The sequence below is a fragment of the Falco punctatus genome (genome assembly GCF_963210335.1).
Source record: "Falco punctatus genome assembly, chromosome: Z".
Lineage (NCBI taxonomy): Eukaryota > Metazoa > Chordata > Aves > Falconiformes > Falconidae > Falco > Falco punctatus.
This window is the reverse complement of record NC_137586.1, coordinates 31887419-32031597: the sequence shown is the minus strand read 5'-3', so window position 1 is coordinate 32031597 and position 144179 is coordinate 31887419. Positions and strand designations below refer to the sequence as shown.

General features: G+C 39.3%; 1 long non-coding RNA gene across 1 annotated transcript; it reads right to left on the bottom strand.

Annotated features, from left to right (window-relative positions):
• Positions 1-32663: 32663 nt before the first annotated feature.
• LOC308056501 lies at positions 32664-139242 on the bottom strand. The gene is made up of 2 exons (XR_013924859.1): positions 120563-139242; positions 32664-46656 (listed from the first exon to the last, which is right to left on the bottom strand). It is a non-coding gene; the product is annotated as an uncharacterized lncRNA (long non-coding RNA).
• Positions 139243-144179: the final 4937 nt, after the last annotated feature.

The following is a 144179-nucleotide window of genomic DNA, read 5'->3' as shown; positions in this document are numbered from 1 at the left end:
AATAATGTGCTGAATGTTTCTCTACTGTAAAACCCTCATAGCAGATCAATACCGTTTACACTATTCACTTGCAGCAAGCAGTAAAAGTCTTTCACTTCAAGTTTCCAACCATTTAACATTGTTAAAACGACAGCTAAAACATCAGTTGGGGGTATTTTCTCCTAAACTGAAATTGATTGTTTAGTTTTCATGACATTCACCGTGGACATGCAGGATTGGGAAAAAGATAATATGAAAGGAAGAAGGGAAAAAGTCAGTGCACCTCTTTTAAGTTAATGAAATAAGTTGCATGCTTCTACTCAGGAAAAGTAAATCTTCTTGAAGGGACTAACTTTTTTTATAATACTGTATTAATAGTTAGATGTCCGCACATGTAGTATGGATTGCCTTATAAACTGATTTCACTGTACATATGCAAAAGCAATGGCTTTGAGAGTTTGTTCTGTGACGTTTGTCATGTTGAATCAGTTATGCAACAGTGTAAAACCGTGAGCAGTCTCACTTCAGCAGGAGTAGGTATTCATTAATAGTAAACTGTAGAAGAACTATGCATGGTAGTTAAACACAAATTAATTGTTCTAGCTTTTTTTTTTTTTTGAGTTAAAAAACAAATTGATTATTTAGTTTAGCTAATGAAAGCTTTCTGTGATCCCAGATCAGCAAAACATTGTTAATAGTGTACAGAGAAACAATGCGGCTGTTAGCTCTGTTTTAGCACTTGTACTGCAGAAGAAGAGAAGAAACTTCTGAGGGAATAAAAATAACCAGAGGCTTGAATTCAGCATTTTTCTTATTCAAAGACTGTTTTTTCCCCCTGTCTTTCTTGTCTTTCTTTTTTGTCGTTTTTTTAATTTTTTTCATTGTTTTCCTTAATGATAACACCATATTTTTTTTTTTTTAAAAAAAAACACCCTACACTTAAATAATTGCTTCTTGCTTTTCAACTTTATTTGTAAACTTCAGCTCTAGAAGACATGTTGTATGGCTTATGGCAACCGACTACAAATCTGAAGCCAAAAAAGAAAAGAAAACTTGAGTAAATGTTCAAAAAGGGTTGTGAGATGCATATCCTGATGCATCCCCATCAAGTATCAGAAGATGGTAAGCTAAGTGGTGAAGACAAATCGAGATTAGAGAGATTATATTACTTCTGTTTATAACATATATCCCATTTTCTCCAAGTACTAAATAACTATTAGAAACAAATAGTTAGAAATCATGAAATTTGTTTCAGGGGATAATCTGAGTTTTCATCCTGTAATATTGTGCGTTGAATCTTCTGAACTATGATTTCTGTCAAAAAAAACCTGAAAGTATCTGTAACTAGGTTCCATTAATTTTTCTGTCTTGGGTTTCTTTGGCTCATAAAAAGGCTTCACAACAACACAGGATTCTCTGCAAGTCCCAAGATCTTGCATAAATATTCAGTAAGTGTCATGAAGCATCTGTGTATAATAATAGTTAGTCATATTAAGTAGCATAAATTTGTTTAGGTAGCTTAATGAAATGGCAGTTCCCTATTCACTGATGTTCTGTTCATTGTACATTCATCCAGAAAGTCAATGAAAATGTGCCTGGCAGATAAACCAGAATTCACCATTCCTTCAATTTCCCACACAGTAAAATACCTTCTTGAAAGATTAATTCGTAGTTTCTGACTTTTTCCACATTTTCACTTAAGTACAATAAACATCACTTCATAAAGGTATAAATATTTCTTGACAGTAAGGGCTGTATCTCTTAATTTAATCATGGTCTGATTTTCTCCTCCTTCAAGCTTTTCCACAAGAATGCTCCTCCAAAGACAGGGGAAAGCTGAGCTCTGTAAGAAGTAGCATCATAAGTCTTAGCAAGGGAAATAATTTTATTCAATTAACTATCCTGAGATGCTGTGTGAAATCTAGGTACTGTGGAAATACTCTGCATTTTGGGGAGATCCAGAAAGTAAGTGATACTTTTGATACCTTATTTCCAGTAATAGGCTTCTCTACTTCTTGTAAGACTTGGGGCTAAGGCAGAGTAATATCATTTGTACTGCCATTCTAGAACCACAAGATTTATTTCACCTATATCAGCACTGGACAGCATTTAGATATCGAAGTCATTTGTTACAAACAAATGTTTCTAAATAAGTTTTCAAATCCCACTGGCTTATTTCTTGGTTGTATGAGATGAAAACAGGCATGCTATGAGGAAAACCATGCATAAATGATTTTTATCTAATTTTAGTTTAAATAAGATGGAGATTTTATGGATTTGGGTCAAGAGACATCATACTAAAAATGTTCACTGCTTCAATCTAATCAGTTTAAAGGATGGTTGCTCTATTTTTCCTTCAATCTATTTTTGTCCTGTTAGTATGTAAGTGCAATATGCTACTGTGGAATAAATGATTCTATGAATCTATGAAAAACCACACTCATACCTGAAAATACCTGAATGTAGGAGAACATCCCTGAAGTTTTGTTCTAGACTGAAGTCCTTTCCAAGGGTTAACATCCAGGTACTGAGACAAGTACTTTTCTGAATGTAGTCCTGATATTTTAGCAATTAGGTAAGATGTGGCTAACTTTTGCCAGCAGAAATGCCAGATTTGCCTGAAGATAAGCAAATCTATCCCTCCAGGGAAGTGTGAGTTTGAATCTTTTTGGACACTAGAGAGAATTTTGCCTAACCCTTCTGCATTGTGAGTTTTTACAATAAAGATTGGAAGAAAAAACATCAAGAACATCTAAAAAGATCAAGCTCTCCTCTGTGTCTGCTTATGCCCGAGAAATCAGCAAGGCAAAAATCTCTTACTGCCTGCCCTTACTATTTGTTCTCAGTCAGAGAATTATACCTGCATCCTGAATGGTGCATTTCAACTGCAGTACCTATGTGTTAGTGGGAAAGAGAGCAGAGACCTGTGGGGAACCTGAGCATTGTGACTCACCCACATGCAGTGACAGAGGCACAGTGTTTGCTTGGTCATCAAGTAATTTTCCTTCTTCAGAAGGACACAAGGATGGTCTGAAAGATGCCTCCACAGCCAGTCTGGTATAATGTGAAGAAATAATGAAAAGGGCAGGACTCTTTCTCTTCACATCACTGAAAATATGTGTTAGTAATGAATGTAAAGATTGTCCCTTCATAATAAATGTGATAGTTTGAATGTCCATTCTTTAGCCATGTTTACTGAAGAAGTAGGTTTATGTGACCACGACATGTCCTTGCACCATTCCACTACTGCATTTCTACAGTGACACTGGAGCCTTCTCACTGAGTCCTTTTTAACATTGGGCAGAAAAGAAATCTCCAAAGTCTTAAGCATTGCAAGTGTCCATGCATACACAGAAAATAAAATGAGAGTTAACCTGTCAATATGTCTGGAAAAACTGTAGCATCTATCCTAAGTTTCTCAGGCACAAGAAAGACTACATGAGAGAATTTATGAATGCTTTAGCTAAGTGAGAAGTTTCCAGACTTCTAAGCAGAAGAGAATCTCTTAATGAGAAGCTATGTGGAGTCCATAGGAAATAAGATTTCAGTAGATCTGCTTCTCAAATAAACTGCTAGGATCTCAGATGTCAGCCCTGGCTGGCTGTGGAACCAAGGTATCTTCATTTGAGTTCCCCCGTGGTAGGGACAGGTAACAAATGTGAATATACAAGTACTTTATAAGTTTCAACTCTTAACTTTCTTCTGCAGAGTTAATAGAAGTATGAATTGTATCTCAGTTTCAGTGCAAGTGTCATATTCCTTGACAGATATGGAAAGCTTGCTAACAAATATTTTCTTAGATTCAAGTATTCTCACCAAAAACTCCCTGAAAAGAAAAATGCCTAAAACTTAGACTCTAAATCTCTGCATTTGGCATCAGTACTGAGCATCTGAATGTATTTTACAGTGCACAATAATCATTAAAAAAAAAGTCCTCACTCTACAAACTTAAATTACCCCAATCAAGACACCAACATTCTAGCACTAATATTAATTTGAAAGATTTATGGTTACATGAAAAAGAAATGCCTTGATGAAAATACGTTATTTGTCAGAAGGGTATATACCGCACTTTCCACATTTTGTTTTGTGTGAAGAGCTACCTTAAGTGTCTCTACCTTTATACTTAGTATGGACAACGCACACTCTTTCAAAACATAATTTGGGCAGATGGACACTAGGTATAACAATTGTATTTCACATTTAAGTTACTGAAAATGCCAGGTTGCTGCCCCCCAAAATGCCCTTTCAAACACAGTCTATAAAATCAAAATATACCCTCTGTGTGAACTTCACCTAGCTTCCAATAGCTTTGTACTGGGTTAGTCTGTAGGCTGGCTGCCTTTCACAAAAGAAGTGACTGGAAGAGATCAAACTTGAAGCCAAAAAAGTAGTCTATTTTGTGTACAATGTAAGGCTGTTTCTGTATTCAGACCAAATTCAAACTGGACAAATTACATTCTGGCTCCTTCGTTCCTTGTTTTCTTTTTACTGTCTGACAGTTTCTTTAGTCTTTGTAGAGGATGTGTATCTGTTGGTGCAAGAAACCATTCCTGGAGAGATCATTCATTTGTGTACGCCACTGAAATATTTTAGGACTCTTCGGTGCCCTTAGCACAATATAAATAGTGTTCTTTATAAATATAAAAGTGTTCTTTAGTTTACTTTTCATAAAAAAATAACAATTATAAAATTTTAGGCTTTCAGAAGACTGATTTTGTTAAAAAGTAAGTTTTTTAAAATAGGCTAAAGCCTTCTTTGATCTAGTAAAACAAAGTTCAGGAACAGAAGTAATATATTCTGTTAGATCAGGAGATGTATTCAGAAAAAGTGGACATGAAGATCTTGACCGAAAGCTTTGGGTCTCACTGTTGATTGCTATATTCACTGTTTATATTTTCATTCCTTTTTAAGTATGAGAGGTACTATTTTTTTCTAGGCTGGAGACAGTATATTTGGGGACTTCTTCCTGCAGAGTGTGATGTTGTGAATGTTTTCTCTGTAGAGACTCTTTAAAGGGAGGGTACCAACCTGCATGTAGCTCCAGGGGTGGCTAAAACACAGATGTACAGACCCTCTCCATCAATTTACTCCAAGGCTATCTACACAGTTCTGGAAAGATATGACTAGCATAGGGAAGCATATCTGAACTAACTGTAATCTTTTAGCAGTGAAGAGTCTGTTCAAGCTGTAAAAACCTAGCAGGAGAGCTATATGCATATACAATGTGCATATTGTGTCACTCCACATGGATACCTATGTCATTATACATCAATAATTATTTTTAATCCATTATTATTTATTATTTATATTTAAGGTAATTTTTATTTAGATTTAAATTAACCTGGAGATCACTAAGTATTTACTATACAAATAAATAAGTTTCATGTTCTCTGAAGTGTGATTCTCTGGAGTTATTTAAAAGGTGTAGATGTGGCACTTAGGGACGTGATTAATGGTGGACTTGGCAGTGTTAGTTTGCAGTTGGACTCGCTGCTTTTAAAGGTCTTTTCCAACGTAAATGATTCTATGATTTTATTCTATGATTCTCACACTTCTCAGCTGGTAAAAGCTGAAGTAATCTCTGAGTTTCCTGTAAGCAGCGTAGTCAGAATTATTTCCAGTGCTGAGAACCAAAATAAATTTATTTCAAAACAGTCTTGGATCTATGGTTATTTTTGCCTCTTAGGTCTGTTGTTTGTACCAAGGAGTGAAGAAAGGAGAATAGGCTTACAGAAGTGCTGAGGGGTGGGTGGCACAGCTCCATGAGCAAACCAGGACAGTGACAGGAACTTAGAGGTTCCCATTATGACATGAAGTTAATCCCTGACATATTAAGATGTTCAAAAGAGCTTTGTTCATATTTAAGGCTCTAATAGAAACAGCCACCCATGCTGAGCAATTGAAGACACCATATTGATCTTAACAGGAGATTCAGGGTGGTAAATATTTCCTTATTAAATATAGCTATTTAATAAACACTTTGGTGCAGATCTGGTGAAGTATTAAGGGCCTTCCCAAAAGTTCAGCTGCAGATGCTCAGAACACATGCAGGATTTGCATGTCTAACTTTTCCTGGTTGTGAAACTGGAATAGTAACATGATTACCTATCTTGCAAGGGTGTTGTGTAGGTCATGTAATTAAAGTTTGTCCAACACTTAAAATGTGTAAAGTGTCATGAGATTATTATTACTATATTAACATCTTCTGTATAGGATCTTGTATCTTAAATTTCTGTAACATAGTAAGATTCTTTTCTGTGTCTGTTCACTGTATGTGCACTTTGTGAATGAAAGTTCAATACAAAAAGCAGATCAAAGTGTTTTTTTTAAATGGCCATGTCAGTCCTACCACTCAGCATACTCAGCAGGTAAGAACTAGCCAGATGATACTAAGCAGAGCTTCAAGGAATGATGGTAGCCCTGGAGATTTTGCAGCTAATCACAGATGATTAATTGGGAGTTGGGGAAGTTACTTTAAAAAAACAAATAAGTTTCTTTTTTGATTGCTAATTATTCATGAAAGACTAAGAGCAACAGTACACTGCAGCAGGACAACACATTTTTAAGCATTACAATAAAAGAAAATCAATCACCTACTTAGTATGCAAGCAGCTAAGTACAGCAGGGTCAGCTCTGCTAATTCAGGAGTTGGTTTGGGAGTTTAGCAAAGCCTCTTAGCACCAAGTGGCTTATTTCAGAGTTTCAATTAAAGATCCACTGAACAGGTTTGCACATATCAGTGCATATCTGTGGTGGGATGTTTACCCACTAACATTGTTACAAAACTGAAAACTGGACTGGCTTTTCTTCTTCATTTTTTTTTTTTTTTAGGACATGCACAGATGTTTTCCAAGCCTATGAAGAAGCTGTGTTTCCTGATTGGTTTGCAGCCTGAACCCAGAAATGTGAGGAAGACTTTTTTATAATTCATGCTTTTCTCTTTCACATTCTTTTAAGAATGCATTCTTCAATAAGACAAAAAGAACCCCATAAAGATTAGGTAAGTATTTAAGGAATGACAAAAGGACAATAAATAAAATCTTCCCCATATTTATTTCTTCAGAGTGCAATCTCTTCAGGCCTGATACTTAGGTTTTTCCACCTGATTGATATAACTGGCTTCTCACTTGCACAACTCATTGGATAAACCAAGGTACTAGCTCTAGCTCTTCTCCCCCCACCCCGTAGGAATCTTTAGACTATAAAATCCTGTGTAGACTTAACTTAGTACATGAGTAATCCCTAAGCTGCCAGGTTCCTCACAGAAGCAGAGGCGCAGTGGTTACCTCAAAGGGCTTATATCCTGTATTTACTGCAATGTAAGCAAGAGTCATGAATATAAGGAAAAAGAAAAGAAATAATAAAAGTACCAAACTACACTGTATTCCCAATTCTATTATCTGAGTGGGCAAAAAAGTTGTTTTTATTGATATATAAAATAAATACCAATTATACTTCTGTATGAAAACTGCAATTAATTCCAGCAAAATAATTTTATTCATCTGTGTGAACATCTACCTATTTTATATTCTATGAAAGCAAGAGTGTATTTACTAATAGTCCTGTCATTTTCACTGAAGAAATAAAACTTGAAGAGGAATCTGAAACAAAAGGGAGTTAGGTTCATAGGAAGGGTTTTGAGAGGTCTCTCTCTGCGTATGCTCTTCTAAAGGTAAGGAAATAGGAATGAACTAAAGGAACAATGAAGCCCTGGTGAAAACGACCTCTGCCGTTCATAGGACTCATTCAGGGAGAAGATAGCAGGGCTGAGGAGAAAGGCCTTGGAGCGATGCTGGTTGAGCCACTGCAAAGCAGAATCGGAGTGATACGCTTCTGCTCCAAACCCAAGAGCCTCCCTCAGCTCATCTGCATTGCTACAGCAGATATACAAGAGCTCACAAACAGCTTGCTTTTTCAGACCTTACAAAGGAGTGGTAGATCCCATCTACCACCATATCACAAAGCTGCAGAGCTCAGATAAGGGGTTACAGTTTGAAAACGCAGTTGAGACCATTGTCCTTTCCTTTTCACTCCCTTCACAAAGTGAGGGGAAAGCACCACCAAGGCTGTAAGCTACCACAGAAATGACAAGAGAGAAAGCATTTTCAGCAGTCCTTTGCTCCCAATCCCAGATCAATCACTCTGCCTCTTAGCTGAGCAAAAGGGCATCACAATTAGATTTGGCTGTGACGAAGATTTAGAGGGAAAGGGAAAGTTCCTTAAGCAACTGAGCCTATTAGAGGTATAACCAAAGCCAATGCACATGGGTAAATACTTCTGCCTCTTTATTTGCCAGTGTTCCTACTTCTCAGACCATAGCAAATGGGGTTGCTGTAAGGCCTTCTGGTAACTGCAAGAAGGCACCTGCAATGAAATATGCTGGTTGTGATTTAACTGTGGAATATAGCATTGCAGCTGATCTTACGTTTTAGAGGCATTAAAGCAGCTTCTGCTGTAAGAAAATAATAATAATACGGCACGTCTAATTGAGAAACACAGAAGTAATTCTGTTTTAAGTGAATCAGAAGTAATTGACATTGTACTACTGCAAAACTATCTTGGTGGTGAATGAATGGAAGTAAAACCCACATGTTACAGTTTCTCTGCTCCTGTTCTTCCTTCCTGCTGTGTAACTGATACAGTACACTGAGGAAAAAGCCCTGTCCACTCCTCTCCACTAGTCAGCTTCCCTGAATGCCTAGTTAATGCTCTTATCCACATGGTTTGCCACTGTTTATAAGGAAACATCCACAAGATTTGTGTGCACCAGAGATGTCCACTGCTACTTTGAATTTGTCACAGTTTACAATGTAGAAGGTGATTTTGACAATAATTTAAAAAAAGAAAAAAAATTCATCCAACAAAACAAACCAAAACTCATTTACTACTCTAGTTCATTATATCATTCAGAGATGAAGTCAGAATATTCTTTATCACTCTGGGTTGTTTAGCTTCTAGGGGAAAAAAAAAAAAAAAAAAAAAAAAAAAAGAACCAATCAAAGCCAACAAATCTGTAAAGTTGTTTCTTGTTCTTATAGCATAACAAACTTTGCCCTTATACCTCTCCAGTTAAAGATTCTTTCTTGAAATTTTGCAAAGCTTAAAGAAAATGTCACAGAGGGGTACCTATATGCACCTAAGATGGACAAACTTAGGAACCTGTTGGATACATTAGCAGACAGTTAACCCAGCTGTGGGAGTGGTTTTGCTCCTTATTTGGAAAATTGTACAGTTTTGCTACCTTTCTGTACATTAAATAAACTTTTAAAGACTAACCCCATCTCTAAGGTGGCAGAGGCTCAGGAAGTTGTTAAATAAGCACAGAGAGTCAAAAGATTCAGTGTCACAACAGTCATTTCCATTGCACTAACTGCTTTTCTTGTGCTTCTTGAACCTTTGCTTAAGCATTATAACTGGCATAAAGATGTCAACAACAGAAAATTAAGTTTCCCATGCAGTTTAAATAACATTTCCCACTAAAAACTTTTAAGTAGCTGCTTCTGTGAGGACTTTGCATTGCATGAAAAGGAAAGATAAAGTAGACATGTAACTGAAATTTGCCACTGGCATATGATACAGTATAGCTCAGGACTGTAGCAACTGCTGTCACTCATTCCTGTTTCTGTAATAACCCGTTTTTGACCTTCTAGGTATCTGAAAGTTTATAATTGAATTTATTATTTTCTTGCCAAGAATTCATAGAAAAAATCGCACTGCTGCTGTGCACTTCTACCTGACAGAGCTCGAGATCTGTATTTTGTGATCCTGTCATTCCTCCCCAGTAGTGTGTCTTCTCTGACTTTTCTTGAGGCAAAAGGAATAAGTGGACCCATAAGAGAAGGTACACATCTTCATCAGAAGAATATCTTCCCTCAGCAGCCTCTTTCTGTGTATGTTGGAGGTGACCTCCTCTCCCTTGAAAACAAAGGTTATAATTTCAGTAACCTCTTACATTTCTCTAATCCTGGAATTAAAAACATACCCATCACAGAACAGCTAAACCATTCCTCCTCTTTTCCCCAATAAACCAAAATATTTTCTGAGCCCTCTTTAAAGCAAACCCTTTGAAGCTTGAAATGAAATATTGGAATCATGTGGGCAGCTGCAAAGTGACTGAGTGATCTCTGCTTTTGCACTTGTTTCTGTCACACCAAGGTGCCAAAACATTAACAATTTAACTGCACTTCATTTGTAGTAATTACGGCAGTATCAGCTTAATACCATTTACTGATCATGGTCATGCTTCAGTGACTGATGTACAGAAGGTGCAGTGATAGTTGGAGTGCTTTTGAGAACATTATTTTTACCACAAGCACCATCTTTGGTCAAGGTAGATTTCCTAAATAAGCCATTCAATCCCATGTGCAGGTATGCAATTAATTGGCCCAATATTCATGAATACTGAGCAGACAAAAAAATGAAATTACAACTATTCAACAGTTCTAAAAAACACACAAATTTATTTATTTAGACACCTTATTGCAGGCGTCAAAACAGGTATTTTCCCTGACTTTGGGTCAGACTCCAGAAGCAATACTTAGATGTAAAGTTATTTGGATTAAAAAGATGATTGGGGACTTACATAGAAGCAAATAGCAGCAGGATTTGTGAGTAGTACTCCATTTCCTCCTACTTTGCCTTTGAAAATGAGGTTTACATTTTTATTTGTGATTGTAAAAATCCAATTTAATCTGGGCTAACTGGCTACATTTTCTTTTCCTGTTTCCCCGTGTCTGATTATTGGAAGGCTTTTTTTGCTGAAGAAAAACAAACCATGTGTGTTCCAGCAGCACTGAAGGATACGATTTCAAACAGAAGTTATCTGGTCACTCACATGCTATTTTCCCACAGACTAGCATTACAGTTCTTGTTGTTATTTATGTATTTATGATCAGAAATGTATGCCACTTTTGAGTCCTATTAAGAAAATGTGAAATAAGTACTCCTGGTTTCAGGACATGACTAAAAAAGGAAGAAAACAGTAGGTTGTGATGGATTGCCACCTTTTTTCCCCCAATACATTCTGTTAAACTTCCCCTTTTATTATCTTTGTTAGAGCTCTGGACTCACAATTTTGAAAAAGGTGTAAGACAGGCTACAGAAACATTGTAGCCATTTTCCTTTTATTCTGTTGTGGTTAGTACTTGAGTGCTTTCTTGCTAATGATTTTGGTGACATAGGAAGGTACTTCAATTGCAACCTCAAAAGCAAACCTGAGAGTATGAATTCCATATGGACAATCTGTATGATGGTAGAGCATGATGACTGGTTGCCATTTGAAATGTCAGTGGGATTATCTTCTTCACAAAAGCCTTCATAATTTGGCTTTTAGTGTATTTTTGACATGGATGCAGAAAATATCATCACACTTAATTTTATGTCATGCTTCAGAGTCAGTTGACCCTTAAATTTTTACACTGTTTTTCACTCAGGATCTGGGAAAATATAAGGTTAACAGGTAGTCTTTACAACTACAGAATCCAAATTAACCAGCATTATGTTAGCTAGGTTAGACAGAAGTGTAACAAATGCACAATTCATGACACAACTCTCAATGCTTGGTTAGTCCTTTGGTCTAATTTGTGCTGAACTGCTAGTAGAACGCAATATGCCTTCACATGTGTAAACAGCCATTAGAAGAAACTGATTACAGATACAACTTTGCATAAGAACTTCACAGTGAAGCTGTAGAAGTAAGATTTTCAGAGATATTTATGTCTAATGGTGCACAGAAAAGAAGCAACAGAGTAAGTTACTGGCCTGCTATTTGGTACCCCTGAGAGAAATTTCTGCTAATGGGGATGTGCTTGTCTGGTCTACTTCATCACATAAACTAGTAAAGACTAAAAAGGACCAAGCCACAAAGCAGGGCAAATATAGAGAGTTACATGCAATCTCCCCTTCACAACAGAAGCGAACAAACTCTGTAACATGGTAAGAGTCCAAGGGAAGTACATGGGAAGGAGAGTAGAGTTAAAGGGTTGCCCTTCCATGGGAAACTGCTTCCTGCTTGCAATTTCAAATTCATCTCATTTCCTCACACTCATTTATCCTCTGCCCTAAGTATACCCTCTCGTTCAATGTGGTTTTAGCTCCTACATGCATATCTAAGACAGCTTTACATCCACTCTTTGCCTTAGTTTTGCTGCTTAAAACAGCCAATCCCCTTCAGTTTCCAAACATAACAGAGAAAAGTCATTCTCTGGGTCTGCCCAATTCCTGTTGTTGGCAGCCTTTGAAGGGTAAATATGCCTTTCTTAAATAGGGTTGAGCAAAATCATATCCCATGTGAGGTTTTGGTAATGGCAAGCATGATTTCATTAATACTTTCCTATTTGTAATAGAAATATCTCAACTGCTTTATATTCACTTCATCTACATTGACAGTTCTAGGATCAGATGTTTCACCCTGATATCTTCTCTGTCCTGTGGTTCCATCTAATGAATCTATTTCTTTCCTTTAAAGCAAAAGCAAACTAAGGACTAAGTACATGGGTTTGTTCATTGCATCATTATAGTTTGTTCTGCCCATTACTTCACTTCACAGGAGCATTCGATTTTTCCATAGGATATTTTCCTTTGTATGCTCTCTTTAAATGCCTACTCAATTCATGCCACCAGCAAACTCTGTTAGTTTGCTGTTGCCCATGCCTACTCTTGGATTTATTCAACTGAAATATAAATGGCATTATTTATGAAGTGGAAGAAGAATCAAGGAATTGCAATATGCTTAGGGAGAAGTGTCTAGAAAGTGGTGAGCTTACATGGAAACCTCAATCACAGAGCCAAAACGTTGCTGTAGCTGATGGCTCTTTTCTTCACGTAATGTACATCTGCCTAGGGACTATACCCCGATAAGATAAGGGGGGGGGGGGGGGGGGTGGTGGTGGTGGGTGGTGTGCTTTTTTTTTTTTTCCTTTCTGTTTATTGATTTTTTGGACAGCAGTTACTACTAGTAGTAATAAAATTTATATCCCCAAAACTTCAGCTGTTTTACCTTATACTGCCAATGTTACACATAGAGAACAGCAAACAGATAGGAAGCGGGTAGGGGGACTGTAGGCTTATCTGTATTTTCGCTTGTTTTCAGATTTGCTGTTTGACATTTGGGATTTATTTTTTTAAATCATTTCTCCTACTAGTCTCATTGCTTATTACTCTAAAATTTATGCCTGCTGGATAGGTACTGGATAGTTTCTGCTTTTTTAGGTCTTGATTTTTAAGTTATTGACCAAGTTAACCTTTATTCGTATGGTTTGATAATGTTACAACCTTGACTCCCTCTGGTAAGTTCTTGCACACACAAGAATCTCAAGGCAAAATGACTGCACAGACAAGATAATGACATAGTAAATACAGTGTAAAAAAGAAAAAAGAAATTCCTTAATATGGGCTAGGCTGGGTGTCCTGGTTTCAGCTGGGATGGAGCTAACTTTCTTCTTAGTAGCTAGTACAGTGCTGGGGTTTGGCTCTCATGTGAGAACAATGTTGATAACACACGAATGGTTTTGGTTGTTGCTGGGTAATGTTTATGCTAAGTCAAGGACTTTCCAGTTTCTTGTGCCCTGCCAGCCAGAAGGCAGGTCCACTGGAAGCCCCATAGTGTCAGTACTGAACCTAGTGATAGGAATACTGAATGCGGTTTTCATGTCCTGGAACTGGTGGAATTCTAAGCAATAAACTGTAACTACTACTCAAGGCTCTGTGGCAGCTGATGCAGCTGCTCCAGCCACCGCTCCACCCTCTGCGACCACTCCAGCTCCTGAGGCAGGCACTCTGGCTGCTCCAACCCCTGCTCCAGCCCCTGCAGCCCCTGCAGCCCCCACTCCAGCCCCTGCAGCCAGTGCTGCAGCTACGCTAGCCCCTGTGGTGGGCATTCCAGCTACTTTGGCCCCTGAAACGAGTGATACAGAGCACCAGCTGGTGTCAGTGTTAGTGGCCACTGTAGATATGAAGACATGGGAATGGAAAGCAGCTCATTTGGTAAAGGAGGATGAAGGAGCAGGCCCATCACAGGAACAAGAAAAAAGCGAACAAGAGGTAACCTCTCGATCTTAATCTCTGAGTGAACTGTGGGATATGCAGAAAGATTATGCCCATCAACCAGGTGAACACATTATCACCTGGTTGCTTACATGCTGGGATAATGGGGCTAATAGTAGAGTTGGAAGGTAGGGAAGCCAAGCAGATGGGGTCACTTGCTAAAGATGTTGCCCAACCAAGTGGACTGCAATAGAGAAGGGTATTCAGTACTTGAGGGAATTAGCTGTGAAAAAGATGATCTATTATAACCTGAACGATCAACAGTCACGCAGAGATCCTGATGAAGTCCAATGCACATGACCAACGTGGCAGAAATTGGTACAGAGTGTGCCATCAGCCTATGCCAACTCATTGGCAGTAGTGGCTTGGTCAGACATTGCACCACCAACAGTGGATGAAGTGCTTCATCAGCTCCAAGACTATGAAGTTAGTTTGTCTACCTCCATTGTCTCAGCTGTAGAGAGACTGATCCAGCAGCTTGACAAGAATATGTGCTACTTTCCACCAATACAAACTCACATCTCAGCTATCAACTGTAGATGCCTTTCTGTTTGCAGGGGAGAATATAGAAAATAAACAGGAGAATATAGAAAATAAACACCATGGGGTACCCTGTGGTTTTATCTGCAAGACCATGGAAAGGACATGGGGAGGTGGGCTAGAAAACTTACCTCAGTTCTGGAGGCACAAGTGCATGAACTACAAGGAAAAACAATCACAAATAAGGAGTCTTCCAGGAAGGTTGTTGCTCCAGTCTGTAGAGGACAGTTTCCCAGACAGAGTGATAGGGCTGACTTTACTCTTGATCCTGTGAAAAGGAATTCTAACCCATTCTGGCAGGACATAAACGACCAGAACAACTCCACGCTACACCCATTTTGCACTGCTTGCCATCCCAGTGGGTAGTCCCTAGACCAGGACTAGAGGGACCCTGCCTCCAGTCAGGTGGAGGCCAGGGATAACTGGGTTTATTGGACTGTGTGGATCCGATGGCCTGCCACTTCGGACCCACAGGAATATAAAGCTCTAGGAGGTACAGGTGCACAGTGTTTTCAGTGCTATCAAGCTATGAAAGGGCAGAACCAGTAACTATTTCTGGAGTGACAGGGGGATCACAGCAGCTAACTGTATTGGAGGCTGAAGTAAGCTTGACTGGGAATGAGTGGCAAAAACATCCTATTATGACTGGCCTAGAAGCTCCATGTATCCTTGACATAGACTATCTTAGGAGAGGGTGTTTCAAGGATCTGGAAGAATATTGGTAGGGTTTTGGTAAAGCTGCCTTGGAAACAGAGGAAATCAAGCAGCTGTCTACTTTGCCGGGTCTTTCAGAAGAACCATCTTTGATGGGGTTAGTGAAAGTTGAGGAACAGCAGGTGCCTATTGCTACTACCACAGTGCACTGGTGGCAATACCAGCATACCAACTGAGACTCCCTGATTCCCATCTATAAACTGAAGGACTGTCATGGTTTAACCCCAGGCGGCAGCCAAGCACCACACAGCCCTGGAAGGGTGGGGAGGAGAGCCAGGAAGGAATGTAAAACTTGAGGGTTGACATAAGTACAATTTAATAATTTAAACAGAATAAAAAGATAAGAACAATAGCAATAACAATAATAATAAAGATAATAACAACAACAACAGTTATAACAATTATAACAATTATAACAATTATAAGAGAAGAGTGGGGAAAGTATAAAATCCAAAGGAAAAGGGAGAAAAGAAAACAAGTGATGCACAGTACAACAGCTCACTACCCGTTGACTGATGCCCAGCCAGTCCCCAAGCAATGATCCCCAGGCCCCAGCTAACAACCCAAGTGTATGTACTCAACATGACGTCCCATGGTATGGAATATCCCTTTGGCTGCTTCAGGTCAGCTGCCCTGATTGTGTCCCCTCCCAGTCTCTTGCCAGTCCCTCTCACTGGCAGGGCCCAAGAAACAAAAACAAATCCTTGACTTAATAAACATTACCCAGCAACAATCAAAGAACATCCGTGCGTTACCGACATTGTTCTCACATCAGAGCCAAACCCCAGCACTGTACTAGCTACTAAGAAGAAAGTTAACTCCATCCCAGCCAAAACCAGGACACTGGACATTTGATCATAATGCTATAAGTGGCTTTCTTGTGAGACAGAGCATCTTCTGCCTTGGTATTAATTTTGTTTTTTAAAGCTTGTGTTTATCCCATAATATGCTGTGAACAAGAATATTTTAACAGAGTTGATAAGGAGCTAGAATTATTATACTATGTTAGTTCACATGGTATTTAGATAATGGGTACTGTTTGGGGTTCAGACCAAAGTCTAAGCAGTCTAACTATTAGTTCTAATAGGTTTCAGATAAGATCTTAATGAATGAGTGGTCTTATTAAATTTTCAGTCACATCTACACCTTATTAAGAACCATTTATTTCATAGTATTTCAATGTGTCACCAGTGATTAAAACATAAACGTTGCACCTGACAGTCGGTTTTCTCTTCTCCCTTTGGCTTGCCCTTCAGAATTATGTAGGTTTTTATGTCATTACTGCCACTTACATTGGAAGTGGCTAAATGAGCCAAAAAGAGAGGACTATAATTTCTTCCCGTTCTTCTCTAATGCAGATGTGAGGAACAGGACCTGAGGAAGAAAGTTTTAAGTAGTGTCTCAAAACAAAAGAAAAGATAGAGTATCTATGGGGAAAAAAGCCTTTAAAAAGAAGATCCCCGTAGTCCGTTACACTCAGATGAAGTGTCTAAGTTTCTGTGCTCTGTAGAGAGAGGAGGATCTCAACGGGATTTGAAGGAAAATTCCAAAGTTAAAATTGAAGGCTGAATATGTCCATTAATCAGCCCAGTGGTGAGCTTAAGAAGGTGCTTCATGCTTCACCTTTTTTCCAAAAAATCCAGTCTGTGCTCATGAGGCAAACCTTTCACTCTGTCAACTGATTTCAGATTAAAATCACTGAACTGCACATTTCTTTGAGACATCCTCAGGAATGTCCAGTCACATCTGGTAATAAAAAGGAGCAATTAGTGGATGTTTTTCCACTGGTGAAAAATCAACTGACTATAGATTAAAAAAAACCCCAACAACTTGATTTTTTTTAATATTTTAATATTAATATTCACTTGTATTTCTGTTCCTAAAATCTGATGGATGTCTATATTTTCCTTCCCAGTCTGCATTGACTAACGAGTTCTCCTATGGGAATCAAAGCTCAAAATTACTACTTTAATGGTCTAAAATCTACCTACATATTTTTTCATATCTCCTTGATATTTCAGTGCTGAAGTTGTTACACTGATGTAAAACTGTGTACTTGTAAAAGAAGCTGCTTCAAATGGTAAGTAAGTATGTGGATTTGCCTCTGGTATCCAGGCTGCTTCTCAAGTGATCTTAGGACCAAAATCCTGGGCTAATCAGGAAATATTTATGCTATGCTCAGGTCACAGGAGTCTGACATATTAATGCCAGAAACGGTAAAGTATTTTAAAGGTAGACTACTTTTCTTCTCCCTGCAAAGGCACAGTTGTTGGCAGGAAAATGTAGTGAGACAGAAACTCCTTATCTGCTGCTTCTGCCTCAGGCTTCTTCAACAGAAAGACTTGTTTCTCCAGGCTGTAAGAGGCAGAGGAGTGTGGGGCTTTCTCACTTTGGAAGAAATGAAGATGAAAAGCTTTCTTCATACATTTAGAGAATGTAAAGGAACAGTTACAATCCTGGAAGTACCCTGTAACTCATAATGTTTGAAATCAGCAATAGTTTTGTTGTTAACCTTCACTTTATCCAAAAGATGACCTTTCTACCTTTTCTGGAGCTGTAGCATTCAAGGTTTTTGTGTGACTCTCACCAGCTTGATATTCATCTGTTTTGCCAGTATAATCTTTCTTGTCTATCAAGGAAAGTAGTGTGTTGTTTGCAGTTAAATGTTGCTTGTGCCAATCTGTTTTCCTCAGTCAGTGTAAGAGGTGCATCACAAAACTTAGTAATCTTAACAGAAGCTCGGGAAAATTCCTGAACAGAAGTTGCACATCTATCTGTTCTCTGCTAGTTTTGAGGTATGCTGAGAAAAGTTTGGGGGTTGCAGTTTGCTGGGTTTTATGCCTTTGTTGCAATGTATTTCTAATCATCCCTTAGTTAAATGTTTTCATTTTGTATATGTATATGTGAATGTATATGTGTGCATATGTATATATATATATATGTATGTGCTATCAAGTTCAATTAACACATTTTGTGTTTTCTGATCATGGCTTCTTCTCAAGTTTTTGTAGAACATATATGTAAGTTCAATAATGCACACATACATACACATTTTATGGGGGACTGGAAGGTGGTTAAATGACCTTTGAAGAGTTTCTGTGTTTTGTAAGACAATGCCATGGGTGTATAAATAGTGAGTCTGAGGACCAACAGCTTATCCTAGTGAAGAAGAAGGATTATCAGAAAGTAAAACTGAACAAGGATAATGTTCTCTTCTTCAAGCTTTAAAGTTTCAGAGAGAGCTGAGAAGCTTTTAACCTATCAAGCTGTCAGTTCAAGGACCCATTTCCTATTGCAACAATTGCTACTGATGATTGTCCATTGCAGAATTGGCACTGCTGGTTATGGAGTATTGAATTACTTTCCCTGCTTCAACCCAGGGGCTGACTTTCATGCATATTTTAAGTTTTACCATTTTTCCAGATTCAGCATTAGTATGCTAGGCAGGCAGTTAGAGATAAGCTAGAGACCATTTTTCATTTCCTCCCTTTAGGTCAAGCACACTGGAGAGAAAGCCTTTTTAGTCTCAGTGTATGGGATCATAAAATATTGATTCACTACTGGTTTAAATGCATATTTAGAAGAGTGTGAAAGGTGTTATTTTGTGTACTCTTGTGGCATGAAATATGACATGGCCATGATTTATTCTTTTGCTCAAACAGTGAAATAAGGATCTCATGAGAATCAATTCCAGCACAGGTAAAAAAATACAAGAAATTAAACAGATGGTGGTGTCCGAAGGCTTCCTATAGTTTACTTATATTACTTACTGTTAGTAAAGAACAGAAACTGTTTGCCCTCTTTGGCTCTTCTTTTGCTTTACACTTTTGGCCTGTATCAGAGCTAAATGAAACTTTACTTGCTACTTACTTGAATTCTTCCAAGAGAATGAGAAATCTTTTGTTCCCATGTAACGTCGTGTGACGACCACTTGCGCTAGTATCTGTCAGTCAATACTTTTTTGAAACTGCTAAGAAATTTTAATTTCTTTACTTAGGAAATTGTGCCATTTTGCCATTTCTTCTCAGGCAGAAAAAGTCACTGTTTTGAAATCTTTTATGGAATATTTTTAATTGCCTAGCAATTATCTTGAAATTATGGAAATATTTTGCCTTATTTTGCCTCAGCTATGTCAAAGCATTTTACTTCCATTAATCCTTTCCAGTAAGTAACATTGCCGTAAATATCGTGTATTTCCAAAGGTAACCCTAACTTTATGTGGTAGGTAAAGCAAGGCAGAACATTCATAGAAAGATGTGGCACTTCACTGAAACTAAAGAAGGCATAATGATTTCTATGACATTTTTAAATAAGTGGGACATTTTCAATTGACTTTTATCATTCATGTTGACAATAACATTGCAAAAATAAATTGAGAGACTGAGCAATACAGAGAAAGAAAGGACTTCCAGATTATAAAAAAGAATTGAAAAAAGGGGGGGCAGGGAGGAGGGAGGGAAACTTTATAAAAAGAAATTTAAATTTCTAACAACATTAACACCATTTCAAATCAATTAAATATTTTTCATTTTCTTATCCATTCCAATGTTGAATAAATATTTTGAAACTCAATGATCCTATGCTAATATAAAAATAAAAATGAGATGAGACAATAGTATTAAACCAAAATAATTTGTTTTAGTTATGTAAAAGCATTTTAACCCTAACTAGATATTTGATACTGATGAAGTAAACACAAAAGAACAAATAATATATTTAAATTTACATTTTCCTTAAAAGCTGAAATTAGCATATTCTTGGAAAATATTTTTATTTTGGATATATTTCCATTCAGCAGAAATTTATTCTTTTCAAATCAGCAAGGATGGTTGATTATACAAGGTATAGCATTTGAAACATGACAGAGATCCCCATGTACATTTAATTCTGTTATTGAAGATGGAGTACAAGCATAAATTGATAATACTTTCTGTTATATCTAATTTCTTAAGGAAATGAGAAGGTAAACATATGATATCTTTACAGTTAGCGTGGTCTTTGTGAAGTACTCCCCAAGAACTTCTGGAACTGTTGTTTGGCTTCACCTGTTCTTTGCTGTAAAGACTTCGACAGATTTTCTGGATGAAAAGAAATTCCTTAATTTTTTGAGCTGTTTTGCAGAGGATAAGGCTCACATGGGGAACTGAATGTCTCAGAGTGGTTGGTCACTGTGTAGATGGTGATTGAAGCCTCCAGTACAAGTGTCCTTACAACAATATTTCAGGAGAATCTCAGTCTGTCGTTCGGCTGGACACCTACAGTTGAAATCTTATGCAATCTTATGTGACCACTCCAGCACATATGTGATTCATTTCTTTTTTTTTTTTTTCAAATTACATAGAAAGCATATATCAACTCATGCATCTGTAAGAAAAGCTTCTACCAGTTAGTTAAAATTGCCTGTATAATTTGGTTAATTCTGCAGCAAAAGCTACTTGCTGGGATGGCAAAATTCCCTTGTGTTCTTTGTCAGCACAGTTTAATTATACAAACAGTGCTGATCAGTTGGTCTATTGGTCTATTGACAGCAAGGGCTGCTTGGAGGAATGTCCAGAACTGCCCATAATGTTATTCTTGGAGGGGTCCTGCACCAAAAATGCAAATATTTGGTTATGAAGGTGATTAGAGGTTCAGTCATTCACTGGGTCTCATGCCAGCCCATTGCCACAAATTAGTTCTTTGTTTTACTCATGCAGAAATTAGCAGGGGAGTTGATGATTAAGTGCAACAGGTATGCACTCGTCAGAGCCCTGATACCCAGCTCTTTGCATTGTGTGAAAAGAAGAGGTTGGATAGAAGTGAGAAATATTACTAGCATCTTTACTGAGGGAAAGGCTGAGTTTAGTCATTTTAGGGGAAACAGGATAATTTACTGAGGCAAGATCCACCTGTCTTTATGTTATACCTGCTTATTTTATAGTTCAGATATGATTTCTTATTGCACTAGGAAATAAGGGACAGAGTTAGTTGTTACGTGACACCTTAACTCCTTCAAATTCAAACTAGCCATTTCTCCAGAGTAACAGCTTTGGTACCTTTTATTTTCAGTATATGAAAACATGGGGGGTGGAAGGGAGGGGTAAAGGAGAAAATACATGGTGAGTATTTCTATTGAAAGGCTCTGCCTACATTGTTCAGAAGGTGTACAAAACCCTGAGGTAGAAATACAAACGTACAATTATATTCGCTCTTTGCCTGGTCCTCTGAAAGACAGAGTGACATTTTGTAGGAGGACAAATAAAGTATCACTTGGCAGTGATTAATAGTCACAAAACATAACACAGAATGTGATAGTGGTTAACTTGATTACGTATGCAAACATGCATTTAAACACTGTCATAAACTAGATTTTATCTTATATTTTTAGGAAGAAGTTTACTTTTAAACAACCAGTATTGGTTGTTCTAGCATGTATATAACCTTTTAGTATGGTTTTTTCTGGTGAAAAATGAAGTCTCTTGGTTTTCCCTGCTATTGTCTGCTATTTACGTGCTATTGACCCACCACAAATTAATATTAGTTTTTAATGGCTGCTGATAGTGGCAAGTTTGAGGCAAGTGCCAACTGACCTGTCATTCCTCTTTGAATTTACCCATGAATATAGGGACATAGTATGAAATAAGCATGTATAACATGAAGAAGTTCTTGTGGAAAGTTGGAAAATACATGGACAAACCTGCATGAAAAGCCAAGAGAAACATTTCATGCACCATGACAGGAACAGCACTGACAGCCCTAGTTTAGCAATGAAAAGTAGCTATGTATCAAAAGCTGCAGTGAAAACATCAGTGGCTGTGTCAACAAGTTTAACCTATGACAAGCTCTCTGGTGAGGGAGGGTGTGAGTTTAGCATGCATCAAAATAAGGGTCTGTGATTAAGAACTTTACAACCTCCCCGTAGCACAGCCCAAGAGATGCCTGCTCAGCACAAACATCAACTCAATGTTGCCCTTCACTGGGCTCTGCTGTCCTCCAGGAAGCACTGAAAATCATACTATGAGCAGAGCAAAATGCAGAATGCCACAACACAGAGACTGCTTTTTTGAAGTGCTCCTATTTGACACCAAATTAATAACGTACAGAGTTTTCTTTTTTTTTTTTCCTTTTTTTTTTTTTTTCTGTGACTTTAACAAAGCCTACCCACTTGTGAATACCAGAAAAATTATACAATACACTGGGAGAGCTTTACATAGCTGCTTATGAACGATGAGGAAGAGCAGGTATTCACCACCCCAAATGCCTGAGAGCAACCTGTGTAGTTGACAAAAACAATTACATCAATAGCACTCCTTGTCCCTTTTGTTCCCCAGAGAAGTGTGGAAGCTGGGGCTGGTGAAAAGCCACCTTCTGCATCTGAGAGAGAGAAGAAACTCTGCTGCCATGGTGTGAAACTGCTTTTTCACAAATGTAAGTAATTTCAGTAATTTCATTTCAGTAAGGTCATGCCCTGCTTGATTAATTCCAAGAGTTCACATTCATCTACTGCCACACAGAAAGCTTACAGCAGATGTTCATTGAAGCCATTTCATGATGACTTATAACTCTTCTCTTTTTTCAGTACCCAATATATTGGGATGGTTGTATTCTGAACACAGAAGTAACCAGTGTAACTGCTGAAAAGCAGCCTCCAGTTGTGCCCACAACTGTCTTTGCATCCCAGCTGCCACAGCCAGCAACTAAAAAGTAGCAAATTTTGTCCACCCTTCATAACCACAGACTCTCATGGTGCAAATGTAAGAGTATGTGGTCATACTACATTTTTTTCGTGTAATTTCATATGGTTGAAAGCAGCATGTCCACAAACACAGAAATGACAGACCATCTGAAGAGGTTTGTATACACAGCCCAAAGACGGGACAATGGACAACAGAAAATATTTTACATCTTATGTCCTGCTCGCCTTTCCCTCTCTCACACAAGCATCTGGTTGTCAATCATAAGGGCAAGGAAAGGACCAACAGGAGGTGGAATCGTTATATGTTTTGGTACACTGTAGCTTGTGATGTAATGAGTGAAAGGAATACTTCAGAACAAGAATTTCTGCTGCAGTACAGAGGAGAGCCGAGATGATCTTAAGTGGCAAACCAAGAAAAAAAGAGATTCTGCTTTTGGATTTCTCATAACTTCTGAAACTCTGTGTTTCTGCCTACATGATGTAGATTATTTTCATTGTGGGAAAATTTATTTGCATATTTATTATCCATATTTTTCCATGAAATTCAGGGGAAAATTCTTGGAATATGAATCTGCCCAAATTAAACTAAACCAGTGTTCACTCAGTGAGTACCGAGGTGAAGAAATAATTTAAAAGTCTGTGTCTAGTAATTTCAGCAAGTTAGTAGTGCTCTCAGGAATTCTGTCTTGAAATTGAGTATTGTGAGAAGTGATGTCAGATGGAAAAATAAAACAATCACTTCAGTTTGTGTTCATATAGATAATGTCTTCAAATTTATTTTATTATGATTTTCTATTGTAAAACTAGATTTCTGAAAATCATGCTATTATAATTACAGATCGTTTAATCCCTCACTTGAATTTTCTCTCTCTGTATTCTCCTCTCTTCCATCTCCAGCTCAAGGTTCAATTTCCATTTGCCTTTTACCAGGAGCAGAGCTCGTTTAAAGGGGCTGTCACAGACTTTTGTTGCATATTCAGGCAAATGAAACATTGCTCTACACAAGTTCTTGCAATTGATGGGAGAAATGCACCTTCAAGGGATATGTCTCATCTCAGGAGCAGCCAGCTCTTCTGTTGCCTTCTGTGTTGGTTACCAGCCAGAATGGGAAGGGAGGAAAGGAGCAGCAACATATCTCCCACTGACAGTATCCCTGACTCCCCAGAGCAGCCCACAGGACTGTGCAATGGGTGGACTCAGCCTTTCAGAGCCCTGCTGCAGTCTGACAAGGATATCAACTGCCAGCACAATCTCAAGCCATGCTGAGGTCAGGGCATACTATGTACCTGTTGCCCACTTTTCAAAAGACATCTCAGAGTCAGTCAAGTCATTGAAGCCAGTGGCATCTCCCAGCTATAGATCCTTTACGCACAGAGAAAGGTCTGCTTTGGCTGAATGGCACAGCTACATGTGTGACTCCTTGAAGTCTACCCTTGCGGGAGGAAAAGGCTGTCGCTGTGAGGCACAGCAAGGAATTAAGTTTGGGTTTTTTTTATGTTTGAACAAAAAGCTGGGGTCACAGCCCAGTTGTCTCAGTATCATGTGAGCAGCTCCAGCTGAGGAATCCAGAGTGGCTCTGATGCTGCTGTATGGTGCTGGCATTCCAGTGAGGCTGAATGTTGTGCAAAAAAGAAGCGTCAGTGACAGGGATAACTCTGAAGTGAAAGCACACCTTGACTAGACAGAACCAAGAAAAGAGGAAGCTTAAAGAATAAATTAAAATCCATTTTTTGCTGATGAACTTGCCAGGGTTGACTGAAGGTATCAGTCCCAAACCTTGTGGATTAGTATAATAATTTTGACGCAGTCCTTTCTCTTCCCTGGAGTAAATGGTAGCCTAGCATGCTTCCTTTTTCACGTTGTTTCTTCTCATCCCATCAGGTTGCTTGGTAAGAATGAATTCAGCCTTTGAACCTGTGCATTTTGTAGGGTGAACTAGAGGTCATGGTGTTCTTCTGTGGAAATAAGTCCCAAAAACTTTCCCTGACTGCAGTGAAAGCTCTGTCCCCTGCTCTGTGTTCATTGCTTGAAGTTTTATCACCCACAGGAACATAACTCTTGAGACATGTCATGGATGTCTGTTAACCTGAAGGTCATAAACTCTTTAAATAAATAATCACTCTTTCAAAATCTTTCTGAAATTCACTGTAATTTGAAGCAAGAGAATCAGCCCACTCCATCACACGCTGAGCTTGTTTTTGTCAGCTTGTGCTCCTAATCACTTACCAATTACTTATGCAAATTGGAGGAGCAGATGCTGAAGGTTGCTTTCAAGGCTGCCTCACAGGGGCCCTATGAAGCAAACAGTTGTGGATCTTCATGCATGTTGGTATCTTTTTTTTTTCTTTCTTTTTTTTTTTTTTTAATGGTCATATTAGAACTTTGCAAAAAGCTTCTTCATTTCACCTGGATTGCCAAAAAGCAATGTTTTAGTACTTCTGGCAAGGGTTTTCTTCAGCTGTCAAAAAACAGCAGTTGATGGTTTACAGTGCAGATAATCACAAAGAAAAAGTATTCTTGTTGAAAAAGAAAATCAGAGAAAAATTGGGAGATTATGGCCGCAAAAGGGTTTTTAATTTAAAACTAGGTTTTTCTTTGCTATTGCACAAAGTCTTACCTAACTGTTACTCTGTGTCTTGAATTATTTTAAGGGCTCAGAGTATATCTGCTTCCCTGTGCTTCCATTTTGTGCATGTCTTTTCTGTGTGCAGTTGCATTGTATCTGCTATTTACCATATAAACATAGTGTGAAGTGATGTGGATAACTGTTAAAAGGTAGAGCAAAGGGTTGATTGAAGTACAATCCTTTAAGTGTGTTTCTGAACTTGCATAATTATGTTTAATCAAATCACACAGAATGTACGCACCATTTTGATGTGCTGTGGTGACCAATGACAAGTGAAAATCCCTGCAGGAAAGGGCCTTTGCAGATTCTCTGAGATCCTACAGGGAAATCAATGACATTTTAATCTGAATTAGACATAGTTCCTGTAGAGAGAAATCTAAGCAAACCTGCAGAAAACTGCTGATTCTTTTAGTAAGACATTTTCCCTGCTTTGCTATCTTAGTACTGTGAAGATTTTCTGGTGGAAATTTGCAAACTAGTTGTTTGATATATAAGGTATTTGTATATTTTTAGATGAAAACATGTCAGTTATATCAGGTTAAATACAAGCAATAGAGAGATTAATTTTTTTTATATCTGATCTTTTGAAGATTAAAACCAATCCATGCATAATCCCTCCCTGCTAGCCAGAATGCATTTCTAAAATGTTCCTTTAATTATCTAAACACTAGGACTTGCACATTGTATAGCATCATATGATCGTATCTAAAGTATTATTAATAGATTGTTAGGAAATGCAGAAAAATCCCTCTTTGTAATTTTCTTGTGTGCTTAGTTCTCTCTCTCCTATAGAGATTTGAAATTTTACCTTGCTTGCTCATACAAATAGTAACAGAATGTTTTGCATGTTCAGTTAGAGGATCTCAATGACCCTTCTAACTAAATTCTCACAACTGCAGCTTGTTGGGACTTTCCTGATTTTAAAACACTTTCTTAGCAGTGAGGAACACTATCTTGTGGGAACTGAAGGGCTTTTAGAACAATACAACTAATTCGGACAGACTCTCACGTTTTCCTTTCATTTGCCCAGCTCCTTAGGCGATCTTCTAGGACTTAAGCTTTCAGGTGTCTTTCCTTAGGATTGTCAATAAACCAGGAATCTCAGATGCCCATGAGGCCAAGCTCTGGGCAGCTCTACCATGTGTGTGCAACATATTTTGTATGCTTAGTTCCTGTGGCTGTGGGGCAGTCCTGCCTTGCATTTCTGCAAGTCAGGTATTTCTGACACTCCCTCCTGGAATCTGTGAGAATCTGGGTCTGTTTGTTTGTTTGTTTGTTTTTGTTGAGTTCCTTTTCCATGAATAATCCCTTCTTGTAAGTCAAAAATCCTGAGATGTTTTATGAGGCAGAAATCCTAATTTTCTATCAGATCATCCATGAATTGGGGGCTATAGTTTAGTTATTCCTCATCTCTGGGAGGTACATTTTAAAACGACTTCCAAAAAACTAATAGTTGCTAGTTACCCCTTATCAACTTGTTATTTTGGAGTTCGTGTTGGCTTTAAGATTTTTTCACTGCAGTTCATTGCACGAGGCAGATGTTCTTGATGATTCATACATGCTCTCTGAGTGCAATATAAAGATCTGGGGAGATAATGCAGCCTTGAAAAGAGCATGTTTCAATACACTTGTTTTTTTCTTGCATGGCTGTGAAAGAAAGGCACACTGGAAGAGATATATTATAAAACAGAAGTAGTGGAGAGTCTGCTGCAAGTCACTGTCCAGAATGGTCAACAACATGTGGTAGAAATCATTATTGTCTTTTGTATTGGTGCAGTTCAAGCTGACCTTTGGCATTAAGCCAACACACTAGTTTGTTTTTTCTAGAAGATAATCAACTTCTAGTTTAAGGACACTTCAGCGTGAGTAAAGGCATGTCAATGCAGTTATCTTCCTACTTCCAAAAGACAGAACTGTTCCTGACTATTTATATTTTTTTCAGTTTTCACAATTACGCTGGTTATAACACAAAACAGATGATCTCAGAAATTAAACAGGTTGGTGTTTTGAGATTGCTACATTGGGAGATCAAAAAGAATTGATGACCAAGATCAGTTCTTCAGATCATAACACTGGAGTCATTGGAAGTCTTTCTTTCTTTCTACCAATGACATGCTACCCATCCTTGACTTTATTTACCACACACATCATGAGCCACATATTCAAAACTGCAAAACCAAGCTACTTATAAATATATATGCACATAAAGTCACTTTGTTATAAATCTAATTCTTGCTCAATTAGATGGAATTTGAAAGGTTAATTAATACTTTGTATACACAAATAGTTTGCACATGCAGTAATTGATATATAGTGATCTGTATGCACAGTCTTTTTTTTTAAAAAAAAAAAAACTGACCTTGCATAGGTGACTGTAAAAGTGCACACTTTTGTTTATAATACTATTTATTAGCTTATTTAAAAGTTGGGGAATAAGCTTCCTCAAAAGGAACTAATAAAGGGATAGTATTATTTAAAAAAGACATAGAAAGTGCTGTTCTCTCAGCCGTAACAATCTGTTATGGAAACTGGCTCTTAATATATTATGTTATTGCAATTGGGAGTCGTTCTTTATTGTCCATGATGCTCAAGAGCAGCTTGCATATGTTTTGGAGATGCTTTAGCTATGGAACTGAAAAAGTCAGGAAATCTCAGTGCCAGTTGATCCTAACTCCTTTTGGAAAGCTTGTGCAAAACAGTCTGTGTCTGCACCGAACCATGTTCTCTAGACTGTGGCTGGAAGGTTGGTGTAGGTCAGTGATTGAGCCTCCAGCCTTCAACAGGAAAAGTATCTCTAATGCCAGTTCTAGTGAAAAAAAGCCATGATTATTTTTTGACTAGGTCTTCTGGGCTCTGTAGAAAAGCCTGAGATAAAGGACAAATACTTTCTGCTCCTCTCCCATTTTGCCAAGTTTCACTCTAGTCAGAAAGATCATTTGCAGTGAAAAGATTCTATGATAATACTTTGCATTTTTAAATCAATCAATTAAAGAGTCAGTTGAACCCTTCCCATGTGTTTGTATCCCACCAGTCTCTATAACAGCTCCAGTTCACAGATAGTCTGGGAAAAGCAATTAAATGACTTGGTGAATGATATGGGAGGTGGGCAAGTCTTACCTACCAGGCAGACTGAGAAGGTCTGAATTTTGGATCCAGCACTGAACTGTTGTGTCATCTCGGTCATGTCACTTAACTGACAATTTTCTAAGTTGTGATGTGGGAATCCAGTATTCATCTACTTGAAAGTGCTAGGGTCTTTTGTGTAAGATCATAAACAGAGTGACGCTCTAATTTAATCTCTTCAGTTCACTTCTGTTGCTGTGGTTTCAGAGAGTCATAGCTTGCACTTGGCTGGACTCCAGTTGTCCACCAAGATGCTCTATCATTCCCCCTCCTCAGCTGAACAGGGCAGAGAAAACATAATGAAAGGCCCATGGGTTAGGATAAGGACAGGGAGATCACTCAGCAATTACCATTACAAGCAAAACAGACTTGACTTGGGGAAATGAATTTAATTTATCACAAATCTGAAGTCAGAGTAGGCTAATGAGAACAAATCTTAAAACACCTTCCCCCCACAACCCACCCCTCTTTACAGGCTTAACTTGAATCCCAGATTCTCTACCTCCCCCCTCAGCAGCACAGGGGGATGAGGAATGAGGGTTACCATCAGTTCATCAAACATTGTCTTTGCTGTTTCATTCTCACACTCTTCCCCTGTTCCAGTGTGGGGTCCCTCCCATGGGAGACAGTCCTCCATGAACTTCCCCAGTATGGGTCCTTCCCATGGGCTGCAGTCTCCACAAACTGCTCCTGCATAGATCCCCCATGGGGTCACAAGTCCTGCCAGAAACCTGCTCTGCTGCAGGCTCTCCACATGGTCATAGCCTCCTTTGGGCCTCACCTGCTCCAGTGTGGAGTCCTCTGTGGGCTGCAGGTGGAGATCTGTTCCACTGTGGACCTCCATGGGCTGCAGGGCACAGGCTGCAGGAGCATCTCTGTTGTTGTTCCTGGAGCACCCCCTGCCCCTCCTTCTTCACTGATCTTGGTGTCTGCAGAGCTGTTGCTCTCACATGCTCTCACTCCTTGATTCTGGCTGCTGCTTCCTAAATGCTTTTTCACAGAGGCACTACCACCATAGCTGATGGGCTCAGCCTTGGCCTGCTGTGGGTCTGTCTTGGGGCTGGTTGTCACTGGCTCTATCAGACGTGTGGGAAGCTTCTGGCATCTCCTCACAGAAGTCACCTCTTTAGGCACACTGCTACCAAAACCTTGCCCTGCAAACCCAATACACAGAAAGTCTGCAAATTACAACTTTACAGCCCCACCTTCTCCCTTCCTCCTTTCACCTCCCCCTTCCTCCTTTCTCTCTTCCTCTCCATATCCTTCTCTCTCTTCTTTTTCCGTTTCTCTGTATGGAGGACAGTTTAGAGTATTTTGCATGATTTACTAATTTCTAGTGCAGTCAAGGTAATAGCAGCAACAAAATTCAAGGAAATTCAGGGAAATTCTTTCATTGAGTCTTCTACCCATTTGTAAACAATGTTTTATTTTTTCCTTGAATGTGGAAGAATTAGTGATCTGTTATCTACTGATAATTTTCTATTATCTGTATCAGATCACATGGAATAATTTCAGTTTCATAGACTTCAGACCGAGTATTTCCAAAAATAGCTAGCCCAACTTTCTGAAAATGAGCTAAGAATGCCAGTCTTTTTGGAGAAAATAAAGCAAACTTAAAGATTCTAGGACATTGAGGTACAAGCGGGAACTAGTAGCATGTGGTGAAATTACTCTGATTTGGGTTTTGTTTCTTTTTTTCTTTATCAACCCTTGGTCCCTTTTCTTTTTCCCCTTTCCCCCCTCTAGCTATATCTAACTACAGACTTTGGAAATGTTACTTGGTTAATAATTTTGGTCATCCGAAAGATGTCCATGATGCTGGAATAACAATAGGAAGACCTGGTCAGAATTTTCCTTTAAATAGAAATAAAAATTAAACTTTGATTCTCCACTAAGCCTGACATAATAAATGTATATGAGAAATATTACCAGTGGGGTTCCCCAGGGCTCAGTTTTAGGGCCAGTGCTCTTTAATGCTTTTATAAATTGTAAACACAGGGATCAAAAGTACATTAAGTATGTTTGCCAATGATACTAAACTATGAGGAGCTGTGGACCTTTTGAAGGTAAAGAGGACTTATAGAAAGATCTAGATAGGCTAGCAAGCTGGGCAGTCACCAGCCGTATGAAATTTAACAAAAGCAACTGCCAGATTCTCCACCTGGAATGGGGTAATCCTCGTTAAACGTACAATTTGGGGAGCAAGAAGCTGGAGAACAGTCCCATGGACAGAGACCTGGGGGTTTTCGTTGACGGCAGGTTAAATATGAGTCAGCACTGTGACCTGGCAACCAAAAGAGCCAGCTGTGTCCTGGGGTGCATCAAGCACGGCAACGCTAGCTAGTCGAAGGAGGTGATTGTCGCACTCTACACTGCACTGGTGTGACCCCACCTTGAGTACTGTGTATGGCTTTGGGTGCCTCAGTATGAGAAGGACATCAGACTGGTCTCAAGGGCAAGACTTATGAGGAAAGGTTGAGGTCACTTGCTCTGTTTACCTTGGAGAAGAGAAGGCTGAGAGATAACTTTCTAGCAGTCTGCAAATTCTTAAAGGGAGACAGCAGAGTGGGAGGTGCTGATCTCCTCTCTCTGATGACCAGCAACAGGACACAAGGAAATGGACTGAAGCTGTGTCAGGGGAAGTTCAGAATGGACATTAGGAAATCTTTTTTCACTAAGAGGGTGATCATTCACTGGAAAGGGCTTCCCAGGGAAGTGGTCATGATACCAAGCCTGTTAGAGTTCAAGAAGCATCTGGATGATGCTGTCAGTCATGTAGAATCATAGAAATGTCTACATTGGGAAAGACCTTTGAGATCATCAGGTCCATCTCTTAACCCAGGACTGCCAAGTCTACCACTAAACCGTGTCTCTAAGCACCACATCTACATGTTCTTTAAAGACCTCCAGGGATGGTGATTCCATCACTCCCTTGGGCAGCCTGTCCTAATGCTTAACAACCCTTTCAGTGAAGAAATTTTTCTTAATATACAATCTAAACCTCCCCTAGCACAATTTCCTCTTGTCCTGTTGCTTGTTATTTGAGAGAAGAGACCGACCTCCACCTGCCTACAGCCTCCTTTCTGGTAGTTGTAGAGAGCAGTAAGGTTCCACCTGAGTCTCCTCCTCTCCACACTAAACAACCCCAGTTCCCTCAGACGCTCCTCATAATAAGACTTGTTCTTCAGACCCTCCACCAGCTTCACGGCCCTTCTCTGGACATGATCCAGCACTTCAATGTCTTTCTGCAGTGAAGGGCCCCAAACTGAACAGTGTTCGAGGTGCAGCCTCACCAGTGTCCAGTGCAGGGGGACAGTCCCTTCCCTTGCCCTGCTGGCCACACTGCTTCTGACACAAGCCAGGGTGCTGCTGGCCTCCTTGGCCACCTGGGCACCTGCTGGCTCATGCCCAGCCGGCTGCCGACCAGCACCCCCAGGCCCTTTCCCACCAGGCCCTTTCCAGCCGCTCTGCCCCAGCCTGTAGCGCTGTGTGGGGCTGCTGTGACCCAAGGGCAGGACCCGGCACTGAGCCCTGTTGAACCTCATACAGTTGGCCTCAGCTCATCGGTCCAGCCTGTCCAGATCCCTCTGAGCAGCCTTCCTACCTTCAGGCAGATCAACATTCCCCTACATCTTGGTATGTCTGCAAACTTATTGAGGGTGCACTTGAGCCCTAATGGCTTAGTTTCAGGTAGTCCTACAAGGAGAAGAAAGTTGGGCTTGATAATCCTTATGAGTCCATTCTAACTTGAGATATTCTATGATTCTGTGATTCTATATTTTTCTCATGTTTTGACCGAGATGTAGTTTTTCTCCAAGCTTTCCAAAGAAGCTGTACCGGAATTGTCTTCATAGCAAGTTTCAGAGGTATGCTAATTTTAAGTGCAGTTCTGGGCAACCATAATATTTTCACTTGGCACAATATCTTTTTTTCTTTTTTCTTTTTTTTTCTTTAATCATCTTCAAGTGTACAGAAAAGATTTTGCTCAAAACAGTTGCAAAACTTTTCCTAAATTACTGGCCAAAAATCAAGAGGTTTTACAAGAGAAAAGGTCTGGAGAACAATGGCTATGTTGCAGACACCAGGGTGCTAGAAATGATGAGAAGTGTAAGTATGATGGTGGGTTTAACAACATATTCCGTTTTACATCTAAATTATATCACTCATGAAAAAATTGAATGAAATTATAAAGTTGTCCATTAACTCTCCTGGCATCTTCTCACATAGTTATGCATTATTACAGAAAATAATTGTTTTTCTTTCCTAGCCCTGGTTTCAAGTCCTGAGTTGCAGAATAATCAGAATTTTCTTAGACCTGCAGACAAAATTAAAAACATCCACTATGCAACTGGAAGCTTTCTGATGGGCAGTCTTATACAGGTGCAACATGAATAGTACAAAACAGGAAGAGGATTACTGATGTAATTACCAATGTAATTAGCCTTTGCCTTGCTGTAAACACCTGATCCTACCCATTTTGAAAGGAAAAAAATAGTTAAAAACATTTTCAGTAAAATTTATGCTAGGTATAACACAATCATGATAATCTCAAATGAACTGTGCCTAAAACCTTTGTTGTAACATGCAGCTCACTTTTTCTGGCAGCTTAACTTTTTCATTTCATGTTATGTTTCATTAACAGGTAAGGTTTATCCCAAGATTTATCTGAGCAAAGTATTCAGCAATTCCTTTTAACAATGTCACTGACATGAAGAAAAACTTAAGAAAAAATCTTCCATAGGAAAGACCCTGCTCTTCAAAGAGCTTTTATCTATGTCACTCGTGCATATGTTGGCATTATTAATGATGCGCATGATCTGATTATGACTTTAGTGGATCTTTCTGGACATGGACGCTCCTTTTAGGAGATTCAACAATACTCATTCTTTCGACTCAATAACAAGATTTCTTTACTTTGTCTTAACTCCCTGTTCCTAAAGCTGTTTTGAAGAAGGTGTTACTTTTTTTTCACTACATTGACTGTAAAAGGCTGTGTGCAAAAGAACCTGAAGAAAAAGAGGTTCATATACTGTCCATGTATACAATTCTTAGTTTAATATAAAAGGATTCTTATCTAGTTTTCCTGTATGCAGGTATTCACACGTGTCAAATCCATTTCACTCAGATGAGTGAATTAATATAAATTTTCATAGGAGTTTTGTAACTAAATCCAAATGAAGGTGCTGTCACGAAAGGAGTGACACGTTTCACTTGTAAGAGAGAAGCAGCAATATGTTTATTGGTATAAAACAGCAACTTAACAAAGTTTGATAGTAAATGTGACAGTGGCTTAACAAGAGTCAATGGCAAGGTATACTTGATTATTTACTGCACAGAGGACAAGGTCAGACAAAACCGTTTGGGAGATCCTCCCATTGAGTCATGAGGTTCAGAAAGGACCCCTCTGCATTCTAATCTCCTTCTCAGAGAGGACTTTGGGTGCAGCTAGATCCAGACTTAGTCTCAGACTTGGTCACCAGTTTATATCTAGAGGATTATACGTGCACAATCAGTCCTTTATACTACTTGGCTACAATTTCAAAGTTTAGCATGCTTTTAACCACTTACCAAGAATCTGTTTCAGCAAGAAATCTCTCAGCCTTGAGGAATAACCTTGAGAGGTGTCCCTACTCAATGGAAGATCGTGGTGTGCAGCCTTCTGCTGTGCAGGAGAGCTCCGCTGGCTCTGCACTGCCCACTGCTCATGGAGTAAGGCACTTGGTGCATAGTCATATTTGCACACCAACTACAGAAGTTAGTTTCTTTCAAAATTGGCTTTAGTCAGACCTTGACAAGTGCTGTTAGGTGGGCACATTGTTTAATTAGTCCTTAGCTATCGTGTTGTTGTTTGTCTCCCCTGAATCCACTTTGAGTGGGATACAGCCATCATGGTCAGGTGCATCTATTACTACTAGCACTGGCGGTTATCACTTGAGCTTTGCCACAGAAACAAAGGTCAGGGCAGGAGGCAGGGAGGGAACACACCACCACAGGTTCTCTCAATGCTAATGGGAAAGCAGGCTATGGCTCTGTATCTTGTTTTCTTTGATTTCTGCTTTTTGATTGGCAGACACTAGTTTGTGTGCTGAGAACTAACACATAGGAAATTTCCTAAACAGGGCAAACCAAGAAACTGCAAGGTAAAATATCTGGATATTTAGTATTCATTTTATGCAAATCATACTATTTTTATAACATTTCAGAAAATCAGGATTTTAATTTAGAGCAAATTCTTTTGTCTAAAAAATACATACATGTATCTACACATGTATGGAATACAGCAAAATCTGAATATCTGAATGTATTAACTGGCCTCTACTTTTTAGACAAAATTAATCAGCCTTCAATTCTATCAATAAATAGAAATAATACCAAATTACAGGGCAAATTCAGCCTGTTCCTATTACCAGCCAGTAACTTTTTTTGTTCATATTCTAGTTTCTCAAGGCTTAGTGAACCTATCTTAAAGCTTGGAGGAAACAATCCCAGTTCAACACAGGGACAAAACTCATCATTTTAATTACTTTCCCCTCAGTAAAATATCTAGAACAATACTACAGATATTTTATTTTTTTTTAAGTCCTTGATTTTAACAATCTTTCTTTAGGGGAGGAAGAGAGGTTTTAAGAAATGTATCAAAAGACATTGGCAAAATAGACAATGTTTCAACACTCCCTCAGCTCTGGATCTCATCACTTTTCTGTGTGGGCTTTCTAAGGGCAGTAATAAAGGCTCCTTAGTCTGCTGGGGTGGAAAATATGTGCCTATATGCACTTTTTTCTTCTCAGATAGCCTCACTGTTTTTTAAACAGTCAAACTTTTGCCATGTTAGTGTCATTAACTGCTCACTTTTTGTGCCAACACAAAAAACCCTGCCAGGGGCCAGGCTTCCTAACATGCCACTTTCTTTCAGAATGGAAGAGTGTGGATGTAAACAAATACAATGTTCTGTGACTCTTTAGACCACTAAACTCAGAGATAAGTGTTTACATGCTGTATTCAGAGGGGATGTGTCAACAATATAGTATGATTAACCTATTTAGACAAACCAAGAATTAGAATTCATACAGTGTCAGTACCTGGTTTACTGTTGGATTGATAGCACTGCCCAGAAATGCCATCTGTACTGTTTGATGACCACTGTTATAAAAAAACCCTCAATCCCAAAGAACATGCAAGCTAACATGAAACAGAGACCAGAAGTGATTATTGCAAACAGCAGGCACGAAGGAGGAAGTGTGGCAAGAGCAAATTTGAATACTTCTGTGCACTAACAATTCAGTCTGAATTAGTTTATTTTCCTTAACTAACTAACTAAATAGCATCTCTGTCAGACTGCAGTGCACCTGGTAAGATTTGTGTTTAATTCCCAGCAGACCATGCAACTGTGATGCATAGTTATGCAGGGAATGACAGCAGGATATAATATGGTATGGTTTGCCACAGGAACTAGTACCAGGGAAGAGAAAAGGAGACTATTATGTACAGAAGCATAGAGTTGTGGTATCACTGAACATTCAGTCACTCAAGAATTTAGCACTATAGACCTGAAAGAAAAAGAAAAAAAAAAAAAAAAAAAAGGAAAGAAAAGAAAAAAAGAAAAAAATTAAAAGAAGGTTATAGTTGTGAAGGGCATTGAAGGTGGGCATGAGATATTTGCATATGATGCTATGAAAATGAGGAGGTAATAAAGACATTCAGATAGGAATAATATAGAGTGACAAGCAAAGAGGATGCTCTTAGTGATGCATTTTGAAGGGACTGAAAAGTTCCCAACTTGCATAATGACACGTTAGTGACGAGCACTTTGAAGGTCAAAACAGTGGTTTTATCTGTGAACATTCTGATGCCCATGAATTATCCCCAGACCAACAAATTCATCAGGGTTAAAATAAATTTCCTCAAGGTCAGCACATTCTGCAAATAGAATAACATACAGACTTCTTTGGCTAGTATGATCCCAAATTAGCACAACATGCAATCTATAAGAGACTGCATATTTAATGCACTGAAGGGAAAAACAGATTTAGTTTTTACATGATTAAATAGAGTCAAAATAAAACTGCTTTAAAGGAGTAAATGAATGATTCATTACTTTGTGTCTGATATTTGTGAAAAGCCACGGAGATAATGACTTTGGATTTTCCTGCAAGGGCCATCAATGCTTTTGGCATCTATCATGTCCAGAGCTCAGCTTGTTTCAATGAATATATAAGATAGTTGCATTTCTGTCTAGCGCAGCCCTGCAGGAGTGAATCTAAAGTGCTGAACAGCAGCTGCGGAGGGTTGAATGCCCATGAAATAAGTATATCAGGAGAGTTTATTTCAAGTTGTGTGCTGTCTGGTCCCGTGGATCGAATGTCCACCAGCAGCTTGAGCACATTGGATGTGTTCCCAGACCAGCACTTTTGGTTTAGCCCTGCCTGAAAGAAAAGCAGTTCATGTACTTTGCAACTGATTGGTGATGTGAACCAGAACACAGTGAGTGATCCAGAGATTTGAGTCAAATGATCTTTATATATATATATATATATATATATAAACCAAAGTAATGCATACACATCATACAGATTCACAGGTGGATCTGACCCTCACTCCCTGATGGAAGCTTTATTTTCTCTCCTATAGCTCCTACAGATTGCTAAATCTGCAGAGCTTCATAGTCCCACTATCAAACAGCCTCCAGGCTGTAAGCAGAGCTCCTTGTTCCTTTAGAATATGTTATTATAAATGCTAATTTCACCATTCCTGCAAATGCTTGACGAAATGATTAAGTGAACTTTCTAGACACTAGCCAGGAAACACTAATTTTGGAAATTATTCAAACTCCCTGGAGATAAGCAGTAGCATGACAGACAGCATTATGTTACCAGAGCTAGAAACCTGAGTGAAAAAGATTAAGGGGCAAATACCTCTTGTCAAACATAGGGGTGGATAAGTGAAAGGAATAGTGAGAAGATAATTTCAGTTTTAGATAGTTATATAAATGTAATTCCACTCACAGCATTTGCGTGAATAAAATTTAAATCAAATGATATGTGATAAACATTAGTTTCCTCTCATCCAGATGGTCCCTAATACTGGGTAGTAAGGAGGAAACACACTGTAAAAGACAAGACTAGAGGAAGTATAACCCCTAAAAAGGATTGGCAGGTAAAGATGACATGCTTCCTTTAACTGTATTGCTAATTCATGAAGTAAAGGAGAATCACACATCTAAAAAGGCTCCATTCTTCATTCCACGGCAGGGCAAAGCTGTAAAAGCATCCCTTTCTTTCCATATTTCAGGCTCTCAATCACTTCTTTTTGTGTTCAGTCTCAAAGTCCTACTTAAGGCTACAAGTGCTGTTCAAACAGAAGTCCAAAAGACATTATTTATTTGAGCAGGTGTTGGGAGAACTGAATTGAAAATCAGAGTGGGAGAATTCATTGAACAGTGTGTAATTTGCTGCAGTGTGGGTCAGTGGGAATCTAGAACTATCAGACAGTGTGGTAACTTTTGTGCTTTTTATATTGTTCTTCTGCTGCTCTTAAAATTCAAAACCTTCCAATACCAATCATGGATTTTCTTTTGACCAACTTAAAATTTGTGCAAATTCTAGTTCTGACACTGTTATTTATCCTTTATATTTATTATATAAGCTTTCCTTAAAATAATAACTTAGTTTATTTAATGAAATCATGACAGCAAACTTGTTTTTTTCCCCTGCCAGCCCTTAGTTTTCCCTTGGCACAGTATCATATAATTTTTTCACTGCATAGTCTGTGTTCAACACTGAAAACTAAAATAAAAACAGAATTCACAGGGAAAAAAAAAAAAAAAGAGAGAGTAGATTATACTTCAGACTTCTACTTGCACTCTTTTTCTGCTCTCTCCACCTTCCATTTCATCTTCTCCTCACTATTCAGCCATTCTGGCTCTGTTTTCTTTTCAACCCTGTTAATAATCCTGTTAGTCTCTCTCTCTTTTACATAGTGCTGCTTTTTATCTCCTCGGTATTGCTTGATACCAACATTGTAATAAAGCTCATCTAGGCTCATGAATTAAAGCATTAGTACATCTGACTGATGTTTACTCTCAAATAAAGTTATTTTTCCCTCTTGCCCTTGCTGCCATACCCTCTGCTTTTCCTCTTAAATGAGTCTTAGCTTGGTATGGTTCTGCTCTTTCTTTGCAAATGCAAATTGGTGGTTTAAGGACATTCGCAGCTTCAGAGCTTTAAAAAAGTTTTAATTTAGCTTTTATTAGGTGCTGGGCAGCATAGTGCCAGACTGTGTACACAGTTAAACAACAAGAGCTCTCTCAGGGGAGTATATTGTTGCAAGCTTCAACATCTATATGCAAATTAGACTTTCCGTATTTGCTATCAGTTGCAATAGAAATTTTCCACCCAGGCAAGATTTTTTTTTTTCTTCAGCTATCTAAAATAGTGACAAGCCCTGAAGAAAATAGTGTGTTTTTACTGGCTGCAAAAGTTAGAGCAACTATATTTGGTTTAGGGATTCTTTTTTTTTTTAAAAAAAGAGCAGGGTTATGCTACAGTTGCATAATATTTCTGGAAAAATTAGGAGCAACACTGAAGTCCTGTATCAGCATTAAAAGGAAGTGATATCAATAGTCTTTCGTTATTTGACATAGGGAGAAGGAATCCTGAGAACAAAGAATATTTTCATAAAACTTCTTAGGTGTGGGACTCTAAAATGTAGCAGGTACCCTTTGTTGTAAAGGCTGTTATAAACAGTCTTTCTGTTCATGTTGTGGATTCCTGGAGCTGAATCCCATGGAAGAACACCCAAGCAAAACAACACTTACTTAACTGGTGGCCTTTGGAGACTGAGCAGGTAAGCTGTGTTGTGGGGCTTTCAGGGTAAAGCATAGTCCTTTGAAAGATGTGCCCTCGTCAGTTGCCCCAGAAAAGGTAAGTATAGTTTCTAGGAGGATAAACATGCTTTGATTTCCATGTTACAGCTAAATTGTTGAAAGTGACATCTGAGACCCCTGTGAAAGCTACCCACATTACTCACAGTGTATGTGGGCAATGCAATATGTAATAGGGATTGGTCTGGCACATACTGATTTTAGAACTAGCTGTTAGAACTGCTTTCATATTTTTCATTTTGCACTTCCTTCTTGGACAATGTTTCTCAATTTGTTTGGTTTGGGTTTTGTTTTTCACCTCTATCTAATTTATGCAGCAGAATAGTCACATCTGGCCATAAAATGCAATCACCTCTTTCACATGAGGCAATGATGCACAAAAATAATTTAAATAATAAATAGATACCAATTATGAACAATGAGGCACCAACAGTTTGAGAAGAAAGTGGTTCCAGTGCTTGAATTCACAAAGAAACAGTGCCTTTAAATACCTGATACCCAATGACTGCATCGATGTTCATTTTTTGTTTTGTGCAACTTCTTAGCATTTTCCCTTAAAGTGGAAAAGGGCCAAATCCTGTCTTACCCATTTGCTGCTTTCCTTCATGCTGCCCCTACAGCTACCACATTTCCAATGGTATGTTTCACAGCTTTCTGTGAGCAGGGCAGTGTCTTGCTATTGACTCTGAGGGGAGACCAGAAAAGCAGGCAAACATGAAGCGCCGGATTTTGAAGGACTTGAAAGGTAAGAAGGTTATTTGCAGGCTGGGCCAAGAAGTGGATGAAAACACGTGCACCTCACTGACCAAGGGCAGTGCACTCGGATTCTCAGATGTGGGAGGCTGGTGGCTTAGTATCACAACCATATTCATCTACGGGAAGCCGCTGAGCTGGCTACCTAGGGTGCCAGCTCACTTTCAGGACATTTGATTTACCTTTGGCTATGTAATGATCCTCCAGGACATACAGCAGACACAATGGCAGGAAGGTGTGCTCCTGAGCCCGTGCTGTGGGATGAAGCCAGTCAGTGCGCACATAAGATGCATTTGGGTTAGAGTGTGGGCTCAGACATGCATTCAAAATGAAATACAGACCTTTAGCGTGTTGTGTTTGGCTCTCAAAAGGTAACATCCTACTTTGACAGATAAATGTTTTGCTTGCAATGTGTCTGTGACCTTGTCTGAATAAGAGGTAACTGTGAACTGCTTTGGCTCTGGGTCTGTATCCAAAACTTTCCAGTGTTTGAGGGTAGTAGGGTGCATGAACTTAGGTTCATCCACTCTAGTGAAAAAAAAAATAATAATAATAAAAAAATCTAGTCGTATGCTTAGCTCCAGATAAGAAGTCTGAAGCTGCATTTTGTGGCTATTTCCCTAGAAAGCTTTTGTTTGTTCTGTATGTTGTCTGACTGCCATTGAGCCTCATTTCTAACCAGACCTTTCCTCTCAGAGATGTGCATCCTTGGCTGATGGTCATCTCCTGATGCCATCAGGATGTAGCGGATTATGTGAAATAGTGCATTTAAAGACAGTTTTTGGTATCTTCCTGAATCCCCAACTTGCCTGCTGAGGTTTTCACACTGCTCCTCTCTGTATGTGACATCCACTTAGGAACTTCCATATACTCTAGACCACTTGTTCCTTGAAAGAAATGACTATTGAGGGATCCATTTCCCAAAGCATTTGTGGCCACATTATTGTGCATGAGACTTAAAAAAACTCCTGTGATTGTTAATTGAATTTATTTAGTTAAGGTATAGTGCTACTGAATTGTGTGCAAATCATGTCTCTCTGTGCAAGCATGCACTCTAATTCTGCTGTTTGCTTTTGCTGGCTAAATGGCAAGCCCATTTGAAGTTGCCATGCTGTGATGATTTAGTAGAAGTATGTGCAATCTATACATTACAGTTTGTTTTTATGAAATACACATAACGCACTGTATTGCATCTTGAGAGAGGCATGTAGCATTCACAGTTATGACTGGATGGATTGTTAGCTAAGGATCTTTAAAGTATGGAATATTTTCATCTGCATGAAGAGAAAAAGGAGTAACTGTGGTTTAGATACAGGGGAAGGAACTGGTCTGAAGATGCAGCCTTCTCCCAAGTGTCAGGTCAAGGTGAACACTCCAGGGAGTTCACAAAGACAAAAGGTAGTTGGTGAACAAGGAACAAGGTCTGCTTTTATGACAGGGACATCTTTTTCAACTGTTGAAACAATATATGAAGAAGAAAATCCCCACATCACAAATCTGTGTAATAATCTCGTACCTGACAGACACAAATGATAAAAGGCTGCAGTGAACTGGAAGCAAAGGAAGATATGAGGACCTACCAACACTTTTTAGATCTGTGTGTTTTGTGTCAAAATCTGTGTGTTGCATGCTTCAGCTGTCAGGGGTCTAAGAGAGTGTGTACAAAGAAGGAGGGCTGTAGAAGTGCCTAAGCACTTACGTAGTCTGCCCGGGACTCTAACAGCAGGTTGAAATTGTGTTATGGAGCACCCAAGCCTAGGAAATGTACTCAGGAAGTCAAGGACACAGAACATCCTTGCAGAAAAAATATTTTTCTTTTGCTCACAGGTACAGAATGTACCTAAGTATGGGAGCAATGAAAGTCTACCTCAGTGACCATAACCAGAGTCGCAAAGAGTTCTATCATGTTGTGTTTGAACAAGACTGAAAACCACGATGCTGTGATCTCAGCTAGGCATTTGCAAAATAAAAATGATGGATAGTGTAAGAGTCTCCTGAGGCAGCTGGAGACTGTCAGGAAGTCAAGGATTGCACAACTTCTACTATATTTGCTCCTAGAAAAGCGTCTGGAAAATGGGCGCCCAAACAATAGGGTAGATAGAATGAGTGAATGTAATACTTCATTTGGAGAATGCTTTTGCTATTATGCAGTTTAAATTTAGATGCAAACTCTAAACTTAAGTCCTAATGGCAGAAACAAAAAGAAGCACCTCTTCAGCAGAGCTGGGAGATACTTTTATCCTTGTCTTCGGAGAAGACAGGATGGCTATATTTTTCACTGCTTTTCCCACTATCATTTTTCCTTAGGTCTGTGTGAGACTATTTGGTTTTTGCTATAATTCCATGTTCTTGCAATACCAAGCAACAGGCACTGGCACAGCTGGACACTCTCTCACCTCTGTCACAATTAGGCTGATTCTAGCAACAACAAACAAGAGAAGCATTCAATGCATATGTTCAAGGCAGAATTATTTTTCTTTCCCTTGATCCCCACAGTTAGGTAACTTTATTGGGGGGTGGGGGTGGGGGTGGGGGGTGGGCTGGAGGGGGTGCAGTAATCTGGCAGCAAAGCAAATGCATGCTGTCTTCTACCAAGGTAGGTTGCTGGCTTGAGTACGCACAAGTTAACACTGGGAGGGACACAGGAGTCTTTCTGTAGTGTTTTTCTCCTTTAAGACAGTTGGGTCTGATTCATATGTTCTGCTATGTTTCTGGAGATGTCAATCCAACAGCATGGGGGTGGGGAAGGGGCACCCCAGGAAATCAAAGCAAACTCAATTATCTATCTGCTGACAATGACAAAACCATTTCATTCCTCAGCTCTTCACAGAATGTGAGAGGGGGGGAAATTAAAAGCGTGAACATTTTTAATGAGTGCAATTATTGAATCATCAGTCACAGAGTCCATCTGCTTCAGAGTGTTCCAGTGACTAGAGAAAGACTAAAATACCGCATTGCCTTTTTGCATTCATATAATCATATAAATGTTCTTTAAGGAAAAGCTAATGGTATTCATATATCATGCTCATCAGTTTCAGTAACCTGCAGCTCCTCCTTCACTTACTTCACTTTATTAATCACTGATTTTGAATTTTGACACCAAGATGGTGGAAATATCTTGGGCAAATGCATGGGGTAACAGCTAACCCCATGACATTAAATGCAGAATCATGTAATATTCAATTGGAGAGATAAACTAATGTAAAATTTAACTGAAAGTTCCCATTTAATCTAGAGTATAGTGAGAAAAATAAACTTCACACTACGGTAAAATTTAAAAAGTGGGGTGGGGTTGGATTTAAAATTCCTTTTCCCCAGTGCTATCAATCTGCTTGGTACACAGATCTGAGTGTGAAAGCATGTCAAGAAAGAGCCAAAACTCAATCAATAGCTTTTGAAAACTTTTGAAAATAGTCAGAACAGATAAAAGAGGAAAGGTTCAGATAAATGCCTGAACCTGAGGAACTGCAACAGAACTATAAATCTGTTTTGGCTCTGGTGTCCTAAAAGTCTTTCCCAGAATGGCAGGGAAGGCAGAGATTTGGATCTGAAACTACTAAAAGGCTTTGCTATGTGCTAACTTGTTATTCCGTTGAGATTTGTGCTACAAGCGTGTGGCAGAATAAAAAGGATTGTTTTGTTCAAGGAATGTTTTCTGGAATTGCAAATAAATGCCACATTCTGTAGTGATGTCCTTTGTTTAGCACTTTTCAGCTTTCATCTGCAATATCCAGCTGAGAAGTGCCCAGATACAGTAATGTGCACAACTAGGAGACATATTATTTGAGAAATCTCTGACTTTGCTACAGGCATCAGCATCAGAAGATTCTAAGGTCTGAACTCTCAAAAAAATGACTTCATATTGGGGGTTGCAAACAATATACAGCAGGGTTTTTTTGTGGCTAGCACAAAAAACAAAAGAACACTTCTTATTCTCTTCTTGAATCTGGAAATTCTATTTTCTCTAACTCAGCATAGTCTGAACAGAAAGTTTTGCCTTAGAGTATGAAATTTCCGGTAATTGATGCCAATTAATGGCCCCAATGAATTAGACAATTTTGAATTATGCATTGAGACTAGTATAACTTTAATCCAGGTATTTGAGTTAAATCCTGGAGGATTGCATGGGTGGTGAAGAAACCTCATTATATGTTGTCAGGGATGATAAGGTGAGCTATTGTTTTTATTGTTACATTATCATATTCACTTTATGAAATAATTATTTATTACATTTTCAGATTAAAAATTTTATCTAAGCAACCAAGATCAAAGAAACAAAAAGTTGGCTATAATGTTATCATGGCATCCAGGCTGTGCCTAATCAATATGCTACTTACTTTTTCCTTTTCTCCCAGTTAATGTCTAGCAAGAGCTACAGCAACAATTTTTGCTATCGGGTAAAGAAGCATTAAATAAATAATTAAGGCCCGAATTGCCAATTTGTTTTCTTTTCAGGAATGAATTAGATACTGGATTAGTTTTCTTTTGAGTTTTAAATGTGGGGACCCACTGAACCACATCTCTGTGAAAAAGTATGGGTCCATGTTCAGAGATCCATGCTTTAGTAATTTAAAAGTAATCAGTAATCTCCTGCATCTTTGAGAAAATAATCAGTGACATGTAGGAGATTATTGTTAGAATCCCTTGACTACTGCTAGATTGATTTTTTTTTTTCTTTCATCCTCCCGCACCAATTTTGACAGCTCTGCTTAATGACTGACAGTAAATGGGGTTTGTGCCATGTCAGGTGTTCTGGAAAGGGCTCTGGCAAGGAAGATTTGGCTTATCACATTGCAACCTAAGGTCCTGATCCAGCAGACATTCAAAGCAGTAAATAATGTTGCATCACGGATTTACTCCTTTCATTTCAGTGAGAGCTCTTAATCATAAATATGTTTAGTTTCTCATCTGCAGGCCTTGCTCCCTTCGTTTCCTGGAAACCTCCTAGGCAGCCATCTCAGTAAGCAAGGGGAGACATCATTTAATGCCTCTGTGTATTACTAAATCCATCCTTGGAACAATAATTACTATTTGACATTTGTGTCCTACCCACAGATTAATTAAGTGCCCCACAAAACAAATACATAGATTTTGCCTTCAGTAAGCTTGAAGTCTAGAACCTACACACAGCAAAAGAAATAAAGGAAAGAATAGACAATATATGGGACACAGTCAAAAACAAAATGGCAAAGCTTGACTTAGCTGTTACATTTTTTGTAGTCTTCAGGACAGACTACAGGATGAGACTTTTTGGGATTAATTTGACTGAGACTAATGCAGGGTCTGGGTAAATTAGTTTGGCGACACAGATCAAGGAATTAAAAGGAGAGGGAAAAGGCAATGGGAGAACATTATAAATGGATGATTTGGATGTTTGTGTGATCAGAAAGGGAGAGAGGAAAAAAAGGTAGAAGTATTAAGCATCAAAGCACCTAGTAGTGTGGGCAAAACTTTGAACTTAAATTCTGAAGAAATCATCTCTAAATGGCAACAGAGAACAACTTTGTGATAAATAAAACAGTCTGGTTTTAACTGATGTGCCTGAATCTGCTGGAAGGAGCAAAATATGTGAGAAGAACATGGTGAAAGGGAGGTTGCGGATGTCAGGGCAAACCAAGAAAACAATTCCCACAGACAGGCACCTTCCCACCCAGAAACAGGGACAACTGCAGCAGGACACCTTTGCTGTAACTTAGAATGAGAAGAAAGGACAGTCTCAGGCTGCAAGGCTGCATAACAAAAACAGAAATTATTGACACCAAAATAGAGAAGGGCATGTTCAGAGGAAAACATGAGAAGCTGAGTTCAAACCACTCTGATTTTGAGAATTTGTATTTATTTAATTTAAATATGTTCATTGAGACAAGAAGAACTGGGGTGCTGCATCGTGTTCAGGGAATGAGAGAGAGGGCTGAGAGTCACTGGTTTAAAAACCAGGACCGATGAAAACTGCCAAGAAGCTGAAGTGAGACCTAGTTTTGATAGAATAGAAAGAGGCTAATTCCTACTACATATATACTACTATATATAACAGCGTTATAAGCAGGAGTTCAGATACTGTATCAAAATACATTTGAAATCATGGTTGAATTTTGCTCTTAGATTTTAAGATACTTGGACTAAAAGTTGTACAAGTACATGGAGCAACACTAAAGGAGTACAAATCAAAAGCAAAGTGAAACCACTGTTTCTCGTAGACTTACAGAATCACAGAATCATTTAGGTCAGAAAAGACTTTTAAGATCATGAAATCCAACCATTAACCCAGGACTGCCAAGTCCACCAATACCCTAAGCACTGCATCTACATGTCTTTTAAACACTTCTAGGGATGATGATTCAACCACCTCCCTGGGCAGCCTGTTCCAGTGCTTGACAACCCTTTCAGTGAAGAAATTTTCCCCTCATATACAATCTAACCCTCCCCTGGTGCAACTTCAGGCAGTTTCCTCTTGTCCTGTTGCTTGTCATTTGGGAGAAGAGACCTACTCCCACGTGCCTCCAACCTCCTTTCAGGTAGCTGTAGAGAGCAGTAAGGTTCCACCTGAGTCTTCTCTTCTCCAGGCTAAACAACCCCAGTCCCCTCAGCTGCTCCTCAGAAGACTTGTGCTCCAGACCCTTCACCAGCTTTGCTGCCCTTCTCTGGACAAGCTCCAGCACCGCAATGTCCCTCCTGCAGTGAAGGGCCCAAATCTGAACAACAGTATTCGAAGTGCAACCTCACCAGTGCTGAGTACAGGGGGACAATACCTTCCCTTGTCCCACTGCCCACATTGTTTCTGATATAAGCCAGGGTGCTGTTGGCCTTCTTGGCCACCTGGGCACACTAATGGCTCATGTTCAGCTGGCTGCCGACCAGCACCCCCAGGGTCCTTCTCCACCAGGCAGCTTTCCAGCTGCTCTTCCCTAAGCCCGTAGTGTTGCATGTGGTTGTTGTGACCCAGGTGCAGGACCTGGCACTTCTCCTTGTTGAACCTCATACAGCGGTTGCAGCCCATCAGTCCAGCTTGTCCAGATCTCTCTGAGAAGCCTTCCTACCATCAAGCAAATCAACACTTCCACCAACTTGGTGTCATCTGCAAACCTAGTGAAGGTGCACTCGATCCCTTCATCTAGATCATTGATAAAGATATTAATCAGGACTGGCCCCAGCACTGAGCCCTCGGGAACACCATTTGTGACCGGCTGCCAGCTAAATGTAACTCCTTTCACCACCACTCTTCGGGCTCAGCCATCCAGCCAGCTTTTTACCCAGCATAGAGTACACCAAGGCATGAGCATCCAGTTTCCCCAGGAGGATGCTGTGGGAGATGGTGTCAAAGGCTTAGCTAAGGTCCAGGTAGACAACATCCACAGCCTTTCCCACATCCACTACATGGGTCATCTTATAGAATGAGATCAGATTTGGCAAGAAGGACCTGCCTTTTATAAACCCATATTGGCTGGGTCTGATGCCTTGGTTATCCTGCACGTGCTGCGTGATGGTGCTCAGGATGATCTGCCCCATAACCTTTCCTGGCACGAAGGTCAGTCTGGCAGCTCTGTATTTCCCTGGATCCTCCTTCCTGCCTTTTTTTGGATAGGTGTCACATTGGTTAACCGCTAGTCTTCTGGAACCTCCCTGGTTACCCAGGACTGTTGATTACTTGTGGAGAGTGGCTTGGTGAGTTCCTCTGCCAGCTCCCTCAGTACCCTGGGGTGGGTCCCATCCAGCCCCATAGACTGTGTGTGCCCAAGTGGAGCAGCAGGTCAGTAACTGTTTCCTCCTGGACTGTGGGGACTTCATTCTGCTCCTCATCCCAGACTTCCAGCTCAGGGGACTGAGTACCTTGAGTGTAACTGGTCTTGCCATTAAAGACTGAGACAGAGAATGCATTAAATACCTCAGCTTTTTCCTCATACTTTGTGTCAGTGTTCTCTGTTGCATCCAATAAGGGTTGTAGCTTATCGTTGGCCCTCCTTTTGTTTCTAATGTGTTTGCAAAAACATTTTTGGTTGCAAAAACATTTTATGGTAATGGCCAGCCTGAGTTTTAGCCAGGTTTTCACCTTTCTAATCTTCACCCTGCATAACCTCGTGACATCCTTATAGTCTTCATGAGTTGCCTGCCCCTTCTTCCAAAGGTGGAAAACTCTCCTTTTTTCCCTAAGTTCCAGCCAAAGATCTCTGTTCATCCAGGCTGGGCTTCTTCATCACTGGCTCATCTTTCAGCACATGGGGGAGGTCTGCTCCTACACCTTTGAGATCTCCTTCTTGAAGAATGTCCAGTCTTCCTGGACCCGTTGGCCCTTCAGGACTGACTCCCTAGGGACTCTGTCAACCAGGTTCTTATACAGGCCAAAGTCTGCCCTCTGGAAGTCTATGGCAGCAGTTCTGCTGATCCACCTGTTTACTTCTCTGAGAATCAAAAACTATCATCTCATGATCACTATACCCAAAACAGCCTCCCACCACCACATCACCCACTAGTCCTTCCCTGTTTGCAAACAGCAGGCACAGTGGGGCATCTCCCCTGGCTGTCTCACTGATCAGCTGATTCAGGAAGTTATTTTCCACACACCCCAGCTACCTTCTAGACTGTTTTGTCTCCTCTGTGTTGTATTTCCAGGGAAATCTGGTAAGCTGAAGTCCCCCATGAGAACAAGGGTCTAGCAATCATGAGACTTCTCTCAGCTGCTTGTAGAATATTTCATCTGCCTCTTCATCCTGGTTGGGTGGGCTATAATAGACTCCCACCAGGATATCCACCTTGTTGTCCTTCCCCTGACCCTTAATCATAAACATTTGACCTTGTTGCTACCACCATTCAGCTCTAGGCTGTCAAAACACTCCCTGACATAGAGAACTACCCCACTGCCCTTCTTTCCTTGCAACACTCCAGTCATGTGAGTCATCCCACCATGTTTCTGTGATGGTGATTATGTCATAGGTTTCCTGCTGCATGATGGCTTCCAGCTCATCCTGTTTGTCACCCATGCTTTGGGCACTGGCATAGATGCACTTCAGCTGTGCTGTTGATCTCACCCCCTACACTGGCATGCCACACCCAGGCTCATCTCTGACAAGCTTGGTTTTATTCTCTTCTCCATCTGAGTCTAAGTTAAAGCTCTTTCGATGACCCTTGCTAACTCGTGACCTAGAGTCCTTTTCCCCCTTGAGATAAATGAATCCCGTCTGTTGCCAGCATGTCTGGTGCTGCGTAAACTGACCCATGATCAAAAAAAACAAAATTCAGCCAGTGACATGAGGCCTGGAGCCAACTATTGATCTGGGTGATCTTCCAACTACACACACCACCATTCTCTGCAAGTGGCAGTATAGAAGAAAACACTTTTTCAAAACAGTTGTGGGAATTCTCTGAAGCAGTAATAACTGCTACCTGACCTGTGTTTATATGTAGCCATTTTAACACTTTGACTGTTGCTGCATTGGACCAAATAGAGTTTCAGTTCTTTAGAGAGATATGCCTGCTGTAAATCTTGGCCCAAAGAGCTTGGAAATAGCAGAAAAAAAAATGTGTGTGAGGCAAGCATTCTACCTTCAAGCTGTAAAGAAGGATCACAAAATTACAAGCATGGAATCCTGGCCATATTGAATGCAGTGGCAGACTTCCTATTGATGAACACAGTATGCAAGACCTATTAGCGATCACAGGAATCACAGCTAGTCTCCTGCCTCACCATGATCACAGGCATATTTCTGTAGGCTCTCTGGCAAACACAGGTGGCAATAACCTGATGTTAGTTCAGCCTCTTTAATATAACTTCTGGAATTTCTGTTCAACATACCACATTTGGTCCTGACAGGAGTGCGTCTCCAATCGCTGGATTCAGCATAGTTGATTATTTTTTTGTCAAAATGAATTTTCATTAAATAATAATAAAACACCCTCATAAAAACTACTTGTTATCCAAAATTAACTGCTAGGAATGGCCTATGGTAAAAAAACATCTGCAAAGTACAGTGGCAATCAACTCAGAGTGGCTTGCTTCTACAGTAAACTTTAATACCAGCAATATTTTCTACAGATGTTAGTGTTGGCAGCACATTTTTGGACAGCCATAACTGAAAAACTGTCAAAAAAAGCATTTCTAAGGCATCTTGGGATCTGACATGTTTTCATATATTTTTAAATTCTGACTTTACCTAATCAATGACTTTTTTGTTTGTTTGTTTTAGGAAGAAAATGGTGGCATATAATTCCTAGGTAACCTCTGCCATACTAGTGAATTTGAGAGCAGAGTAATACTAATAGAAACAGGGGAGAGGGAAGGGACAAAAAGAGGGGGGGAAAAGTAATGTGGGTTGTTTTTTGGGTTTTTTGTTTTTTTTTTTTTACTGTAAGGAAAAGAACAGAGAATGTTAACAAAGAAATGTAATTTAATACCTACTCAATTTACAGATTGGATTTTCCATGAGATTAACTTTGAGTCTAGAATGAATTGCACTGATCTTGGAAGTTCCTATAATGACCAGCACACAGTAGTATGACAGTGCAGTAGTATAAAGACGTCAGAGACTTCAAACAGCTACAGTAGTTAACTAATTGTGTTCAAATAACATTATGGTTGTACATAGACCCACAAAGAAGGGAAATTTTGAGGTAAGCCTGCCAGTGCACTGGCCAGTTGGCTAATGCAATGCAACAGACTCCTCCCAGGGCCCCAAAACACCACATGGGAGAAAATTCTGCCCTCCAGTGAGCACAGGTGACTCTTTCCACAACTTCCTCATACATGTTTCTAAGACGATCAATACACGTATCTGGGCATTTCAGACTTTAAAAAAAACACCATACTGTGTCTATGGGCCATGACTGAATTGTGCTTGGCTCAGGAAAGGTGGCAGGGAAAACTCTTTCATGGGATGTGTCTGCACTTTGATCCTGGGAAATAAAGCACACCACAAAAACATAGCTGAACACATGCAGCTGTGCTCTTGCTACTCCTCCTTCTTCCACAGACCTTCCGTTTGCTGGGATGAAGGAGACCTGCTGGCTGCTTTCAGCAGTGCTTGATAGTACTGATGCAGGGAGCACAGGACCTGGCTGTAAGTCCACAGCCATGATGCTGGATTTATTATGGCTCTCTATCTGCATATGGAGTTTTAACTGACTGTAGGGTTTGTTCTTTCTTCTGTCATCACCCCCACCACTACCACCCCACCCCCCATACACACCTTAGTCCTCTTGTTGTGCTTCCATGGAAGAAAGAAGAGCACATCACATTTGGGGGGATGTTATTCGCACCAGTGAGGAGTCAGAAGCTACTAGTTCTGTGGGGCAAAGAGAGAAAAGGTCCTGTAAAGCACCTTTTTGATACCACTTATGGACAAAGAGAGGCTGCTGTAGACCTTTCTTCAGGCTGTGAGCATTTTACTGTCCCGTTGTCAGACCAACAAGACACTACTTTTCATGAATCCTACTCAAGTCCCGGAGAAAGCAGACTCCTTCTGCCCAATCTCTTAATTTAGGAACCTCAAATCACTCTGCTAATTTTGCAGCCTGGCAAGTATGAGCTTGGGAAGAACAAAAAACAAACAAACAAAAATCCCTAAATCAGCTGGATAAGAATTACAAACTGGAGACCTGTTTGTCTGTGTCTTGCTGCAAACGTTAAAGGCAATACCCCTTGCTATATTTATTTGCTCTTTAAAAAGTAAGAGCATAAGTATTAAACCTATTTACAGCCTAATGAATGAGTCTCTAAAAATACATGGAGATGAGTGCAAGTTAACCCTAGGACTGCTGTTCCTGCTAGTCTGAAGCCAGTGAATGGGGGGTGAGGTTTAGTCACTGCGCCGAGCAGTATGAGCCCTTCAGATCCCTGAAGCTGCCCTGAGGGGAAGTGTCCCTGGAGGTATCTACTGGCCACGTTGAAATAGTTTCCAAAAGAAATCACTAGAGGAGACCTAAAAATAATGGAGGAGGAGTGAGGAGAGAAGTTTTCAGGCACTTAAATTTAGGACTAGAGACAGAAGGAGGACAAGACAGCCTAAAAAGTGTGGAGTTCTTTCCTGGTGTGGCTTCAGATACACTGGGAGACTTTCATCAAGTCATTAACCACAATTTGAAGCATTAGCTGACTGTGCACACTTTGTGGAATTACAAATGAGGCAACTTTTCCGTTTCTTGCAATATGGTGGGAAAAGAAGGAAAATGTCAGGGAGGATAGTTGCTATATTTGTGAATAGAAAAAGGGAAGAGATGGTTTTGGGATGTTTGAGACTGTCACAAATGCAAGGTTTTATAGTCCCAAAGCAACTTGGTGATGAATTTATCTAAAATTAAAAAGCAATAACAACAACAACAACAAAAACACCAAAACTGAGAAGACAATTCAGCTTGTTAGAACTAGTTTATAAAAAGAACATAACAAGGACAGGACAAAAGGGAGGAAATTTATTTGAAAGCAATAAACAAAAGGTGCATCACTCATAGACAAGGTCACTACAATTTTGTTCTTATTCATGCATAGTTCATAAGGTTAATGTGTACATTAGCTGGGACCCTCAGCTTCCTAGCAAGCCACTAATACTGACATCAGTGTCACAAAAAAGGCATGCTGTTGATTTCAAAAGTACTTGAGACCATCAACATGGAATTTTTTTAATAAGTGAAGAGCAGGCTGGATCAATAGAGGTTAGTCAGTTAAAGTTGAGTTCTCCAGGAAAAAACTTCAGAATATGAGTTACACTTAGTCATGTTATTCTATTAGTAACTACCCTGGAGATGCACCCAAGCCTAATGAATTTAAACTGAATAGCATGTAACGGAGAAGCTTCCACATATTTTACATAGCAGTGATGTCTGCAAATTACACTGCAAGCACTGCCTATCTCAAATAGTATGCCAGTTGAAAGTAAATCAATTTTCGGGTACCAGACACAAAGAAAGTTGTGCTATCAATGTAACTGTTAGTAATTGACATTTTAATTTGATTCCATGTGACACTGAGTAATTTTGCACTATTCTGTATTTTGTAATTTGAAATATGGATGTATTCTTTCATTCATTTTAGATATGAAAACCCTTCAGTATTGCTACAGGTTTAGTTTTGGGTTTTTCTTATTTATTTTTTGCTAGTACTTCCTAGATTTATACACAAATATTTTCTAAATTTGTCACTGAAAATTGCTGAATTCTTTGGGGGTTTTTTAACCTTTGCATGATTTACATGTTTTCTTAGAAGTCTAATTTCTACCCTAAACTGTCTTCTGGACTGCTGTCTTCTAAAAGTAGAACTGCAATAGGCAATTCACTTTTAAATTCCCACAAAGTGACCACATTTTCCAGAAACAAGATATTTTCATTTTCATTCATTCAAGATAATCTTTTCACATGTTCCCAAACATGGTTTTACAAAGACCAACTTTTTTCTCATGTATATACATACAAAACTCCTTGAATTTTATTTGGAAAAATGTATCACTATCAAAGTGCAATTTAACCCTAACTGTGTCTTAAGGGGAATTCTTTTCCTTCTGTTACCCTTAGTCTTCAGGTTTTGCCTAAGTTATCATTTTTGCCACCTGTCTCTCTTTTTTTTTTTCTTTTTTTTTTTTTTTTCCCAGTGACAGTGTTGTTATGGAAACATCATATTTCCAATACCCAATAGCTATTTCTCCTACTGGAACCTAATCCTTAGAAGTGGTAAGTATTTCATGTGTCTGTGAACAAACTCAAGCAGCAGAAAGGTCTCATGTCCAGCCTAGATGTGTTTTCCAGTTCTCTCTTGACACTATAACTTCAGTCATTAAAGAGGCTGACCTGTTTGGCCCAGGTAGTGCAAAACTCTGATATATTCAAGTTATGGTCTTTTAGGCTGTTAACTTGAAATCGTGCTGACTGTTTATATGGTCTGAGTTATATAGGATTTGATGTGTTTTATTGATTCTGTCTGAAGACATTCAGCACCTTCCTGGATTAAGTCCTGTACGGTTATTTTGTGCAGGATGCTCTCTACTTTGTCATCAGCATGACCATTTTTGCTGCTGAACTCATCTTTCCTTTCAGAATTTTAGCTGAAGAGGAAAAAATATGATGATAGGCAGCACAACAGAAACTGTATGTTAGAGAGAGACATGTATGAACTCCCCCCAAAAATAAAACAACTTTCAAGGGTATGCTCAGATATGTATGCAATATGAATCGTACAAAGTCTTATGGTCTTCTGCATGCATGGCCTTACTAAATAGAGAATGAACAGTAGAGCCCCAGCCCCAATGAGAACAGGATTCAGTGTCATGCAGGGCAGTATCAAGTGTTGTCCATGTAAACACCATGGCCAGCCAGTGAATATCATCAGTAGCAAGGAAAATAATTGCTGTGGTTAAATTCCACAAATTTCCACTGTACAGCACATGTGTTATTCATTGGTATTCATGGTGCATGTCTTAGTAAGGCTTTAGCACATCTTGGTAACCTTGGAGTAGATAAGAATTAGTAACATCAAAGACATTGATTTACAATGGTGAAAAACTGGTGGAGTCTTGAAATCAACACATTCCCAGTTGGTTAACTGGCTGTCTCACTTGGCAATGCTGTTTCTGAGTTGCTATTGTGAATTCAAATACAAAGCCTTTGAATATCTGAGGCTGGAAAATTGGTGAGCTGGGAACAATGTGCAATTTTCGTCTGGTGATACAAGCTGCAAAGAATTCCATTTGGGAAAAGTCTATGAAAATCCTGCCTGGAATAACACCAAACAGCATCTATTAACTTCCCCAGTTATTAAAATTCCATCTGCGTCAGTAAATGGTGTTTGTTTTCTCTGTGCAGTACTATTTCCCCCACTTTGTTGCTCATAGCCTTGAAGATTATTCATACTTTTCCTGATGAACATTGGAGATGTGTAGGTAATTCCACCTGCAGCTGTATATATCAACTACTACAGAAAGTCTCTCCCCTCTCTTCTGATGTAAGCTTTTTGGGGCAACTCTGGTGATATTAAAAAATGTTTTAAAGCTCATCTTTGTTCTGTTGTTAATTTTAACAGGTCTCCATTTAAGAGCTGAATTAGAGCTTCTGACATTTTTTTTTTATTATTTTAAGAGAAAGTCAACTTATGATGCCCTGGGGCAATATATATTTGTGACTCATATTTATAGATGGCAAGAACGGTCACCAAACTCAACATCACTTGACTGTATGGGTTTTTTTTGCCAATATTTGCTTACTTGGAGATGTGATTAGGAAGGGAGAGTGCCTTCTTAGTATTTGAGACTATGTTGGGGGAAAACAATACTTTGAAGCTTACAGCATATTAATGAAGGAAATGCTTACAGACATTAATGTGCTTTGAAAAGGAGTATTTAAAATGCAAACATGAAAAGTCCATACTTGAAAGGTGCTTTGCTGATGTACAAACTAAAGGTACAACCTCTTCTTGATAGACAGAGTGACTGATCACACTCCTCAGGGCTATGTATCTGCTTTCTAAGTGCACATACATATATATATATATACACACATGTATGTTTATTTACCACTTGCCAGGGCCATGGTCTCTGACATGCTCCTACACAAAGCAATAATAACACGTGGATGTCTGTAAGCATCTGTATGTTCACAGGCTTGACTGGACAAGGACAGCTCCTGTTTTCTAACCTGCACTTCTTTTTTTGCACAGTGGGACACTGCTGAAAGGACAGCATTGCTCTTGCAGACGGCCAGCTGGCCCCGGGATGTGAAAGTAGCTGTGTAAGAGCAATCCACAGCCGCACTTGTTTGCCAGGCCTCCAGCCTTTGTGAACAATGGCAGCAGCAACAACACTGTTGAAAGGAAATCCAGCTGTGCTCTCAGCAGCTGGGTTGTGTTTTGCTGGGGCTGAGGAGGGTGGCCAGGAGCATGCCTGTAAAGATGACCTTCCTCCTGCATCTGGGGTTATGCAGCAGACCTCTGTGCAGCCAGAGTTGTAACGCTGTGACATGGGTGGTCCTCAGGGACCACTCTTAGAGGAGACAGACTATGAAGAAGGCTTGTCTATGATCTTGTTTTGTTTCACCTTCCTTTTCTAAAAATTACCAAAACCCATTAATCTCACTGAGCCAGCCCAGAGGAGCAGGCTGGGCATGCTGCTTGTTCACCTGCATGCAGCAACACTCCACTGGCAGCACAGCAGGATCCTTTTTCCAACAAGATGCAAAGGTGGTTGCACTCCTGTTCTGACAGGAGTGCTTCTGACAGGGGGCTTGTGGTGCTTTTCCTTGACATTTTAGCTTACTGTCTGAGAAGGAAAGGCACTTCACACTATTCTTCATCCTTCATATCATACAGCCTACTGATAACTATTCTCTGCAGGTTCTTCACGAGAAACACTGAAGTTTCAAAATCAGGCCAGTGTTGCCTTGTCTCTCAGGTCTAATTAGGTCAAAGACATTCTGGCTAAAATAAACTCTAATTTCATCTTTCTTCTCCTAAAATAAAAAGAAGAAAACCTGAAACTCCTCCAGATGCTGAAAATCATCCTTTCCATCACACCTTTCTTACATTACCTTGTTTGGCCCTTCTTGATTCTGATGGGCCTCACACAGGTGTTGGAATTTTGCACTGAATCTGTCATTTCTGTACCTGAAACTTCAAAACCCCCAGTGTTACTCTTGAGAAATGTCCAGCCTGTTTTTATTACAAAGTCTGAAGGAAACATTTGCCTCTCTCTACGTGCCCCTCTCAATGTCTTCTCTGTGCTTCCCAATCCCCTGACAGCAGAAATGACTGGCAACATGTAATACTAATTATTTTCAGATTTCATAGCACACTAGCCAACTCTGTTCTCACAGAGCTTTCAGTCACATGATTTATAAGCAAATACAACTATGTCCTTACATGCAGTTTCTTGCTTAGGGAAACTGCATTTTCTTAAGTTTCTTCTGCCTGCCTCTCATTTCATTTGTGTTTGTTTGTTCTTGTTTTTTAAGACTGAGGGAAAGGGTAACGTAGTTCATCCAAAGTCTGTAGTTCAAGTTCTTATTCTCTTTTTCTTGCTAAAACTATGAATATCTTGAGGTTCTAAATTTCTCTGTGCCTTGATTTCCCCATTTTAGCCCTGGAAAAATGTAGTTTACTACCTTAAACTTCCTGTGGAATTTATTGATAGCAAATGGATCCAGACAGTGAACAAAGTGATGTAGATATATGGCACAACCAAAGGTGGGGAACATTGCTTCAAGAGATACTTAAGGAAACTAGATGTTTTCCATCACCTTTTGTTGTAAATATATAATAGATTCTCCAGCAAAACAAAAAGTGTTAAAAATATCCAGTAGCTTAATTCATAAAAATGTATATTAAAAATGTTTTTCCTGTTTGGCAGGTGAAGGAATAGTAGGAAATTTACCAGTTCACTCCTTGGCTCTAAAAACTAACTCACAACACTGAAAAGTAAATATTTATACTTGTTATATAAGAATTTATTATTAATTGATTGTTAGGAAAAAAAACTTCTGACTTCAAGATCAAGTGGGACTAGTGAAGATAAATCAAGTTGTTATGCCTGTGAAATTAAAACAGGATAGTTTTATTAATATTATGTAATTAATCAATTGGTAAAAAACATCCCACCATCATCAAACTTGAAAGAAATGTTCAGGATGGTTACTATCACTAGCTATATTAGATATTTAGAACAGTTTTTCCAGTGCTTAACAACAATATCTAACTTGTTTAATGTTTAATACCAATTAGAGCTAAATAATGAGACAAATCTTACTTAATAACAATAAAATGTAATTGCACATTTATTACCACTGTAATTTTAAATAATAAAGTAACAAGGTTTATCTTATAGCTTTACCTATTAAATCAAAGAGATACTCTTGTAATAATCAATATTTAATTAACTTTATAATTACTCACAATAACTGTCTCTTAAATGTGAGTTAAAAGCCTCTTTGAGGCTTAAACATTACTAATTTCTCTGTTTAGATGTGTTTAACTAGAGCTTGCTACCAAAAATTATCTTGAATCATGTTGAGGGTAACTGGAGTCCCACATATATACATTTATATATAAAAAAAAAATTCTTATTTTAGAATACAATGAAGACTTGTTTATATTTAAAAGGAATAATTTTTGCCAAACTTTTTTTCCAAATAATGCATTGATTTGCTATAAAGACATTAACTTGCACTGGCCAGTGATGGAATTTCTTTTTAATTTACATCTTTATATGCATTATATAGTTTTCTGAAATTCATTCAGAGTGAATTGAAATGATGTGTTGATTCCTTAAATAGTAGAAATTATTAATAGAGGCCCTCACATCTTACATCTTTTTCTGAGTTCAGTGACTACTTAACTAAATGTGAATCTCCGGGGTCAATTCATCAACTTCCTAATAAATAATGCCACTTCAATAGATAATGTCCCTGCTGAATAAGGGACACTACTTTTTCAGTCATGAGCTAAAGAAGAAAGCAAATTTAAAAGATATGTTTGAAGAGATTCTCAATAGCATAACAGTGCTCTGTGAAGGCTGTTTTCATAAGTTCTTGTGGGTTTTATAACCTAACCAACAGATGAGATTTGCAGCAGTTCATAGATTTTCAGGTTAAATTTACATTTCAACACTGCATAAAACTGAAGCCTTAAAACTTGAGTTTACATGTTATTTTTATAACAAAACTGTGATTTTTTCTGTATGTTCTTATTCCCTCTAATAATCTTCCATCTTTCTCCTACTGAAGCAAACCTATAGGAGAAGGCTGTCTTCCATTTGTCCATACTAGCAGTAGCTGATGCCCTAAGATTTCTTGGTTCCCAAGATTTGAAAACATCTGGTTTGAGTGGGCACAACAGAAACTCCAAGGGAAATTTGTTTAATAAATTTGCTTGAACTCGGTGTTGTTACCTTTGGTTTTTAAGCTAAAGACTCCTCAACTTTATTTGGGGCATCTGACAGAATTCAAGACATATCAAGTCTGGAGCCCATCTAGGCAGTAGTGAAGGGAATCTTTTTGGTCTTTTCCAATAAACTGAAAGCAGGCAAAATCTACAACAAGGCTCAGCAGGGACTGAGACTCAAGTGTATGAAGGGAAGTCAAAAGGAAGAGGAAGGTTCCAAGAAGCCTTAGAAGGTATGGTGATATAAACAGAAGTTGAAAACTGACAGATGAGCACATTGTCCTACATTTAGCAGTAAAATCTACAGATAGAGAAAACATGAAGGTATGTCAGAACAAAAACTATTTTCAGAATGTCAGGGAAGATGGTCTGAGAAGAAATGTGTAACGGCATCTGAAACCAATTGACTTAAGGCTGGTCTGTATTTCACTGAGCTTTCTTAGCCCAGTATACTTTCTGAAATAATGTCTGTACTAGAACAGATTCATTACTTGGTAAGAAAAATAATCGACTGACCTTCAAGAAGAAAATAAACAGTTGTTTGTCGGGGCTTGCAAGGGTTAAGAATAAAACAGAATAGGTGATTTAAAAATAAGTTCAGATAAGCAACGAAAGCCAATGGAAAACCACAGGTGAGAATGACATGGTTTGCTTTCCCCATATGGCAGAACATCATCCTGGACTTAGTTAAAGTTCAGAGACAGGATTTAGGAAGATCATAAAAGTAAAATTGCTGTCATTGACAGGGGAAAAATGATTACACTTTTTAATGGTGCCTGCAGTTAAGCTTCAGTAAACCACAGGAACACATTGGACCAGCTTCTGAAAGAAAATATGCTTCATAACTGGGCTGAGGACAAACTAAATAAATTACAGATTTAAGCAGTGATGTTACAGTCAGACACCTAATCCTCAGAAAAGATTTCCTAGGATCGCTGTGGTGAAAACCCTCCAATTATATGATTGGTAGAAGTGCAAGCTCTGGGTTTACCCAAGGCCATCTATGGCTACCGTTAAAATCAGTTATGGGTGGGGGTTTTTTTGTTTGTTTTTTTGTTTTTTAATGAAAGAAGAACCAGATATCTTTTCAGCACCTGAGAAGAGTGTGAGATAATAGTTTTCCTCAGGTCCACCTGCATTTTATTATGCTGGACAATCAGAACTTTTGCTGCAAAAGCAAAATGTAAATAAATTTTCCCAATTATAACTAGTCCTTGAAGTGAGCTCAAGGAGTTGATCGGATTGCCCATGTGGGAGCTGGCCACAAAGCCTTAATAAAGGAAGATACTCTTCCATGAGTCTCCAGAGGTTCACCCTGCAGAATGTAACAAAATCATAACCTGCTCTGAGGATTCTGCACAGGGTTGAAAAATAAAATTTTTTTGAAGACTTTCATTCAATATCTACATGAAGTTTTCATAAAACAACAGTTTGCGTCAGTCCACAGGCTTTCTAAAGAGACACTGATAGAGAGCTAATGAGGAAGCTTTATGGGAGGTGGAGGTGGGGGTGTGGATATAACCAATAAAAAACACAACTCATGGACATTAAATGTCTGAAAAGAGAGAGTAAGTCATTATTACCTAGCAGGGAAAATCCAGTTAATTTCCAATATAGACTTAAACTCTAAAGTTACAAAATACTTCAAAAACATAACCCTGAGAATTCTAAACTGAAAGAAACCTAATAATCTTTCCTGACACTGAATCTTTCAGTGAACTCAGCAGTTACAGATTGATGGAACCACCCGAATGACATTCACAACACATGGTCAGCTGAAGAGCATGCTTCCTACTGGGCTAGAAGAGTTCACTTTGTTCTGTTTGACTGCAATATTGAAAACCTGTGACTAGTGAAACATACGCAGACTGGTCAGAATTAGCAAAGGTAAAGAATTATGGAAGGAAAGGGAAGAGGAAAAGGGGAAAGAGCTGGTCCTCTTTTCCTTTGGTGGGTAAGGATAGGAAAAAGAAGGGGAAAAGGGGAAAAAGAGAAAAGGAAAGGGTTGACTTCTGGAGGCTTTATTCTTGTAGTAAGTGTTATCTTGGCAGAGTGTGGAGTATTTTCCAAAGAGGTACCTGTAGTAGACAGGATACTGGTATGTTACCTGTTTGGGAAAGAAAACATGGGCAAGAGATACTTGTAAAAAGTATAGTGCGTCTCTTTCCTTGGTAGTGTCCTGCACAGAGATCTATGTGAACTGAAGTTTAAAAAATCAATAAACATCATTTTCCATATTATTGTCCAGGTTAATTGCATACAAAGCGCACACAGGCACATAAAGCAAGCTATAAAAGGAAAAAAAAAGAAACAAAAACAAAAACAAAAAACAACAGGTGGGGGTGGGGGTGCATGGCAGGGGGGTAAGTGTGGGGGGTGGGGGTGTGAGTGTGGGTGTGTGGGGGGAGGGGTGCATGGGTGTAGGGGTGTGGGTGGTGCATGGGGGGTAGGTGTGTGGGGTGTGTGTGGTGTGAATGTGGGGGGGTGAGTGGGTGTGGGAGTGGTGTGGGTGTGGGTGGGTGTGGGTGTGGGGGGGTGAGTGGGTGTGGGGGGGTGAGTGGGTGTGGGGGTGTGCATGTGTGTGGGGGGTGCATGGGGCATGGGGGGTAGGTGTGGGGGGGTGGGGGTGGTGTGAGTGTGTGTGGGAGTGCGTGGGGGTGTGGGCGTGCGTGGGGGTGGAGGGGGTGCGTAGAGGGATGGGGGTGTGGGGGATAGGTGTGTGTGTGTGTGGGAGTGGTGTGAGTGTGTAGGTGTGTGTGAGGCATGTGGTGGTGAGTGGGTGTGGGGGGTGCATGCAGGTGGGAGGTGGGGGTTGGGTGTGGGGTGGTGTTAGTGTGTGTGGGGTGAGTGTGTGGGTGGGGTGTGTGGGGAGTGGGGGGTAGGTGTGTGTGGGGTGTGGGGGTGGTGTGAATGGGGGGGGATATTGAGGGTTGTGGATGTGGGGGTGAGGGTGTGTGTCTGTGTCTGTGTGTGTCCAAAGAAGAAAGCCTGAGACTCATGTCTTCTTGTAACAGTGACCACGAAAGCCCAGGGGAAATACAACCTTCAAATGGATAATCCCCCTCTCCCACCCACCCCCAGCTCATCTTCTGCTGTGCTGCAAAATTTTAATATCTCATCAAATATATAGCAGCCATAAACTACTGTCCCTTTTTATGTAGTTTCAGATGCAAGAAGGAGCACATTCTTTATAATGACCTAAACCTATCAAATGAAATAACGCTTTGGGATGATGAATTCTAAATTATGAGTGATTATTTCAAAATTCATTACAACTTTGTTTGACATTTTTACTGCCTTCTTAATTTCTTCCAGGCAAGCCACATAAGTTATTACACATGATATAAACAGTGCACCAATTAGGAAAAAGGGTTTTCCAAGTTTACACTCTAGCTGTTTGTCTTCCAGACTAAGATGTTTGAGCCAGTTATGGGGATATCACTGAAGTAAACATCAGCATAAAAAAAATAAATTAAAAATAAAGTTTATCATATGTTTTGCACTCTAGTAAATTAATGCATTTCTCAGACATCAAGAAATTAAAATGCACAACAAGCTGTTGACAAAGGTATTATTAGCTCCATTTTACAGATGGAGGAAAAATATCAGGAACGGAGTCATGTCACAGAACAGACAGCCCTTTAATACATCAGCAAGGCAACAGTCTGTAGTGATAGCAAAGGTAGAGGTACTTGACAATGAGCAGCCAAGGTATTTGGTGTGTGTGTATGAAATATGGTACACTGTGGGCTGTGCAATTGTGTACAACGGTGTGAATATAAGTAATGATTTAGGTGAGGAGCTGAAGGAAAGAATGCTGTCTCACCTTGACTGAGGGCACAGTCGCAACAGCAGACTGATCTCCATGCCTCAGTGGAGTTCTGCTCAGCTCAGTAATGAAGGCAGAGCACATCAGTCTTCATTTACTGCAAGAGAAATCCTACTCTTCTGCTCTGACATTTGGATCAGGTCCTAAGGTAAGATGAAGTCTGAGCTTCACACTTCCCACTCATCTACACAGAAAAGAACACATTTGACTGGTGGGAAAAGGATGACAGAAGAGTGCAGGGATGTGATAACATTTGTAGAATTGTACTCAAGTAAGGTCATGTACTTAGAGCTAGGCTTCCAGGCATCAGTCTGCTGGGATCTCCTACATGACTGACTGAATGTGTTTTGAGGCTTTTTGGCCTCCCTCTAACAAATCAGGTACTGGCCGTTCCCTGAGGCAGGACATTCATCACATTTGGCAAATCCTATGTTCCTCTGATCTCTCCCTCTGGTAGGGTTTGCAATTAAGAACCTACAAAAAACTTTCAAACTGAAGCCAAGAAAAATTCAAGAAATTTATTAATGCTGAAAAAGACAGGAGACCAAGTTTTCTGAGGAAGACCTTACTCTAAACAGAGCCAGAGTAACTAGTAAAGCTAGTGTAATGCAAATGACCATCACACACGTACTATTTGGCAAATATCTTTTTTTAGGTCTAGCATATCCAACAAAGAAAGAGCTGAGTTTTAAGTAGTGGGTTTGTTTTCTTTTTTTAAAAAAGGAGAATGTTTTTCCCTGGACTAAATAGTTAACAAATACACATAGCAGCATCAACTGCAGAAGTTTATCTTTGAAAAACCTATTAGACTTTCATTGAGTTGGTGGCAATACAGCATTGAATATCATAGCTTGCACTGGTTTATTCAACAGCAGTTTTCTACTCAAGCCCTTCTGTCTGCCTGGATAACAGTCTTCAGGGTCGCTTCACATCCTGCCCTTGCTATAAAGTATGGAAAGGGCAGCCTTTGATATGCCAGGCACACATTCACTCACTCTTCCTTGTAGGGGCAGATGGTGCAAGACCAGCTTATCTGAGTCACCATTTGTGACTCTTCTCAGGCTTGTTCTTTTGTTCACATGAAAGTGCTTCTAACAATAGCTTTGCCTGGGCACTCTGCCTGGAAAGTTCGAGCCTCTGCCTGACAGCTGCACAGTTACACATTGTGTCTTATGTGTCAGGATGCGTCTGACAAGAAAATGGACAAACTTCCTCAAACTATTCTTCAGTACCTGATTGCCAGCCCTGTATCACTCTCCCAGAAATCCAAGAGGGTGGCAGAAGAGGTGAGAGGCTCTGCAGAAAAAGAATTATGCCTACAGCTAAGTGCTGTACAACCCCTCTGTTCTTCAGCAGTATCCAGCACCATTACAGTATGTAAAACCCAGCAGAGCTCCTGAAAGGTACTTGTGCACTGAAACTCACCTTCTGTCTTTTGACATGAACTAATGCAGCTTAGGAGGACCAGCCAGGAGGCACAAAGTAATTTTACCTTCTGGGTCTGTAATTTCTGTGGCAAAATGCTGATATGTGAGGTAATCCTCCTGCTGATTAAGTTCGCTTTATAAAGAATCAGAACCCCTCTGTGCATCTTGAATACTTGATTTCACTACTTCTTAATCTGCATATGGCCTGTGTTTATTAATATGTGATCACTGATCAGCCCATGAAAGGTCAATGTTCCACACTTCAGTGAAATGTTTCTTTAAAGAAACATTAATGATCTGAAGTATGCCAGAGAACAATAGACTTCAGCAATGAAACACACTCCTGTGTATGCTGCTACTAATGATACTCATTTCAGTGAACAGGAGCACCATGAGTCAGTCTCTTTCTGCCTTCTCCTTTCCACAGCCCACATCTTTTCATCAGTGTAAATGTTTTGCATAACCATAGGGCAAAGTTTTATCCTAGGTGAGCAAAATTAAAGACTCAATAAAATGGCCTATACTTGGCCTTGGAAAATGCCAGGAACTAAATATTCTTAAGAAATAGACACACAGAAATGTATTCAAGTGTTTGACAATGGATTTAGAAAAGGAAACTTTTGGCAGTGATATTAATTTTAAACAACTATATCATTCTTTTAGTTCATTTAAATGTGTTTCCTGTTCATCCTTAAATAACAACTTTTTGCATTCAGATTGCATCTTATTTTTTCCCTGGGCACTGTACTTGTGGGCATTTGCTGTTATTAATATTGCATTACCAGTTTCCTTAATCAAATGCTGTTTTATTTATTTCCTGCTCAGGATAAGATTAACTGTAATGAAGTAGTGACCGTAACTGAGCTCTAAGGGTCTTTGAGTCTTTCAGGGAGAGGAAAGAAGTCATTCATAAGGCTATAAATATCTAGACATGGAGTATTAGGAAATTTTTAGGGTCCATTAAATCTCTTTTCTGTGACTTGAGACAGACGTTGCTTCATGTGATACATCATTGCTAGACTAGTTGCCTCCTTAATGCTAAGCAACTGTGGAAGGCTTTGCATGATCCACAAAAATTGCAGCCAGATCTCTGTCTGATGTCTGACATCTGCTGTAGAACTTGGCTGGGCAAGAGGGCTTGTAAGACAAGGAACATCAACACAGTAATCAGAGAACTTTAAGCCTGTCTTTCCAGGACAGTGTTTCAAGATGGTAGGATACAAACATGCAACACCTTAATGGTATTTTGTCTCTTGGATAACCTCAGCCATGAATAACTTGCAGAGCAACAAAAATTCCCAAATCCAGTGGTGGCTAACCATTGATAGTTTCTGAATTAATCTCAATGTAAGTGTGCTGTAATAACATTTCAGAAAATGGAAAAAAAAAAAAAAAAAACAAAAACCAAAAAAAAAAAAAAAAAAAAAAACCAAACACAACACACAAAAAACCCCAAAACAAACCTCCACAGATTGAGCACTTCTCAGGGACTTCCTGGTAACAAATGTTCCCCCAAATAGTCATGTCCTTGCGTTTATAAAAATTAGAGAATTAACTATATTAAAAGGTGCTAGGAAAACTAATCAGTTCTGGAAGTAGTAGGTCAAAACTGTAAGACATGCAGAGCCGTATCACCACAACTTATATAATTTACTGTCATGATCATTGTAAAAATCTCTACAAAACCAGCATTCACATTCTTGGTCTCACAATATTTTATGAAAATTGATTCTAATATAATTTCTTAAGTCATTAACAACTATAATTGAGTTCAAAAAAACTAAAACTTTGAACCTGTTTCTGTGATGTATCACATATTTTAGTAAGTAAGTATTGAAAAGCTATTGAGGAAGAAACCCTGTATTTTTTAACTTTTTTTCATATACTTGCCAATTCACACAGTTAAATCTTGAAATCTTTGCTGAGGTTTCATAAGGGCTTTTCTCACTAAAAATTACAGCAATACAGGGTGGGTTTAGATATCATGATTTGTTGTAATAATTCCTCATTTGCTACAAGTCCTCCATCCCTAAAAACGAATTAGCAGGTTCTCAGGTTTTTCAGGCTGAACAAAAGTATGTATGCTTTGCATCTGCATAGAGTTTTATATCTTAATACACCTAAACATATTGGACACACACAAATGTGTGCACTCGTCTTTCCATGAATGTTTTGAAAAGTCTGGCCCTTTAATGCAGAAAATTGGAACAAGACTGTGTGACATTTGAAAGATTAGAAAGAAATTTTTTTTTGTTTGTTTTTGTTTGTCCTTCATTTCAGAAGCACAATATGATTTCTGAAGTATTTTTAGTCTCCATATTCCAGATGCTTAGTATTATGTGTCACATCAACAGGTACGTTCTGCTTACAAGGAGAATCTCAGCTTGTGGTATTCGAAAATTTCTAATCTCAGCTTGTGGTATTTGAAAATTTCTAAAGCACTATACATAATAAATACAATTTACAGAACATTTAACTTATTTTAGGAGAAAAATAATCCAAGGTAAGAGGCAGTGGAAGAAGACAAGTGTACGGATGAGAATTCACAATCTGGTATCTGTTGGGCTCTGCAGCAGGTCTGCAGATGAGTTAGTTGACTTTTAAAGACTTAGTCATGTACCTTTAAGACAGCCACAAAAATGTCAAGTATGTTAACAGGATGTAAAGAACTGGAACTGCAGCATACGGGCACATACAGCAACAGCAAATAGCAAGCAAGAAGAAGAGAGAAAGCCTTTCAGCATCTGACACATGTACTATCTAAGATATATAAGCAATATGTAAAAATAATAAATGCCAATTTGGCCATTTTGGCCAAACCCAGTCATGTAGATATAGTGGTTTTGTGTCCAACTCGATTTGCATCGCCACAGGTATGTACTCAAAAGCATGGAAAAATACTCCCTAAATTGCCTGAAACTGCTGTTAATTCCATTAAATTAAACTGATTTCACCCAGGCTTCTATGCCCAAGACTTGCACATAATAACTGCCTTGTGGATAAAAGGTAAATAATAAGCTGCTTTTCCCTCCATCTGAGGAAGGACTTGCTTTCTGCAGCAAGGATTCAGCTCCAGTAGTAGTGATTAGACAGCACTATCACGCAGGCAGTCCATGGCTGACAACAGCATTTATTAGTGCAAAGCAGCAGTAATAACCACATCATTTCACCGAGGAGAGAAGGCTGGTGTTGGCAGATAAGTGACAGAAAAATTTACTTTTTTCTTAAATGCTTTGCATGAAAAACCCCAAGAAAGTGTAAGACTGCAAATATGGTGTTTTAAGCCACTATTAATGAAATAAAAATACAAAACTCGTGTTCAAGCACTGCTGCTTGCAGTGGGTAAGAAGAGATTGCACAGATCCTTTCTTTTCAAACTGCAGAAAGTGTGGCATCTAAAACATATCTATAGGGTGAACTAATGAAACTTTTATATGCTTTCTTTTGTCTCCATAGGTTTGGAAAAAAATTACTGGGAATGAGCAGTTCTGAAGTTGTTGCACAGCCTACACTTTATCTTTGCTTTTGCCAAGGCTCCAAGCATCAGTGTCTGGGGTAAGTTTTCCTTGGCTTTGTGTTACACAGGGCAGGCGAGCTTATGTCTCAGAGCAGACCAACAGTATCAGGGAACATAGGTGCACAATGTTTGTTTTAGAATATATCCTGTGGGGGCAATAATACAGTTTTTAAAAAAGGGGAAAATTGTCACGAGATCAGTGTAATAATTTCACATTCACCTGGCAGTCACAGAATGGAAGGCCATTCTTTCTGCTGCCATGGAAAATAACGGGGGGTGGAGGTGGGGGGGGTTGGGGAGGGAAGCACCCTGATTATACCAGCAAAGCAGTGAAAAATAAGTCCAACCCGCGCCTTTAATACAAGTTGTCTACATGCCCATCCTTAAAAAGCTGTGATTTTTCTTCCACTAATTATTTCATTTCACATCCATAGTTTCAGTAAATTATTATTTTAGGGTATATTTGGTGAAGAAGGAAGAAAAGAATAGGGGGCATGAGACTGTTGAAAGGAAGAAAAAACCCAGAAAATTTACTGCCCATGATTTCCCTAATATTTTTTTCTTTTCTAATTCATCCAGTTTTACTTTTATTTCATTTCCTTTTGCACATGCTTGGCCCTTCCCATTTCCAACCATAGTTTAATGAGGAAATATGGTAGTATCAGTACACTCCCTGCCTGCGGTTGCTGGAAGGCAAATGTTTGCTGTCCATGAATAATGAACCATGTCTCTGAAATAAAGCATACAAAATAACCTTTCTTAGGATGTGTTTAAAAAGCCTTAACGGCACTTTAATATTTCTGCTACAAGTGCTCAAGTCAAAAAAAGATTGAATTAATTAAATTGAAAACAAATTCTTAGAATTTCTCAGCTATGCCATCCTGCAGATAAATTCATTCTTTCCTATATTATACCTTTACTGAACACCTTGAAAGAGTTCTCATTCTATATAATAGTCATTTGCATGCATGATATTATTCACATGAAGATTGTTTTTTCTGAGTAGATTACTTGAGTGCTTAAAAAATGTTGGATTTATTTATATATAGGTATGAATATATTTACAATACAAATTGTAAATAAAAAAAAGAAGTGCACATTTTCTCTAGCTTCAAAAATAAAACAGCTTAACTTCTGAAATTCACTTTTCCACCCATTTTTTATTCCTTCCTAAGGGAAAAAAAAGTAAGGTGGGTCATCAGGTGAGGCTGAGGGTAAATAAATAATCCATGACTTCTGGAGAGTATTTATTTGAATCAAACTGTCTAAAAATGGAAGGCTTAGGCATTGATTAAGAAGTAATATTAGGGCCTCATGCCTCATAGGCAGAATACTTTGAAGTTTAAGTGTAATACTTCCAAGAAAGGCTGTACAGGTTTCACACTCTATATTAGTCATGACTGTGAATAGTGTTATAATGTATGATAGCAGTCAAGAAGGCATGACTCATTATCCACATACTGTATTTAATAGCTACCTCAACTTAGCTCATATTAGAGACAGTGCAAGTCCTGCTGAGCTTTGTGCATCAGATGCCTAGCAATTCACAAGTACAAGTACATAGCAAAGGCAATTACACTTACAGGTCTGGGTCCATAAGCTGTGTGTCACTTTCAGTAAAGCTGTCTCTTTTGAAATGTGCTAAGGGTACCCAAGCCTAATTCAGGTAGTCAGCAAACCGCAACATCTGCCAGCTAAGGAATATGTCACTGCCCAATATAGCCACATCCACCATCTTCCTTTCAGATTTGATGTTAGCTGAACACATAGGTACCAAGTGCCTGAAAGAAAAAAGAAAAGCTTGGAAGATGAGAAGGGAGAGTAACAGTGTGCACATTCTAATTAACACAGATTCTCCCTCACTGTTTTGTGATATTTCAATAGGAACGGATCACAAATACCTCTCTGTCTGTATTATTCACTAGGTACCTGGTGGAAAACAGAAACATCTGCAATGTGGAAATTATATTTTCTATTTTAACTGAGGCAAAAATCAAGTTATGATGTCCGAAACATCAAGTGCACCCTCAGAGCAGTCAAGAGCACAATTACTGTGCTCTAGATTAAGAAAAGATGCTATGAACAATTGTTCATGAATCTGGAAAATAACCTAGTGATAAATACTGGTTTTAAAAAATTCATTGCTGGGGTAAAAGCCACAGCTCTGAAAGCAACATGTTAGCAAAAGAACCATGATGAAAAGTGACTGAAACTGGAAATGATCATTGCAAGTATGAGTGCATCCCACACTCAGGATCGAAAGGGTACAGCTGTCTGTCTGTTATATATAGACCTTTTGCTTTTATGATCTTACATATCTAAGACACCAACATGCAGGATTTGTTGTCAAAGGCTCTTCCCTCAGACAGGGGACCTGATTCTAGCTCATGCAGAAGCCCTTTATACCAAAGACTGTTGTTACAAATTACACTGTGTAGGCCCACATGGTCGTTGCAATCTGTTCTCTTATAAAGATACTTTGTACTACCAAACACTTGTTAAGAGGTTTTTTTATGTAAGAGAGGCATATATGGTTCATTGAATTTATGCAGAATGTGTGAATTAAATTGAAATATGAATATGCAAATATGTTCTCAGGCAGGTGAATGCAAAAAATACAGGACAAGTAGCAAGTATGTTGCCATGTTTTGCAGTCCTGGGTAACTCTGGAAGACGTCTCAGAAAAAGTGGCACCTCCTGGAGCTCACTTGTAGAGTTAGTAACATGTGCAGTTTACCTCATCATCATCATTCAGGAAGAGACACTGGGTAGTCAGTGGGGGGTGGCGGGTGCTGTTCCCTGACCGATTTCAGCCCTGGTCTCCCGGAGCCGGCTGTCCCAGCATTGCTGAGATGTCTGCCTCTGTTACTCCATGGCTGCACACGCGATCACACCTAGAGGTGACGAGTGTGCCTCTAGAAACGGGATCAGAGGTTTGTTCAGCTAAATCTGCCCAGTCTTCCAAACACTTTGAGACAAAAGAATCATGATGAAAATCCCACTGCAACAATGTCAGTAATGAGGTCTTTTCATTATTCTTCCTTACCTATTTGATTGTGAAGACCACAGAACCATGAATTTTGTCTCAAGATAGCGGTACTTCCGTTTCTAATTTCATCTTGGTCTGGAGTCAGGGTGATATAAATGTAACACTTTGGGCTAAGTACATAAATTGTTTTTAAAGACTTCTGAACCATTTCAACCCTTTCTCTCTAGGCTTTATAAAGCTGTTAACATTACTAATAATGGCAAAAAGCATGGCCATGAAGGCCATGTGTGAGCCCTTTTTTTTTTTTTTGGGGGGGGGGAGGGTGAGGGTGAGGTTAACTATTTCCTTTTTCTTTATTTAATGTATGGGCTTGCTTACTTATAGGGGTACAGACAGAAATAAATTAATGTGCCTGCCTATCAAATAGTATTTTTACAGATAAGACGTTTTTATGTTCTGAAGCATTGAAGCCTAAATGTGTAAGTGCAATGAGAAAAGATGCAAATGCCTCAGCTGAGGTGAGGACTCAAACCAGGGGACAGGATTCTCAAAGGGTTTTGCTAGTGGTTTCAGTTGCTGTTTGCTCAGTCAGTGTTCCCTTGGACTGTATATGGCAAAAGAGAACTAGAGGTAGAAGGCTTATATTCTTAGAGAAAGGTCTGAAGTTAAAAGTCCTTCTGCTGTTACAACCAGTCAGCAGGGAGGGGGGGAGGGGGAGGGCGCTGATGACATTGCCACAGCTCACCCCTGCTTATTTTCTTTTAGCCCCCTTCTGTGTTCCTTGTGGAGAAGATGCCACATGTATCTTTAATATAACTTATGGTGCTGTACTAAAACATCCTGTGGGTTAATTTCTCTAATCCTTTAAGCAGGAGGCTTAACAGCTGGAGCTCATCATGTCCTCCTTTTATGCTGATTCAGTGGTCAGCAGAAAATATGATGATTCCCAGATGTTCACACTTGATAGATTCAACAAGCTTGAGAGGACTACAGGAGGAATCAGTGACAGGTGGGTTTTTTTCTTGTCGTTGTAAGGTGCACAGAGGAAAAGGAAGACATATTTTTAAAGGAAATATGTGTTTTGGGGGCTTCCAAATAGTTACAGAATCTGTTCTCTCATACTGAGATCCAGAGATAGGGAAATGTGACATTGCATAGATTTAACACAGAGTTAACTACATTTTGTATGTGTTTATTACAACATTTTTTACTTTGATTTTTAAAGAAAATTCAATCCTCCATTTCATTAATACCAGCAATACAGTGTTCTGGTTCTAGTAGGCAATAAGTATATTCAGAGTCTGAACGATCAAATTTTTACTGTTGTAGACTGGCAGCTCTCAAAGGACTGCACACTGAAAATCAGTGATAGTCAAATGAATCAGAGGGCAGGGAAAATAAACAGATTGACTAAATACAGAGGTGGTGGCATAATTGCTCAGGTTTTAATTGGATCACTAGTTCTTGAGGTTGAAAATTAAAGGATATAGCACTTCCACAGCTAAGAAGGCATGTTGTGGATATCCCTTGGTCTGTTCACTGGGTTTCTATGCTGTGTGCAGAATTAAGACTTTGGAGAGAAAACTCAAGAATTTCCTCTTCCAAAGAGTTACAGAAGTGTTTTCAGTGCAATGTAGAACAGCTGAGGCAGGAGAGATGCCATGGTCCTGGTGATGTCCTCCATCTGATTAGGTATTTGTCAGGGATATAAAGGACTCTGGTATGAATCAGGCTTAAGTATGGACACACATCTGAGCCAAGTGTTCTCACTACAAGGAAAGATGCTGTTTGGCAGCATGTTCTTTCTTTGGAAAACAGTGATTTTCTTTCAGTTATCTCTTGGCTGGTCAGATAAAGATCTTTCGGTCAGATAGTGTATTTGACTCTCCTATTCTTGATAACCTGATGAGTCTCTCGCTTAGCTAGACTCTCAGTGCCTGAGAGACCAGACTCTGACTATTCCCAAATAATGCCTTGTGTCAAAAGTGATGGATACCTGAGGCAGACTCTACCTCTTAATTAGGCCCCAAAAGCCTGTTGATTTGGTCATCCCTTGTAAGATATCTGACCAGGCAGAGCGCAGGTAGCAATTGTAACTTCTCAGGTTAGTAACAGACATGCACCCTGCCACATTTTCAACACAGAATAGATAAGTAAGAGCACAACAGAAAGTCCCAAATCCAACCTGTGATTTGAACATATACTAGAGAAAAAATGGGACAATGAAAATTCATCAAGTCATGATTAGTAACCCATATCCAAGACAAATAAGTGAATCCATAATACCTCAGACTATCAGCTGGAGTCAGGAGTATATCCTGTTTTTTTTCTGTATACAGAGGAATGCCAGACCTGCAGTGCACATCCTGTGATAACCTTTGAACTGCAAGGGTCTCATCTGCCTAGTGCACCCTTCCTTTCTCTCCCTCACAAAGTATTAGTCACATGAATTTTTTGCAATGAGTCCTTCACAGTGGAGGATGGTGTCATGTTGTGGGTGGATGAGTCAAGCTCGGTGGGTGAGCAGATGACTGGTAGTTCACACAAAGTAGGAAATCTCTCCACAGGAAGAGTAAGATAAACATGCTGCCCTACAACAGCATGGTGGCTAAATTTCACAGCATTGTTTTTTCTAATTTCAGCAAGGTACTTAAAGCCCATCTTCTTCACTGCTCTGGACCATACTGTGTGCACCTCCCTTTCCTTCTCCTTTCAGCTCCATTTCTTGGAATTAACAAAATTTCCCTTGCATATAGTGAGAAAAGTGAGTTATTCAGCTTAGCTAATGTTTGGGACACTCCTGCAAGAGCTCTTTCCTTTTGCCCAAAGCGAAGACTGAATATTTGAGATGCAGTTGCTATGAAACAGAGCAGATGCAGTTGAACATGCAGAGCATACTCATGCTACATAACTCTAACATCCTAATATGTGATAATAGGAATAACTGGGGAGATAGAAACCCTTTCACAGCAAGCACTAGACATTGTCTTCCAGTTAATTATACAGCAACAATCAACTGACTCTGGTGATAATTTTGGTCTGATTTCCAAAATCAAGTAATGTACCTTGAAACTTAAATGCACTGAGTTTCCTCTAAGGTCAGGTAATTTCTCTTACTGCATGTCTTTTCTTTAGCAATGAGAGCACTACGTCTGGGTGCCACTTCATATAAAACAATCCAATTAACCAGCTAACATCCTCCAGTTACAAAAACCACCATGACCAAAGACGACATAGGTAGGCTGTGCAACAGATAGTGACCTATCTTGCCCATCAGAAATGACATGACAAGCATTTCATCATGCAACATGACCTAACTCACTCTCAGGATCTGGCAGTAGAAGAACAGTCTTTTCTTTCTTGCTGTTCTGAAGCATGTGTGCTCTCCATATGTGGTTCAAATGACCTAGACTTGCCCTTGAGCTCCAAACATTTCCCATTCTATCTTCTAACTCCCCCCCCCCCCTTTTTTTTTTTCTTTTTCTTTGTTTTTGGGTTTGTTTAGTTGTTGGGGTTTTTTATTTGTTTGTTTTATTGTTTTTTGGTTTTGTTTTTGTTTTGTAACATTTGCCCAAGGCTAGACACACACTAATCCTTACAAACATTCTGACCTCATTTTTATTAAAATGCTTTCTGGAGAGGTAATCTTCATTTCAAACTAGGACCATTTTCAAAGCTTGTTTCAAATATATTTCATTTGGCTGCCAAATCAAGTTTTTGTTGTTTTGGGGTTTTTTTTTTTTTTTTTCTATTTGTGTGTGTTTTACTATCAGTAATGATAACTTTTAAACAACGAGTGTTTCTGCTCTTTATTTTGTCCTTTGAAGAGAATTACTTATGTAACTATTATACATTGTTTGGCATTCATTCATCTGAACACTGTTATGCAGTGCATCCTTTTGTGCAGCTGTCACTGTGACACTACCTCTCTGGGCTGTCTCCAACAACTGGTTAGCGTTACCTTTTCCTTTCAAGAGCTAAGTGGATATGCTGTATTTTACTCTGACAGCTGGGCCATTTTATTTGAGCCTTACTGGACTTGATAGTTACCTTTAGGGAATGTCTCTTTCAATTGTTTATTTCCAAAGTCTTCTGTCAGTTCAGACTGTGAAACACAAAGGAGAATGCTGAAATTGTTGGTACTGATGCATCCACATGGGATAACAAATGGTGTGGGCAACACTGTTCTTTGGACATTGCAGGAGGTTATTAGTATTCTGTTAGAGTTCCAAAAAGAAGAGGAGAGAGAAAAGCTGTTTTCAGTTTGTCTTCTGGCTACAGATCTTTAAAACTATTTTATTTTCATTAATAATTTTGTATGTGTGTGTGGTGCCATTCAGGTATTCAGGACTCTACAAGCACAGTGGAAACAATGACACAGCTTCAAATGTTATGTCCCATTGATGGCAATGAGACACAGACCTATGTAAGAAATACTGCATAGACACTGTATGGTTGTGGATGTGGCAATTACTAGCCCATATGGGCAGAATGTTTTGTCACAGGAAATTATCCAACAACAAGCACATCCAGTCTTATTTAAAACACTTTTCACATTCCTATCTTTGACATTCATAGCAAGCCTGTATGAAATCTGAGGACTGACTTGCAAATACAAATAACTGGATGATAACTCTGTCTGTAGTTACACAGTGGTGAATCTACCTATATGTATTAATTTTGGTGTGTATGAGTGTATTTTTTAAGAATTCTTAGTGTCACCACCCAATTAGGGACTGTAATGGTATTTTGTTCACAGCAGAACCCATTCAAGATAGGTAGCAATAAATGCAGTCCTAAAGGGAGGCAAGAGCCTAGCTTGAATGGCTTCTGTTTCTAAGATCTGTCAAACAGAGAAAGTTTTTTTCAAATTAAGTAGCTAAATAAACCAGCTTATCACATGTGGTTTTTTTTCAAGGGTTATTTACAAGTAATATATACACTTCAGTCCAGAAAAATAAGGAATTATTAGAATTAAATTCTTGAATCTCTTGTTTGCCCATGCTATTACATAGGAGATGTCAATACAGAGAAAAGTGGTTTGACTTTTTTTTTTTTTTTTTTTTTTTACCTTGACTAAACAATGGTTTGCTGTAAGGTATAAAAGACAAAGTGAAAGACAACCATTACTTTTACATGTCCAGCTACATCTGAAACTTGCTTGGTTTCCATCCATTCTACAGTATTTTGAGAAGACAGATTGGAATTCTGTGACGCCCATTTTCACTCATTTTACAGTCCTCACAGAACTAAAGTTTGTTTCATGTGGTTCCTTGAAAACCACACATCTACACCAATCCAACTGAGTGAAAGGACAACAAATTATATATTCTGAGGAAGCGTTATCTGAGACTTATATATGAAAGTATTAAATGTACTTGGAATAGATTGATCAAAAGATATATAGAACAATGCAGAGTAATCCAGAGTGGTTTTATTGTCAGTCTGACAGATAAACAAGACGGCCTCTGAATCATCCATTATTCATAATTCAGTATTTGTGCCTCAACTCTCTGAAGTAATTCAAACTTTTCTTAAATCTCAATTTAAACTTTGTTCATTTTCATCATTTTTGTATCTTGTCGTTCTTGAACATGAAACCTTGAGAAAAAAAATCAAAATAAAAACTAGTTTGTCAAAAATTATATATCCACATGACCAAGAAACACATCAGGAGCAGTCAGCATGGATTCATGAAGAGGAATTAATGTCTAAGCAACCTGATGAACTTCTATGATGAAATGACTGGCCTCATAGATGAAGGGAGAGCGCTGGATATTGTCTGCTTAGAATTCAGTAAGGCCTTTGACAACGTCTCCAAAAAGATCCTCATTAACAATCTATTGATGTATATGGGCTGGATGAGCAGACAGTGAGGTTGACTGAAAACTTACCAAATGCCTGGGCCAAAATGGTGGTGATCAGTGGAACCACTTGGGAAGCCAGTAACAAACAGTGTGGCCCAGGGGTCAATACTGGATCAAATTCTCTTCAACATCTTCATTAATGATCTAAATCATGGGAGGCTGTGTGCCCCTCAGCAAGTTTGCAGATGACGCAAAAGTGGAAAGAGTGGTTAATATGCCAGAAGGTTGTGCTGCCTTCCAGAGGGACCTTGGCAGACTGAAGAAATGGGCTGATGGGAACCTCATGCAGTTCAAGTGCAAAGTTCTGCACTTGGGGAGGAACAACCCCAGGCACCAGTACATGCTGGGGGCCACCCAGGCAGAGAGCAGATTTGCAGAAAAGGATCTGTGAGTCCTCATGGGCACCACGTTGAACATGAGGCAACAATGTGCCCTTGACTCATGGAAGGCTAATCGTATCCTGGGCTGCATAAGGCAAAGTCTGGCCAGCAGGTCAAGGGAGGTGATCCTTGCCCTGTCCACAGCACTGGTGAGGCCACATCTGGAGTACTGTGTCCTCTGCTGTGTTCCGCAGTACAACAGTGTCACGGTCATACTGGAGAGAGTCCAGTGAAGGGCCACAGAGATGATTAAGGGGCTAGAGCACCTCTGATATACCCCAGCAGGTTGTGCTGCCATTCAGCAACACCTGGACAGGGTGGAGAGTTGGGCAGAGAGGAACATAATGACGTTCAACAAAGACAGGTGTAAGGTCCTGCACCTGGGAAGGAACAACCCCACGCACCAGCACAGGCTGGGGCTGACCTGCTGGAAGGCAGCGCTGCGGGGAAGGGCCTGGGAGTGCTGGTGAGCAGCAAGTTGCCCATGAGCCAGCAGTGGGGCCTGGTGGCCAAGAAGGCCAGTGGGATCCTGAGGTGCATTGAGGGGAGCACGGTCAGCAGGTCAAGGAAGGCGATCCTCCCCCTCTACTCTGCCTTGGTGAGGCTGCATCTGGAGTGTGGTGTCCAGTTCTGGGCTCCCCAGTTCAAGAGAGACAGGGAGCTATTAAAGAGGGTCCATCAAACGGCTGCAAAGATGATGAGGGGACTGGAGCATCTCCCTTATGAGGAAAGGCTGAGAGAGCTGGGCCTGTTTAGCATGGAGAAGGGAAGACTGAGAGGGGGTCTTACTAATGGCTACAAATATCTTAAGGGTGCATGACAAGAGAATGGGGGCAGATTCTTTGCAGTAGCACCAAGCAACAACACAAGAGGCAACAGGCACAAACTGCAACACAAGAAGTTCCTTCCAAACTTGAGAAAGAACTTCCCTACCCTGAGGGTGCCAGAGCACTGGAACAGGCTGCCCAGAGATGTTGTGGAGCCTCCTTCTCTGGAGACATTCAAAACCCACCTGGACATGACTGTGCAACCTGCTCCAGGTGAACCTTCTTTAGCAGGAGGTTGGATTAGATATCTCCAGAGGTCCCTTCCAACCCTGACCGTTCTGTGATTCTGTAATATGAGGAAAGGCTGAGGGAGCTGGGAGTGATAACACCGGAGAAGAGAAAGCTCAGGGATATCTTGTCAATGTCTATTCCATTGTTGTGGTTTAATCCCAGGTGGCAACTAAGCACCATGAAGCTACTCACTGACCCCCCTCACAGTGGGACTGGGGAGAGGATCACAAAAGTAAAAGTGAGAAAACTCAGGGGTTGAGATAAAGACCATTTAATAGGCAAAGCAAAAGCCACACATGCAAGCAAAGCAAAGCAAGGAATTAATTCACTAATTCCCATGGACAGGCGGGTGTTCAGCCATCTCCCAGGAAGCAAGGCTCCATCACACATAATTAGTTAGGAAGACAAATGCCATAATGCCAAATGTCCCCCTTTTCCCTCTTCCCGCAGTTTATATACTCGGCATCATGTCATATGGTACGGAATATCCCTTTGGCTGGTTCAGGGATATTCCTCTCGCTGGCAGGGCCTGAGATACCGAAAAATCCTTGACATAGTACAACCAACAACAATCAAAAACATCCATGTGCTGTCAACATTGTTCTCACACCAAAGCCAGAACACAGCACTGCACCAGCCGCTGAGAAGAAAATAACTCCGCCCCAGATGAAACCAGGATATCTATAGATACCCAAAGGGAGAGTGCAAAGAAGATGGACCCAGACTTTTTCTAGTGGTGCACAGTGACAGGATCAAAGGCAATATGCACAAATTGAAACACAGGATGTTCCCTCTGAACTTCATGAAACACTTTTGCACTGTGAAGGTGACCAAACACTGTTACAGATGTCCCAGAGAGGATGTGGAATCACCATCCTTGGAGATATTCAGAGGCTGTCTAGACATGGTCCTGGGCAACCTGCTCTAGGTGATACAGCTTCAGCAGGAGGGGTGAACCAGATGACCTCAAAAGGTCTCTTCCAACCTTAACCAATCTGTGATTCTGTGATTCTCTAACTCTGATTCTGTGGTATTGTTTGACCACTATTGTCAGGGTCCTGAGCATATCTATTGACTTTATTTTCCCTGACCAGCATCAAAGGTGACCTCAAGTGCACTCACAGCTCGTAGACCTAGAACTTTATTGAAGCTTGAGCTTGAGCACCTAAACCTTACCTGAGATATGCTGTAGATAGCTCATCTGCAGCCCAGACTCCTCACTGTGCCTCACCCCACACTATAACCATGTGCCCAGCCCTGTCTCTGGCTCAAGTTCCATTTGCTTCTCCCTGTATGGACCCTGGACTTGATTCACCCCTTGCCTTCTCCAGAGGCTTATAACTCCCACCACCCTACTTAGCTCATCCTGCCCAAGACAGTGAAGGCTGCATGCCACAGGGAGGATCCTGCCCAGCATGGGTTGTCCCTGACTCCCAGATTGTTCCCACCCCAGGACAGACCTGCTTCTCCCATCGTGCCAGCTCTGAAAACTATTAAAAGGATGACTAATATAAATTTCAACATTTTTATGGAATTTGGATTCAGTCCTAAAAGAAATAACACATTCTTATAAATCAAACTGAATACCTTAAACAGTGGGCAATTTAACTTCAAAATTCAAATAGTCAGGGATCTTTCTTAGCAGCAGAACATTCCCTTCTTCATGCTAGGCTTCCATAGTCATAAAAAAAGAGGGATTTCAAGTACTTTTAAGGATACAGGAGTGGCCCTCAGATCTAGGGTGAGTTTCCCTCAAGCGTTAGACAGCACTGATTTGTAAGCCAGAAGGCTACAATGTGTGTCAATCTGTTCAAACTATTGCAGTGACTAGTTTTTAGGTAACTCTTTTAATGTAGGCAAAAGATTCCATGCTTGGAAATTGGCCTGATTTTTTTTATTGCTGGGCTGCTGAACTGTTTAAACATCTTCCCTCCTTCCTTCTGACTTTCCTTCCTTCAATGTTTACCTTCCTCCCTCTTTTCTTGTGCCCTTTTCATCTTCCTTCCTTAGTTCCTTCCTTCCTTCCTTATTTCCTTATTTCCTTCCCTCCTTCCTTCCTTCTTTTTTTTCCCAGCTCTTCAAAGAACTGTATATAAACATACATATACAATGTTCTTCATATTTTGTATTCTAAATCACTTTAAAATCTATTAGAATAACCCCAAAAGCAAGGTTGTATTGAACCAAACAAGCTGCGGTAAACAAGTGAACATTTACAGTATGGTTCGGTCATATATAACCCAGTATGATAACATTTAATAAAGTGGAGATTATGAAACAAAAGGGCAACATTGGGCAGTCAACAGATGGAAAGAGCAGCAGGAGAGGCAACATTAGCATTCTGCAAGTCAGCTTGGAAACAGTAAGTTAATACCAGTAAGTCAATGGATCAACAGGCAACAGAAGGGTATTCAGCCTTTCAACAATACCTGACCATACATTCAATTATTGCAATTTAGAACTTTCTTTCCCTCTTTCATATTTGTGTTAATAATTAGCATTTATTTTTTTAAAAAAACAATGACATTCCTCTCAGGTTAGCAGCCTGTGGAGAAATGTTTCATAAACTTCCACAAAGACCTTAGTTAGTACATCCCCATCATAATTCACAATGCACAAACCTTTTTGTACATAAAACTCTAACAGACAAGTCACTTCTAGTAGCACAGGGGGTGTTGGAATTTCTTTATATGGTAACTGTATATCCAAGACAAGCCTAGAAAAAGCTTTGCTCTTAAGGAGAGTCCTGCTCCAATTCTGTTTTAAGCAGCCTCATGTGCATGTTTGCATATAATAGCCAGGTAATTGGGAAATTCAGATTTTAGCTTTCTTAGTACCTGTGCAGGTGAAGAAAATAGTCACATGAAGAAAAATGTGCTGAAACAAAAATAGGTGGTGGACACATTTCCAACTTCCTCCCAACACATAGCCACAATTGCATGTGAATGAAGGTAAAAACATGACTAAAAAGGCACGAACTAAGGAATATAACTTCCCTTTTTGCTTTCTGTGTAGCACTGGGATTTGGAGTGAGGGCCACAAGTAGAAAGAGCAAAGACAAATTGAACCTTCTAAGACTACCCTGCTTCCACATCCTATGACCTATCAGCAGCTCTCGTTTACCTTTTCACATCTGACTTAGTGAAATGGCAGACCTAGTGAAAAAAAATATTTTGAGAATTTCTAAGCCAATTAGGAATTTACATTCAGGCTTTCTGAGTGCACTGTACTGATATATTTCATTACAGACAGAAACTACTGATTGATTTACTGATAAATCTATCAACAAGTAAAGAAATTCTGTATATATGGATGCTTATATTACATACACATGTATGCATATATATATAGCTCTATACCTGCATAAGTATATGCAGTGTGGTAGGATATATATGTGTGAGTTACACAGTGTTTCTTATTAACTAACATACCAAGACGTTGTGATATTTTCTGAAGACTTTCCCAAAGTTGTCCTAGTGAACAGTGTCATAGTAAGGAAGGAGAGGTGCACATGAAGAAAACACTATGTGTAAGAGTCAGTCACTTATTTAAATAGAGGACAGGATGGTGCCAGCATGGAGAGTTACAGCCATTGCATTGGTAATTGGAAAACTGAGGTAGGAATCTGTGCCATGAAGCATTAGGGGGAAAATTAAATAGTATGTAGCACATATTTTTGTGCCCCTCCAAACTTCTTTAATCTCAAAGCTGATATTTCACATCATATATTAAAAATTTATCTTTTTTCCACTTTCTATTAGAGCTAATTCAATGCACTGTTGTCTCATTATTACAAACTACAGCAACATTTTAAGTTAAACAGGCACTGTCTGGAATAGCATGAAAATCTTTTAAAAAAATTCCTGTGTGACTCATTTTCAGTACAATGAAAATGAAACAGCCATGGCAAACACATTCTGTAAGTGGGGAAATATGATAATTTAAACCTCTTCACAGCATATGGTATCTACATATGTGCATGTTAAGTACTGTATATAGTAAAATGTAGTATAATACTTTGGATCACAAGGAATTAAAATTTACAGACACCCTCAATCCTACACATTGATTTGTAAGGTTTTCACAATCACCTAAGTCGGAATCATTTCTGTCACACTTACTAGCATTTGATTATTATTATATCAGTAGAAAAATACATGTTATTATGTTGAATCTCAAGAACTGAAGATACCTGGATATCTCCACCTGAGACACTTTTTAACTAATTGTTAGCAAACTCAGTTAACCAAAGCAGAATTAAGCTGTCTTTCAGGAGGAAACATAAGGTTATTTTGACTGATCTCAAGTCTGTGGTTAAGTGATATTGGGAAAAGCAGGGAAATTAGACTATGTTTTTTTATAGTTTTGCATACAAGGGATGCAATATCAAACAGTATGCACGTGTTTGCTAGGAAGGAATAAATAACTCAATGACTGAGTAAAGATGGCTTTATTTTCTTGAGGCTCAAAACAGGCGTTTGCTGCCGAGTAAGTGTGACAAAGGAACGTAAATGACAGTCAAAGTTATAAAAAGTCAAAGAAAGAGAGTTTTACGAAAGGATGTTGTTTACAGAAGTCATCAGGGTTTCAGTATCTGTTACCAGCAAGGTATCATGCAAGTTTTTTTTCATATGAAATAGACTCCATTTGCAACAGGGTGTCAGCTAGATGGGTTTCAAACACAGCCCCCTTTTCATCCCCACTGTCTATGCCCTTCTGCTGTTATTATTTCACATACACACCGAGACTTACTCACACATTCTGACTTCCTTGGGACTCTGCAGATTCCAGTTCTGCATAGCCCAAGTTGGGCAATGGCTGTCACACAGTGTGAAATGGTTGCTGATTTTTGAATTTTTTTTAACAATACACTCATAAATTATTTGTTTTCTTTCAATCAGTGTTAGTAAAACTTACAGCAGATAAATCAGAAAGTATCAGAGAGGGGATGGATGGTTTGAAAGTTGACAGATTTGCCATGGAGCTACATAATGCATTTGTTTTGCCAGCAAAGCTAGCCACAAAAATCCCTTCAATTTTATTTTTTTACCATGGATGAAAGCCATGCCAATGCATTTGCTTTTTAGGCTATGATATTAACCAGAAAAACAAAACCAGAACAATAACCCTCTTTTGGCAGGTACATCTGAGCCAGTTTTCCTGCCAAATCTGATGTGTCATATAACTACACATATAAAAGAACAAACCAGACACAACCCTAGGGGAGATTTTTCCATTTTGCGAAGAGCAATTAGGCATCCAACTACCATCTAGCCATTCTGAAAACTGTTCCCCCATCACTCTTTTCCCTGTTTATAAATTGAGAGATATGACAATACCTTTTTTTCACCCACTTTTTTACCTTGTGTATTTGGACTTGCTGGCCATTACATCAGGCAAGATGCTTTTTCAAGATTTCTAAATCTTCTGTGTCTGTTTTCTGCATTGAAAGGACCAGACTATGCTGCAATCTGATTTTGATAATGTCACTTTGATATTATGACCATGTTCCTTTGTATTCAGCTTTTAATTTTTTTTTCTCCTGCTGTCCCTTTGAGGTTTTTGTTTTGTTTGTTTTATTTTGATTTGGTTTGTTTGCCATATCATCCATTACATGCAGACATTGATAAGAAAAGGAAAGAGGGAAAGATCTTGGAAAATGGAAGTCTTTGTAACTCTAGATGTATTGTCAGTTGCTGCTCAGCTCCATTCACTGTTGGTTTTGTTTTTTCTTAGTCTACTAACAAGAACATGTAACAGAAAAACTCACAAAACAAAAATTAATAACTACTCAGGAGAAGAAAGAATAGAAAGAAAGTTTTATTTTATGAGGGCTTTGGAGCTGGCAGCTTAAAACACCAGCTGCCAGTTAATTTTATTATTATTTAGTTAAAATATATACATGGATGGGTGGGAGGAAGGGCAACTTCCAATATTTGTTCCTGTTATGCTCATTATTTTATAACCTTGAGTTTCGTCCAAGCACAGTTGCTAGTGGAAATAAAACATTCATTGTTCCCCACATCATGAGAAGGAGTAGGCTGGTCTGTGTCTTTCTGTTCCCTCTCTGGTAGCTACAAAGTATTTCCTTCAGTGGTGAGGTGGGTCTCTCACAGAAAGATCTTTATTTCTGTTATGTCTTAGCCACATTTTGTGATAAACTTAACAATGTAATAGGACATCCAGACTGCAACTTTTGCTCCTAAAGCACTGCCCATACTTTTAATATTGTTCTCCTAGTCAATGTTCCCCAGGTAAGACTCCTGGTTTGTAGGTTCTTCTGTTATGCTTATTTATTTTTGAGTACAGGGCCAGAAACAGTCCAAAATCATCCCAATGCTTTTTTAGAAACAGTCTAATCCAGGAAAACTGGAGTAGCATGTAAGACAAACCCATACTCTTCATAGAACAAGCACAAGCAGGAGTCTGCTTGTTTTCAGGTTTTCTTTACACTGGTCTCCTTGTCTCCAACCCCATTTTCTACTCTCAAACTACTTACATATTTGTGTTTTTGTCCTGACATTCAAATAACTTGGAATTCTGACTGACATGATCCATCTTTGTGCATGGTGTCTGTGAATACCTTCATTGATTATAAATCAATGTAATTTCTCTTGAATTCCTCTACATCCCATCACATATTTTGGCTCATAGGGAACTGGCAACTTCCTTAGTGAACTGCAGTCAGCTGGCTATTCAGTGAGCTTAATACTAGATGTTTTCAGCAGTGCCTCTTTTGTAGCGGCAGATGTTCTCCACAGGTTTTGAGCCAAATCTTTCAAGTTGGGGTTTTTTTTCTTAATTTTTAGGTGTGTTTGAACACAACATTTGTATGGTGGCAACATAAAACCTTTGCCACTTAGGCTTACATATTAAAAAAAAAAAAAAAAAAAAAAAAGGTAAAGAATGAGGATAGGTTGCTATTAAATATCTGAACCCCTTGACTAAATACGCACTCTGTAACTGAATCCTTGCCATACAACTGGCTATGAAGAAATACCTTTGGAAATTTATACAGGAAATTAATAGAATGTATCTTCAGAGTGTTAGAAATGATTTAGAAAAGGACTTCCAGCTTCCTAGCAGTAAGGGTAAGTAAAACAGTTAACAGTGGAGGTGGTAAATGCATACCCATGTGTATTCTACTTTGGCTGTCTTTTGGGAATATATACCATTGGGGAAAATCTCATACTACAGGAGATCAGATGAGACTGTCATTGTGTCCTTTCTGCCCTTTAAGTCTCAAAAAAGCTTTAGCAGCTAAAAAAGGCTCTGTGACTGCAAGTGAGAATAGGAGATGTAGCTAATGGGCCCACAGATGACTAAACTTTTGTTCTCTTGGAGCAGGCTGAATGCCTCCATTGCACAGCCACACCAATGAAAAGCTCAGAAATCCCCTGCAGCTTCTGAACTCCTGAAAACACAACACATATAGCATTTTGTGCTGTGGCCCCAGCTGGGTTTCAGTTATAAAATGTCATACAGAATGCAGAGTCTGAAAACGTGAAGGCATAGGTCTCTCAAAGGCTGACAGAGATGTCAATAGAACCTACAGTACAGACTCAGATATAATATTTAGCATTTACCTAGATCATTTCAGGGTACATCATTAACATGTGTGTCTTTGTGTGAATTTAAGTCTGTTGCTGCAAAAAAAGGAAGAAAAAGCAACCCCCTTTTTCTGATATCCCTATGTATTCCAGACATTCTTTAATTAAATTTTTAGAAGGCAAGAAGGACAAAGTAAAATCAGACATGTTCTGCTCAAATAGCTAGTTTGCAAGGTGGTGTAACCTTCAGAACCAGCTGGAAAACTAAGATTAAGCCTAAACCACTTCAGGATTAGCAAATATCATACTGGAACTGGTAATTCTGCCCTTTTAAAGCAGAACAATTTAATGGTCTTTTCCAATGGAAGGGAAATTACTTCCAAATATCTCACTATATCCTGTTTTAGCTGCCTTTTGAAAACACACAACATAAATTCAGTTCAGAAAATGATTCCTTGGGTTCATGCCAAATTACCAGGTCATTTAAATCAATGCTGTACAATGTTGTTGCATACTTAAAATTATTTATGCTAGTTTTATAATTTCTTCAACCTATTCTCTAACACTAACAGAGTGGATAACCACTTACTCCAGAAAACCAACATCTTTCCTTTATTTCCTTTTTGTGGAGAGAACGTTATCAAGCGTCAATGTAGCTGCAGTGAGATATCAGAGGATGTTTCTTTCACAATGCAAGCAGCTTGATTCTTTTTATTTGAACACTGTATTTGTTACTATTAATTCCCTTCCCTTTCATTTTTCTCTTTTGAGTCCTGCCTATACCGCTTTGTAACTAGCTTTTCAGGCTTCTGAGGCCTGAGCATTTAGTAGTTCACATTTGGGAGCTGGTGAATGGCTCGTTTTCTGGCTGAGGTACATAATGCTTGTAGCAGTAGAGGCAATTATGATTGATCAGAATTAACTAGTTTATGAGCCTCAGCAAACGTCAATCAAAATTGCTTTGGTTGCTTTAATATCAGTTAATACTGTAGATAGATAGATGGAAATAACTTTATAATCATTAACTTTGCATGAGAGACACAAGGGGAATGGCATGAGGAGATAGCCTGAGAAGTTAAATGTGGAACTTTACTGCTTTTGGTATGTTGTCTATTTGCCTAGCTGCATGCCATCTGTTCCTTTTCCTCCCTGCAGGCAAAAGGGCATTACAGCAGAGCCAGGAGCAGGAAAGGGTAGAAATGGAATCCTATACATACAGAAAATAGCAAGAAAAGCAATTGTAAATGTCAGCAATCAAACAAATCTATTTTGGGCTGTAAATTAGCACAAGCAGAGATCTGCTTCTCTCAGCCTCAAATCCTTTTGCTTCTGGATAAAACACACAGGAGTAGTACAGCAGTCCCAGATTCAGATTGCAACAACTGCAGGGAAGTTCTGGTGTCACAAAGTCAATGGTAGATCTTCCGCTGATTTCAAGAGTCAAGAGACTACTCTTGAATTTGTTCTTGTCTTTGCTGAACAATTTTCATGAGACCTTAAACTCATCATCCAAGTTCACTGAAACTTTTTATCATCATGAAAAAAGTGCTTATAAATCTTTCTGACAGTGAGTGTTTATTGGTAGCTCTGCTTGGTAAGTGTTTGTCAGTGCCTGATCTCCTTTCATGGATAGTACACAGTCTCCTTTGCGACAAATTGCTCATTCTCAGGTGCTTTGGTCATGTCAGCTTCCCTTCTTCCTCCTTGCTTCCACTGCTGCTGCCCTCCTTCCTGCTCCTTCCAGAGACCAGGGAGAATCAGGAACACTCATCTCAAGTCTTTATTTTGTAGTGAAATCTTGCATCTTTGTGCTATTCCTGATATTGACCCTAGTCTCTGCGCATGCTCCTACAGGTCAGGGATGCTGCAGGTGACTACAGTAATATCTTGTTGATTTATTTTTAATGAAATTATGTAGGCATTGTGTTTATCTGCAACTAGAAGTAGAAGCTTGCTGGGGGTATGCAGATCTGCATGCTAGCCATGAACACAAGCCTCAGACCATAGTGAGGGGACAACAAAAATTCAGGAATAAAAAGCAAGTGATGGTAAAGTAATTTGGTTAGTTTTGGTGGGCAGCCGTGGTACTTACCTATCCGAAAATATTCCCTAGCATGCCAGGGCCCACGCCTTCTTCCCACGGTTTCGCCTGAGAACCACCAAGGGGATATTCCCTTATACAGATCATGTTGCCTTTATTTAAACAGATTTAAAGAGAGACAAGGCATCATAAAAACAGTCTTGGTCCATGAATCTATGGTGAGTAATTATCCTCTATTTTGCTGACTGGGTTGGGTGCTGATCTATGGGTCCCATAGGTGCTATGCCATTGAGCTATCTCTAAAGACCCAAGAGGATATTGTGAGCTTGTCTCAAGGGTATTAGTCAACACTTCAGCTGTGTGCGTTTCTCATGTCCAGTAAGAATCTGAAAGGAAAACTGCATAGTTCCTCCAAGGTCAGCAGTAAAAATTGCTGTACATTGATCTCAAGCATGTTGGCACGATAGACCCAAAGAGGTTTTTATAATTCCAGGGCTTTTCCATGAATGAGTAGCTATGTTTATTCTTGCTGAAATTGGAAATGTCTCCGTTCTTGGTTAGCTGAGTTGAGTATTTAAAACTTCAACAATCACAATTCTTAGCAAGAAATTACTTCTGTTAAGTTACACCTACAACAAACATATGTATTTCAACTTGTTAAAAATAGGCTGTATAAAATTAAAGTCAAATAGTAGATTTATAGATGTTTTAACAAATATGCCACATGTTCTTAAGACTGAAAGCGTACCTTACAGATATTCATTTTTAATTTGGCAACTTAGCTCCTGGCACAATATGATTCTTAAAAAGAAATTCACCTGGTTTCAAGGAACTTTTTGATGTGTCATGACAATAATATGTCTCTAAATCATCTTATTCACTTTCTTCCCCACTTCTAAACTGATTGTGAACTAAATGAAATCTTTATTGTTAGTAACTATCCCAGCAGGATAGTTACAAATGTCACTATGCAAATACAAGGGTCTTCTTATGAAGAAATTATATTTCCTTTCTGTTAACTATTGGGGGAAAAAAATTATGCAAGAAATACATAAAAATAAGTTATAGTTTGCTTCCATAGATATGGAGGGATAAATGCACGCACATATATACATACGTATATGAATAAATATGTGTCCATCTGTATATATTCTCCTTTATATTTCTTTTTAGGCAACAACATAAAGAGCTTAGTGAACACATAGCAGCAAAACATCCATAACTGGGAGGATATATTTTTATGAGCAGTTTGTATAATTCACTTAATGGCCCAATAGAAAGTGCCACAAATCTTATGTCCAGACAAGCTGATAAGCCCTGTAGGTTCGTATCATCTGAGTGAAACTCAACTCTAAAATAAACATCCTAACCTGTTTCTTTTCTCCTCATGGTGCCTAATTTTCCACAAGTCACTCAGGTCCTTTCGTTCCCCCAGAGGCCCCCAGAGCTCTATGCCACTTCCAGAACTCAGAAGCTGGCAGGGAGTTACAACATCCTTGCACATTTACAAAAGACTCAGAGTTTCCATGCCACAAATGTCAGTGAGACAATCTGCTCAGCTTTACCAATGTTTTTCCCCTGGAGATTTACAGAGAGACGGTACCAAAATGTAAAACGTAAAAGCACTATATGGTAGAAGCTGATGTGACTACCATGGAAGGAACTGTTAGGGTGGAGCTGACATTTACATTTTGAGATTATCTGGACCTAGAAAAGGGTAGCAATTTGCAACACCCTCTGATTCCTGACATAAAGATAAGTGAAGAAAAACAGTCCCACAGCTGGTTTCTAAGGGTTTGTCACCACTGGGAGTTACCTCATAGCATACAGAATCATGAGCTGTCAACATGATCCTATGATGGTTCTAAACAATGGCACTATTTTCTGGCATTGCAGACCCTTGTATAGCTAAGGCCACATTACCTCTGCTATTTGGGCTAGCTTTAAAGAATCTCTGCTGTGAGGTAGGCTGTGACTACTATAATCCACTATGAAGGTACACTATCACTTCCTAAGCAGATCTGTGCCCTTCAAGAGTCTTTGAAACCTTTCTGAGTGTATGATTTTCTTTACATTCCTTCATTAAAATGTTCACCCATCATTTCTCCTTAGCTCACTACCTTTATTTCTATTCTGCTTCATTAAGATTATTTGTGTAAAATTCACTCAGTATTCTAAACACCTTCTTTTAATTCTTTGGTCTTTTAAACTGACTTTTGAGCTGTAAACCCAAGATTTTAGGAACATGGACTGCCCAAAGGCAAGTGTTCATTCAAATTAATAGTTTTCCTCATAATATTTCAATTTTTTCCCTACTTCTGCTTACTCCACTGGATGGTTTTTCTATTTTAATGGAAGTCCAGGCTCCATGGATACATGACTCTAGACCTGGAAAATCTGAAGAGCTGTCTGAGTTATTTTAACTCACTAACATTGCACAATGAAGTAACTGAAAGTGACTACATCTCAGTGTTCTAGGAATATTGCCATGGCAGATTTGTCAGTATACTATATTGGTATGGCATTAGTTATGAAATGAACGCTGCAATTTCAAAACTGCTGAGTCAGTGAAAAAGTAATGCTGTGAAAATTTCTCCTTGTTTCTTACGTTTAAGAAGGAATCATTTGATTTTCAATTCTGGTCTCTTTTCTACTTTCCACTGGCAGAATCTGACCCAATGATCCAAAATCAAGCTACAAACTGCTGCTGAATGGAAGTGAAAGAGCCCAAGGACAGGATTCATCTCATCTGTCTGTGTGTATCTACAGTGTAGACACACATGTCTGAGCTACTCTTCTAAACTCCCTTTTTTTTAGTGAAGTTCTCTTCACGTAGAAGTGCCTTCATAGACATTTTTGGGGCTTGATTGATCCGGCACACTTTAGACATCTACTTTCAGATAAGATTAATCACATCCTGGACACCACCAGCTATTTTGATTAGATTGTCATAGATTAGACAGGAAATCCACAGTGACTAACTCAAATTAAACATCTCCATTTACATTCCAAGAGAGGCAGAATAAGATGCTCATATATTTTTTGTCTAACTTGTTTCTTTCTTCAGCTTCCTGTCACAAATGTCTTTTCTCTTTCATAGCTCTTCCATGTTAGATGTTGTCTTGTGGACATGTTTGCTGAAGGCAGCTTACCACTTAAACCTTTGAATTGACTGAATTCTTCAGACTACATAACATTTGGGGGTTTTTTAATTATTTTTTATTTGATGTATTTATTTCAATGAGTTTTCTGTGTATATTTTTTTGAAATTCTTTGAATTCTTTGAAATTCTCTGAGTCGAAACATACATATCCATTTTTTTGACAATGTTAATTTAGATAACTTCTCACCAGTGTTACAGGGCAGAAGAAATTTGTTTTAAGCAAATGGAGAAAATTTGGGTTTTGAGGAGTAGCTAAAAAACCCTTAGAGCCATTTTGGGAAATTTGATAGTGGTTCATCTGTTACTACTGTTATCTTTCTTTAAGAAAAGTGTAGACTTTCTCCATGGCAATATGACAATATGAGCTTGACACTATGTCTAAGTTGAAAGTTTGATAGATGGGCTGTTCAGGTAGATCTGTGAATCTAGAATGCAGGAAAATGCTTCTGGTTCAGGGGAACTTGGACAAGCTGGAGTGGTATGACACATGGAGAGGAAAGAAAAAAAAAGATATTATGTTTAGGGTTCATATACTTGACACAGTGACATTGTCTTGACTAAAGGACATGATTTTTATTCAATATGCAAAACCAAAGGTTTGCAGATCAGGTGAGAAATCCATTGTCTTTTTCTTCCTTAAACCACATTAAATATGAACTACTGTAAGTGCTTCAAGCAAAATGCCAACTGAACAAGTTCAAGTAGATAAAATTACAAAAGATCTTATACTCTAACCCCTGTTTAGCATAAGAATAGCTTAAGAATGGCTGCATTACACTTCTCAGCCTGGAAGATCTCAGTGTATACGTGTACATGCATATGCTGGCTATTGTAGAGAGGATTAAGAGTAAGGACAGGATTAGGAATTGTCATCTGGACAGGAACGCTGAAAGTATCTAACACAACTCAAAAAAGATGTGTTTCTAGCTGAATGATCCTGGGTTTCTAGATGGTGTTCTAGTAATTCTTAGGCAGAAGTCCGAACATGCAGTTCAGTCAGTCTCACAACTTTTCTCTGGTTTGGCTATAAAACTTGCTGTAATACAGCTTCAAACATTGTCATTATCTTTATTGACCTAAAATACAGCACATAACTCCTTGGATTTTTGAGGCATGTTTTAATTTATTTTATTGCTGACCCAGAGTTTTAGTAAGTTGGTACAAATGCCTGTTTTTAATTTCTGCTAGTGCATTGCTGTGATTTCCTACAGAGTCATGGTATTTTTATAAATGCATAGACTTATGGAAATCTAGTTCATTGTAATTGCAATGAAAATTGTGCTTGCTCCTGCACTAGTTGCAGCTCATGGGAATTCAAACTTCAGACTCATTGTGACCTGCCTGTAAAAGTCTATTTTGATGATTTAAATAGAGAGGGTGGGATCATGTTCCCCAAATTGTCTTAGTTAGCCTGCTGTTTTAAACTGATAACAGTAAATCTGATAACATCAGATTTATATATTCCTGGGCCAAACCCCAATGATTTAACTTGATTTACTTCTGTTTGGCTATCTGATGGTTGGACAAAGTGAAGTATGTGGCTGAACCAACATGTTTCAGGAATTTAGGGGGGGTTGTTGTTTTTTGCCTATGTAGAACAAAAATACATCAACACACTTGTTTCCTTCAGAAAAAGGTCAATGTCACATGAACACCTCTTGCCCCTCCAGTAACACCAGAGTTATTTGTCATGAATGAAATGAAATAGCTATTTGAAGTGCTCAAGTTGCCTCTTATTTAGAAATATGTGAGGGGACACCACAGCACAGTATGTGTCTTCTCTTCCTCCTCATCTAGCCAAGTTTGCTTTCAAGTGCCATGTATTATTACTTAGAAAGATATTTGAGTACATTTGAAATAGTTCCGTTATTGTCAGAATGAATTACTATGCAATGCTCAGATTTCTACTATAGGATGGCTGTGTTCAGAATTGTGAAGAATATGATGATGCTATTACACTTCCACATCCCATTTTCCATTCCTTCCATTACCTATTTTCAGTTATTTTTTGGTCATCCTGTTTTGTTAGGATTTCTCACATGGATTCTAACCGACTCCTCAACTTGCAGGTGGTAAGAGGGACCAGTCTTCCCTGCACAATGAAGGTAATGGGAAATGAAAGACCATGTGGCACTTAGACCTCCTTACTTCTTATCACCAGTGTGCATGTGCAAAGCAAGCTGGAAACCATACTGTGCATTTTTGATGGGGGGGGAGGAGCATTTTGTGTTTTTTTCCTTTGGCTTTACAGTGAAGGCTGTTTTAAGAACGTACGTGAGAACTGGTGGTAAACTAAGGGTGTACAAGAATATTTTAAGAGTTTTCCTTTATTCAAACTGCTTGCCATCTCTGTGTCAGACAGACTCCCAGGGCAATAGGATGCGAAAATAAAACATCTGAATATCCAAATTGTTTCTGAATCTCGGAGGAGCATGAAGGTGGGGGGCTGCAACTGACCATGGAAACAGTGACTGCCCAGGGAACATGATTTACCTGCATGCCCAGCTAGGCTGAGCTGAGGTTTTCTTGATAGAGCCACATGCTCCTTGAAGTTAATGGCAATAACTAAATGGGGTTAAATTTCTCCCTTTTTCATCTCTCAACACACCTGTGCAAGACCAGACACAGTTTAGTGATTATTACTGAAAGCATATTTTCTGAGAAATGACCAAGATACAGAGTAGAAAGAAACCTAAAAACTGATACTCAGATTTTTTTTAGACTTCTTTTTCCACAGATTTCTTTGGCTTCAATTTCAATTTAGATGCTAATCTCCTTTTTGCTTTTGGGGAGAGTGTGAATTGAAACCTGTGTGATTTGAAGCATAAAATAAGGGCACACTTATATTAAGCTCCTATTATAGAGTGGATTATATCAACATAAACAGCAGCTATCAGGGTCTTAAGAAAGTGCTGCAGGAACATTTTACATGACACTTTAAAGACAGAGTCTAGATGAGGGAAGAGTCTAGTTTCTTTTGCTTGAGCTCCAGTAAGCTGCCACTGAAAAACAGAAAAAGGGTGTGTGTGTGGGGGGTGGGGGGTGGGGGGTGTGCGTGCGTGTGTAACGGAAACAAAACAAAGACACCAAAATGAATGGAGTAAATGAGCTACTGCTCTAAAATGGAAGATAAAAGAGAATAACCAGCCAGATATAAGATAGGTTAAAATCTTGCTTTTTAGATAGATCAAAGGAAGTCTCAATTAATTCCAGTGTTTTCCGCAAGTTATTTTAGATTTGCATTAGTCTAAGCGACAGATGGAATTACTCAGGCTTTACATCATTTACACTGAGAGCAGAATTTGTCTTGGTGTCACTGCAAGAGGGTGGGTTGTCTTTCAGAGCAAAGAATCTTCCTACTGATACTATGTTTTTCTTCCCTTTGTTTTTCCCTAGCTCCTCTCACACTAGTTTTAAATTTCCTTTTTTTCACACTCTTTCCTATTTTCCCTCAATTTATGTAAAAGAGGTTCTGAAACATGCTTCATTACTAGTTTACACTCCTACATTTTAGATTTATTTTTACAGCCCTCCTACCTTTGCAGTAAGTCTTCTCAACACTGAACCCACTACACCAGTATCTGCTGCCTCCCATCCCTTAGGCACTTGTGCTGTCTTACCAAGCCCTGTTTGCTTTTCCTTGAACAAATGTGCTATCCCACTACAAACAGCTGTAGTACACAAGTTCTTCCCTTATACTGTTTTTACTGACTTCTTAATGCAGCTGTTTATTTCAGTTTTCTCAATAATTTTTTCAACACTCTCTCCATAATAAGTGAACCTGTGCTGTCTTTCGAAGACCATTTCAAACTCACCACATTGTCTTTTTGGTCACATTTTCACTGAAAGGTCACATTGCCAAGTGAAATACTATTTTCTCCCCATTCAGCAGAAACGTCGTGACACAAATGAAAAAATCTTCTTAAACTTTGCTCCCTACATCTTGCTATTTACCCTATCTTACCTAAACTACAAGCTGAGTCATTTGGCAAGTACCACTAAAAGGTTGCCCATGAAAACCCAATATAATTTGTGAAGAGCTTTACATGCAGCATGCACAAACCCTTCTGAGCAGAGTAGAAGACAAAAAAAGCTTCTAAATCCAAGGAAATCACCCTGACCTGTGCACCCCAGGTGCGGCTCTGATCTATGTACAGGCCTAGCATGAGGCTGATGAAAATGTTGTGAGCCTCTGCATCCCCTACAAATTACAATTATTTCTAATTGGAAAGCACAGCTTTGTAGTTATAGAGTTAGACAGGGATTCAAAAGCAGGTTTGTCTTCACAGGTATTCCACTGGCTCCCTCATGGACAATGAAAGAAAAAATTTTCCTTTTCGGTGCTTCACTTTCTTTGCATGTGACATGGACTCAGAATATTTCCGTGGTTTGTCTTCCATATTTATGGTACAAATGGCATGTGTACAGAGACTGCAGTAAGATTTAATCAGGAACATGCATTAGCACATACAGGAAAGGACTATTATTCACTTTGAGAAAAAAATCCTTTTCCTGTGCAGAGTGTATGTTTTATTCAAGGCCTATATACCATTTCAGTAACTATTCTGTCATTTCAGACTGTATCCATAGCAATCATACCAACCAATAGAAAAGAAACTTCTAGAATTTTCTAGAAAAGGACAGTCTGCTTCTATCCTTAATTTAACTGATCATAAATTGTACTTGCACCTTCTAATCAGTTTAAATTTCCAACTGCATGTGGTTTTGGCTATTTTTCCCTGTATAAAACTGTTACACATTGTACATTACTTGTATTTTTGAAAAAGAACAAACACAACTACCTAAAAAAGAAAAATACAGAGATGCTGAGTCTGGTAAGGCAGGAAAATGACTAGCTCTTACTTTTGACAAACCTGCTCCTACTGTGTCCCTAGCAGTCCTTTGCATGTCCAAAGCTACATGCATCCACCAAAGTGAAGACATAATGGTAGCATGTGTCAGCATCTGGGTGCCACAAGAGTGAAGGTGAGATGGCATGTACTTCAGCCAGTGTTAGCAGGCAGGATTTGTACCCTAGCTCCATGAAGTGTTTGTATGCTTCCTGTACCTCTTCTGAGTGCTCATGCTTGTAGGCTTCCACCACCATTTGTAGACCAGAATGCTCTGCAGGGAGGCCTTCATTCAGCAATGGTAAGAACCTGCCTGAAGAGCCGAATGCAGACCTGAAAGGATACAGAACGAGCATAGGAACACGCGGTGGGTTTAGCACTTTGTTACATAGTTCATTTAAAGTGAGGTTCAGAGAGAATCTCTTGATTCACCAGGTTTCACCTTTTAGATAACTGTAGATATGTAGCTGAGATTACCCTTCCTTCATTCAGTCTGAAGAGTGTTTCCACAGCATGGGGTGCTGGTACAGTGTTGTGGCACGTTGCAAACTGACAAGGTAACTGCACTGTGTTCCCAGCTGAGTCAGGAACATCTTAGTTAAATTCAATTAATTCACACAAATAATTTCATCTGGGCCATGTAATGAACATATAGACATAAACTATATGACATAAACTGTGAAGTCTTTTGAACTAGCAGTGGCTGAATTATATGATTTTTTCTAAGTAAAATTCACACTTTTTTTTACAAATTCTTGGTTAACTATTTTTCCTATGGTTTTGAGGGTCTGGTTTTTATTGTGCTTTTGTTGTTCTTGTTGTTGTAGGTTTTGGGTTTTGGTTTGGGTTTTGGTTTGATTGGGTTTTGTTGTTATTTTTTTTGGTCTGTACTTAGATTTGTCTGAGAAGAAATGGCAAAACAGACTTTTCTCATAGTTATTTTGTCCTGACTCACTCCAAGGAGTACTGGAACGTTAATGAGACCAATTGTGTGAATTTTAAAATAGAGTCTTCACCTGAAACTGATAACTTTAATTTGAAAAACTGTCTAATCCAAACCAACAAACTGCAAGGGATATTCCATGAACACAAGTAAGACTATCTACACAACTCCTGTAGAACTCAAGAAGGACTTTCACATTTTTGTCCAAGGAAAACATTGCTGTTTTTAAACACACTTCAGGGAGACTTTCATGTATTTGTTGCTAAATGCTTTGGAGCTGTAGGAAGCCCTTTCCCCTGGGACTTGCCTTCTTCTGAAATGAATTTACACAGAAAAATTATTTACTGACAAACAGGAAACCTCTTGTACATTTGATTTAGACAAACGTTCCAGAAAGCAAGCGTTTAATAAGCATGTTCTTGATAGAAAAGTTTGTGGAAGAAACTGCAAGTAGCTTCTAAAAGCCCTCACATAATTTTGGAAAACACAAGCAGGGCAGAGAATTGAGGAGAGGCTACGCTAACAGCACTTTCCAGAAATACCTTGGCTCCAGAGGACACTGGCAGTCAAAATTGCTTCAAGCAACTGTATGTGAGGGAGAACTTTCAATCCATAACACTCCCAATGCTGGACACTCAATCAGCACAGCAGTAGCTTCTCAATTTTTCTGAAACACCCCTGCTACACAGGAGTAGGCCAAATACAGACCTGCTAACATTTTCTACCTTTTACTTCCCATTAAGAAACCTACACCACCTACAAATTCCCTTGCAGTCAATTTCTCTGATGCCATTGTCAGAAATGAGCTTTTTACAAAGGATGCTTGCCCCTTTACTCATTTACTTTGTCTCAATGTCTTATCTGTCATGTAGGAACACGAAAGGAATTTAATTTTTTTCATATGTTTACTACTGCTAATGCAGCTGAAGCAATTAAATCAAACTTTGGAGAATAACATCTTTCTAATGCTTTTAAACAAAAGGAAAAGCACAAATTACTATTTTCTATATGACGTTATAGGGATTGTGTATATTAACTGCCTCATTCCTAGTCCAGCCAAAAACCTCATCTATGTTAGAAGAATTATCTATGATTCAAAGCAATATTAATAATAAGTTTTGCTGCACAACTTTTAGGAGCAACCAAAGAGCAAATTAACCTCTGTTCAGTATGACCACACAAACATTTGTTGTGTATGTTCAGCAGCAAGGAGAGGAACAGACTTATGGATCAGTTCTGGGCCCGGTTTTGATCTTGACCACATTAGGCTGTGCTTTTTTGTTGTTATTCAGGATGGTACCCACACTCAATTAGCTGTCTCCTTTAACAACAAGGTGGAAGTTGCAGGACCATCTGATTACTTCAGTGACATTCCCATTTGATGACCTGCACTTTTTATGAAATTGAACCTCATTAAATCAAAGCTCCCTTTCTATGTTACATTGTTATATATCCACTCCCTTCCCTGCATGCACTTTCATTTGATGTTACTTTTATTCCATTTTAATGCACTCTGAGTGTCACATTAGTCCTGCCACCTGACATTATTTTTGATAGAGTTCCATATTATCATTTACAAATTCTTGGCATTTAAAAACTCCAGTTGATTGAAAATCCCAAAGGGAAGGAAGCAGGTAAAAGTGAAGAGGGTGAGCAGATGAGATATGGAAATTCTGACACTCATGTTTATTTCACAGATTAATTATTGCAAGTAATTTGATTTCCCAGGCTTTATGAGGTCAGCTGTATTTGCTGCAATTTACTTAGAACGTAAGTACCAGATTTCAGACAGGCACCAGTCCTGCCTAACATATTACTTCCAGCCTAATTTTTTTCTGTTTCACATGATAAACATTTTGCTGCAAAGTCCTGTAGTTTATTTTAAATTATCCTTTTACACAGGGTATTCTTGCTTGTTTTATCTGACAGTATTATCTAAACACACCTTTAGTGGCTGTCCAAATCATTGGGCCAAGAATTATCCCTCAGTTTTAAAGTGTTACACATTAGTAAGATTTTCAAAGTTGAGAGGTACCTCAACATATCATCCAGCCCAACCTTTCTACTCAGGCAGGGTCAGCTAGAGTGGGCTGCTGAGGGTTGTGTCCTGTTGAGCTTTGAATATGTTCAAGGACCAAGACTCCACATTTTCTGGGCAACCTCTCCCAGTACTCAACAACCCTCACAGTAAAAAAAAAAACAAACCAGAACCAAAACAAACCCACCTTTTTCCTATGTTGAAATGAAATTTCTTGTATTTTACCCTGTGCTTATTGCCTCTTGTACTACTCCCATCCCTTGACCATCTTTGCGGTTCTTAGCTGGACTTGCTCCAGTCTGTCGATGTCTCTCTGGTACTGGGGAACCCAGTACAAGATCCAGCATTCCAGATGAGTACAGGGGAAGTATCATCTCCCTCGACCTGCTGGCAGTGCTCTGTGTCATGCAGCTTTCAATGCCCTTGGCCTTTTTTTTGCCACAAAGGCACATTGCTAGTTCATGGCAAATTTGGTATCCACCAGGACCAGGTCCTTTTCTGCCACAATGTTTTCCAGCTGATCAGCCCCCTGCCTCTCCTGGTGCATTGTACTAATCTTGTCCAAATACAGGGCTTTGCACTTGCCTTTGTTGAACTTCATGAGGTTGCTGCTAGCCCATTTCTGCAGCTTTTTCAGCCCCTCTAAGTAGCAACATACCCTTCTGGTATATCAACAACTTCTCACACTTGCTGAGGGAGCTTTCTGTCCCATCAGCCAAGCCATTAATGAATACGTTAAACAATACTGGACCTAGATTTGATTCCTGGGATACATCACTAGAAACTGGCCTGTAGCTGACGTTTGTGTCCTGGCCACAACCATTTAAGCCTGGCCATTCAGCCAGTTTTCAATCCACTGCACTGTCCATCCACACATCTTATCAGTTTGTCAGTGAGATTGTAATAGGAGATGGAGGTGAAAGCCTGGCTAAAGATAAGGTGAACAGCATCCACTTATCTCCCCTCATCCTCCACAACAATCACCTCATCATAGAAGTCTATGAGGTTGGTCAGGCATGATTTTCCATCATAAATCCCTGTTGACTCCTACAAATGACCTTGTCTTTCATGTGTTTGGAAACATCTTTGAAGAGGATTCAGTCCATTTCTTTCCATGGGATAAAGGTGAGGCTGATTGGCCTGTTTCTCCTGGTGTCCTACTTCTTGCCCTTTATGAAGACAGGAGTGGTAATTGCTTTCTTCCAATAGTCTGGAACCTCCCTCAGTTTCCACAGACATTGAAAGCTTATCAAGATTGTTCTTACAATGGACATGGGTCAGCTTTCTCAGCACTTGTGGGTGTATTCCATGAGGTACCATAAGATTATGTATCTGCAATTTGAATGCTCCTTAGCCAGATGGTCCTTGCCCTGGGATTCCTGAAAGCAGGTCTTACCAGTAAAGAACAAGGTGAAGGCAGCAGAGAGTACCTTGGCCTTTTCCATGTCCTTTGTGATCAGATCCCCTGCCTCATTCGGCAACAGTACTATATTGTCCCTTGACTTCCTTCTGCTGTTTATGTGTCTGTAGAAACCTTCTTTGTTCCCCTTCACATGTTTCACCAGCTTTAACTCCAGAAGGGCTTTAGCTTTCTTAACCCCATACCTGCATGCTCCTACAGTGTGTCTTTATTCCTCCCAGGTCTCTTTTTCTCTGCTTCCACCTCTTGCACTGCTCCTTTATGTCTGATTTCAGTTAGAAGGTCCTTGTTTAATCATGAAGGCCTCCTACTTGTCAGAATGGACCTTTCTTGTGCATGGAGCAGGCAAACCTTGAAAATCAACTAGCTCTTCTGGACACCTCTTTTGTCCCAAGGGCTGCATCCCATGGTATTTTTCCAAGCAGATTTCTGAAGCTGAAGTGTGCTTTCCAAAAGTCCATGGTGTGGTCCTGCTTCTTGCTCTGCTCCCTTCTTTCAGGATCTTTAACACCATCTCATGGACACCACAGCCTGTCCCAGACTTTTACATTCTTTCTTGTTTTTATGATGTCCAACAGATTATTTCCCCCCAGTGGCTCTTTGATTGTCTGTGTCAAGAAGGTGCCATCAATGCACTCCTAAAATCTCTTGGATTTCCCATGCACTGCTGTAATCTCTTTCCAACATATATTGGGTGGCTTCACGTTTCTCATGAGGCACAGGGGCTGTGAATGAAAGGATTCTTCCAGTTGTGTGAAGAAGGCTTCATTTAATTCTTCTTTCTACTCAAGCAGTCTGTAGCAGACACCCACCACAATGTAGCTCATGTTGGCCTGCCAACTAATCCTGACCCATCAGCTCTTGCCAACGCATTATTCATCTGCAAGCATGCACCCCACTGCTGTGTCATGTAAAGGGTGAGCCCCTCTTGCTGTCCCAGCCTGCCCTTCCTTAATAGACTGTACCCATCCACCACAGCACTCCAGTCATGTGAGCTATCCCACCATGTTTCCATGATTCCAATGAGATCATAACTCTGTAACTGCATTTAGACCTCTAATCCCTCCTGTTTTTTCACTTCAGAGAGGCAGCAAGGCATGCTTCTTTCCCAGAAAGGTCATGGTAACTTTCCCCATAGTTCCGTTTGGTAGGCACCTTTGTATTTATGTGGCTATGTTTGGTGGGGCTCCCTTCTGACTCATTACATACCTTTCGTTTACATAGCCCCACAATCCAACCTTGCCCACCACTTCTCATGTCACTGCTGGTCAACCTCCCTCCATCATTCCTAATTCAAAGATTTCCTCACCTGACTACACCAGCCATCTGGTAAAGGTGCTTTTTGTTCTGCTTGATCAGATGGATCCCATATCTCAGAAGCCAACCTCAACCAAGAGGATCCCCTGGTTGTAAAAAACAAAACCTTGTTTTCAACAAAGTTTGATAGGTACACAACTGATTTTTGAACGATATTTGCACTAAAAATGTATGGTAACTGTTAAAGACTAAAACTTTTATCAAAGCTCTTTGTCCCCTATAAATGCAGATCTCTCATGACAGCATGGCATTTGTTACTTGCCATTATTTTCCATAAGGTTTTGAGTCATATGAGAAGGCTGCTCCTGCTCCTGAGTTCCCTGAATGCTGCACTGCATTGCATTTCATATTGCTTGCTTTCAGTTTCTAATCTGTGCATTGGGGGAAAGAAGTGTCTCTTCTGACATAGGAAATCAACCCAGCGAAACTACTGATACTATCTCTTTACAATGTAATTGTAACTGAGAGAATAGTTTAATTTCAAGCCAATTTAAAGAACACCAAGAATTCCCCAGGCTCTAAGTAGCTGTGCATTTCAGAAGGGATACATACACAGACCATAGTGCACTAAGTATGGAGATTGCACTAGAAAGAAATGCAGAGCTGAAGTGGCAGTGAAGAATACATGAGTTCTAAATGCTTACAACTTCTAGCCCCCTTCCCAAATATGTGGTCAGAAGGTAAAATTGTATTACACCTTTGGGGTAGGATTCTAATCACATAATTCAGATTAAATTATGAACGCAACTGGTTTTATTCTATCTAGTCCTACATGTACCTGATACTACATGTAATAATTTAACTGGTGGCCTAGCGTTTAAAAAAGAATGAGGAGAGACTGAGAAAAAAAGACATACAGTAAACAGGAAAGACAGGTTTGCAAAGAAAAATTATGCTTCCATTTAAAATTAATACTTTGTAAACCTCAGAAAAATACACCTTCTGCCTGACATGGTCTAGAATAACTTCTGGAAATCCTACACAGAAGTGGGACCTCAGAATTAAAAAATATTCTATGCCAGGCAAATATTTCCTGTTGGCCCAATCAAAAACCACACTCATATCAAATGAAGGACACTCCTTCTCTTTTTCTCCCAATTTCAGCAAGCATTTCAAGAGCCCACAAAGGCCTTTTGAAAGAGCAGTTGTAAGATCTAGGACAGTGGAGAACATCTGCTGTCTCTCAGAAAAAACCCTCAGGATGCTGCAAGCTCTTTTCTAAGCAGATGCATGCGGAGTCAAGCACAGCACCTTCTCCAAAAGGCTGTGTCGCCCATGTGGCAGCTGTGGCTCCAGTGGCAGTCAGAGTATTTGGCATACGCAGAAGCAAGTTAGATGAGTTGTGACATACCTGGCATGTCTTTACCACTTCCCATGCCCATACTAGTCCTGCTGTCTCTCAGGCGTGGTAACTGTTAATACCTAAACCTAATACTGTCTTGGGCCTTGAATCTACACACAGACAGAAGTAGAACAAGGTCAGATGGGGTTGTTTTCTGAAGCCCTGGGGATCTGCTCATGTACACAATTTCTAAGGAAGGAGGGGGCAACAGATTAAGCACATTGCCCCTGTGGCACTCCATCACAGGGAGGCTTTTCAACCCTTAGCAGAAAAGCAGGAAGAAGGAAATAATTATTAAAAAAAAAAAACAACCAAACAAACAAACAAACAAAAAAACCACACCTTGGGCTTGAATGAGAAGATGAGGGCAATGAAAGCAGCTGCCAAAATTAAGCCCAAAGGCAGAAGGTCTGCTAGTGACAGACGGTAGTGACCAAAACACTGCTGGAAGGAGAAAGTATATGCAGTATTTATTTATTTGAGGCTTAAGAGTTCCTATGTGTGCTTCTAACAAACTGCTTATAACCAAGGTTCCTTTGGCTATGGTTTTAATAATATTTGCCCACCTACACAGGTTCAGTAGTATATGAAGGGTCTGGTAAATGGAAATACTCCCTAGTTAAAGCCCTCAAACAGTACCTTATGTTCAGTTAGGCTTTAAGTCCAGAAAGAATGGAGACAAAATCATTGGTGCCACCATAATCTTTAGCAGTGGAACAGAAATGTCCTAAATTCCGATTCTCTGGCAAGGGGTCAGCTGATTACTAGATGGGACAAAAGGAATGCTGCTTCTTTCCCTTGGGCTGTGTAGATCACACCACCACTATGTTAGAAAAGTATGTTTTTCTTGGTCAATTCATAATATATTAAATGTCATTTCTGGTTTAACTGTGTTCAGAATTTTCTTGTTCCATAGGTCTCGGATGAGGCTGGAGATGGCACATCTAACAGGTTTGGGCTTCTGGAATGGGACAGTATGGATTCTATTGAAACCTTTGTTCCAAGTCACACCCTGCAGTGGTAAAGCTGACACATAAAGACTCACTATAATTGATAGGTAAGGTGATTTCAGTATGGTTGCATATGTCTGTGTCATTATTTTAACCCATTTAAAAAAAAAAAAAATAATGTAAAAAGTGGAATTTCTTATGCAATAGCCATCATCCTGAGACCAAGCATTAAATGCCAGCATGCCATGCCTAACATGAATACCATTTTCTGTTGTAGTTTTATCCCAAATTCTTGCTTTTCAAATCTGTCTTTCAATTATCTCCTTTCCTGTGAGGAATCTCAAACCAACATCACTGAAAAGAATAATAAAAAGTAATTGATGGCTTGATAGAGTTTGAGAAAATAATAGTGCTACCATAGGAAATAATGATGTTATTTTGTCTTTAATTTATTTCTTATCTTCCACTGTGCTTTGGAGATAGACTTACTTACAGGTCCCACTCCAGAAATGCTGTATCCAAATGGTGGACATGGCAACCACTTAAAGCATGCAAAACTCAACAGGAGTTCTCCGTGGAAATTCAGAATAGCTTTGCAATTCAAATGACAGGTATATTTCACATTGGCAGAATGTAATTTCACAAATGGAATTTGGCCAAGATATCAGGGTCATGCTCTTGTTCTTCCCAAAAGAGTCTTGGGATTTTTAATCATCTCAAGCAGTTGGGAGCTTGGTTTTATTCCTGAATTAAATTTAAACACTCCCCTCAGGACCCTGAGACAATGCTGAAGCACCTGTTCAGCAAAGGTTCAGGCGAACAGGCACGTTGTTTGATTCTAACACTACCTTCACTTGCTGAATTTTCATGCATGATGCCATTTCCTATCTAAGTCATTACCAGGTGTGACCATGCTCTGTATGTGAGACCTGATGACAGCAGCCCAGACTATCTGCAAGCAGAGGAAGCACACGCTGGTGATGATTTCTCTGCCTTGCACACCTAACTAGACCTTTCTTTCAGACTGAGAAAATACTATTAGCAAGAGTCTGGAAAAAAGCTCTGGACTATTTGGCTAATCAGTACTAGCATAAACAAAGTAGCAGTGCAGTCAGGCACAACAGAAGGAGGAAAGCTCAGGCAGCTTAATGCTGACAAGCAGCACAGTGAGTTTTAGGGGAAAGAACAAAAAGAGGATGTATCTGTCAAATGGAGAGGATCTTCAGCACACTTAACAAAAGCCCTTTCAGCAGTAATATGAGGAAAGCCCCCCAAGCCATCAGCGCAATGTGCAGCTGTATGATGAAGAGAAACAGAAGGGTGGGTTGTACTGCTGGAGGAATACATTATCAATCAAAGCAAGGGCAAATCCAGGACACCTTCTGGGGAAGGGCAAGTACAGAGTAAACTCCCTCAAGCTTCCCACGTTTGCTCATGAAATCCTTTATTAAAACCTTCATTTTTGGCTGATCCATTCTTTCTGGCAAGACTGGAGGTCACCCCAGAGCTAACTCCTATCTTCATCTCTTCTGCTAGCCATAGAAAGAAATCTGGATTTTGGAGTGTCCATTGCTCAGTGTCCTGGTTTTGACTGGGATACAGTGAATTTTATTCTTACTACCTGGTAAAATGCTTTGTTCTGGATTTAGTATGAGATTATCATTGATAACACACTGAGGTTTTAGCTGTTACTAAACAGTCCTTACCCTAAACCAAGGACTTTTCAGTTTCCCCTGCTCTGCCAGTGAGCAGGTGCACAAGAAGCTGGGAGGCAGCAGAGCCAGAACAGCTGACCCGAGATAGCCAAAGGGATATTCCATACCATAGGACATCATGATCGGTATATACAGGGGGGAGGTGGCTGGGAGTGGTCGATCACTGCTCAGGGACTGGCTGGGCATCAGTCAGTGTGTGGTGAGCAACTGTACTGTGCATTGCTTTCTTTTTCCACCCCTTGGGTTTTGTTTCTCTCTCTCTTTTCCCATTACTATTAGTAGTAGTCATGTATATTTTACTTTATTTCATTTTTTAAACCGTTCTTGTCTTAACCCATGGGTTTTACCTTTTCCCAGTTCTCCTCCCCATCCCACTGGGCGTGGGGGAGGGTAGCAAGTGAGTGGCTGAGTGGTACTTAGTTGCCAGCTGGAGTTAAACCATGACATTCAGCTTGCATGGTAGTGGGAGAGGAGTGGAGAACATTTTAATCAGTTTTAAAAGTGCATTAAACTATGTCAGTTTCAAAATCAGTCTGGTTCCATGTCCTACAGATAAGCTTTGAGGATAGGCACTAGGGAGGTGGAAAGAAAAGTCATTGCTGGTGCTTATTAACTTGACTATATAACCACATCAGTGACTGAAGAGGCAGTCTGCCTCCATCTGCAGTGCGGGGCAGGAAACTGATCAAAATTTGAAGGAAACAGAAGTGCACAGTAAGGAACAATGGTTGAACAGATTTTTCTCAGGAGTCAGGAGGTAGCAACTTCACTGGATAAAGATGGGCAGGAGGGAATTAATCAAACTGGCCTAGTAGAAATGTTTTACCTGATCTGTCTAAAGGGGCACTTCCTTGCTAATGTTAGATTTGTTAAAATAAGAACTTACATATTCAGCTTCCTGGCATGAGCAAGGAGATGTATTAGTGAAGTTTGATTGCAAAGAGCAACAGAGAGTAAATATATGTATGCTGACAAAAAGAGTCTATTAAGAAAGTCCCATAAGGGAAGGAAAAGGGTTGAACTAAGGAAAAGTGGAGAGGAACAGTGAGAAAAAGAATACATTGTACAGAAAATTTAGATCTATGACCTGAGTCTTGAGCACCTAATACACTGCAGTCACTCAACATGCAATTTGCTTCAGGCTCAGAGACTACTCTGCAAAACATGGCGTTAATATAAACCTGATAGAGGGCAGATAATACAGATTATGAGCCAATAGAGTCTTACTGCAGTGACCTTGCTCTGTCATTGAGTATGAAGAACATTTATGCAGTGATCTACACTATGTATATAACTTTACATTATACATGTGTACTCAGGACTATCAAAGCTGGGAAAATGCAGCAGTGACCAGAATATTTTTCCCAAAAATGTTTGTTTCTTCTGTGAAAAACAAGCAAAGAACCCTTGCATAATGACACCAAAAGCTTCTTCCCATTGGCTAAAAGGACACTGCTAGGAAACTGGCCAAGCTGTGAGCCACTGGTTTTATTCAATTACACTAATGATAGAATCATAGAATTGTTTGGGTTGGAAGGGACCTTAAAGATAATCTAGTTCCACTCCCCCTGCTGTGGGCAGGGACACGTTCCACTAGATCAGTTTGCTGAAAGCTCTGTCCAACCTGTCCTTGAACACTTCCAGTGAGGGGACATCCACAACTTCATTGGGCAGCTGGTGTCTGTGTCTCACCACCCTCATCATGAAAAAAATCTTCCTTACATCCAATCTAAGTGTACCCTCTTTCTGTTTAAAACCATTGCCCCTTGTCCTGTTGTCTGTTGCTACAGTCTCTGATCCTTCTCCTTTTTTCTTATAAGCCCCCTTTAAGTATTTAAAGGCCGCAATAAGGTGTCCTCAAAGCCTTCTCTTCTCCAGTTTAAGCAACTCTGCAGCTCTCAGCCTTTCTTCATAGAAGAGATGTTCCAGCCTTCTGATCATCATTGTGGCCCTCCTCTGGACCTGTTCTAGCAGGTTCATGTCTCTCTTGTACTGGAGACTCCAGAGCTGGATGCAATACTCCAGATGAGGTTTCATGAGAGGGGATTATAGGGAGAGTCCATCCCTCAAACTGCCCACCACACTTCTTTTTATGTAGCCCAGGGTACAATTGGCTTTCTGCGCACAGTGCCAACTCATACCCAACTTTTTGTCCACTAATATCCCCAAGTTCTTCTCTGCAGGGCTGTTCTCAATACATTAATCCTCCAGTCTGCATTGGTATTGGGGATTACCCCAAACCAGGACCTTGCACTTCATCTTGTTGAGCTTCATGGGGTTTGCATGGAACCAGTTCTCAAGCCTGTCAAGGTCCCTCTGCATGATGTCCCTTCTTTTAAGCATATCAACAGCACCACTCAGCTTGGTGTCATCTGCAAACTTTTTCAGGGTCCACTCAATCTCACTATCTATTTCATTAATGAAGATATTAAACAGTACTGGTCCTACTATGAAACACTGAGGGACACCACTCATTACTGGTTTCCACTTGGACACTGAACCATTGACTTTTTGGATGTGGCCATCCAGCCAATTCCTTATCCATCTAATAGTCCATCCATCAAACCCATCTCTCTCTAATTAAGAGGCAAGAAAGTTTTGAAGATCCATGTCAAAGACCTTATAAAAGCCCAGCTAGATGACATTGGCTGTCCTTCCCTTGTCCACCAGTGCAGTCAGTCCACTATTTATGAAGGCCATTAGATTGGTCAGGCACTTTTTGCCCCGATGAAGCCACGCTGGCTGCCTCTAATCACCTCCCTGTCTGCCATATGCTTCAATATAGCTTGGATTTGTTCCATGATCTCACCAGGTACTGGGGTGAGATTGACTGTTTGATCATTTCCACGGTCTCTTTTTTACCTAAAAAAAAAAAAAAAAAAAAAAAAAAATCGGTGTGAAATTCCCTTTTCTCCAGTCACTGCAGACTTTATCTGACTGCTGTGACTTTTCAAATATGATGGAGAGTCACTTAGCAACTCTGACTATTCCAACCAATAAAATAAATAATCCAAGCTACATATGAGAAGTCTAGGAATGCTAGAATTAACCTTGGGCAAGCCATTAATGAGCTGCAAATATTGGTACTGACTATTTTTGTGTTTTCTGTTGCTACCAACATTTTCTTGGAAGTCACATCAATCAGTAAAGATGGAAAGATTAAGATTTCTGGCTTACCTAATTGCTTTAGATGAACAACGTCTGTTCCAATCAGGCCAAATCCCAGCCTGCTTTTATGAAGCCCAGGACTCCTTTCAGAAGGGGGTGTGCTCATGTTGATGCAGGATCTGCAGTGGACTAAGGATTTGTTTCTGCCTCCCATGCTGCAGTAGACAGAGCCACCATATCTGCTTCCTTGGAGTATATATGGTCCTTCAGCAGGACTTTAACAGCTGGAGAGCAGGCTTGATGGTAGCTGGTGCAGGCCTATCCCCACAGAGAACATGGCATCCCTCATTTAGGAGATTATCCACTGACTAGTTTCTCAATGATTTTTTAGGTAGGTGTGCCAAGCCAAAGGTATGACCTTGTACAACATCTGGAATTGCAATACAATCAGCAATGTGCAAAGCTACTTCCTGAGCTGCTTTCACATTGTAAACAACTTGCTTAAGCAGCTTTTCGCTACATTGCTCACTGAAATAAAAAGAGTATTTTTAATTTCCTAATTTTGACCAGCTTTCTAAAAAGCTTTCTAAATAGTTGTATGCCAGGCAATGCCACTGCTTAGCATTTCAATACAAGTGGTCAGTGACTGTAGTAACGTTGACCATGAAAATTCACCTGGTATTAGTGAATGTAACAGTGAATATAACATTGTGTACAATTCCACTGGAGTTACTCATCTGTTTTCCTAATTGACACACTTGAAATTCTCCGTACCATGCATTTCCATGTATCCTGACAGTTCTTGATACAAACAGAGACTTCCCCATCAAAACCAAAACACACACCCTCCTGCCTGCCCCAAACACAAAAATACATGGGCATGTGTGTACACACACAGAGAGAAGAAAAAGAGGGGTTGCATTGCTTATTTTTCATTCATATAAATGATTCTTTTGTCCTGTCAGATCCAATAATGGACTCTAAACTGCTGCCCACTTCTCCATGATCCCTTCATGAATCAAAGGAAGGAAGCAGACAAGTACAAAACCACGGCAGTCTGTTGGCAGCTTGTACTACTTAGAAGCTTTTTTTTTTTTTTTTTTTTTTTTTTTCCCCTGAGAGAAACAATTTACCCAGGAATGTCTTCTCTCTCTTTGAACATCTCATAGGTTCTCATCTATCTATAATAGCAAGCATGAATATTCTGTCTTCACTCTCAGTGCTTCTCACAGTCCAATACCACTACATTGTTATGAGCTATGTAGATCGGTAGACCATATCTCATCCAGGCTAGTCTGTGACAGTTACCTCACAGTTGTTACATTTTGAAATAGAACTTTTCCTACTTTTTTCCCATGCTCCTCATCGCATGGGGCCACAGCTTTCCCATAAAGATCCATAATGCTGCTTCCTTACCATATTTCAACAATGCTCAGCAACATGCACCTGATATTTCCTTAACTATTCCCACTGATTCAGAAAAAACAAACAAACAAACAAACAAACAAACAAACAACAAAAAAAAAACCCAACAACAAAAAACCCCCCACAACAACACGAAATACTTCACACTGCAGATGGGCTGCAATCATTGCCACTCATTTTTACTTTGTCATTTTTACTTTACTTCTTTATACTCTCTCATCTGCCTATATATACCCAGAATATTATAAGTCTGAGGTAAGAACGAGCATTTTGCTTTTTGTTTGTAAAGTGTCTAAAACAATGAGTCTTCAGTCCGTGACAGTATGGTAATAAGAATAAGAAAATAAATAAGGATAATTTAAGAGATGTGAAAATTCCTTTCTCAGGTTGGCATACCTTTGCTACGGGTAAGATGTGAATAATGAGTCTCAAAAAGAAAAAAATGTCAGCAAAATAATATTCTTTTTCAAGAAATGGAAGAGTGTAAGATTTCTTTTTGCTTTTACTTTTTCTTTATGCTGAATGTTGTATGTTTGCCTACTCTTCCTTTATGAGGTGCACCATGTAGCCCCAGGAGGGTGAAGGTAGTGTGGGAAGAGGACTTGCAATACATAGAGGGAACTGATCTTTTGCATAGGAAAGTGCTTTTTTAGCACACTTTCCAAAACAGAACTGAACTAGACTGGAGACATTATTTTTATATTTAATAATCTCCTTCAGGACATCAGAGATATACAAATAATTGCTGAAGCTGGAAGTAGGAAAGAGCAATTTCTGCTACTGGAATTATAAGCTCCTTTAAAAATTCATTTCCTCTCACAAATTTCAAACTAGCAATTAATTAGCTATATATGGTAATTTCCTTTTCTTAACCATTGTCAATATTTGGAAGTTTCTTTTATAGATTTGTGATTAACTTCTAATTATAAACCAATTACACTGTTCATAGTAATAGAGGATCTTGTGGCTTGACAGAGAATCTGTAAACGATGTCCAGGAGACGGCAGCGGATTTAATGCATGCCAGTCTTGTCATCTCCTTTTAGTAAACAAGAAAGCCTCCGGACACCTAGTGCTCAATCCTGGGAGTTGTTCTTGCTTGCATTAAGAGACAGAATTTCAGCTGCCAGCAAACGACATAGGTGAACTTTCTGCTTTCTTCAAGTTTAAGCAAGGTGATAAAGAAAAAAAAAATGGAACAAAATGACAGACAGCAGTACCACAAATGAGTTGCTGCCTTACATGGTAGGGAATTGATTAAGTGCGTGTGCTTCAGAAAAGCCATCGTTCCCCCTGCTTATTTCCTAAGAGAATAAAGCTGAAGGTTCAGAGGAACAGGGTATGACATCTCTAGCAAGAGTGGGATTCAATCGTATTTTGTTCATTATTTTCTACTTTCTTCCTCATTATATTACTTATTTTATCTACTGATATGCTCCCTTTTATTTTGCAAATGTTTCTATCTGGTGCTGCTCACTCTCCAGTTCCCTAGAAAGTTTGCTATTTGTAAAACTTATGTTTTGCTTCATGTTTCAATTAGACTAGCTATAAATACTGTGGTATTTTCCTGCTCTCATTGCATCAGAATACAAAATCATTATCTTGCTGCAATGTATGAACAGTTTGCCATTTTGGGCTGTGCAACTGATTTTGTTCACCCCCAACATTTGCAAAATGCTCGTGTGATTGAAATGATTGAAAATGCTCCTCAGGATGAAACTAGGTAGTGGATGGTCAAAGAGCAGAGTCGACAAGGACAGTAAGAAAATCATCTTGGTGGAGGGAAGACCTAACAGATATCTAATATGTTCCTAAAAACCTCAGAGGAAGCCTTGCAGTGACTAGGTAACAGAATGGCTCAGGTGTAATAACAGCTTTCATGGACTAGCATGCACACACACTGGGATACTGATGAAGAATGTAAGGAAATTAAAGAACTGGAATTTATGCCCAGAGTAGTGGGAGAAAAGGGGACAGTCAGACTGAAACAAACAAACAGACATGTGCAGAGTTCTACTCTCTATAGCAAGGGTCCTCAAACTTTTTAACCAGGGGGCCGGCGCGCGGATGCAGTGGCAGGCAGCCATCTGCAGCTGCTTGGTTTCCCCCCCAACCCCCGGCAGGGGGGTCTGTAAATACCGGGGGCTGGATTGAGGACCCTGGGGGGCCGTATCTGGCCCGTGGGCCGTAGTTTGAGGACCCCCGCATAGCCTGCTCTACAAATCATGTGCTTCCCTCAAGATAAACTCCACCAGTGTGCAGTGACAAAATTAGATGCAATGCACACTAAAGGCAAGGTAAAAGTAAAAATGGCGAGTTAAAGACACTTAAAGTATTTCTTACACAGCTGCCCTTCCTGGTTCAGAGTTGTGACAGGGCTCCATTTCTGTGCATCTTGCACATCCTGATTTAGATTATGGCTGTGCCTTGAGTACAGATTAAAAGCAAGAGGTACACATATTGTGAGGGTTATGTTTTCAGCATGGCACTTCACCTGTAGATTTGAAAAAATTCCACATATCTAATGGGCTGATCACACTGAGACTTCTACACTCTGCTCATTGCTATGGGATAAAGAACAAAAGCCTTGCTTTTATTTGATAGGGAAAAATGTGGTAAGTCTTGTCTTGTGGGGGACATTACCAGTTCTGCTAACATTTGAGTGAGCACAGATATATCTGGTTCATGTTGTTTTTAATTCTGTGCTTTGATCACCAGCAAAACAGTTCACTCCTCTGAGGTATATTGGTTTGGTCTCTTTAAAACTGCAAGCACATGCTGCTTATCAGTCACATTTAATTTAGATTAGTACTATGCCTTTTTTTCTTTCCTCCAGATGTCAAGATGAACAACTAAATGTGTTTTAAGAAAATGACAAAAAGTTTTAGTACCAGAAGACTGGTTCAAGCATAGCAGAAACTGCTTGATGTGCCTGGGAGAAATAGGAGTCTCTGAACACTTTCGGTTCAAATGTTTCAATTGTTTCTGTGTACCTAATAGTAACATTTACTAAGCCTCTGGGACTGCACAGTCCTAGAGGATTCTTGGAATTCCCAGCTCAACTGCTCTTGTATCAGCCTACTTTGGTATTTCATCTGGTGAGATCACCAGCAGGCAGACACCAATGCCTGGGCGCTATGAGCTTTTCAACCACATGGAACCGAGGTCAAACCCAAACAGGAGATTCACCCTGTACACTCTGCCTGGCAACTCTTTTGTCAGCATATGTCCTATTAGCAGTTTTGGGGCTTCCTTAGACTCAGGTAAGTTGGCTATTATCACTGCCACAGTTGTCTGAAAGTAAAAGGACTATTGACCACTCAGAAAAAAAATCATATGTACCAGAGGGGCAGAAAAAGATGTATGAAGGGAAGCAGAGGGGGGGGAAGGGGAAGGGGCTGGGGGGGGGGGGGGGGGGAAGCTTTTATCTGAGGGGGGAAATAACACTCTATTTCTTTGCTGAAAGGGAGTAATACAACTGGTTTGACAGAAGGAATGGATACGTTTTAAAACTCATGGAAATAAAAAGTAATTCTGAAGAGGGCAGTCCTTGTTTTTTTCATCTGTCTTCTTAATGTCCTTCAGCTGTTTAAAATGAACCAAATTTTAAAAGGCTTTTATAGATACAGATGTCACAGATATTGTCACAGAGGAATCTGGGCTAGAGAATCTGCATGAAAACATCTCAGTGGCATAATATCTAAAATCTAGTCTCTAAGTGGGATCAGAACAGCAAGCCAGCTCTGATTTCTGTTCTCCCATTCAAAGACACACACTCACATGCTCTGTCCAAAGCCCACTCACAACTATCGATGTCCTGAGTTCAGCCACAACCAGCACCAGGGACTTAGTGTAGTCAGGCCCTGACCCCAGCTCCCAGTGCTCCTGAGCCCAGGCCAGCAGGTCAGCTGTCTCATGCACTGCTTCAGCCCTGTGGTCAGCCTTCTGCATGGTGGATTTGTTACCCTTAGGCAACCCTGTCTTTCTTTTTTTCTCCTTTCTAACATAGATGGTCTGCATGAACCACCAAAGGCCTCACTTGTGAAATCACCCTGGGCCACTCTCTTTGACTTTCTGCACTACTGAAGTAAATTACTGGTTTAATCATTAGTTATTCCAAGGATGTCACTTCTTTCAAGAATGTAAAGCTGTTAATACTCAACCATACTTTTTGTTTCTTCCTGTGCCATACCTAACCACTACAGCAGGGCAAGTGTAGTTCAGAGCTGTTAGTTGACCCATCCCCATGACAATTGTCTGTACTTTCCCTTGTTTTCCCTGCGCATATCAAAATCAGATAATGTTAGACCTTGGCAGATTTCCTCAAAGTCTCACTTATCTGAGCAGGGCTTTTGGGTAGGATTCTCCTAGGGACAGATATGTACAGTCTTAAAAATTGCCATCACACCCATCTATAAACACCACACATTGCTGGCTCCTCATCCTCTGAGATTATTTCACTATCCCAACAGTCATGCAAATTACTCAGTACTTAGAGGGGTGATGAACTGGCAGTTGGCACTTGCCCATAGAGTATTGGCTCAGAGTCAGTTTACCCTAGCTGAGAGACAAGATGGGATCTGATTCAAACTACAGACACACAGTCAAGATTGAGTGTTGCACCTGTGACACGAGATAATGTGTGAGGGTAAACCTGGAAAGTAATTAAAACATAAATCCATGTAAAAGTGTCTCTAGAGCTAGATAGACTGCCAGTTTGAACTAACAAAATATTGGAGAGCACAAGTATAAGTTGGCATACTACATGTATGCAATGCAAACACCATTTCAACACTCTCAATTCTTATTCTTCAATGTTTGAAAAATATCTATGCTTCTTCTAACAAAATGTTCAGTATACCCCCAGTGATCACCCAAAGCAGCAGAACTCAGCTTTCAGTCTTCACCACTATTGTATTTGAAGCATTGCTGTATGCTTCCTTAGGGACCAGCTCCCTAGGTCCTAATAAAAGTGGCATGAAGAATTTTCCATTATTTGAATAATGTGTTCTTTCTCTGTAGACTGAGAAACTACCACTTCAGAAATCTTGCAGATGTACCAGTTCCCTGTGACTGTGGAAGGCACTAGAAGATTTCTGCTTACCTGATAACTTCCTTTCTCTGAGTTTGCTCTTGTAATCTGATCTGCTTAGGAAGTTTCATTGCAATGTTTAAACATAGATCTTACAGACAACTACTTGAAAAGCCTTTATCCAAATGGGTCATAATGCACTTGTCAACATACACCCACTAAGGAAGAAGTGAAACTTTAGTTTTCAAGCATTTGTTTCTGGGATCTGCTTTTGCAAAGGTTATGCTTAAGCTTCAGACACACAGGATATCTCTGTTTTCTGATATATTACATAGGAGAAGAGACAGCCACAAGCAGCTAAAGCAAAAAAAAAAAAAAACAACACAGCAGACAGAGATATATTTTTAATCTCTAATCACAGACATATTCAAATTTGGTTTTCCTGTGAATATCCTCCTAAATGGAACAAAGTCTGAGGAAACTGCAGGGTCTGATCAACAGCAGTCCACCTGGTAGAATATTGCATGTGTTGATATTAGAATAAGCAATAATATATGAACTGCAAATCAGTGTGACAAACAATTCCTAAATTACTGAAATGCACAAGTGGTATCATGACAAAAAGACCCACACCCTAGAACTAAAGGAAAATGCTGGCTAAGAAAAATCCAGTTGTCCTGGTTTCAGTTGGGATAGTTAATTTTCTTCTTACTAGCTGTTGCTAGATTTAGTATGAGAATAATGTTGATAACACATTGATGATTTAGTTGTTACTATGTAGTGCTTACTCTAAATCAAGGACTTTTCAAGTTTCCCATGCTCTGCCAGTGAGCAGGTACACAAGAAGCAGGCAGGGATCAGAGCCAGGACAGCTGACCCTGAATAGCCAAAAGGATATTCCGTACCATAGAAAAACATGATCAGTATATAAACTGGGGGGGAGCTGTCTGGGAGGAATCAGTCTCTGCTTGGGGCCTGGCTGGATGTTGGTCAGTGGGTGGTGAGCAGTTTTGTTGTGCATCATTTGGTCTTTTTCCACTTCAGTTTTATTTTTCTCTCCTTTTCATTACTCTTATTATTATTACTATTCTTCTTATCATATGTTTTTTGTTTCAGTTATTAGAAGCGTTCTTATCTCAACCCACAGGATTTTCCTTTTTCTTTCCCAATTCTTCTCCCCATCCCACCGGGAGAGGTGAGGGAATAAGTGAGCTGCTGTGTAGTGCTCAGTTGCCATCTGGGGTTAAACCATGACACCAGTTTAGGACATGGTAAAAGCTAGTCAAAGGAGATGCCGATGTTGAGGTGGGAAAATCTGGATATATGAAAAAAACTAATGAGTCCTACATTTTTAAGGTTCCACAGCCAAAGATCATATCTCAGATGGGAGATGTGATCCTTAACAAAGTATTCACTTCCTGACACTGGGCAATATCATATGCTTAAAGTCAAATGGGAGAGCAGAGGCAACATATACTGGCAGTGCCCCAGTAACACTGTGCTCATCTTCAGGTACTCTGTAACACAGAGATTTTTAAAGCAGAAATGATGTCATAGTGCTTGGCAGCCCTCTTTGGTTTTTTCATTTGGGAATTTGTCTAAATGCTTTTTGTACCTATGGAGATCTTGAGCAACCTAAATAACCCATGACAGAAAAGTCTACAGCCCAACTGCCTTCTGTTGGAAAGGGTGATCCTTTTCTGTGTTTCCAGCCTGTCACCTGAAAAGCTTGCTTGCTTCCTGTTTCCTGTAGGGTGAAGGAAGTACAATAGGATAGAAGTCTACAGCCCAACTGCCTTTTGTTGGAAAGGGTGAACCTTTTTTGTGTTTCCAGCCTGTCACCTGAAAACTTGCTTGCTTCCTGTTTCCTGTAGGGTGAAGGAAGTACAATAGGATAGTAAAGTCAGCAAGGGAAGTTGCCACAAAATCAGCTGCCAAGGCACAGATTAAAGTGAACTCTGCAATTACATTCTTTAGATACATGTGATTTATGCATTTAAACCCCATGCTTTCATCTTGGAACCTGTGTTTGTTTGCACTCACTGAGAAAGTTTGAGAAGCGAAACTAAAAGATTTCACATCAAAGAGACAATGAGAAGGAAGTTTCAAAAACATTTGCTGGCTGAAGTATAGCTATCTGCTTAAAACATTCCTCAGATCAAATTCCTGTTGGCAGAGGATAGCAGGCTGAGAGACAGTCTGTTTGGGAAATGACTGAGCAACAACAGCAAACTAAACTGTGAAGTGTGATTAACCCTGAATGCCCTTACACAATGATACAGAGAAATGTGAGACACAAGTGATTTATTGCAATGGAATTCAAAATATAAATTGCATAAAACCCAAGGAAATTTTCTATACTATGATAATCACCACATCCCAAGGAATGCCTGGGGTTCCTAGCTTTTGTTATATTCCAGTGTCTATGGAAACAGCATTTGAAATTATCTGTAGAAATTGGTATTACACTGACAAACAAGGAAACTCGGGACCTCAAGGCTTTGTTTGATGTGTGAGATCTTTATACCATGTCTGTAAACAGTGGAGATACAGTGCCCAAACGTATCTCAAAAGCACTGTGAGCATCTCAAAGCACTGTGCTAAATAAAGTCATCTACTTCAGTGAACCCTAACACTGACAGGATGAGAGAACACAACAAAAATTTTGTCTTCTGAGGAAACCTGAAAGAAATTATGGAGTGTGAAAATACTTGCTCAGGAGGTAGAGTTGAGTTACCATTTTATCAAGCACACTCTTGCACAGGTTAATAAGAGTTCCTGACACAGACTTAGCTAAAAAATAGAATCATAGAATCATTTAGGTTGGAAAAGACCTTTCAGACCATCAAGTCCAACTGTTAACCCACGACTGCCAAGTCCACCACTAAACTGTGTCCCTAAGTGCCACATCTACACCTTTTTTTAACATTTCCAGGGATGGTGACTCAATCACCATCCTGGGAAGCCTGTTCCAATGCTTGACCACCCTTTCAGTGAGAAAATATCCAATCTAAATCTCCCCTGGTGTAGCTAGAGGCTGTATCATTTTGTCTTGTTGCTTCTTATCTGGCAGAAGAGACCTACCCCATCTGCCTACAACCTCCTTTCAAGTAGCTGTAGAAAGCAATAAATTCCCCCTGAGCCTCTTTTTCTCCAGACTAAATGACACCAATTCCATCAGCTGCTCCTCATAAGACTTGTGCTCCAGATCCTTCACCAGCTTCATTGCCCTTCTCTGGACACACTCCAGCACCTCAACGTCCTTCCTGAAGTGAGGGGCCCAAACCTGAACACCATGTTCAAGGATGTTGTTGGCCTTCTTCTCTACCTGGGCACACTGCTGGATCATGTTTATCCAGCTGTCAACCAGCACCACCAGGTCCTTTATGGACATACAATCTATGTGCTATATGAACATAGAAATGTGGCTTTACTCATTTTCTGTCATATTCTGAAACAAAAGTAAGACTTCAACTAGTGTAAACAAATTATAATTTAATTTCATCCCTGTGACTGAAAATCAATTTTTAATTTCCATTTTTCAATGATGTATAGTATTTACGCATGTAAATAGTGCTAATGAACATTGCTAAACAGCCTTTCAATGCCTGGTTCACCTGTTCATCAGGGACACATATATTCTGTTTGAGGAAAGTAAAATATAGTTCATTTCTGTATTATCATTATTAGCATAGCAGTATGGGGTATATATTTTGAACCTGGACTAATAATTTCTGTTATGGCTTACATTCATTGTTTTCCAAAAGGTAAATTCAATCTGTTGATTTTAGAAACTTATGCACATGACCTGAGTAGAGAAGGATGCATACAAATTCAAAATACTCAGTATAGCACAGTGAAATCCTTCTCCTATTTCTAAATAGTCCAGTCAGAGGTCACCACTATGTTACAAACAAGGTTCCTGCAGAAGACTGCTGTGGCATTCAGAACAGGGTGTAGATAAACTATAAGGGTCCCTAAGAGATGATCTTATGGTTTATTCTTTTTAAATGAAAAAAACATAATTTTAGTAAAATTGCATAATATTTTTTAATCAGAAGGCCGTGTAACACGAATTAAAGTCCCATCCCCTGAATGAGGAATCAAATCTGCAGAAATAAATGTTCCATTGCTCTGATGATGTACTATTTAGCAACTTTGAAACAGCTAGCAGAAATAAGCTTTGGTGAGATAAACCTGTGAGATACCAAGGACATGTACGTTTCGTTAGTTTCAGGGCTTAGAATCAAGAACTTGCAAAACAGATATAAATTTCTTTTTAACAAATTAGATTTCCTAATTACTTGAGAGAAAATTCTTCATCTTAGTATTTTCAGATTCTGGTGATTCTTTTGGATGAATGCAGGTTTCTGTTTGAGGATGTTCCTGGAGACATCAAAGTTTGAAGAAAACGATTAATGTGGAGTTTATGCTGTGTGCTGTTGAATTCCTTTGCATTCCTGTAGGAGTTTATTGTGGTGTTACAGAAAGTAATTGTTTGGAAATTATTCAGATGGAATATCGGTAAATCTTCTGCACTTTGCTAGACAAATATTCTTTGAAGGTTACTTCTTGGCAGTGTAATGTTAAAAGCTAGAAAAATCTACCAATATAAGGCAGGGCCAGGAAAAGATATTGAGATACCGAGGAAAAGATATTGAGATACCAAGGAAAAGTTAATATTTATTACTTAGCCATGTAAATGTGCATGGTGTTTATAAAGTTTAAATTCATGCTCTCTGGGCTGGGAACTCCATACAACATTGAGTTTCCTATTGCTTAACATGATGTTAGGCATTGTTTAGTCTATAGATATGACCACATAGGTCAGGTAATACTAATATAAATGACAGCATGGCTGGACTAGACTCTTCTTGTCTTCTTATGCAACATTCTTAAACGTGGGAGAAATTAGTTTAACACATCAGGGAATTAAAAAAGTAAGTTTTCCAGCGCACAGTGGACTTTATGCACAGGTTGTTCAGAACCATACCAGTTCCTTGCAGTGTTAACCACAAATGAGCCTTATTTACAATCTAAAGGTTATAATTCAACTCCAATGTCAATGAGACCTTTATTTCTTTCACCAAAATATTGTGATTCCCTTGACATTTGAGTCAAGTATTTTCTCAGAGAAGCAGCAACTGTAAATACAGCATATCTCCTAACTTATGTATTCTAGCTGACTAATGTTTTTCCTCTCCTTTTACCATACAAACACGCAGCAAAGGTTGTACTGCCTTTTCAGTTAAGAGAGAGGCTTGCCATGGTTCTGCTATATTGACTTGCAGTAGGGATATTTTATAGGATAGAATCATTCAAGTTGGAACAGACCTTTAAGATCAAATCTAATGATTAACCCAGGACTGCCAAGTCTACCACTGAACCATGTCCCTAAGCACCACATCTAAATGTCTTTTAAACACCTCTAGGGATGGTGATTCCACCACCTCCCTGCTCGATCACACTTTCAGTGAGGAAGTTTTTCCTAATTTCCAGTATAAACCTGCCGTGGTGCAACTTGAGGCCATTTCTTCTCAACCTATCACTTATTACCTTGGAGAAGAGACCTGCCCCCACCTGACTACAGCCTCCTTTCAGGTAACTGTAGAAAGCCATAAAGTGCCTCACCCCCACCCCCCACCCTGAATTTTGTCTCCAGGCTAAACAACCCCAGTTCCCTCAGCTGCTCCTCACAAGCCTTGTGCTCCAGACCCTTCCCCAGCCCCTTGCCCTTCCCTGGACACGCTGCAGCCCCTCTACGTCCCTTCTGCAGTGAGGGGCCCAAACCTGAACACAGGGTTCGAGGTGCAGCCTCACCAGTGCCCAGTGCAGGGGGACAGTCCCTTCCCTTGCCCTGCTGGCCACACTGCTTCTGACACCAGCCAGGGTGCTGCTGGCCTCCTTGGCCACCTGGGCACCCTGCTGGCTCATGCCCAGCCGGCTGCCAACCAGCACCCCCAGGCCCTTTCCCACCAGGCCCTTTCCAGCCGCTCTGCCCCAGCCTGTAGCGCTGTGTGGGGCTGGTGTGACCAGGTGCAGGACCCGGCACTGAGCCCTGTTGAACCTCATCCAGCTGGCCTCAGCTCATCAATACAGCCCATCTAGATCTCTCTGAGCAGCCTTCCTAACATCAAACAGATCAACACTGCCACCCAACTTGGTCATCTGCAAACTTACTGAGGGCACACTCAATCCTTTTGTCCAGATTGTCAATAAAGATATTAAACAGGGCTGGCCCCAGCACTGAGCCCTTGGGAACACCGCTTGTGACCAGCCACCAGCTAAATGTAACTCCTTTCACCACCACTCTTCGGGCTCAGCCATCCAGTCAGCTTTTTACCCAGCATAGAGTACACCAAGGCATGAGCATCCAGTTTCCCCAGGAGGATGCTGTGGGAGATGGTGTCAAAGGCTTAGCTAAGGTCCAGGTAGACAACATCCACAGCCTTTCCCACATCCACTAGGCAGGTCATCTTGTCATAGGAGACCAGGTTCATCAAACAGGACCTGCTTTCCATAGACCTATGCTGGCTGGACCCAGTGCCTTGGTTGCCCTGCATGTGCTGTGTGATCTCGCTCAGGATGACCTGCTCCATAACTTTCCCTGGCACTGAGGTCAGGCTGGTTTTTGTTGTTGCCATTCTTGATTCCTATTGTGAAGAACTGTGATAGTTTTTGTTTCATTTCTTTTCATTTTGGCACAGAACTGAAATACACAAACCAGTTACTTTTATTAGCTTAAAACTGATCACTAATAGTTAAATTGAATACACTGTCATTCTTCATATGTAGTGCAGAAAAAATACTGTTAGAAAATATACCTATCCATATAGAGGCTGAAAGAGAATTCTACCATATCTGTTTCCCTCAAGTGTAACCAGTTTAGCAGTAAAGACTTTTTTGACATATCAAAACAGAGCATGATTTCTCAAAACTATTCCAGATCTTGGTCTTCCAAACCCAGGAAAGGTATCACCTGACAATAAATTCAATGTACATGTAGTTCAAGAACCTCAAAGTTATTATTAAAAGTAAATAGATTTGTTATTTATTAACTAAGGACAACAGAGAAAAGAATCTAGACCTAAGAAATCTGACATGATTTCTTTCTATCACAACTATACATTTTGAATAATTTTTGGGTTTTTATTTCCCAACTTGATATATATTTTGTTCTTATGAAAAAAACAGACTAACGAAGTGAAGATTGTATTTGAAAACATAATGTAGTATTTTAGGTGTTCATATTTATTCATGGAACTGACATTTTTTGAAGAGTTGTGATACTTAGCTTTCCAAATACATAAAACTTTTGCAATAGCCATGAGGAATCACAAGTATTGGAACTCAGAACCGTTTCTAGACCATGACTGTTTTGTCCAACCTTAGTGCAGTCCAGTGTAATTTTGATGCAGAAAAGAAAACATTATTTCAGGAATTTTATTTAAAGAGTTACAGCTGTTTGAGGATACTTAGGAGCTTAGAATGTCAAAACAAATCCTATGAGAGCTGAATTAGTCAGCAGAGGACAGGTTAAGAAGTCCAAGGTACATGATGAATACACAATTTGGTATGGTTCTGAAATTTCTTACATGGATTTTACACCTGGACACGTGCTGTCTACTTGTACATGTAGAATGTATTTTTAGGCAGTGAACACTTGATTTATCTTCCATGAGTTTTTAATATCCAAGTTATCTTACTCTGCTCCAGCTGTGAATACATCACATGCCACTTTTTTGATACATTTTTAGTAGTCACCTTGATGACAAGCATCTACTATATTCTTGTAAAATGAATGTTTTATAATGACCTAAACAACAGAAAATCACTGCACAGATTAAGATATTGTTGAATTAATCTTTTAATGTATGCTTTTTGAAGTTTTATGTAGCTTTTATACATACATTCGTACTTTGAAGAATGAAGCAGGAAGAAAGGGACACAATATTATTGTCAGTCAATATTCCATTGAAAAGAATCTGTATTGAAGCTTTTCTAACTGCAGAATCACTACCTTATTTTATACTATACAAATTTCACAAGGTAGCCCTGTGAAATCCAAGATAAGCATATGCACATATATGCTGCTTCTGTGACATATGAACTACAGCTGGAAGAATTTATTGAGTAAAAAATTGAGATAATGAGGAAATATGCATGAATTTTACCATACTGTGTTTAGTGAACTGGGGGACACTCACTAAAGCCATTAAAGATTATGTTGAGAATGTGTAAAGACTGAAAAGTCTGAAGTCTGAAGAAAAAAAAATATGGTTCCTATCTTTCAATAAAAGGGTAAACAGAAATTATGAAACTACAGATTAATCATTCCAAGTTCAGAACACAGAAAAATATGGGGGGATATTAAGAAAAAAATTGTAAATGCTTGAGAAAGATAACAACAGATGATCAGTGGCATATACAGATTCACCAGAACCATGGGCTTTCCAAAACTGCTGAAGTTTCTTAAAGTGTAGCAGGTCTGTTGGTAAGAAATGTCTTGACTTCAGTAAGATTTTTGTAGCTGTATCTTCCTTGGCATTTTTTTATACACCTTCAGAACGCTTGGCCTGTTTATATATATTGTCATATGTTTGATAACGTGCCTGGAAAATCACAAAAATGTCAAAAGATACACTGTATGGGTTACCTGTCCTGGCTGTGGAGCTATTCAGTATTTTATGAATGGCATGAGTGGTGTAATAGTAAAGATATGATTATTTAATTCTGTGCTGGGTTGAGCCTGGGTGGACATCAGGTGCCGACCGAGCCACTCTATCACTCTCCTCCTCATCTGGACAGGGAGAGAAAAATGCAATGACAGGCTTGTGGGTCAGGATAAGGACAGATCATTCACCAGTTACCATCATGGGCAAAACAGACTCAACTTGGTGAAATTAGTTTAATTTATTGCAAATCAAATCAGAGTAGGATAATGAGAAATAAACCCAAATTTTAAAACACCTTCCCCCCACCCCTCCTGTCTTCATAGGCTCAGCTTCAGTCTTGAGTTTCTCCACTTCCTTCCCAACAAGCAGTGCACAGGGGCAAGGAATAGAATTGTGGTCAGTTCATCACACCTTGTGTCTCTGGTCACACTCTTCTTCTGCTCTAGTGTGGGGTCCTACCCATGGGAGAAAGTCCTCCATGAACTTCTCCAATATGAGTCCTTCCCATGGACTTCAAAAACTTCTCCAGTGTGGGTCTTTTCCCATGTAGTACAGTCCCTGCAGGGTCACAAGTCCTACCAGCAAACCTGCTCCAGTGTGGGCTTCTCCTTCCACAGGGTTGCAGGTCCTGCCAAGAACCTGCTCCAGTGTGGGCTGCCCAGAGAGTCACAGTCTCCTTTGGGTGCATCCACCTGCTCCAGCATGCGGTCCTCCATGGGCCGCAGGTGTACAGCCTGCCTCACCATGGTCTTTATGGTACCTGATGCACCCCATCCTTATTCACCGACCTTGGTGTCTGAAGAGTTTGTTGTGACATATTCTCATGCCCTGCTTCCAGCTGTTGTTGTAGAGCAGATTTTTCCCTTTCTTGAATATGTTATCCCAGAGACACTACCACTGTCACTGATGGTCTCAGCCTTGGCCAGCAGCAGATTCATCTTGGAGTTGTCTGGCACTGGCTCTGTTGGTCACAGGGCAAGCTTCTAGCAGCTTCTTACAGAAACCACCCCTGTCGCCCTCTCACCACCAAACCTTGCCACAGAAAGCCAATACAAATTCACAGATAACAGTACAGATATGCTGGAGAACAGAATTTAAACATAAAGCAATCCTGAACAATTTGAGAACTAATCTGGAAAACCAGAATCAAATTCATGAAGCTATTCATAATGAATTCATTCAGAGTAACTTAATGAATTGCATAGTCTTAATGATTCATTAAGTTAACTACCTGGCACAGACTTAGGCAGGATCTGCAATAAGTAATTAGATAGTATGGAGAAAATGATTTAAAAACAGCAGTGGATCAGAAGTTGCATACCGGTAAGCCAGGCCAAGATGCTTCAGCAAAAGCATATATTATCCTGGGATGCTTTTGCAAGAACATATGTTGTTATGTAAAGAATTGCCTTCAGTGTACTCAGACAAGCCTCTGCTGGCACTCTGCTTGAATGGTGCTAAGATCTACATGACAACTGCAGAATAAAGCAGATAGACATAGAAGAGCTACAGAAAGCATGCAAAAAAATAATACATTAAGTACGTTTGTGTAGCTCTAAATAAAGCATGGAAGGTTCCTATATTTGCAAGAACAGTGAATTATTAGAATAAGTTGTCCTGGGAGGTTGTCAAGTCTCTGGCTCCAGGAATCTTTAAAAACAGGCTCGACAAATGTCTGTTAGGAATGACATTGATCTAGGTTTATTCAGCAAGATTAAGTAGGTGAAACACATGATCTCCTCAAGATTCTCTCCCATACTTGATTCTTTGACATAACAGTACCTTCTGCATGTCTTCTGAGAGCAAGATCGAAGCTTTGCTGGCATAACTATCAGAAGGCAAAATCTGAAGAGTCATGCAGCCAGAGTTAAATGCTAATAATGAAATTCCTCTGTCACTGTCTGTGCTGCTTTTAAAATATTGTATTGTGCTAGAATAAAAGAAAGAAAAATGCAATCAGTGGCAAATAAATAGTCCTAGCTGTGGGTGTGGATATTTAATGCTTCTTGTAGAAGTTTGGTTCCGTGTTCAGATCAGCTGTGGGTAACTTGGGTAATTTCACTGAGATCTTCACAGAAGTAACACATAACTAAAATTAAATGCTCAAGTGTCACTTAAAACGAACATCTTAAAATTTGAAGAATCAAAATTTATTCAGAGGCAACTTGTGAACACAATTTTTAAGACTGGAAGTCTTGAGACTGAATTTTGTCTACAGATGAGAAGTTCTTTTTCCCAAACTCCATTTGCAAGCACAGAGCTCATCACAAAACATACTCTTTTGATTATAATAATGAGAAATAGCTGTGAGCCAGATCTTGAAATCTCTTCTGCAGTCAATACAGCATCTGATTGAGTATAATTGGTAAAGGTTTCAAGATAATTGCAAGGTATGAAGGAGAAGCAGAATCAACTACCATATGTATTTTCAGAAAGAACAGAATATAAACTTGGATATCACAGAAGTTCAAAGAGGGTTTAAAATTATACTTCTGCTAGAATGCTCATTGGATATTCTGGGAATGTGAGCCAAGCACCAATCAGAAATTCATTACAACCAGCACCTTGTTCAGATTATCAGATCAAACTGAAGTTATATTGAAATTCAATGTGCTTAACAGTTGCACTAACACAAGTCTAAGAGGCTGTTATTAAAAAATAGTCTATTTCATTTCAGGGTGTTATAAAAACATTGTCAGCAATCACCTGAGTTTTTAAGTTTATGACTGATCAACCTTTTTAAAGTAGATCAAAGATTAATAACAAAGCTCATCAGAAGGCTAGATTCAGCCATTAAAACTGTAGCTAGATAATGGTAACAATTAGCAATTACATAGGGCATCATGTTTATCAGCTGTGATAAGGCAGAATGTTTTATGAACACCGTTAGTACTCAGATATTTTGCTTGGGAAACTGGAGAAATCACTGGACATGCTTAAAGCCATGTAAAAATAAACATTCACCAAACAGGTAATATAATCTGCAATTTCAGTCCCACCCTGGAACTCTCATGTTCCCACAAAACATGCAGCATAGATATACGTGGAATGCATATGCTCATAGTTCAGTATGCACTACCCTATGAATGTACCTTTCTTGTTTAAATTAAACAGCTCAATGGTTTGGAAAGCATTTCAGTAGACTTACTGTTGTACATTAGTCAGTGAGGTTTCACACCTAACAAGAAAGAACATGCACTATCTCATTTTTTTCAAGGACAGCACTATTGCCACTTCTCTTAGCACAGAAGAAAAAAACCCCACCAACATATTTCCTTTTGGGAATTTTATAAAGGAGCAAATAAACAGAAATTGTCCCTCTGAATAAGATGGGAATAACCTTTCTCATCATTTACAGTACATTAATAAACTGCAATGAATTATAATTAAAAAATTAAGTATTGTCTTCTAATTTCTTTCTAATGGACAGGTTAGAAGCCAAGCAACAGAAACAACTGATCAACCTGTTTGGCCAGTGAGCACTGGAAGGTTTTACCTTAATAATGTCTGCACATATACACAGGCATGCTTGCACACCCTCCCACATAGGCATCAAATGCATGGCCAGGTTCTATTTCCTGAGTTAAGCACTCAGAAATCAGAGTTAGATATACCTCTTTAAGGTCAGTTGGCTCACAAGATTGAAAACACTGGAGTACACAGTTTACACTGAATGGATTTGGTTTCAATTTTCACGTTTGTCTACAGATACTTTGTGGAATCCCAGGAACTGCTCTACTGAAAGCTAAAAAAAAAATTACATTTCAGATCATTCTTTTCATCTCTATGTTATTTTTGAAAACAAGCGAGAAAATCCATCTCTTTCCTATCCCTGAAAAATGTTTATTTTGAATCTGTTTCTCAGTTTTGGTGCAAAGGAGAGATGACATTGGATCTAGTGCCACTTTTTATGTCCCAGTGCATGTTATGTGGATCCTAGCTGCTTCTCTGGAAGGACACAAATCCCTTCTAGGCCGTGTGATACATCTGCTTATGCAGACATCTGCACAGTCTACTTTTAAAAGTTTAAAACTATTCTGGTGTTAATTCTCAGAGAGGACAAGAATAGCTAACATGCTGAAAAGATTCTCTTTATAGTTACAGTTTCTGTTCACTTGCCCATTCAAAAGTGATGGTGACTTCCCTAGAAATTCTGGGAAGAACAAAGAATCAGAGGAGTTCATTATTTTTCCAATAACCTCTTTTGAACTCTCCAGCTTCCCAGCAAGAGCTGAGTCACCATCTTGCTACACACTATACAAGTCAGTCATACCAAATCTACTCTCCTAACAATCTGACTTTTTTAATGGTATGTTGTTCCTAAACATGAACACAGACACTCACAAGGGTTTGATTAATTGAGAAAAGGCTATTAACATATATGTGATGTATCAAAACACCCTTCTTAAGCACAAAAAATACGCTATGAGCTTTGAAAGAGCAGTATAGTATCTTCAAACACACATTATTCATATCTTACATTGATAAACACATACATAACTGTAATTCCATAGCGATTTATAATTAAATTAACATCTGCTGCAAAAATTTGGAAGAGTTGAATCATTATTGACCAGCTTCAGTTTTTAATACTTCTTTAAAATCATAACTCAAGATAGCTTCTTGTTTATAAAAGAGTAATAGACAATAGGCCTGATATATTTGAAGACTAAAAGCTAGAGAAAGTGTTTGTTCAGATAAAGATATGGTGATCAATGGATTAAAAAACTGTTTCCCTCAGGTTTTTCTCATTATACTGAAGTACTTAAGTAAATATATATAAATTTTGAGGTAAGAAAGATCAATGTGCAAACACACAAAGGTGTTTGTCAGATTGCTCAAAGGGAATAAAAGGGTTTAAAAACTTTGATTTTGAGTGCTATTATCTGTCCTTCTATTCTAATTTCTGCCCTCAGTGCTTTCTTCCCTTGCTTCTCAGTCCTCTCTTCCTCCATGCTCCTCCCCCAAACTGAGGCACCAAGATGAGTTTCCACAAATAGTCAGATAGCCTCCTTCCTGTCGAAAGAGAGATTAAAAAGAATAAGTGTCTACACTTGTGCATGCTTGTTGTCCTGGGAACACGAGCATTGCCAATATATATAGGAATGAATGGAAAGACTGAGTGAATAACATTATGGGAAATATTAGTCTTCTCTTGTTGCACACATTTAAAAATGGATGACTTTTCCATTATTTCATAGCTGTACCTGAACAGCTTCTTGTCACCCCACGTCTTTAATGTTTGTCCAGGTTTTTTTTTCTATTTTCAGCAAAAAATAAGAGAAGCAGAAGCCACATGTTTGTTACTGGCAAACACTTCGGTCACTTACACATTAAGTGTAAGAAACAGCCAGGCCAGATGGCATGGTTTTTAAAGGTGCTGAGCTTGGAAGTAGTTTCCATTGACTTCAAAGAGACCTCCAGATATTTAGTTCACTTCACACATCTAGGTCAAGAGCCACACTCAACAGCTTGAGTATGGAGATTTGCATATTCACAGTATAGTCAATGAGACCTTGCAGCAATTATACAAGTCCCTCTCCTCCGGATGGCCAACAGTTGTAAGACCATCAGAGTACATGGATTTTCACACTGTAAGACAATAAACTCAGTGTTTATGTAACAGCCTAAGAGCAGGGAAATACATAACAGGGAAAAAATGTGCAGTTATATATCATTATGCTAACTGTACAGCAATCTGGAGAATACAATTCCATTTCAGTATATCATCCAGTGAGCACTTAGTTTCATCATAGCCTATGAATTTTATTTTCCACCCCAAATTATATGAATTTTGGCAGAAAAAGAGGCATTAACTTCCACCTCTAACTGTCAGAATTTGTTTTTTTAAAAAATCAAATCATTTCCTTCTACAATAAGTCACAAGGGACAAATCTGGAAACACACAAGGCCAAGTCTGAGTTAACTTACACCCTTTTCAACCCCATTAATTTCAGTGGTATTGGCCCGGGTAGTGAGTTAACTTGGAATTTGGGTCATGGAAAGAACTCTGTTTCCAACATGCTTTCCCTTTTTATTTTTAATATGTATTTTACAGCAGTTTTGGACAATATTTCTTTATCTAAGAAATATTTGAAAGGTACAATTTAATTAAGGACATAAAACAGAAATTACCCGATTCATTTTATTTAGATCCTCGGATTCAAAATAATATACATATCTCTAAACATGAGCCAACATTCTCTTTCAAAAATGCCTTTATTAAGTTGCACTACATTAACAAGAGGCCACAAGCAGGAATACTCTCAGACTCAGAAACAGGCTCAGATATGACTTGTTGAGGCACTCTCAAATGCAAAGTTTTCTCTCTGTGGCAAGCACATGGAGTGAATCCAGCTCCCAATTGAAACCAGGAAGCATGGTGGAAAGCACATACCCAAATTTTCACAAACACCCCTTGACTAAGATGCATAAGCTAACTGCCTGTCTCTCTGTGCTGTTCACATGTGCAGTTTTGATAGAATTCCCCAGGAACCACACGTGCCATTTAAACACCATGACATCTGTCTTGTCCTTTAGTTTCTTTGCTGTACGCTGGAGCTGAGGAAGCAACAGCAACAGCCTGAGACAGCATTGTTCCCAGCAGAACGAGACTTATAACAAAGTATATTATGAATTGTTTTTCACTGCTACTTATAGTAGTATTATTATATAGAACAACAACAAAATTTGTTTTAGTGGGGAGATTTTATGATTATCTCTCAGATTTCAGTAGTGTTTGAAGAACCTCTTTCTGTTTTCACTAATGTATTAATTTCTCTACAAAGTAACCCTTCATCAAACTGAGCTGAAATTCCAACACTCACCTGGTCTTTCAATTTCTCCTCTCCAAAAGTTAATTGAGCTACAGACATAAATTGGTAAAATAATCCTATAGAAACTGAAGAGAATAAGGTCTAAGAAGATTTGTGCAGCTGTTTGCTTTTTTATTTATTAGCAACCTAAGAGATCTTTAAACCTACAACGAACTGTTCTTAACAGTTGCAAAAAGGGACTTTTCAATCCATTGTGGCAGTTACAGTTTAGTTTCTTCTCCTGCTTCCTTGGAGTTGGGCCTACTGTAACTGAGTAAACAGAGTCCCTTCCCCTTTCCCTGAGGGTTTCTCTGAGTTCACAACCCTACTGCGTTCTCTACTGAGCACACTCTTTGGTTTAATCTTTTTACTGTCTCCAGTGGTTTGATGGTTGTGTTGAGAATTTCATTAATGATATATCCCCTAAAAAATACCTACACAAATGACTTTATAATATCATTGAAATTAGCTGAGAGCTAGTAGCATTAGTAGATCAAATGTGGGAATAACTGAAAATACATTTGAGACCTAGGCTTTAGGACTGTTTAAGTCATCTTAGTTACTCAGGACAGAGGTTCTTAAACATTCACTTCTTCCATGTAATTTAATTAGGCACATGTAGTACTTCTTACAGAAGTTTTTCACAGATACCAGATCTTTGCTCATGATTGCATATACCTCAACAAGTGTGTGAAGAAAGGTACTGTACATTGTACATTTCAAATTATTAGGAGAAACATGCTGTTTCAAACTTCTAATTTGCATCTGCTTCCTGTAGAAATATTTAATATCACCCAGATGACACGATTTTGAGAAACAGGTATTCAATTCTGTTTCTGAAAATTAACCAGGTATGAAAAGATATGTAAAAACTGCAAATCTTTGTCAATGCTTAAAAATATGACAAGGAGTCTCTTTTTTTTTTTTTTTTTTTTTAGTTTAGGACTTACTGGGTTCATAGCTACTCATTAGAAAAGATCTCTTCCTAATTATTTACTTCTTTTCATGTCATCAAAGTGTCTGAATATTTTTCAGAGTTCATAGAACCTATCATCTAGACTTTTCTACAGTGCTAGATTTAACCAGCCTAAAAAATAGTTTGTTCTATTAGAAAATCTTGAGGTTTTTTTTTTTTTTCTCTTTTAGATGTCTTACATGAAGAAAGACCAAAGGAAAAAAAAAATGTTAGGTGGATGCTGGGCTGAGTAACACAATTTTACCTGAGAAGAATGAGTATGCTGAACAGTCAGAAAATTGTGTAAAAAGTTGTTTGAATATGCTTTTAATTTTAACAGTGCATTAGTAACAAATCTTGCTGGGAAAAGAGATTGTTGTTATTAACCTTAGGCTTGTATAGGAGACTAAGGGAAAACTTCCCTGAAAAGTAGCTTGAGCAAGAGGTCCCATGCTGCATTTTCTTCATATATGAGACACATCATCATTTTAAAGTGTAACGTCAGTAAAAGAAAATTGGATCTATGTCATAAGGTACACCTACACATTTTCAAATTTTCAAAACAAACATGTAATCAAAATAATCAGAATAGAAGTTCCATACCAGTTCACTGGTAACCGTGTTGCTGCTCAGTACTGTGGAAAGATAATCCATTACCTCTCAGATTAGACAACCTGGCTGCAGCACCATGGGATTTCTCAGTGATCTTCAATTTGTACTCCATCAGGAGTCATCTGTCAGCAAGTCTTTTATGACAATGAATTAGAGTAACACCTTTGTGCCAATAAAAGACATACTGGGTTTGAGATGCAAAGACTTGTCTGGGGTGAGAAAAGTAATTCAGACAAACCCATGTGTAGGGAAAAACAGTCTGGTGTAACAAGCCCACACAAGGTCCCACAGTGCATTTAAAACCTCACTTGAATAAAATTTTGATGTGCATTCATCGTGCAGTTGGGGTAGGAATGTATCTGTTATGGTCAAAAGCAAAGTGCAGAGAAGTCAAAGGCCCACTGTCGTGGTTTAACCCCAGCTGGCAACCAAGCAGCACACAGCTGCTTGCTCACTCCCCCCATCACCCCCAGAGGGATGGGGAGGAGAATCGGAAAGGAATGTAAAACTTGAGGGTTAAGACAAGAGCAATTTAATAGGTAAAGCAAAATCCGCGCACGCAAGCAAAGCAAAGCAAGGAATTCATTCACCACTTCCCATGGGCAGGCGGGTGCTCAGCCATCCCCAGGAAAGCCGGGCTCCATCACACATAACGGTTACTTGGGAAGACAAACGCCATAATGCCAAATGCCACACACACACACACACCACCCACACCCACCCCGCTTCTTCTTCCCCCAGTTTATATACTCAGCATGACGTCCCATGGTATGGAATGTCCATTTGGCTAGTTTAGGTCAGCTGTCCTGGCTGTGTCCCCTCCCAGTCTCTTGTGCCCCTCCAACCCTTTCGCTGGCAGGGCCCGAGAAACTGAAAAGTCGACTTTTCATAGTAGTATAAACTATGCGTTTAAACATAGTATAAACATCACCCAGCAACAACCAAAACCATTCATGCGTTATCAACATTGTTCTCACATCAGAGCCAAACTCCAGCACTCTACTAGCTACTAAGAAGAAAGTTAACTTCATCCGAGCTGAAACCAGGACATCCACACAAAGCAAATGAAAATAAACCAAAAGAAACAAGACTTCTTCTTTCCCTTTCCAGTCTTCCTCCCTTGACATTTCTGAACAGCCATGACAGTTTGGGGAACATGGCTTTAAAGGACATTATTTTAAGCTCAGTAAAAATGTAAAAACAGTTTCGTAAAACCAATTAATGATGCAGTAAATGGGCTAAAGAAAACAGCAATATACATAGGACATTGCATATTTGTGCACTAGCATAATATAAAAGTCTATTGTATAGTCTATAGTATTTAATATACTACACAGTATAAAATGTATGCAAGAGATGATTATCTGAATGAAGAATGAATAAAGGTAAAAATGAAGAGGTATATTTAAAAAAAAAAAAAGTATGGATTATTCTAAAGCAACATTAAGAGTCGAATTATTTATTGGGATAAAATTTTACATAGCATATCTAAGTTCCATAAGAAAGTTTCGAGAAGATTTTGAGTATCTACAGGTGAGAAACTCTATAAATATATCAAAAAAAAAAAAGGGGGGAAACAAACACATCCGAGATGCCATATCCATCTTTCATTATCTTCCTTAATAGTGTAAGATATCTCAAGGTACATAAGGTAATTACACATGACCTGCAAGAGGTGTCCAAAAAGACTGTAGAATCTCCTCAGAGATATTTGACAGTACATCCTGAGTGACCTGGACATGTTTTAAGTTATATTTGACTTGAACACAGATCTTGATCAGCTAAAAGGTTGGGTTGAAACAGTTGTAGTACATGGGGTAACATCTGGCTAGCCACTAGGGACTAGCGTGTTCCCCAGGGCTCAATTTTATGGTCAGTCATCTTCAATGTTTTCGTCAATGACCTGGACACAGCAGCTGAGTGCACAATAAGTAAGGTTGTTGATGATAATAGATTAGGAAGACCCATTGGTTGCCTTGAGGGCAGTGACATCTTACAGAGAGATCTTGAAAGATTAGGGCACTGGGCAATCATCAGCTGTATGGCTTTTAACAAAGATAAATGCTGGATTCTGCACCTGCAGTGAGGTAATCCTTGATGTCATATAGACTGAGAGATGCGAGGCCAGAGTACAGCCCTACAGAAAGGGATCTGGAGGTTTTGGTTGATGACAAGCTCAATATGAGTCAACAGTAGGCCCTGGCAGCTACAAAGCCCAGCCATACCCTGGTGTGAATTAAGTACAGTTAGCTAACTGGTCAAGAGAAGTGATTGTCCCATTATACTCAGCAGTGGTAAGGCCCCACCTCGAGTGCTGTGTAGTCTTGGACTCCACAATATGAGAAAGATATAGAAATAGGAGAATGTGTCCAAAGGAGGACAAAAAAGATGGTGACGGGACTAGAGGGCATGACTTATGAGGAGCAGCTGAGGATAGTACGTTTGTACAATTTAGAGAAGAAGAGGCTGAGGAGTTACTTCATTGCTGACTCAACTTCCTCATGAGGATAAGCAGAGAGGGAGGTGCTGATCTCCTCTCTGCTGTCTGGTGATAGGGCATGACGAAACAGCTTGAAGTGTTGCCAAGGAAAGTTTAGATCAGATATTTGCAAAAAGTTCATTGAACAAGTGGTCAGGCACTGGAAGAAGCTCACCAGGGACGTGGTCATGGCCCCAAGCCTGTCAGTGTTCAAGAAACATTTGGGCAATTCTTTTAGATATATGGTTTACCTTTTAGGTTGCCCTGTGCAGAGTCAGGAATTGGACTTGATGATTCTCATGGGTCCCTTCCAGCTCAGGGCCTTCTGTGATTCTACGGTTCTATGATTTTGTTCTTTTTTCAAGCTGCTATTTCACAGTGTTTGCCTGTGGAATATTTTGATTCATCTCAGCCTCCCACCTTCACTGCTTTCTGATGTGATAAATCCTATTTACTCTAACCAAGACTAAATTAACTTGAGAACATGTGGCTCAGGTTCTTCTTGTTCAATCTCCAGAGGTTATCAAATAATATTCCCTCGCTTGCATAACACTAAATACAAACCTGAGACCTATCTGAAAAGTGCTGGTATTAAATAATAGCTCTACATTTTGCAAAGGGAAGATGAAGTGTTGGTTCCCAGAAAGGCATTTCACCCCGTCACTGTTACACACAAACAGAAAACAGCTTCCATCATTAAATCTCCACCTCCTCACTTGGCTGCAGGGAGCAGGCTTACCCTGAAGGCCAGGTGCAAATCCTGGCTCCCACAGACTCTGTCTGACCTTCAGACACACATGTTGTTTAAACAAGGCGCTGTCATGAAGCCAAATCTGCAGCCAGACCACACCAGCTCCATCCTTCCTCCCCACAGAGCGGCTTTCCAGAGGCAGAGCTGAGCTTCTGCATGCCATTGTTGGGTTCAAGTCGGGAGCCTGCCACTGGAGTCAGATAAGGAAATGCAGAGCTTGGCTTTGGGCAGCTCAGCCTCTCCTCTTTCCTAAAGCCTCCTCAGTCATGCAAATACCTAGAGGGAGTTTGGCTCAGTGAGTCTCTGGTTCCCAGGGACAGATTGGGTGTCTGTTCAAACAGAAAAGATAAAAACAACCTGACGTTCACTCTTGACTGCTGGACTGTGCACCTGTTCTGACTGACGGATACATAAAACAAGCATTTCAGGGTGCACTCCAGGAAGTATTCTGCAGCCCTGCCATCAGGGTTTACACAGGGATGTAAAAGCCATGCCAGGGCTCATGACTTGGGTTGTATCACAAGTTTAACACCCCTCCAATTCTGCTCTCTTTCATCCCTTTCTACAATGTCACTGGTCCAACAGCAGGAGTAGAAGTGTCACTTGCTTAGCATAATCTATAAGCTTTATCAGGAAAGTGAGTTTTGTAAGGTAAAGTTTTCTCAATTTGAGGTTCACACAGAATTCAGGTATCTTGTTTCTTGTGCATCTTGTTATTGATGCTGAAAACATCTGAAAAGCTTCTGCCTGCTCATGCAGATGTGATGCTGGTCATACCCCTATGACTATATGTACTTATGTATATGTAAATGCTTCATTAATAACTAAGATGTCAATATATGGGGCTCAAGCAGTATTCCTGCCTTTTATAGGACACATGTATGTTAGGGCTTGCACTACTAACAGCCCCTTGGAAAAATACTTTTCAAGAAATACTGCACAATGAGACAGCTGCTGTATTTCATAGAATGCTGAAGAGATCACCATGCTACACTACACATAGTACATAGTCCTTTACACTTGTAAAAGTTTGTGGGATTTTCAAGAAGAAAGGAACTACAAAAATAAAACTCAGAACTTTGAGCATAATACGATCCCTTCAGAAAAAGCTATAACAATTCAAATTGATTTTATCCTTTAGCTGGATCTTACCTTCCTTCATTTGAATCACTGTAACATATATTCTGAATGCTCATAGTCTGCTCCCATGTAAAATAGCCCAGGTTAACCTGAACCAGGCTGTCACAAAGAAAAATATCCCTTTGTTTAGGCTGGAGGTTCAGAATATGAAGACGGAATTTTCCAGTCATTTGTACAAAACCATATATAATTACTGAGGAAAAATGGTTTTCATCCTTGTGGGTAAATTTATGTCACCTTAAGTATACACTAGGGCCCCATTAGTAAAAAAAAATAAAAATATGGAGAATTGAAAGGAGGGTTTGAAATTGCTTTCAATAAAATAAAGCCTACTGAAGAGTCACCATCAGCTAATACATTATAATCATGTTACTACGTGCCTAAGATAACGGTATTTAGATAATTTCCATTCTTCATGTTATTTTAGTTAGATTTTAAATCATTCTACATCACTCTTTCAGCCAAATTCTATGTCAACATCCACATTAATGTGTATTGTATATGCACCTTATATTTTTACAGTTACTAGCAGGATCCAGCTACATTGTCAGCTCCGTAAGAAAACATTTAGACATTCAGTTCATATTCTTTCATTGCACTATATGAGTTAACTGGAGGAGTGTAAATATAGTTAAAATATAACTGAGTGTACATAAGTTGAATGGTTTTACAGTGTGAGTTAAAAGAAAATCTTTGTTAGGGGTAAGCCTTAACAACCTCACAGAAATTATATCCTGTATTTTGTGAAATATATAATACTTAGCAAAATGCTATAATCAGAAACTTAGATATCACAATAGGAAAGAGTGATGTAAACATTTGATATGTGGAGACTATGATCACCTTCTGTCTTGCATCAGAAAGATGTGTACTTAATAGCTTTAACATAAATACTAGCATGTTACAATTTTTTTTATTAAAGCCTTCCTTAAAGGGTTAGATATGTAAACCCACTTACAATTACCTCTAAAGGTTTTAAGCTAGGATATCAATCCAAAGTTCAACATGAATCAGGCAGTGTTGAAACGCAGTGGATATTAATCTAACATAGAAGATCAGGAAACCTGAAAATATTATTTGGGTTCAAAAATGTTCAGATTTTTAAATTTTATGCTTCTAAACTAATAAAGCTTTTCTTCTTCCCCAAGACTGTTATGCATGTGTTTCTAAGAACACGTTTTGCTTGTCTTAGGATGGTGATGTCAGGACTCAGGCCAGGGCCTTATTAGTGAACCCATCATTTCTCTGCTGCCCAAATCCCCTTAGCAATTAACTCTGTCTTTCATAAGACATCCTGGAGAACCTCCTGAGGCTGTTTTCCCTCCTCTCTTTCTCACAGATAAGCCTGTTCTGCAAAGGCATCTGAAATTTTGACTGAAGAAATGCCAGATGAAAACAAGGGCAAAAGTGCTGTGCAGAGCACGTCCAGTGCATGTGATGCTCCTGGATGTGCTGCACCAGCCTGTACAAACACGCAGTGCATGGGCATGTGCATCCTCCACAGTATAGCGCATCTGACACATCCTGGATGCACTGGGCTCACTGAGACTGTGCAAAGGAAGACTGTCCCTCCCGTGCCACCCATCCAGCATGCCCTGAAGACAACGTGGTTATCCTGCACACACAGTGAACTCCATAACACTGACCTTGTAAGTTACAGGGAAAGCAATTACACAGGTCATCTTTGTATGTCTATTGGTCATTTGACCAGGCTTCCTAAAGTTACAGCAGCCAGTTTGAGCTATTGCTTTCGCTAGCTGAAATCCAAACATTCTGGAAAATTTCCTCTTTTTTGACAAAAAAAAACATTTCCATTGCCTCCTAAACCCCAGATGATTACTACATGCTTAGTGCATGTAGGGCGTTCTTACTGTTAGAACAACGTCTCATCAATCTCTGTAAGCAGCTTTTAATCTATTTCTACTTTCTCTGCTCTTACTCTAATGAAAATAAATGTTGTATAACATTTGCCTTTTGTCTTGCTCTCCACCTTTGCTAAAGTAAAACCCAAGCTCTTAATTTTTTTCAAACTCAGAATGAACTTCCACTCCTGTAATATCTGAATGTGCCTAAATCAAGCACAGGCAGTCTAACACGCAATGCACATGCACATGCACGTGTGCAGACACACACAGCTTTTATCTTGAGGTAGAGGCTGCTTGATGAAATGAATTACAGATCATGACTCTCTTAGTGAGTACCAGTCAAAGAACATTTGGCACTGATGCACACAGGGCTTAATGATGTAGGTATTTTCCAGGAATAATGTGTGGAAGCTTGCCCGTGACAAGTTCTTTCTATGCTTATAATAGAATTCGATTCCTCAGGACTGCACATCTGAGTTTTCTCATTAGTTGAAGTTTCATTCTTTAAGTGGTTCTTTCTTAAACCTCAATGCTGTTTCAGGTACCACTGTTGCCAAAACAGCTGTGGTTATTACAGAGGACTGCAATAGAACTTCACATTTTTTATTGCCAACTGGAAGAAATTTTGTGGTATCTTTACATGTAACATTAAAATGATATTTTCTTCCTAACAGCATCCTAGGGTGCATAAGCCGTGCATAATAAAGTCACAACAAATGTCAAAAAATCCCAATCCATTGCAGGGCCCTGGTTAGAATTCTGTGATCAGTTTTAGGCCCTCTGCTTTGAAAAAAAAAAAAAAAACAAAACCAAAAACAAAACCAAAAAAACCCATGTGAAACTACATATGAATAGATAGATAAATTTATACCCATATATTTACACACACACACACATATACATTTTATATGTGTGTATGTATATATAACTTTCACCCATGATGAAAGTCTAAAGAACAAGGTGAAGAAAGAACAGAAAAGGGCTACTATTTTTATTATCCGAGTACTAAAAATCAAGACTAACTCTAGGGAGACCAATTTTTCTTACAGTAAATATAATGCAGCACTGGAAGACACTGCAACTGGTGATTGTAGACGTCTTCTAGATTCACTGGTTGAAAATCTTGAAGGAATGAAAAACATCTCACTGAACTCCCTTGAGCTGGAGAATGGACTAGAACCTTATCTTTTAAATTATTTTATGAAAAAACTGTTAAAGACAACTGTTCCACCAAGAAGATGGAAGTTTCTGAAGTTATTTTTAACTATTTCAATTATTCTTTTTACATCTTTTATTTTCTTACAAATTTTAATTTTTAATTTATTTTTTATTTAATTTATTATTAACTACAATAGATTGTAAGAATTTATTAGCCAAAGAAAGCAATGTGGTCTCATCCTCTGGAGTCCATCAAATGTGGAAGAGCAAATTATATGAATATATTAGCTGTTATTCTTTTCTTTTCAGGCATATCTCTGCAATCCAAAAAAAAAAATAATGCCATTATCTCCAAGATTCAGCAGAATGCTTTTGCTTTGCCACTAGTACAATCACACAAAGTATGTTACTCTTAGTGCAACCTATTTTTTTCTGCATCAGTGAAATCAGGAAGCCCTTGCTTAGCGTATGAAAGAAAAAAGAGACTATCTGTAACATGGAGTGAATTTGTCATTTCCAGAAAAGTGTGCTATACTACCAAAGATCCAAGCAAAGTCCTAGAAGCTGAAGGTGCTGTTTTGTTTTTATTTCTCCTGAGAATTTGTGATTTCATGTTCACTGAAATGTTCCAGGATCATGTATCTCCTTCTTTCAAATAAACTTAAAAAAATATATGCACACTTCACCACTATTCATAATCAGGTCTCCAAAGGTTTTTTTGTCTTTTTGTTTTACTTATGAGCATTGAAAATCTGTAACTACAGAGTTTAATTCTCTGCAGCAGTAGGAGAAAGCCATCTGGCTAGGTTTCTACCTAGTAGAATGTACATATTTACTAGTTTGCTACCTTGGGGATTGTGCTGAATAAAAGGACGACACCAAAACTACTGAAGATAAACACCTATTCCACCTACAAGGCATTCATATTAATATTTTCTGGTTCTGTTGGTATTTAGCTAATTTGTTTTCCTGCATCCCTTTCTGATTTCATGACAGCAGTTTTGAATTACTTCTGAAAAATTGATGGATTTTTTTAGAGAAATAGTATTTCACAGCTGGTTTTGCTTCCAATCATATTGAATAAGTCTGAAGTTACTATCCCCTCAAAGTATTGGAAGGTGTTCTTTATTAATTTGGCTTATAAAACAGATGACCTTAACTATAACTAACCCTTTTGGAGTCAGTCTTACATAAGTTTCCATAATGTCTTACAGAGATTATTTTTTCTTTCTCAAAAACTTTTTCTGATTTTTTTTTCTTTATTTGAGGGACAAATCTTTAACCAGTATCTATCAAATTAAAATATGGTGTATCTTTCACATCAGCACTTCTTTTGGTTTACACAAACAAAACATTTTATTGAAATCTGCAGTATGTCTAGTGATCTCTTGCTACTCCGATAAGCATCCCCCATCCTTTTGGATATGACAAGGGAATGCAACATACATTCTGAGGCTTTGAAGAATATCCTGTTGATCATCACTGTGGATTATCACACCTGAGAATAGTAATGTGGTACTAGGGGTATGGCTTAGGAGGGTGCACAGAAGAGTGCATGAACAGACAGAGTTTCTTTACAGTATAATTCACAGTGCCACTTAGACGATATGTTGATTTGTTGCTGCTGTGTTGGCTTTCACTACACCAACTTTTCCTGCCAAATACACAACTTGTGTTGAAAAGGTTCTAGCATTGCTTCATCCTGATGCTCTTTTACTGAAGATCTGCAGTTAGAAGTTCAACACAAACAGTTTTAATTAAGTGTGCCTTTAGAATGTTCCTGAAGAGCATTTTGGGCAACCATGCTTCCTCCTTCTGCACTCCAGTTCTTCCTACCAGAGCAGCTGGGTGCTTTTTATCAGCTCCTTGATGTACTCTAAACCTTTGCCACTGATGGGAATGTCTTGTCATATTATTAAGAACAGTATGTAAAACTTCTCCTCTGACAGAGGCTGGAAAGTTATTATGTATATTGCACTGAAAGGGGATGATCAGGAAATCTGGTAGGGATTACAAAGTTAATTGTTTTTTCTAGCACTTCCCTCACTGAAGGTGATCAGCAGAATCAGCCATCAATCAGGAAAACACCAACAGATGTTCCTGTCTTGCATACAGCGACTAATTTCTGGGTCACCAATATGAAGATAAGTTCCTGTGTTGATGAGCAGTGATGCAAGCCTGTTCCTTTCCTTCTCATACTCACTACAGCTTTTCACTGAAAAAATGCTACAGCAGCAGCATGCACTGGACATGACAGCAACATATTTCCCTTTGCTTCCATAAGATTAGTACATAAACTCATGGAAGTTGAACCTAGGCATGCCACACTGCAATGAATGTGCATTCAAAAATGATGTTTTCCAGTAAGCCTGCCACCTCCCAAACCCAGTCCATCAGCCCTGTCTAGTCCAGTGATATTCACCGACCCAGAAAAAATCTTAATCATACACCATGTAAAAGCAGCAATCCTATCTAGTTTGACTGACATTTGAGTACACAGCAATAAACCTGCCTTTGTTCCTCAAGTTCTGACTTCTGACCCTTGCATCATCTCTGTTCCTTCTGCCTAGACCTGTTAGCCAGCATAGTGCACTGAATTTTATTCAAAGCAACTCTGCCATCAATCTAAACTCAATGATGCTAGGCAGCACCTGACTTTATCCAGGAGACCAGTCATGAATACAGCTCTAACCCTAACTCAGTAAGAGAAGTTGGATAAGGCAATAAATACAGTTCACTGACTACTGCTAGACTAAACTCATTCCTTAACCTCAGTCTCAACAAGAGCTCTAATGGTATATGACAGGTCCTGATTATAACAACATAAACCGGTCAGGTTCAACTCTAAGGAGTCCATGTGTCCTTTCTTGATTGGCAGTATTGCTAGTTCATTGTCTTCTGCTAACCTGAATCCTAAGCTTCTTAACAGCTTTAACATTGGTTGACTGGGTATCCCAGACCTGCTCCATGTAAAAAGAAAAAAAAAAAAAAAAAAAAAAAACAACAAAAAAACAAAAAAAAAAAAAAAAAAAAAAAAACAAAAAAAAAAAAAAAAAACCGAAAAAAAACCCACCAGAATCATTGCCATGGCTATATCCAATACACATTTTTTGTCTCTGCCTTTGTACTAATCTTCCCTACGTGACACCAGACTTGATTGAGCTCTATAGCCTTCGTTAGATCTAGTAATAAACCTACTTACTCATAAGATCTGGACCAAACATAATCTTATTCCCAGCACTAGGCTTAAAGCTACTGAAGAACACTCTCCATATCTTTAAGTTAAACTTAGGCATCCAGATTCTCTCTAGACAGTCCCTTACTGTCACCTTTATGAAAGAAGCTTACCTCTTTCTTCTCCTTCTCTGTTCTTAGGTTTGTGTGATTCAGCTACCAGCAGGAAAAGGAATGGTAAGAGGAGGCATATCTGCAGTGAAAAACAAAAGCTCTCTGTTCATTCTTTGCCAATGTAAACCTCTATGTCTTATACCTCTGAACAGACAGTGTTACCAGCACATGACCAGAAATATCCACAGGGAAATAAACCATCAAGATTTATCAAGTTTCTATGGCAGCAAGTTCCAAAATTACAGTAATTCAATGTGATAGTTTTATCCAAACCCTAACGCAGACTCTATTCTTATCCTGAATACACTTCTGGGCTGTACAACAGCTAAACTTGAAAATGAATCATTGCCATTCTAAGCCCACTTTGGGATTTGATTATTAGTGGGACTCTTAGAATCCATTATCTTCAAACTCATGAAATCTTAACAATAGATTAGTCAAAGTGCAGCAAAACCCAACAGAAGCCCAACTTATGGTCTCATTTAGAGCCTTAATAACTAGCATTCTTAATACAATTGGTACAAGGTCAACAGCACTCTCACTATTGTTCCATGTGGTCTGTTTTACTGAGCCCTAAACACAAAGCCAGCTCTAACCCTGTGACCACAACTACTGTCAACTGGCAGATATAACCTACAACACAGATTTGAAAGAAAACTTGTGCCCTTCTGGAGAGACAGCTGGAGGCTAAAAAGCAGGACATAAAGTATTGCAGGTGAAGATAGACACCTTTGTTTAGACAACTTAATTGACACAGTGACAAACACATCTACTATGGTAAAGGTGAAGCATGACTACACAATGCATAGTTGTAACAGGCAATAACAGTCTCTGTTTCAACCATGAAAATACTGCCAACTGTTGTGTTATGCTTCCATTTGGGCTCTGGTTTAAACTGGTATTTTTACAGAAAATTTAGACAGTCTACTAAACTCCAGTCTTAACCTCAATATTAAATCAAGTTTATTGGTATTATATGGAACATCACCCCTAATTTTCCCACTGAGAAACCAAATGGTTCCTCTTCTAAATTTATTTTGTGGCATGCATTTTAATTGTGCTGATATTATCACACTGTAGAATATACATCCCCAAAATCTAGCCCTAGGCAAAGGCTTGACTAGGTCAATATACACAGAGCAGCTACAGTCTTAAATTTTTCACTGAGAAACCTAATGATCAACAACACACTGTCAGTCCAGAGTTTCTCATTTACCACTCCTTAACCTAGGCTCACAGAAAGTT